Source organism: Neovison vison, chromosome 7 (assembly GCF_020171115.1).
Source record: "Neovison vison isolate M4711 chromosome 7, ASM_NN_V1, whole genome shotgun sequence".
Lineage (NCBI taxonomy): Eukaryota > Metazoa > Chordata > Mammalia > Carnivora > Mustelidae > Neogale > Neogale vison.
This window is the reverse complement of record NC_058097.1, coordinates 45,917,926-46,027,888: the sequence shown is the minus strand read 5'-3', so window position 1 is coordinate 46,027,888 and position 109,963 is coordinate 45,917,926. Positions and strand designations below refer to the sequence as shown.

Below are 109,963 nucleotides of genomic sequence, written 5' to 3'. Positions count from 1 at the left end.
GCCCTTGCAAATACTTTAAAAAATATTTTATTATTGTTTATTAAATTTTTAAAAATTATGTTCTTTTAGCCAGTATACAGTACATCATTAGTTTTTGAGGTAGTGTTCAATGATTCATCAGTTGCGTGTAACGCCCAGTGTTCATCACAACGCGTGCCCTACTTCATGCCCATCCCCTGGTTACCCCAGCCCCCACCCCTCTTGCCAACGCTTTTAACAGTGATGGATATTCTGCAAACTATCATTTTTTTTTAACTTAAAAAAAGTTTTTTAAAAGATTTTATTTATTTGACACAGAGAGTCACAGAGAGAGATGGAACACAAGCAGGGGGAGTGGGAGAGGGAGAAGCAGGCTTCATGCTGAGCAGGGAGCCTGATGAGGGCCTTGATCCCAGGACCCTGGGATCAGGACCTGAGCTGAAGACAGACCCTTAATGACTGAGCCACCCAGGCACCCAACTATCATTTTTTAAAAATTAACTTTTAAGGGTGCCTGAGTGGCTCAGATGGTTGAGTATCTGCTTTCGGCTCAGGTCATTATCCCAGGGTTCTGGGATTGAGCCCTACTTGGGCTCTTGCTTCTTGGGGAGCCTGCTTCCTCCTCTGCCTCTCTCTCTCTCTCTCTTTGTCTCTCATGAATAAATAAATAGAATCATTTAAAAGTTAATTAATTTTTAAAATATCTCTGCCATTTCAGTGAAATAAATCTCTCCATCCCTCCATGAAATCTTCAGTAAAGTGCTATTTTCAGAAATGTTTTGTGTGAATGGATTTCCCTTGAGTATTGTTTTCTGGGGAACCAGAGAACCCGTGTGTGAAATAATACTTCCTGTAGGCAAAGGGAGCCCTAGAACATTATAATCCTTCCACCATTTGTAGACACTTTGCCAGAGAGCAATGTTAATTGGCAGAGGCTCAGGAGAAGTTTCTTAGATCATCAGGGTCAAGGAAGCTAACATCAACGTTAAGAATATCACCCACTGTCCAGATAGGGCTGCTTCTAAATATGACAGAAATAACACATTTCATCATTTGTTTGATTGGGTGTGACATAAGTTTTGATGACTTATACAACTTAGTTTCGGTATTTACCTGTCAATTCCACTGTAATTTAAGTAAGTAGGTTTTATTTTCCCCACATAACACAAAGCCAGAGGTCAGCTGCCCAGCTGCTCACCAGCACTCTCAGGGACCCTGGCTCCCTCCTGCATGTGTTCCCCTCCGTCCCTGGCATCTACTCTCATTGGCATTCTTGGTGCGTCATCCTAGGATGGCCACCACAGCTTCCAGCTTCCCAGCCACGATCAGGGCAGATGCCCATGGGGAAAGCGTGCAATCATTTTATCAGGAAGAACAAACGCTTGCTAAGAAGACTTAAATTTCACTGGCCAGAACGGGTCCCCTGACCCCTGGCATAGAGTTCAACAGGTAAAAGAATTCTTGTTATGCTCTAAAATTGTTGTCACGAAGAGTTCAAGCCTGCGATGGTGTGATGCACTGGAAAGACCACAGTCCTGGAGTCAGGCTGAGTGTGAATTTCGACTCTGCCTTGTGCTAGCTCTGGGACCTTGGGCAAACCACTCCCTTCTGCAAGTTTCAGTTTCCTCCCTGAAAAAAATGAGCATAAGAACATCACCTCTTTCTTAGTACTGGTGTTAAGAACAAGTGAACGACATGACATGTCATCTATACATGTCAGGTGTGCGTTTTTGCTGGGACTGATTCTTTTTCTTTTTAAAGATCTTATTTATTTATCTGAGACAGAGAGAGAGAGAGAGAGAGAACACAAGCAGGGGGAGAGGGGCAAAGGGAGAAGAAGGGTGAGAAGCAGACTCCACACTGAGCAGGGAGCCTGATGCAGGGCTCCATCATAGGGCCCTGGGACCATGCTTAACCAACTGAGCCACCCAGGCACCTCCAAGTTCCAGCTTTTAGGCCCCTTATCCGCTGGAAGGACACTTACTGCCCTACAAGGCTACTCCTCCAGTTTGGGATCCATTGGGGCCTGAAGAAGCAAAGTGACCTGCAGGCCATCATTCAGCACCCCAAAGCTGCCGAGTTCTCACTACTGCCACTGTCAGGGCCTCTCCGTCTGGCAGTCACAGTCACAACTTCACCAGGGCCTGTGCACAGGGGTTGTGAAACTTCCTCTATAGCTAGCTGTGTCCTCACCCACCGGCTCTGACCGCAGACCTTGGAGGAAGTGCCCAGCTGTGCAGGGTCCGCCCCCACGGGGCTGGGGACGGTCTTCTGGAGCTCTCCAGGATCCCCTCCACCATTTCTGCCCTCACCAACTGGGCAGAGCAGGCCACTTGCTGAGGATATTAAAACCCAGTAGAGCAAGGCACTCAAAGACAATCTGTTCTGTTCCTAACACCTCCAACCACGTCACGCCTCTCCGTTACAAGCTCTCCTCAAATGCAGGAGGAGGACATTTCGCAGAAGTTAGCACAGTGTAGAATTCTATACTCTCCTTGCCCAGTTAGTCCACAACCACCAGGGGCCCACCGGTCGGCCAGCTAATCCAGGTTTGTTCCAGGAGAGCTGGGGTGAGGTCTGTGCTGGGGATCAAGCTCTGGGAGTGGAGAGTGGATCCCCTCACTTCTCCCCAAGTTCCAAGATTCCCAAACTGCGGTCTCGGAAATGCCCTCCCCATTCTGTCCCTTTATTTGGATCTCTGCACTCCCTGCTCTGCTCTGGGAATCTGCCTTTGGAGCCAAGTGAGTAGGGAAAAGCTTGCCAGGGTGATGTAACATGGAATCCAGAATCCACGCAGCTAGCTAGGACAGGCCTGTCTTTCTCCCCCAAGAGAAATATGTGTTTGGCACGAGGCCAGCAGGTGGCTCAGTTCCAGACACAGCACATACCAGACTGCTGGATGCAAATGGCTTCCACACCCCCGTCTAGGGTGGTCGCTGATGCTCTCTCCAGACCCCGGGCAGCAGGATGGAAGAAAACAAATGGAGAGCAAGCAATTTTCTTAGGAAACCACGCACCATTCATTACACAGATCATCCCCCTTCTACCTCAATCCTCCCAAGCAGTCACATGACCAAGGTAGTGGCGGTGTGGTGGGGGGTGGTGCAGGGGATGGCACATGTCTCTAATGGGCCATCAGGTGCCCAGATCAAATTCAAAGCGTTCTTCTGCTAAAATAGAACCTGGGGAGGCAGAGTGACTAACAGCCTCCAGCGTCATGCCAGAAGGTTATGTTTTCCGAAGCAAAAAAGCAGATTTTTTCCCCCATCTTCCTTTCTCCTGGAACGCACAACTATAACCACAGTCAGCGTTTTCCCTCCCTATTCAAGTGGGGGAAAAAATTGCCTTCATTGGAAAAAAAAAACAAAGAACAAGAAACCACGAAGCAAGGAACACGCAGTCATCTGCAAAACTGATATGTCCTGAGCTTCTTAGAAGAAAGCCTTCTCCCCACCATCAGCAAATCCCTGCACCAGCTCACTACTCAGGCAGCAGACAAAGGGGCTCCAGGGGGGACCCTGTGGCGGTGTTGAGGTCTGAGGGGGTTCAGGGACGTGATGGGACAGCTCCCGGAGCCGAGGGAGGCTTCCAGGATGCGGGCAGGGCAGGCCACCGAGGAGCCCCAATGAAGGCGAGTGCAGGGCAGTGCCAAGGATGCCACTGCAGGACAGGCTGGACTCCAGGATGGGTTGCAGGGGCCTGGGGTTGGCTGGCCAGCAGGGGAAGCCCAGCCGCACAGGCCGCAGAGCCTGATGGGTTAAGTGTGCAGCCTGGGGAGGTGGCCACCTGCGTTAGAGCCGGCTCTGGGGCTGGCCTGCATCTCCACTCGTCAGATAGTCGTTGTGTGTTACATTCATTACATGCACCTTCATGATGGACTTTGTTCACTATGTGCAGACAGGATATCCAGGTCTGCCTCCACAGGGCAGGGGGCCGCCTGGCTGGGGCGTGCTCTTGTAAGACATCCAGGAAGGCGGCCATAGGTCTTGTCTCCTGCCTTTTTTTTTTTTTTTAAAGATTTTTATTTATTTATTTGACAGACGGAGATCACAAGGAGGCAGAGAGGCAGGCAGAGAGAGAGGAGGAAGCAGGCTCCCTGCTGAGCAGAGAGCCCGATGTGGTGATTGATTCCAGGATCCTGGGATCATGACCTGAGCTGAAGGCAGAGGCTTTAACCCACTGAGCCACCCAGGCACCCCTGTCCCCTGCTTTAATAAAGCCACTTTTTGGGACATGTGGGTGGCTCAGTCGTTGAGTGTCTGTCTTCAGCTCAGGTCATGATCTCGGGGTGCTGGGATGGTGCCCCATGTTGGGCTCTTGCTTCTCCCTTTGCCCCTCACCCCACTCATTCTCGCTCAAATAAATAAATAAATCTTTAAAAAATAAATGAATTAGCCTTGGGATGTCTGGGTGAGTCACTCAGTTAAGTGTCTGCCTTCAGCTCAGGTCATGCTCCAGGGTCCTGGGACCAAGTCCCCTGCTCAACAGGGAGTCTGTTTCTCCCTCCCTTTGTCTGTTCCCCAGCCTCCTGCTCTCTATCTCTCTTTCTCAAATAAATAAATAAAATCTTTCTTAAAAAATCTGAATTAGCGGGGTGCCTGAGTGGCTCAGTGGGTTAAGCCTCTGCCTTCAGCTCAGGTCATGATCCCAGGGTCCCCATCTCCGGCTCTCTGCTCAGCAGGGAGCCTGCTTCCCCCTCTCTCTGCCTGCCTCTCTGCCTACTTGTGATCTCTGTCTGTAAAATAAATACATAAAAATCTTAAAAAAAAAAAATCTAAATTAGCCTTGGTTGAAATGAACAGATACCCTGCACCACATGGGGATTTGATGAGAAGCCTTGAAAGGAAGGTATGTTTGTTGCTGGGGTGCTCAGAAGACATAATTGCTGATGCGCCCTTTCTCGCTGCGTAAGCGAATGTTTATGACCCAGTGTCTGGGGAAGCAGTGGTCGAGGGTCTGTGATGTTATGATTTATAATAAGAGACGACCCACAATCTCACTCCCTCTCACTAACTCAGCAACGAAAAAACAAAGGTCCCTATCAGTGGAGCTCAGGAAGAAAATTAGTTGATTCAATTAATGCATATTCCAGACTTTTTAAAAAGCATCAAGCCATCTTATCCAAAATGTGGCGTGTCCTCTAGTCCCACCTCCAGGAACAAGTGCCTTCATTTTATTGCCGAGCAGAGATATGATATTAGCTGAACTGACTCTTCCATCCATCCAGCTGGTTTTAGGAGCAATTCTACTGGTCAGAATTAGTATGAAAACCGACTGGGACCAGTACTTGCCCCACACATCTGAACACACTCAAGAAAGTTAATGGACACAACGCAGGGAAGGTGGGAGTTATCCTTTACAGCTGAGCACAGTGGGGGCGAGTCACATAGTTAATGGTGGCTGAAAATCATAAACAATGTTATGTATATTTTTATGTTTATGTATTTATTTGTCATCTCTTCACCCAGCCTGGGGCTCTGACTCACAACCCCGAGGTCAAAACTCACATGCCCTTCCCGGTGAACCTGCCAGGTGCCCTACATACGATGTTAATCGTAAAAGTCGAATTTATTTATTATAAAATAAAATAAATAATAACATAAAATAGATAATGACATAAAATAAATAAAAAATGAAAATAAAGCTATAAAATAAAAAATAAAAGATAGTTAAACATTCAAAAATAAAAAATAAAATTTAAAAGTAAAATAATAAAAAACAATAAACCAAAATAATAAAATAAAATAAAATAAAATGGAAAACAAAATCCCCTGAGCTCCGAAGGACAGTGGCCCGCAAATTCGGGATTATGTCCCTAGAGGCCCAGGAGTGGGGCCTCTGGCTGGTTTTGCAGGCTGACCTCTGACCTCCGCCCGCGGCCACAGAGGGCCTGCACCCGCAGAGGGCCCGCGCCACCAGCAGAAGGCGCTCCGACACAGCAGATGCCCACCCGGCCGGCGTCGCGCTGGGAGCGGCTGCCAGGTGAGCCGGCCCCACCCGCCTGCGAAGGCGTCTCCGCGAGGTAACCTGAGCGGCAGCTCCTGGAAATCCTCCGTGGGCAACCAGGCCGCTGAGCAAGGTAAGCAAAGTTCCCGGAACAGGAGGAAACACTGAGGAATGCAAATGAAAGCCTGCATTGTTCTCAGGCAAAACGGAGGGGGATCACCTGTCTCAGGACGCCTGCGGGGCAGCAGGTGACACCCCCTCTATTCCCCAGACCGTCTGCGGAGGAGACTGTCTTCCAGGATCCAGCTCCGAGGAAGGTCACAGGTATTTTCAAGGCCGCCGCAAAACTTGGTGATTTAAAGGCGGCACAAGCAATTAAGTGTTTAAAGAGCAAGCAGGGGAGGGAGTCAGACCTGGGGAGGTAAGGGGAGAGGGGAGAGAGAGAGAGGAAGAGAGCGGAAGCTGGGCGAGCCTCTCTCGTGTGGGCTAGTCCTGGCTGCACCCCGCAGCAGGCAGTCCCCCCTGGAGACTGATCACACAGGGCATGGTTGGGGAAAAGGGATGGGGTTGTGTCCCCCAAATGGTTTTCCCCAGATGTAGATAATCCCATGGAGTCTGGAAGACAGTAGTGAGGTCTGTGCGTCCTGTTAGAATGCCTCAAGGAAGCAAGATAAGACGGATGGCCAGCTGTCACCATGCCCCTCCCCATCCTTCCGGACTCTGCGGCTGGGCTGAGTTCCTGACACGCTGTAGGCAGGTGAAGCATATTTGGCAAATGGTCGTGCTGGGGTGCTGGGTCATTTGCAGCTGGGTTCCTTTCACTTGTCAGTGGCACGAAGAGTGGGGAAACCGGCTGCCAGACCCGAAAGGACAATGCACTTTCCCAGATGCTGACAGGTGGCTAGGAAGTCCTCCTCACCGATACACCACGGAAAACACGCCGTCCCCAGACAGCGGGGCTCTTCTCTTGTGCCTGACCCAGGTTTAGCTTCTGGGGTGTTATTTACCCAAATGTGTATTCACTGAGATCCTGAATGTTTCTTTAAAACATGAGGCTAAGCTACCTCATGTTTTAAAGAACCGTCACATCCTGTTTCACTGTGTGCCAACAAGAATAGGTATTACAGGGGTGCCTGGGTGGCTCAGTGGGTTAAAGCCTCTGCCTTCGGCTCAGGTCATGGACTCAGGGTCTTGGGATCGAGCCCCACATCGGGCTCTCTGCTCGGCAAGCAGCCTGCTTTCCTTCCTTTCTCTCTGCCTGCCTCTCTGCCTACTTGTGATCTCTCTCTGTCGAATAAATAAATAAAATCTTTTTTAAAAAAAAAGAAAAGAAAAGAATAGGTATTACATTTTGTCAAATGCCCCTTGAGCATGTCTGGGGATGGTCACAGGATTCTTTCTCTACTTCTCTGTTAAGATGATAAATTACTGATTTCCTGATCTGGGTCTTCCCTGCACACCCCACTCAGCCAAGATGTATTTTCGTTCCTTTGTTTTAATATGTTGCTGAGTATCCTTCACCTACCAAACCACTCTCTCCTGGAACACAGCCCTGCGGTCGAAATCTTTGATGCTGATCTAATTTTTTCTTTCTTCTAAGTAAACTTGATCTATTGCTCAGATGTCTAAATAGTTGTTTTCCTCTTTAAAAAAAAAAAAGCCAACTGGTAGTTTTTCTAGAAGCTGAGGACTGGTTTTGGTTAATTTTTCTTTTCCTTTTTTTTTTTAAATATTTTATTTACTTAGAGAGGTTGCACAAGAGGGGAGTAGCAGAGAGAGGGAGAAGCAGACTCCCCGCTGAGCAGGGATTCCAGTGCGGGGCTCCATCCCAGCATCCCGAGATCGGGACCTGAACCCAAGGTAGATGCTTAACCACCTGAGCCCCTCAGCTGACTTTCCTAGTTACATCCTGGGCCTTTCCGTTTGAAGGCCCAAATCTCGAATTTCAGGAAATTTTTTAAGATTCTGGCCTTTATTCTCCGTCTCCCTCCCTTGCTTTGGATTTTCTTCTTTAGGTCTTTCTTCCTCTTTCCTCTTTCCTTTCCCTCTCACTTTCTGGGGAGTGGACGGCTACGGTCATTTATATCTGGTTGTTTTTCTTCTTCTTCTTTTCATACTCAATTTCACCTACCATGTGTTCTGTGGGTCTGTTCATTCCTATTACAGTTCAGCTGTCATTTTTAAAATATCTTCTTTTTTTCCCTTTTTTTTTCCCCCAATTTATATCTAAAATATCTTCTTCAACATTTCTAGTCCTCTCCTGACCTCCCTCGGTGCCTCTTGGGGCATCTTCTGAGATTTCCCTGGGTGATATCCTCATCTTCTCGGTGTGATGATGTGATTTTGAATGAGACGTCCGTCTCTGGCTGAGCCCCGTGGGCTTGCATTTCGGGGTTCATGGGGATGCTGGCCGCCTAGTGTCCCTGCAGATGGTGTGCACAGGTATCTTCCTCTGCTGCATTTGTTGTTAAGGAAGGAGTAGGGGGAGAAGATTCAGAAAGGAATCATTGAGGCCTCTCTCTGCACATATTTTGTATTCCTTGAAGACGTGCTCGGGCTTGGCTGGCGTGCATTCATTCACTCACTCATTCGTTCACGGAGCTCTCTTAGCCCACTGGAGACAGAGCTGGTCCCAGGTGCCTGCCCGATCACATCCGCAGGGATGCCCGGCAAGCTCATGAGATACAGGGAGAAGCGGGCAGCAGATGCCATCCTGCTCAGCAGAACAAAACAATTACTCATGTTTCTCATCAAATCAGAGACTCGGGAAGAGGAATATAAACAGTTGGCACACAGAACCCCTCGCTTCGTTCCACTCGTTCCAGGGCTGTTGTCACGCGCCTCTCGGACATGGGTTGGAGCCCGCCCCCGCCAGTGGGTCCTTCTGCAGCCGTCCTCCAGCACGAGGCCCAGAACACCAGAGGTCTCCGGGAAAAGTCCCCTGGATTCGTGAATCAGCTGCGGAAAAAATAAGCTCCTTGGGTTTGTTCTCAAGCACAGTTTCTGAGGCCCAGCAGAGCTGGAAATGGGGGCTGAGTCCTTCTGTGGCCGGTTGTGGGAGAGATGCTGGGCTTACAGGTCTGGCCTCTACCCCTGCGTGTTGGCAGCTGCCTCCCCTTCCCCTAACAGAGATACCCAAAACTGTCTCGGAACACTGAAGTCGTCGTGGGGGAAGGGGTGTATAATCATCTCCTTTTATTCTGTGTTTTGATGCTTTGACATATTGGGGTCTGGCTAACCCTGGAGGGACAGCCCTATTCAGGTCTAGCTGATTCCTAGAAACAGCAAAGTGGCATGTGTCTTTCCTATGCAGATGCCCCCTTCATGTCCCCTCTTCTCTGCCCTAATCACCAGGGGCCAGGGGCCAGACAACCAGGACACCCCCTAATGGCCAAAAGCCCATCCTAAATCTGTACACCCTGCTCCCCCTTTCCTTCCCATAGTAACCCCCAGTCAGGCTCTTGGTCATGCTTTCCCCTCCTTCTGCCTCCTCTCGGACCCTGGTGCCTCGCCTTGGGGTGGCATGCCCCCTCCTCCTGGGATCTAGGAAAGTACCTGGGCTATTTTTACTATGGGCAGTTCTGACAGCAAACCACACCCACAACCAGTTCTCCAACTTTCCAGACACTGAGTGTCCGGTGATTCATGTCCCTTCTGACCCTATGAGTTAAGGCTCGGTCCCACCACACTGCCCGCCCTCTTCAGATGCTGGCTGCAAGTCCGAATTTACCCCCCATACTTCTGACCGAATGGCCATAAACCAGGGGTTCCCACAAGCCCCCTCCTCGGGTTTGACCATGTGCTGGAATGGCCCGCAGGACTCCAGAAAGTGCTTTGTTGATAACCTGATAATTATCAAAGATACCACTCAGGTGTAGCCCCACATAAGAAGAGATGCACTGGGGGCACCTGGGTGGCTCAGTGGGTTAAGCCTCTGCCTTCAGCTCAGGTCATGATCCCAGGGTCCTGGGATCAAGGCCAGCATCTGGCTCTCTGCTCAGCAGGGAACCTGCTTCCCCCTCCCCCTCTGCCTGCCTCTCTGCCTACTTGTGATCTCTCTCTGTGCCAAATAAATAAAAAAAATCTTTTTAAAAAAAAAAGAAAAAAGAAGAGATGCACGGGGCACCTGCTGGCTGGGCCGGTAGAGCATGCAACTCTTGATCTCAAGGGGTGAGTTCAAGCCCCACACTGGGCATAGAGTTACTTAAAAAAATAAATAAAATACAATTCACAGACCTGTACCCCTGGGGCTAATAATACATTATATGTTAATTTTAAAAAGATTTTAAGCAAAAATAAATAAATAAATAAAATGCAATCTCCTAGAAGGACCCACGTGCCCAAACTCAAACACCTGTATAAAAAGAGATGCATAGAGCAAGGTTTGGGGGGAGTGCCCTCTGAGGGCTCATCACCCTCCTGGCACCTTGATGGGTTTGCCAACCCAGAAGCTCACCAAACTCCAACATTCAAGGGTTTTATGAAGGTTTCATCACGTAGGCACAATTGATTAAATCTCTAGCCATCGGTGATGGACTCCACGTCCAGCCCCTCCCCTCCCCGGGGTGCAGGCTCCAATCCTCCATCCACACCTGGGTGTTGGTGGAAGCCAGACCCCCTATTGAAGCCAGGTAGGGGCCACCAGTCAGCTCCCCAGCATGCAAAAGACACCGCTCCAGAGAGCCCAGGCGTGTTGGGAGCTGAGTGCCAGGAGCTGCGCACGAAGACCAAATATTAGAACAAAAGATGCTCCTGTCCCCCCATCACTCAGGAAATCACAACAGTTTTAGAAGCTGAATCAGGAGCCCAGAGAAAGCCCAGTTATAAACTATGTTTTCTTTTCTTTCCTTTTTTTTTTTTTTTTTTAAGATTTTATTTATTTATTTGTGAGAGAGAGAGTGCAACCACAAGCAAAGGGAAAGGCAGGCAGAAGGAAAAGCAAGCTTCCTGCTGAGCAGGGGGCCCAATGTGGGACTCGATCTCAGGACCCTGGGATCATGATCTGAGCTGAAGACAGACGCTTAACTGACTGAGCCACCTAGGGAGGAAGCCCTAAATTATGTTTTCAATGGCAAACAATTGCCCCGATCTGTTGGCCTTACTATCCCTGAAGAATAATAAAAAGTCTATTTATTTTTAGTTTTTTCTAAATCCCAGTTAACATGTTATATTAGTTTCAGGGGTACAAGATAGTGTATTCATACAACACCTGGTTCTCATCACGACAAATGCACGCCTTCATCCCCATCACCTGGTTCCCCCTTCCCCACCACCCCTCTGGTGACCATCAGTTCTCCACAGTTAAGAGTCTGTTTCTGTTTCTCTCTCTTTTTTTCCCTTTGCTTATTTGTTTTATGAGTGAAATCATATGTAAAAACCTCCATTTTATTTGTTTGCTAACTCATTATTATTTTTAAAGATTTTTTTTATTTGATGGAGAGAGAGAGAGAGCTCGTGCATGCCCAAGCAGGGGGAGTGGCCGGCAGAGGGAGAAGCAGACTCCCCGCAGAGCAGAGAGCCTGACCTGGACCTGATCCCAGGACTCTGGGGGATCAGGGATCATGACCTGAGCAGAAGGCCGATGCTTAACCCACTGAGCCATCCAGGTATCCCTATTTATTTGTTTGTTTAAATTTTTTTTTCCTTTTTTTTTAAAGATTGATTTATTGTGGAGAGAGGGGGTGCGTCGGGGAGGGGCAGAGGGAGACCATTTCAGGCAGACTCCCGGTGAGGTCGGAGCCCGCTGTCACCACCCAGACATCATGGCCTGAGCCGAAATCAAGAGTCAGACACTTACCCGACTGAGCTGCCCAGGCGCCCCCAAAATCTCTATTTTAAAACGGGGCAAAACTGCCTCCCGCTGGGTACCATGGTTCTAAACTTCATCTGTTAAATTCATTTATTTGTTTTATGCACAGAATAACTTTGCAAGTAGCAATAACATTGTTCCAAGTTCTAAAATAGGTAATCTCTGTGGTCCTTTTTTTTTTTTTTTAAGTTTTATTTACTTAAGTCCTCTGTACAGCCAACATGGAGCTTGAACTCACAACCCAGGAGATCAAGAGTCTTGTGATGCTCTTCTGACGGAGCCAGCCGGGTGCCCCCAGGCTGGCTTAAATTTGTTAGCTTTTTTTTTTTTTTTTTAAAGTAATCTCTATGCTCCACGTGGGGCTCAAACTCATGACTCAGACCTCCAGCGAGCCGGCCAGAAAGCCCTGTCTGCAATCTTCTTCTTCTTCTTCATTTTTTTTTAAGATTTTATTTATTATTTGACAGACACAGAGAGAGAGATCATAAATAGGCAGAGAGGCAGGCAGAAAGGGAGAGGGAAGCAGGCTCCCTGCTGAGCAGAGAGCCTGATGCGGGGCTCGATCCCAGGACCCTGAGATCAAGACCTGAGCCGAAGGTAGAGGCTTTAACCCACTGAGCCACCCAGGCGCCCCACCTGTCTGCAATCTTCTTGAGAGAATTAAGAACAGATCTCCCCAAAAAGGTGCCCCTTTGGCATGTTTTTCCGAACTGAAGGCAATTGAGACCTTGCAGGCCCAGGAGAAATTTCTGTCCCTCACTTATCTACCTAGAAGACTCTAAACTGGGGGTCTTTTCCAGAATTAGAGCTATTACCCAAAACGGGTTTTATCTGAGGGCCCCATCTGTACGGCAGGGCAGACATCTACTTACCAAACGTGTGTTTCTTCCTGCCTTGCCTCCCTCTGAGGCCCCGGCCCTCAGCCCCGTCCTCAGCTCCACGTGGCACAGAGACCTGCCTCAACTTACCTCTCTGTTTTGGAATCTCATATGGGCAAAAGTCAATTTGATCTTTCCTGCTAATCTGTCTCATGTCGGTTTAATTCTTAGAGCAGCCTTTGAAGGGTAGAGGAGAGTTTCTCCTCCCCAAACTCTATAGGTGAAGATACTTAAAACTGTGTCAGCAAGGTCATAGCCAATGGTTAATTATCACAAGACTTTGTGGAGGTTTTTTTTCCCCCATTTAAAAAAAGCTGAAGTATAGTTTTTATTGTGGCTTTTTTTTTTTTTTTTAAAGAGAGAGGGTGGGAATGGGATTGGGGGTGGGGCAGGGGGGGATAGAGAGAGAATCTCAAGCAGACTCCCTGCTGAGCCCAGAGCCTACCCTAGACTTGATTTCATGACCCTGAACTCACGACCTGAGAGAGTCAGACGCTCAGCTGACATGCCGCCCAGGTGCCCCTAACAGAAGTATAGTTACACAATGTTACTGCAGTTTCAAGTGTACAAGTAAGTGATTCCACAGGCATACACATTACTCTGGGCTCACCCCTAGTGTCACCGCCACTGTCGGTAATTGTCACAAGCTCGTAGAGCAAGCTCCCTTCCCTTTTATAACCTCCTTCACAGCTTTGAATGGACAGACTGTTGCACAACAAACATTTCAACAAACCTCACTATCCATTACTGACAGTCACAGTTTCGAGGTCTGAAGGTGATGAGCCCCAGGACTATTTAAGAAGAAGAAAAAAAACCCACCATGTTATTCAAGCATTGTCTTTATGATGACGAGTTACAGAATAAATATAATTTGGACTCTCATTTTTAGATGTTTGGTATGTCAATGTTTGCTCAGTTTTTTCAGAGCTATTTACTCAAAGGTTAATGACTAACCTAGTTATGAGGCCTCACTTCTGTCAGCCACTAAAGAGGGTCTGAGGGCACCTGGCTGACTCAGAGGAGCATGTGACTCTTGATCTCAGGGTCGTGAGTTTGAACGCCCCATTGGGAGTAGAGATGACATAAAAAAGTAAAATCTGGGGCGCCTGGGTGGCTCAGTGGGTTAAGCCTCTGCCTTCAGCTCAGGTCATGATCTCAGGTTCCTGGGATCAAGCCCCACATCGGGCTCTCTGCTCAGCAGGGAGCCTGCTTCCTTCTCTCTCTCTGCCTGCCTCTCTGCCTACTTGTGATCTCTATCTCTCTCTCTCTCTGTCAAATAAATAAATAAATAATATATATATTTTTTATAAACATTGTTGTTTTTTTTTTTAAAGATTTTATTTATTTATTTGACAGAGAGAGATTACAAGTAGGCAGAGAGGCAGGCAGAGCGAGAGAGAGGAGGAAGCAGGCTCCCTGCAGAGCAGAGAGCCCAATGTGGGACTCGATCCCAGGACCCTGAGATCATGACCTGAGCCGAAGGCAGCGGCTCAACCCACTGAGCCACCCAGGCACCCTAATTAAAAAATCTTAAAAAAAAAAATTGATTGTTTTTCTCAGTAACTACATGTTGAAACCCAGGGCCTCTGGTTTCCATGATAATTTTGATAAAGGATCAGGTTTATCATCCATATTTCTTTTTTTTTTTTTTTAAAGATTTTATTTATTTATTTGTCAGAGACAGAGGGAGAGAGAGCGAGTGAGCACAGGCAGACAGAGAGGCAGGCAGAGGCAGAGGGAGAAGCAGGCTCCCTGCCGAGCAAGGAGCCCGATGTGGGACTCGATCCCAGAACCCTGGGATCATGACCTGAGCCGAAGGCAGCGGCTTAACCCACTGAGCCACTCAGGCGTCCCATCATCCATATTTCTTATTTGCACAGAATTAAATAAGCCCAGAGGGGACAGCCGGAACCGTGCTTCTGATGGAGTCTGTCCTTGCCTGGCATGTCTCCTTCTCATCAAGCTGGGGTAACCAGAATAGGTAACGTCTATTGAGCACTGACTGTGTTAGGAATCGATCCAAACCCTTTCCACGCATTAAATAATTTAATCTGAGGTATGTGTTAGCACAGAAAGCTGAAGTGATCTGCTAGTCATCTGTTGCTCTGCAAGAAAATTCTCAAAATTGGACAAGCTGAAAACAATAATGATTTCTTACTTCCCACGGTTGCCAGGGTTGGCTGGGCTCTCAGCTCTGCAGGGTGCTGACTAGAGGGACTCGTGAAGCTTCGTTCAGTCGGGGGCTAAAATCCAAGATGGTGTCCCTCAGATGCCTGGAGCCTTGGTGGGAATGATGGGACCACCGGGGTCTTCCTCCAGGACACTCATTAGAGTCTAGCGTGGGGCTTCTCATCTGCTGGCTGGCTTCCAACCCAATGAAATCAGAAGCTGCCAAGTCCCGTACTGCCTAGGCTGAGAAGTCACACAGTGCCACTCCCAGCATGTGCTGTTGGCCCAGGCAAGTCACCCGACCACAGGGGAGGTCAACAAACTCCACCTCTCCATGGGACAAGCAACATGATTCCACAGACTGGGGAGGAATTGTCTGCCACTGTCTTTGTAATAAAGCACGTAACGGGCATTTCATCTCTAAATGGTGGAGAGAGGATTGGAAGCTCAGCTGTTTGGACCATGCCCTTGCGCTTAACCCTGATGCTCTTTAGCCTCTCCCTGCACACTTCCAAAGATCTGTGCCAAGGACTGCTCAGAAGCAGACCTACCTCCTCTGAAGTTCCCGGTGAAGTCTTATAGGTTAACATTAATTTTATGTGTCAGCCTGACTGGACCATGGGGCACCCAGATATTTGGTCAAGCATTATTCCAGGCATGTTCCTGGAGGAGGGTGGTCCTGGAGGAGATTAACCTTGGAATCAGCACTCTGAGTTAAGCAGATGGCCCTCCATAGTGTGGGTGGGCCTCCTCTAATCACTTCAAGACCTGAATGGACCAAAAAGTTCTTTCTGCCTGACTGCCTTTGGGCTGGGAAATTCATTTTTGTTTCCTGCCTTTGGCTCTTTCTGGGTCTCAAGCCTGTCATCCTTCAGATGAGAACTACACCACTGGCTCTCCTGGGTCTCTAGTTTGCTGGATGAAAATCTTGGGACTTGACAGCCTCCATAATTTTACATAGAAGTTATATACACATAAATATATGCATAATTTAATATATGTATATAAAAGCACAGATAACTGTGCTTTGTCATCTGTCATCCTATCAGCTATGACCAGTGGGGGAGCAACTCTTCCAGGTGTGGGAGGCCAAACCCCCAAGTGCATTCATCTGCTTCCCATAACACCGGAGCCCAGATCCCCCGGATGCATTCATTGGATTCCCAGAATATTCCAAATGAGCCCTGCCTCCTTGTACACTGTGAGTCTGCAATGCCTCCGTAAAAAGCATTTAATAACTCCAGGAATAGCTCCTTTCTCTTAACCTTCTCACTATGCTCCAGGCATTCCTCCAAATCCTCTGAGAGGCTGAGCTGCTGACTCTGAGTGGGAAGCAGGACCTCAGCCCCATCTGAGCCCACCTCCCTTGGGGAGCCTTGGAGACTGGAGGGATTGGCAGCTCGTTCCTCAAGAACATGTCTGTCAAGGCCTGGGACTTTGTAATTCCTACACCACTCATGTGCTATCTTGTCCCTGTTTCACGGATGCCGGCAGAAGACTTGCACTCCCAAGTCACAAAGGATTTATTCCCAGGGTACAGCAGGCAGGAGACCCCATGCTTGTGCTGGTTTCCCAGGTCCCCCGGGTCCCACCCAGGCAATGCAGAGGGGCACAGGCGGGCTATGCCCATGCAGTTGTGGTATCGAAGCTGAAGAACGCCAGCTTGGGGGTCTGTCTCTGATAGAGCGCGCCTCTCTCTGCTCTTTGTCCCAGAAGGAGACAGCCCCTCACCCACAAAGTCTGCTTGTGGCAAACTCGGCCCCTGAGAAGTGGCCAGATGGGCAGTGGACGGCTGTGTATCCCGGCACTGACAGCCTCTCCCAGCGACACGGCCCTATGTACCTGGCGGGATGACTGGGCCACCTGGTTGGGAATGGATGCAACTCGGTCATTAAGACACTGAGTCAGCATTTCCTGGAGCTGGGGGATCCCTCCAATCATCTCACCCATCGGCCCTGAATGGATATAGCCTTACGGCGTGAATCTATAATCCTAGTCTTCATCCGCTCTGACAAGACTATCTGTCCTTGAATGTGTATGCATCTCCCTCCCTATAGACAGACCCAGACCAGCTCCCTGAGGACCTGTTTTTCAGCTGTATCTCCCTCAGACTCTGCTCGTTCTTAGACCCCACTCCACTCATCCTACTCATTTTATTTTAATTTTTAAAAGATTTTATTTATGTGTTTGAGACAGAGCATGAGCAGGGAGAGGGCAGAGGGAGAGGGAGAAGCCGACTCCCTGCTGAGCAGGGAACCTGATGTGGGACTTGATCCCAGGACCCGTAGATCATGACCTGAGCTGAAGGCAGATGCCTAATGGACTGAGCCAGCGAGGGGCCCCCATTTGACTCATTTCAGAACAAGCAAACACACTCCCACTCCCCAACACACACACACACACACACACACACACTTTAATGTCCTCCTCCCACTCCCAGGAATGCTCGGCTCTAAGACATCCAGGCCCCAAGCAGAGAGGCCTTCTTGGATCGCCTGCCTTGGAGTGCCACCTGGTCACCCCCATCACGTGGACCTCATGGCCTCACCTGCGGGACCTGTAACAGGCACAGGGCTCTCTGTCAATACCGCTGGGTGGGCGTCACCCCAGTCGGCATGCTGACCCCTCTGCCCTGCGGCCAACACAACACTGGCATCTTTCCCCAGGGCCCCTGCCTGCTCTGGCCTCCTCACTTCCCTTCTCATCTCTACGGCAGCCACCTTGCTGGCTTTTCTCCACTGAGCATGGTGGTTTTAAGCAGAGCAATCAAATTATGTCATTTGCAGTTTTAAAAACCTCAAACTGCTTCCTTTTCCACTTTGAACAAAAGCCAGAGTCTCTATCATGTCCTCAAACACCTTCCACCATCCGGCTCCCGCTCACCTCAGTCGCTTCATTTCCTACCTCCCACCGGCCATCTCTGACCCACATCGCATCAGCCTAAAAGCTCTTTGCCATAGGTGACTGTATCCCTTTGATGCAGGGTCCTGAAGCTGATTCCTCCCAGTGCTCAAAATGTCTAGACTCCTCCTCTTCCACTCCCTACGTGGCTGGCTTCTCCTAATTCCTCCATTCTGGCTCCGAAGTCACCAACTCCAAGTGGCCTCTCCCATCAGGTCTCGATCCTTGGGCACGGTCACACCGCCCCTTTCATGTTTGAAGGGATCTGATCCACATCTCTTCCATCTGTCTTGTCTGCCTCTCTCCCTTGATCGTGAGCCCTGGATGGGCCACGTCTGTCTCATCTATGGCCATCTTCCCTGTCCCATGCAGCCAACCAATTCTTGCTGAAGGAAAGAAGAAAAGAACTTTTGTGGTCTTCATCAATGCCTGGGGATAAATGAACTCTCTCATCACAGTTCTCTGAGAGCAAGATCTCAGCATGCAGGAGCCCTCTTGGGACCAGATTCGCCCAGTCCACCTACTCACTTTCCTGAAACATCCCCACCCCAGACTCATGTCTAAGAATATAGCATGAGACCTCAGGTGGGGAGAAAGCCCTGGGCCCGCCCGGTCTCTCACTCTCCAGGCTTATGTTTACTGGGAAACAAGGTATGGTTCTGGAAACCTCCTTAGACCCTTTTGCCAGCCCTGGAACCGATCCTGTTTGCTGGCGTGGTCACAGCCTGACTCCTAGAACACAGGGTCCTAGCACTAAATATTGGGGCACAGCCCCAGTCTGGAGATCATGGACCCTTGGGGTCAAATTCTGGCCTTGCTTCCAGCCGTCTGTTTGGGGACTTACCAGCTGCTACTACTTATCACTATTTCTACCTTTGCCACAAGCCAGGTGTCTTCTCCCCAGGGACAAATCCACCGCAGTCTCCTTACAGAAATACTCCTTCTCCAGCGCAAGGCTCCCTTTTGGCCAGATCCTATTTTGTGCCCAGCTTTGACTCAGGAATCCTTTTACACGGTAAACTGCAGAGCATAAAGTACTTCTGTACGAAGGACAAGATGCAACATCTAAGAACAGAAGATTGCAACAACATCCATGGACCTGGAGGGCATTATGCAAGATGAGGGAAGCCAGAGAAAAAGACAAATACCATGGGATAGCACATGTGGAATCTGAAGAAGCTGACCTCCTAGACCTCAGAGTAGAATGGCAGTTACCAGAGGGGTGGGAAAAGTGGAGAGATGTTGGTCAAAGGGTACAAACTTGCGACTGGTAGATAAATCAGTCTTAGAGATGTAACGCACAGCATTGTGATTACAGTTCACAATGCTGTATTATAAACTTCAGAGTTGCTAAGAGACTAGATCTTAATTATTCTCACTGTAGCAAAATGGTAAGTGTATGTCATGACAGAGATGTTAGCTAATGCTAAGGTGATAATGTTGCAATATATAAATGTAACAAGTGAGGGAACACTGTTGCAATATATAAATGTATCTAATCAGGACACTATTGGTATATATAACTGTATCAAATCAAGGGACACTGTTGCAATATATAAGTGTATCAAATTGGAACACTATTGGGATATATAAATGTATCAAGTCAGGGAACACTGTTGCAATATATAAGTGTATCAGGGGTGCCTGGGTAGCTCAGTCGGTTAAGCACTGGACTCTTGATCTCAGCGCAGGTCTTGATCTCGTGAGTTCAAGCTCATATTGAGCTCCACACTGGGAGTCTGCTTAAAAACAAAAACCAAGGGGCAACTGGGTGGCTCAGTGGGTTGGGCCTCTGCCTTCAGCTCGGGTCATGATCTCAGGGTCCAGGGATCAAGTCCCTCATCAATCCCTCATCGGGGAGCCTGCTTCCCTCTCTCTCTCTGCCTGCCTCTCTGCCTACTTGTGATCTCTCTCTTTGTCAAATAAATAAAAAACAAAAACAAAAACCAATCAATCAAATCAACTGGTGTACAACTTGAACTTACACAATGTTGGGGCGCCTGGCTCATATAGTTAAGCATCTGCCTCTGGCTCAGGTCATGGTCTCCAGGTCCTGTGACTGAGCCCATGCCATGCTCCCTGCTCAGTGGGGAGTCTGCTTCTCCCTCTCCCTCTGTCTCTCCCCCTGCTTGTGCTCTCTGTTTTTGTCTCTCTTTCAAATGAAATTTTTTAAAAAGATAAACTTATACAATGTTATATGTCAGTTATATCTCAATAAAAATAAAAATTTTAAGTCCAATAGTCCCCCACCCATCCCCGTTTTCCAGTTTCTCAATCCCTCTGCCCCTTAACCATTTCATTATCTTCTCCAGAAATTCACGACATCTACAAGAATGTATTTCATGGTTAGCAAGTGACAAGATGCCACTATTTGGAGGCACTGTCCTAAATGTTCTCCTTGCTTTGAGCTTCATAATTAATACAAAACTGTTAGATGGGAAACACATTTGTGGGTTTAAGAAATGCAAAAATGTACACATCAAAAGGTCTTACCCATGCTGTCATACCTAATCACTTGCCAGGCATCCTTCCCTTACAGGCCACCACGTTGACGAGTTTCTTATGCAACCCTCCAGTGTTTATGCAAAACCCTGAAGATAGGAAAATATATTCCCATTTTTAAACCTTTCCTCACACAAATGATGACGTAATCCTGGTCTGTCCTTGCTTATCTTACTAGAAAATAGATTCTGGAGATTTTCCTATGCTCCATCCAGTTAAATAACCATAGTTCAGCTGAGTAGGATCACATGGCTGGCTCAGTTAGTAGAACATGTCTCTTGATCTCAGGGTCATGAGTTCAAACCCCATGCTGGATGTAGAGATTGATTTAAAAAGAATTTTAAATAATAGAAACAAAAGCTCGACTGAGTAAGTTTATTTTTTTTTTTAAGATTTTATATATTTGTTTGACAGAGGGAGAGAGCATGAGCAGGTGGAAACAGCAGAGGGAGAGGAAGAAGCAGGCTCCCCACCAAGCAGGCAGCCCCATGAGGAGCTCTATCCCAGGATCCTGGGGTCAGGGCCCAAGGTGAAGGCAGATGCTTAACTGGCTCACCCAGTTTCCCCAGAAAAGGATAGGTTTTTAAAAGATTTTATATATTTGTTTGACAGAGGGAGAGAGCATGAGCAGGTGGAAACAGCAGAGGGAGAGGAAGAAGCAGGCTCCCCACCAAGCAGGCAGCCCCATGAGGAGTTCTATCCCAGGATCCTGGGGTCAGGGCCCAAGGTGAAGGCAGATGCTTAACTGACTCACCCAGATTCCCCAGAAAAGGATAGGTTTTTAAAGGCAGAAAAAAGTAAATTATTAGAAAAGAATGCATTGTGTTAGGCAATGCATTTGCCTGGCATTCCCCTGAGGGAAACTGAGGAGCTGTCTCAACCACACTGGTGCCTACCAGAGGATTCTAAGTTGACTGATTAGAAGTCATTTTCTAAATTACATTTAGGTTAGGTGTTAAGTCTTGGTTTGCTGATGTGGGGTTTTAATACAAGTGACTCCATCTGGGGCCTGCAGTCCCCAATTTAATACCCTCACACCTTTGCGAATTATTAATTCTCCTCCAGTTACCCATTAGAGTTTTGTGGTTCCCTACTCCAAAGGTGCCCAGTATGCTGACATGTCTGAAAACCCCTGAAGTGTGGAAGAGCATTATGGGGATGTGGGATATGGATACTTTGGGGGCCAGACCCTTATCGAAGGTAGTTTTTTTTTTTTAATTTTATTTATTTATTTTTTAAGATTTTATTTATTTATTTGACAGACAGAGAGAGATCACAAGTAGGCAGAGAGGCAGGCAGAGAGAGAGGGGGAAGCAGGCTCCCTGGCTCAATCCCAGAACCCTGAGATCATGACCTGAGCAGAAGGCAAGGGCTTAACTCACTGAGCCACCCAGGCACCCTCAAAGGCAGTTAAAAAAAAAATTATTTATTTGAGAGACAGAGAGAGAGATCATGAGCAGGGAGAGGGGCCGAGGGAGGAACAGTCTCCCCGCTGAACTGGGAGCCCCAAGCAGCACTCGATCCCAGGACTCTAAGATCATGACCTGAGCTGAAGGCAGACACTTATGTGACTGAGCCCCCCAGGCGCCCCTCAAAGGTAGCTTTTGATGAGTGGATGCCTTAGTCCATTCAGGCCCCTATAACAAAATACCCATGGACTGGATGGCTTATGAACAGCCTAAATTTACTTGTCACACTTTTGGAGGCCAGAAGCCCAGATCAAAGTGCGGGCTGATTCTGCCTTGGCGAGGGCTCGCTTCCTGGCTTAGAGAGGGCTGTCTGTCTCTTCCCTGTGTCCCTGCATGGTGGAAGGGGCAAGGAGGGATCCCTGGGGTCTCCTTTTTAACAAAAAAAATTTTTTTACATTTTATTTATTTGACACAGAGAGAAAGATCACAAGGAGGCAGAGAGGCAGGCAGAGGGAGAGGGGGAAGCAGGCTCCCTGCTGAGCAGAGAGCCCGCTGCGGGGCTGGATCCTAGGACCCTGAGATCATGAACTGAGCTGAAAGCGGAGGCTTAATCCACTAAGCCACCCAGGTGCCCCTGGAGTCTCTTTTATAAGGGCAGCAATCCCATTCACCAGGGTTCCACCCTCACGATCCAAACCTCCCCAAATCATCCTACTGGGGGTTTCATTATTGGCGGGGGGCAGGGGGGAGCACAGACATTCAATCTATAGCAAGAAAAGTCCTGTTTTAGGTAACTCAAACTCTCTGTTTCTACACAATGCTCTGTGTCCTGTTAAGAAATCTCTGTCAAGGGGCACCCGGGTGGCTCAGTGGGTTAAGCCTCTGCCTTCGGCTCAGGTCATGATCTCAGGGTCCTGGGATCGAGCCCCACATCGGGCTCTCTGCTCAGCAGGGAGCCTGCTTCCCTTCCTCTCTCTCTCTGCACCTCTCTGCCTACGTGTGATCTCTGTCTGTCAAATAAATAAATAAAATCTTAAAAAAAAAAAAAGAAATCTCTGTCAATCCCAATATTCCAAAGATGCTTTCCAATGCCTTAATCTTTTCTTCATTCATCTTCATTCATTCATTCATTCATTTATGTAATCTCCACGCCCAGCGGGGCCTCAAACTCACAACCCTGAGATCAAGAGTCATGTGCTACTCTGACTGAGCCAACCGGGTGCCCCCTTAAAATTTACTGTTTTATATTTCACATTTAGCTCAAAGTCATCTGGAAATGTATTTGCAGGTGTGGTAGGAGTGGGGGGTTGTTTGGGGTAAATTCTCTACCCTTCCGAGGGTTTTCTGGATGGCCTAAGAATTAAACTGACACAGGACAGATGCACAGGGGAAAACCAAATTTAATTCTGCACATGCAGGATCCCCATATACATGAGAGGTTCCAAGACAGAGAGGAAGGCTGAGGCAGGTCTCCATGCCACACAGAGCTGAGGATGGGACTGGGGGCCAGGGCCTCAGAAGGGAGCAGGGCACTAAGAACATACATGTGGTAAGTAGATGTCCGCCCTGCCATGCAGTTGGGGCCCTCAGATAAAATCTGTCTTGGGTAATAGCTCTAATTCTGGAAAAGACCCCCAGTTTGGAGTCTTGTAGGTAGTTAAATGAAGGGCAAAAGTTTCTCTGGGGCCTACAGGGTCTCGATTGCCTTCAGCCCCAAACAGTCCATGAGGCAAAGTGGGACTTTTGGGGGAGACCTGGTCTGAACCTGTTCAGGGCAATTAGTTCAGCAAGAGTCAAACAACAAGAACATCCAAACCCCCAAACCTTCCTTTCTCCACTGCAATGCGAGGTATGTTTGTTCCTAAGTCAAGTGAGTTTCTTTTCTTTCCTTTCCTTTCCTTTTTTTTTAAAGATTTTATTTATTCATTTGTCAGAGAAAGAGCACAAGCAGAGGGAGCAGCGGAGGGAGAGGGAGAGGCAGGCTCCCCGCTGAACAGGGAGGCCCGATGAGGGACTCGGGACTTGATCCCAGGACCCAGGGATCGTGATCTGAGTTGAAGGCAGATTCTTCACCACCTGAGCCCCCCAGGCTGCCCAAGCGACTTCATGCGTGTGTATGTTTCGTTCCCCTGTGCCAGTCTCGGTGAGAATGCCACCTTAGCGACCCCCCCTCCCCCCAGCCTCTCTGTCGCTCTGGATTCAGCCGGTCACCATCCTGCCCTTCCCGCCTCCTCTGGGCATGTGCACGGCTCCCTGCACCTCCTCCCTGGGACTCCTTGGGAGACCGCTTCTCCTGGCCCTTCAGGGCTGCGCTCATGCCACCCCCTTCTCTGACCTCTCCGTCTGGAACAGCCCTGCGCAGTTCTCCGCATACTTGAGTCTCTTCGCAGACACCACCTGTGTCTGTCTTTGCGTCTTCGCCGTCTCTCCCTCGACTGTGTGTCCAGAGCCGTGAGGAACCTGTGACTTGTTCCCACGCCCTGAGGCCCTCAGGGCAGTGACTTCTCTAGGAATGAGCGAGAAGGAAAAGGTACCTCTTCCACATCCTGAAGCCTGCATTCCATCTTCACAGTCCCCTAGAGGGCGGCCTACCATGGATGCGCCCCCAGGGCCCGGTCCTGCCCGCCGTCTGGAGTTGTTTTTGTGAGTTTTCCCTGAACTGCGCCTTTTCGCTACAGATTTAGAAAGAGAGACTACATGAGCTGGAAGCCAAGGTTCATTCAGTGCAAGGTGACCTGAGAGGAGTAATTCTTAGTCCCCAAGCTCGGTCCCCCCGAGGGCATGCAGAGGTTAACAGGGCCAGATGGCCATGGCCATCATGGTGGGGGTGACCCCAGCCCCCCAGGCCATAGCCTGGCATGCAGAGCCTTGGGGTCCTACAGCAGGTACGGGCTGCATCTCACGCCTGCAGGTCACCGGCACTGGGATAAATCCGCCCTGGCCTCCCAGCCTTCCAAGTGTGTGTGTTTGATCCCCACTATTTTAATCGGAGAAAGGGAGCTTAGTAAGGAAAAGGCATCTGTATTCATTTATCATCATAAGGCTCCTTGCCTGGCAGATTAAAAATAGCCCGTTAAAATGCATGCATGCGTACTTACACGTTTTTGCCTTGGTAATATATTTACCCCGGCAGAGGATTCAGAAAATACAGAAAAGGGATGGATACTGAAAAATAAGTCTCTTGCCCATGCCCGAGTGCCAGCTGCCCTGTTCTCCTGTCCCTCTGGTCCGACAGGATTTCTGTTGTATCTTTCCAGAACTTTCCACGGTTTATTGCAGACGATATTGGGATGTCTTAGGTATCGTACTGTATGTAATTAGAGTCTACTGCTGTGGAACCGTCCTTCTAAACATTTCATGCGTGTTGAGTCATGTAATCTACACTTAGATATAATAGGAAATAATCGGGTAATAGGTTTAAAATTTAAAATGTATCCATAGACACGGAGAAGTTTCATTTCCACCCCCGTACCCCCATCTGACATTCTGCCTGCCCTTGCAGACCCTTGTGTCTCCTCACAATGTTTAAACAAACACCAGCAAATAGGGGTGCCTGGGTGGGTCCGTGGGTGAAGCGTCTGCCTTGGGCTCAGGTCTGATCCCGGGGTCCTCAGACTGAGCCCCGCATGTCAGGCTCCCTGTTCAGCAGGGAGTCTCCCTCACTCTCCCTCTGCAGCAACCCCTGCTTGTGCTCTCTCTCTGTCAAATACATAAAATCTTAAAAAAAAAAAAAAAAAGCAAATAGACCTATTCTAATTTTAAGTATTCCCACACAAAAGGTTAAATCCTCTTATACCATTCTGCATCTTGCCTTCTTCATTAAGTCCATACTCTGGAAAATTTTCCATTTAGGTAAACAGAGCTCTTCTAATTCCTTTATTATTTATTTATTTTCTTTTAAAGATATGCACAGGGCTGCATTATCAGGAGGCATCCGCGTTTGCTTGTCCGTTCCTCTCTAGCTGGGGACTTGATCTGTTTCCCATCTGATAGGAACATTTAGCAGGGGAGTTTTACAAATCGACTAGATTTCCTTCCTCACCTCCTCCCCACACACAAATGCCACCTACGTCTTCAAAACAGAGGACTCCAGTCTGTTTTACTTAAGGAGGATGAAAGTCACCATCTGTTAATCCAATCTGCATTGTGGAGGAAAAGGAAAATCGTCTCATGAGCATGACATCTCCTTTCAGATCCCACGGAGGGTAATTCCTGAGGGTCTCCTACAGGGCAGCACTGGCATCCAGAGCTTCTCCCCACTGAGGTCCTGCTTTGCAAATGCCATCTTTCTGGGTCTAAGAAGCAGGGGAGGCATTTACGGAAGGGACCCTGAGTAAATCACATGCTGCATGGGAAGGCTAGACAATCAAGCTTGGGAATTTGGTGGGAAGCCAAGAACAGACTAGCAGAGTGTCCCTAAAGTCATGCGAAACCGCAGCCAGCTGCCCCAGGGCCACCACTGTCTCCACTGGACACTACCTCCTCCCCATTCTTGACCAATGGACGAAGACCTTCCCACTTCCCCCTGCACTCTGAATTTCCCCACATCCTACCCTCTTTCCCACCTAATCAGAGTCCCAGGAGGAAGCATTTCATGACCCCTACCTACCTCCCAGGGATAGGAGGAAGGCAGGTCTGGTCCCCTAGGCTTCCTAAAAAGTCAGACACCAGCCCCCACCATAGTACCCAAGGTGGGGAACTACATCCAAAATAGGGTTGGGGCCTAGATACTGGGAAGCCCCCAAAATATCTGGCATCGTCTATAGCGTTTATAGGGGCCGTAGACTCACGCCCGGATACCAGGGACCAGGAAAACCCCTTCACAGCACAGCAGTCTTAGAGGGCCACAGATGTCTAAGAGCTCTGGCAACTGCAACTTCCTACTTATTCGGTGTTTGGGTGTTTGTTTTTTTTAAGCACTAATAGATATTCAGTTTTGCCAAATACTCTTTGCATAGATGGGATCATTGTATGATTTTCTCTTCCTACCTGCTCTGCGAGCATGAAACCTTTCATGAACGGTCTCTGAACATGAGCCATTTCTATATTTAGCCGTTATCTACTGCATTTCGAGAGTAAACTCCACTTGGACACAATATATTATTTTTTAAAATACTGCTGGAATCCATTTGCTGGTTTAGGTTGGCACACTCTGAAAAAAAACGGAGTTCCACTCTGAGCACAAGGCAGTGACGTTTTAAAGATGAGCTTCCTAATCCAAGAGCCTCACTGAGTATCTTGACCGGTGGCCCGTGGGGCTACAGAACTGGATTTAACATTTTATTGATGTTTAATTTAAGCTAAATGCTGATACTTGATTCGGTTAGATAACTCGGAAGTTATGTTTGGACAACTTGGGCATAGGGATTTACTTTTTCAGCTGTTTTATGAATTCTACCTACAGAGGAAGCATTTCCCTTAAAAATTTTAGCATCCGGCTTGAGATATGTTCTAAACGCAAAATAGTGGGGTGCCTGGGTCGCTCAGTCGGTTAAGAGTCTGCCTTCTGCTCAGCCATGATCCCAGGGTCCTCAGATCTGGCTCCCCGCTCAGGGGGAATTTGCTTCTCCTTCTCCCTTTGCTCCTCCCCCTCGCTCATACTCTCTCTCAAGTAAGTAATTTTTTTTAAAGAAATGCAAAATAGCCCCTGAATTTTGAAGGGAGTACAGGCCAGCATGTTTATCATGGCCAATAACTAGGTCTTATTGAGAATTTTTTTTTTATGATTTCATTTTGACAGAGACATTGAGAGAGGGAATCTAACCAGGGGGAGTGGGAGAGGGAGAACAGGCTCCCCGCTGAGCAAGGAGTCCAATGCAGGCTCGACCCCAGGTCCCTGAGATCATGACCTGAACCAAAGGCAGACACTTAACTGAGCCATCCAGGTGCCCCCTTAGGTTCTTTGAAATTGCTAGAACAACTCACACAACTCGGGGGAACACTTAGGTTCAAAGGATATGATAAAGGATATTTACCAGTAGCTAGATGGAAGACATGCATAGGGCCAGGTGTGGGGAAAGGGTGTAGGGCTTCTGTGCCACTCTCTGGACCACTACCCTCCCAGGACGCCCCTAGCTCACCAACCCAGGAGCGCTCTCTGAAGCCAACCAACCCTCTAGGGGCTCCTGCAGGCTTCATTATGTCGACTTGATTGACTGACTCATTGGCCACTGGCTGGTTCCACCTTCAGCCTCTCCTCTCCCCTGGGGTCAGGGGGAGGAGGGGTTCCAGTCCTCCCATCCCATGGTTGGTCCTCTGGGCCACCAGCGCCCGCCCTTGGGTGGCATCCAAAAATCACCTCCTTAACTTAACAAAAGATGCATTTATCATCCTTATCATGGGAAATCCCAAGGGTTTCAGGATCTGTGATCCGGAAACTGTGGATGATGGGAGAAATACGCATTCGGTCATCGGAGGGACTAAATATAGATTTCTTACAAATCACACTGCAATACCCAAACGTTCCTTTTTAAAAAAGGGTGGGGAGAGAGGTTCAGAGAGCTTCCTTTTTTCCATTTTCTTCTGTTCTATTCTGAATGCTCCATTCTGTTCCATTGTCCTCTTCATCTCGCTTTGTGCCAACACCACACTCACTCAAGCATGTGGTTTCATAAGCAAGTCTTTTTTTTTTTTTAAAGTTTATTCAAGTAATTTCTACACCCAACAAGGGGCTCAAACTCATGACCCTGAGATTGAGAGTCGCATACTCTTCTGGCTGAGCCAGCCAGGAGCCTCTGCATTCTTATGGTCACACAACCTTCACCACTCCACATTTCCAGAACTTTTTTTTTTTTAAAGATTTTATTTATTTATTCGACAGAGAGAGATCACAAGTAGGCAGAGAGGCAGGCAGAGAGAGAGGGGGGAGGAAGCAGGCTCCCTGCCAAGCAGAGAGCCCGATATGGGGCTCGATCCCAGGACCCTGGGATCATGACCTGAGCCGAAGGCAGAGGCTTTAACCCACTGAGCCACCCAGGCGCCCCATTTCCAGAACTTTTTAACATCCCAAACTGAAACTCTGTATCCCTTACACACAAACTCCCACTCCTCCCTGCCTCTAGCCACTGGCTGGTAACTACAACTCCACTTTCTGTATCCGTACATTTGACTACTGGAGGGGACTCATACAGGTGGAATCCCTCCGTATTTGTCCTTTTGTGATCTGTGTTGTAGTAGATGTCTAAATTTCTTTCCCTTGAAACACTGAGTTTGGGGGCGCTTGGGTGGCTCCGTCCGTGAAGCGCCCGACTCTTGGTTTCGGCTAAGGTCACTGTCTCAGGGTCCTGGGATGGAGCCCTGAGTCCGGCAGCATGCTGGGTGTGGAGTCTGTTTAGGATTCCCTCTCTCCTCTCCCTCTGCCCTTCTCCACTCTCTCGCTGTTAAAACAACAACTATAAAAAACAAACAAAACAAAGCTTTTGAGTTCTGGAGAAATTTATTATCTAGCAATGTGTGACTAGTACCGAGATGTAGAGAAATTAATGAATCTGAGAGAGACTACAGGAAGCAAACATGGCAGGACTTGGTATCCTGGATGTGGGAGCTGAGACAATCAGTGATACCCTCGAATTCTGGCTTCTGCTCGCTGGCAGTGTGTGCTGCCCTGGGAACGACAAGGTTTGGAGGAAAGGTCATCTGCTCGCTGTAGGTGTTTTGAGTTTGGACTTTGGTGTCATCAAACGGAGGCACAGCGAGCACTCCCATACATACATTTGGAGCGTGGAGGAAAGATCTGGGTTGTGGTCTAATCCTATGAGTCGTGGTCTATTCCTATCCAGTGGTTTCCCCCAATTTCCTTCCTTGTAATAGAAGGTTTATCTAGACATATATCTCCCCAAATGAAGACTAGATTCCCCCCAGTCTCTGTTACAGCTCCGCATGGTCATGCAGCGAAGTTCTGGATGATGGCATGTGTGTAATTTCAGGATTACTCCCTCGAAAAGAAGGAAGCATGCCAACCTCTCCCCTTCCCCTCTTCCTGCTGGGGGCAATGCCAACACAATGGTATGATTCAATCACATGCTGCATCCCAGACAGAAGCCCTTGTTGAAGAGGACAGAGCAACAAGGGGGACAGCTCCTTGAGAGGGTGGAGGTATCCTATCAACTCTGGATTGCTAACTCTTGGACTGCTAGAAGAGAGAAAAATACATCATTATCTTGCCTGGGTCTGCACTGTCTCATATGGCAGCTCTCGGGGAGAGTTTTGAGGGACTCAAAGGAGCATGAGCTTTCAAAGAAGCCAGAGAAGGAGCCCAAAGAAGCAAAAGGAAAACCAGCGAATGAGGTGCTACGAAATCCCGAGAACAGTTTCAGGTTGGAAGGAAATACCAGGAGCTTCAGTTCCCTGAGAGATCAGAAGGTTAAAAACTGGAAAAAAAAAAAATTGTTCAGAGTGGTGGGAAACCGTATTAGTTCGCTAAGGGGGTGCATAAGAAAGGACCGTGGACAGCGTGATACAGAGATTTACAGAATTTATAGAAGTAAGCAGAAATGTACTTTCTCACAGTTGTACAAGTTAGAAACCCCAGATCAACGTGTCGTCTGGGTTGGCTTTTTCCGGAGGTTCCTCTCCTTGGCTTGTAGACCACCATCTTTTGCCTGGTCTTTTCATTGGTCACAGCGTGGCTTTACCTAAGGCCACTGAACTATATACTTAAAGATAGTTTAAAAGGTAAACGTTAGGCATGCCTGGGTGGCTCAGTCATTAAGTGTCTGCCTTCGGCTTAGGTCATGATCCCAGAGTCCTGGGATCGAGCCCCACATCAGGCTCCCTGCTCGGCGGGGAGCCTGCTTCTCCCTCTCCCACTCCCCCTGCTTGTGATTCCTTTCACGGTGTCTCTCTCCATTAAATAACAAATAAAAATCTTTAAATAAATAGTAAACGTTATGCTACATGCACTTTTACCACAATTAAAAAGAACTATCATGGGACGCCTGGGTGGCTCAGTTGGTTAAGCAGCTGCCTTCGGCTCAGGTCATGATCCCAGCGTCCTGGGATCGAGTCCCACTTCGGGCTCCTTGCTTGGCGGGGAGCCTGCTTCTCTCTCTGCCTCTGCCTGCCTCTCTGTCTACTTGTGCTCACTCTCGCTCCTCTCTCTCTCTGACAAATAAATAAATAAAATCTTAAAAAAAAAAAAAAGAACTATCATTTCTTGAAAAGTCAGTGAAAGATTCTTTGAGTGGGGGATACTGACTATCCAAAAAGAGGCAGAATAGCGAGAGCAACAGCAAGGATATAAGAAGGATGTATTTAAAAATCACAAAACTAGGAAGGACTGGGATGGAAATAGAGTCAGCTCTGTGGTTTTAGGAGTCGGAGGGATTCCCAGCCGATGGCTTCTAACATCTCTCAAATAAAGGAGGCAGGTCATAGGCTGAGAATGGGCAGGGGAAGGGCTGGAGGCAGAAAGTGTGTCGGAGATTAAAGAGGATAAAAATAGTGCACTTGTCACCATGGAAATGAGAACGAGTTGACCGGGTGACAGCAGTGGGACTGAGGGCCATGTTGAGAGCTCATGGAGTTCAGCCATCACTTACTCACAGTGGAACAGTTCTGCCCTGTAAGGTGACGTTCTTCAGTGATGCTCAGTTGCCTAGGGACAAACTTGGAGAAACAAAAATCCTGGTGGATGGGCTATTTCTTCTCCAAGACTGGGGCCTTACAAAGGCAGAAGAAAAGGGGTGCTTAGGTGGCTCAGTCAGTTAAGTGTCCAACTCTTGGTTTTAGCTCAGGTCATGATCTCAGGGTGGTGAGATCGAGCCCCACATGGGGCTCTTAACTCAGTAGGGAGTCTGCTGGAGATTCTCTCCCTCTCCCTCTACCCCTCTCCACCCTCTAAAATCAATCAATCAATCAATCAATCTTAAAAAATAAAACGAAGCAAAGACAGAAGGGCAAAGGAATGTTAGATGCCTAATGTGGCAAAAGTATTATTGAAATGATGGGCCCTGGAATCATATCCAGAGGAAAGAGAGGGTTGGCAAGATGCGGGTTCCTATCAAGCTAAGAAAAGATCATGGTGGGCGCTGCTGAGAAAGCAAGGTGGAAGGAGGAGTGCTTGAGGTCCAAGGGGTGTGCAAAACTGAGCAAATGGAGTGGGGAGCACCATCAACACCCTCCCATCACGGGGCAAACAGAAAGACAATGGTATTTTTACAGCTCATTGAGGTAAACAGATAAGCCTGCCACAGACAGAGGCAAGCAGGCACTCTGAAGGCTGAGGAGATCAATGTCCCCCAGCCCACCTGTGACCTGCTCTTGGCATATCAGTCGGGAAGCTCTTTAGAGAATGTCAGGAAACCATGTGGAAAAGGAGTGCAAGTGACCAGGAGGTGACAAAAAGGTGGTATGTCCAGAGAACACGCTAGGGGGTATTTCTTTCTGTCTTTTAAGATTTTATTTATTTTACTTATTGGGAGAGAGAGAGAGAGCACACCAGCAGGGGGGTGGGCAGGAGGAAGGGAAGAGGGAGAGGGAGAAACAGTCCCTGGCTGATCAGGGAGCTCCATGTGGGGCTCCATCCTGGGATCCCAAGATCATGACCAGAGCCAAAGGCAGACGCTTAACCAACTGAGCCACCCAGGTGCCCCAGGGGTGTGTTTGTTTCATTGAAGGCCAAAGAAGAACACTTAAAGTTATTGCTTTGGGGGGTGCCTGGGTGGCTCAGTGGGTTAAAGCCTCTGCCTTCGGCTCGGGTCATAATCCCAGGGTCCTGGGATCGAGCCCCACATCTGGCTCTCTGCTCAGCAGGGAGCCTGCTTCCTCCTCTCTCTGACTGCCTCTCTGCCTACTTGTAATCTCTGTCTGTCAAATAAATAAATAAAATCTTTAAAAAAAAAAAAGTTGTTGGGGCGCCTGGGTGGCTCAGTGGGTTAAGCCGCTGCCTTCGGCTCAGGTCGTGATCTCAGAGTCCTGGGATCGAGTCCCGCATCGGGCTCTCTGCTCAGCAGGGAGCCTGCTTCCCTCTCTCTCTCTCTGCCTGCCTCTCTGCCTACTTGTGATTTCTCTCTGTCAAATAAATAAATAAAATCTTTAAAAAAAAAAAAAAAGTTGTTGCTTTGGGGTGCCTGACTGCCTCAGTGGTAGAATATGTGACTCTCAATCTCAAAGTTATGAGTTCAAACCCCATGTTGGGTGTAGGGGAAAAAAAGGAGGAGGAGGGAAAGAAGAACAGGATGAAGGAGAAGGAGGAGGAGGAGGAGGAGAAGTTGTTGAAGTTGTTGTTGAAGTTGCTTTGATAGGGGAATTTGATTTGCTGATTGTGGAACACTTCTAGAGGACTTAAAGCAAGGGTTTCTGACAACCTGAGGAGGGAGGCACTGGAGCAGGGTGGTGGTGACTGAGAGAGCCACTGTCTAGGAGTCTCCCTCCTAGATGGTGCCCAAGTCATGGGTTTCCATCATCTCAAGAAACCCAACCTCCCTGGGGAAAACTGAGATCTGGACACACAGGATCCTAATTCTTCCCCCACTTCCATGAGGGTCACTACTGGAAATACAGGACACCGGCTGGGTAACCCCAACTGCAGAGGCTATTCCAGGTGCGAGCTCCCTGCTGGATGAAATCAACCCCGCCCTTGGCATCCAGAATGGCGAATCCATTCCTCTCTCTCACAGTAGACAGAGGAACTCAAAGCTGTTTGCTTTCACTAGGGATGGTGTAGATTTAGCCCCAGAGATGCGTCTACATCAAAATTTCTGGAACCTATAAATGGTGTCTTACTTGGGAAAAGGGTCTTTGCTGATGTGATGAACTTAGGGATCTTGCAGAGAATAAAAAGGAAAGGAAAGAAAACCCAGTCATAAAAGTTCTAATATCCTAAAAACGGAGGTGGGGGGTGGGGGGATATTTGAGACAGACTGAAGAGAAGAAAAGCCTCCAGAGTGAGGCCCTGTTGATAATTCAATTTCAGACTTCTGGCCTCCAGGACCACAAGAGAGTAAGTTTCTGCCTCCTGAGTCACCGGATTGTGGTGAGTGTTCCTGTAGCCGCAGGAAACTGCCACAAGTCACACCTTCCCCCGGGGGTCACACTAATTCTCTGACTATTCTTTGAGATAATCGAACTGCATATATGACGCAATGCTGATAAGACCTGTAGAGCAGGAAGGAGCAGACAGGTACAGTGCACGTCTCACTTAACACATACATGCCAGAGTGTGGGAGATAAACACCCTGAAAATCGGGGAGCCTGTCGCCTCAAGGAGGTTCCTGAGATTCAGGCTGTCTGAGGACAGTGGTAACATCCCATTCAGATGAAGCTAACTTCATTACTAACAAAAGATAAAATCTCCACGGGAGGAGGCATTCCTTAGGCTGCTTTGTGCTCACACAGGAGGCACTTGTATATGTTGACGAATGACTGCAAGTTTCAGATTGGACCTGGAGCATGTAGGAAAAGATCCGTGTGATATTGATACAACAGGGCTCCCTAAGACCCTTGTAAATCCTGAGTGGTGGGGGGAGAGGAGAATCCTCTGTGCAATATAAGCCCCTTTCAATCATACCTGAGTTTATGCGAATGAGATGAGTCTAGGTGAGCCCTTAGGTGGCTCAGGATGGGGCTGACTGCCTCCTGAGAAACCAAGCCTGTGATTGGAAGGTTGGAATTTTCAGCCCCACCCCCAGGAACTTGACTGGAACTTGATTGTGGAAAGCCAATGATTTAATCAACCATCCCATGTAAGGGAACTTCCATAAAATTCCTAAACAGCGGGGCTCAGAGACCTTCCAGGTTGGTAAAGGCATCAGGGAGCTGGGAGGTGGTATGTCTATATGGAGGCTCAGCATCTCTCCTCCCATACGTTGACCTACAAGTCTCTTTGGCTGTTCTCTTGAGTTGTATCCTTTGTAATAAATCAGTAATACTAAGTAAAGTGCTTTCTTTCCTTTTTTTTTTTTTTAAGATTTTATTTATTTATTTGACAGAGAGATCACAAGTAGGCAGAGAGAGAGGGGAAGCAGACTCCTTGCTGAGCAGAGAGCTCTATATGGGGCTTGATCCAAGGACCCTGGGATCATGACCTGAGCCGAAGGCAGAGGCTTAACCCACTGAGCCACCCAGGTGCCCCTGTAAAGTGCTTTCTTGACCAGTGCTGAGCCCCCTACGTAGTAGGTTTCCTAGGGAGACCAGCCAAATACCTGGTCACCTGAGAATTATGTTGGGCTCTCTCCATCATGAATTGAGCAATGACTTTTTCCTTCCTGGAGTAATTAAATCTGGGATGTTATTTGCTTTCTTGGCCTTACTCACTCCTGCCAACAGCAGCATCTGTGCACCCACTGAATGGCCCTATTCACCGTCACGTTGACCCACACAATATTGCTTCTGATCAAGGAACCCCATTTATTAGGAAGTCGGTGGGCAGCCCATGTACCCCATCACCCCAAAGTGAGCTTCACAAAACAGAGGTACAGCCTGTTTGGGAAAGCATCACAGTGCCAGATGGGAGACAATGTCCTTGGTGTGTGTGTGGGGGCCCTACAGGATGGACAAACACTTGGAACCAGGGGCACATGCATGGTGCCAAATTATATCATCCAGGAGCCCTAAGATATCACTTCTCAAGATCACACCCGGTGACTCATTCTTTAAATGTTTGTTTCCTCTTCCTGCCACCCTGAACTCTGCTGTTTTGGGGTTTTCGTGCCTAAAGGAAAACACTTCCCCCAGAAAGCACAACGTAGTAAAATTGTGGGACTGGAGGCCGCCCCTGGACTATTTGCGGTATCTGAGGAGTGCGGCTATGAGGTCAGGCAAAGAGGTAACTGACTGGGGCAGGAAGGAGGGAGAGACGCCTCTGCACCGGGGGCCAAGGAGGTGTGTGAGTGGAACCTGGAGGTGTGTGAGTGGCAGCTCGCACCGGGTCCTGACTCCTCAGGCAGGGCCGGATGCCTGGGGCACGGAGACCCCTTCCCCTATGCAGAGCACAGAATGACAAGGAGGGTCTGTGCCTATCCCCTTTGCGGGGGCACAGACGTGGGCAGGCACGCTCCTTATCCCTCACCCCCGCCCCATACCACCGCGCTCACAGCTTCCTGGCGTCCCCCCCCCCCGCTCCTCCCACCTCCGCAGGGCACGCAGTCTGCCAGACAGGCTCCCGGACCCGGTCCGACCACCCCACCCCGCCGCGACTCGCGCGGCTGCTTCCCTAGCTTAGTTGCCCTTCTGGAAGGCACCCAGCGGCAGCAGCGCCCCGTTAGCCCGGCGTGGTGGAGCCGCCGCAGCCGCCACCAGGCCCCGCCCAGAGGCAGCCGCGAGCGAGGCAGCGCCAGGGACGACTGCAGAGCGCGGTGAGTGAGCAGGGCCAGCGGGGAGGGACCCAGGCGTCCCGGTCCCCGCCCCTACCCCGGGCAGGCATCCCGACCTTCAGCTTCAGCTTGCTTCCCGATTCCGTCACTCCGTTTCAGGACCCCAGAGCCGGCCTAAAAAAGGACCCCACGGCCCCTCCCTGTTCTGGGCCTCTGGCAGACCGGCGCCTCGGGCCCCTCCCTTTTTGCCAAAACCCGGAATCTGACGCCCCCTGCCCCCCAGCCCTGTCCTCCAGGAGCTCCCGGGCCCCTCCCTCAATCCGGGCGCCAGGAATGCAGGCCAAAAATATCCCTGGGTTCCAGACCTGGGAGGCTCGGCTTGCAACCACAACGGAGCGGATGAAGACCCAGGAGTCGGAGCTTCCATTGCTTTTTGCTCCAAGAATCTGGGCCCCCAGCATAGGCGTCCTTTGGAACCTTGGAGGCCGTGGGTCCCACTCGCACCGCCCTAGATACAGGCGTTTTGCTATCGGCAGCCTTTCCCCTGCCCCCATCGACTGTGACATCTGGGACCCAGGAGTCCCGCCCACCAATCCCTAACACCGCGAGCCCCAGTATAAATGAGGATTTGGGGACCCAGGAGTCGGGGACCTCAGCCCAAAAGCCCCTCAAACCCTAGGGATCGGCAGCCTCAACTATTTCGCCTTTCAGAGACCCAGGAGACAGAGACCGTATCCCACAGATCCCATTAAACGGAGAGGCCTGGTCTCCCAGCCCGCGCTACCCAGATGTCCAAGATTCCATCCGTCCTGGAAGAGCGGGGCTGGAGCAGACGGGGATGGGAGGGGGCCGGAAGAGAGAGGGAGAGTGGAGTGAGGTGAGACTGGGGTGGGGACCTGGGCTGGGGGCTCCGTCCTAAACAGAAGCTAAACAGGCGGGTTGCCATGGCAAAGGCCTTCCCCCGCCGCGCCTGGAGACCGAGCTAAGACCGAGTCTGGGAGGGCAGCCCCCAGGAGCCCCCACACCGCCAGCTGTTGTGTCTTCCTGTTTTGTCACCACGGCAACAGTGACCTCAGCCCTCCACCCCCACCACTGGCTTGGCGGGGGAGTCTCGGTCCATTTTACGCGGGGAGGGGCGTGGTCTTTTCTTGGCCCCGCCTCTGGGGGTGGGGCTGGGATATCCCTCCCGGTTCCGGGAGTCCCTTTCTGAGCCCGAAACCCGCGCTCCCGCCGGGTTCCCGGCCCCACCCCCGGCCCCGCCCCCGGCCCAGCCCGCCAACCCCACCCAGTAAGCAAACCCTTACAGTCTGCAGCTGCTGCCGCTGCCTGAGAGGTGAGGCTGCGGGGACCCCCCGGCGTGGAAGCTGCGGTCAGGATTCCTGGGTGCTCAGGGAGGAGGGGGCTGGCGACCCGAGTGTCTGAGTCTCTAGGAAGACTGGGGCATGGATCAGGACTCGGGTTCTAGAGACGACAGGGCTTGAGACCTGTACTCATACAGGTCATCCATCGGAAAGAGGAGGGGAATGGGAGGCCCTGACTCCTGCGTCTGAGGAAGGAGCAACTGGGGGCCTGGACTCCAGAGTCTGAGGGAGGAGGGGCTGGGGCCTGATTCCTGAGTCTGAGGGAGTAGGGTCTGGGAGCCTGGACTCCTAGGTCTGAGGGAGGAGGGGCTGGGGGCCTGACTCCGGGGTCTGATGGAGGAGGGACCTGGGTGTCTGGACTCCTGGGTCTGATGGAGGAGGGACGTGGGTGTCTGGACTCCTGGGTCTGAGAGGGATGGGGACCCCTATGTGCCCTGGCTGAAGGGGGTTGATATCTAGTACAAGAAGGTCTTCAGGAGGGGAGGAGCTTGGAGTTGGAAGTTTGGGTTTGGGAAAAAGAATGGCCTTCCACGCTCCTCACCCCTCCATTGTGGGGCCAGAATTCGAACTTTGGGCCCCAAACGCCAAAAAGGGAGGACTGGGAAGCTGGTGTCCTAAGCCAGAGAGAAGCCAAGGCTGAGGCCAGCGTCCTTGGGTTGCTGAGAGTGGAGCAGGCTAGGGTTTAGGGATGCGATTCTCAGTTTGAGCGACGGGGTGTGGTGTTTGGCATGGAGGTGGCGAGAGGGGATGGGCGTGGCCAGGGGAGTCCTGAAGCAGCCCGGAGAAGCCAAAGGGGTGTTTCCTCTCTCTCCGGCTGTCTCTGGCGGTGCATTCCTGAGTTCTGACCTCAGGCGGCGGCCGCCGGGCGGAAGGCGACGGACCCCTCCCCTCCGCGCGGTCCCTGCGCTACCCACCTTCTTCCTTGGGGCACTTCTGGAGTTGTGGCTCGCGCTCTTCCTCCTTGCCTACTTGGGACCCGGCAGTACCCGCTTTCTAGAACGCCAGAGTGTAGGCCGGTCCTGACTTCCTCCTAACGGGTTTTCGAAGGGCGTGTCGGGGGAGCACGAGGCTGTGGAGCCCCGGGTAGCACCTCCCAGGTGGCCTGGGAGGCCCAGCCCCTACCCATAGACCTGACTTCCGAGGGGTGGTGGGAGGTGTGGCTACCAATCTCTGGCCTGGATTCCGACACCGCAGTTCCGCCTTCGAGGGGCTGGCGGGGCGGGGGCGGGGGGGGGGTCAGCTAGGCAAAGCCCAGGGGTCCGGCTTCCCAGCCAGTGGTCTCTCACAGACCCTCCTGGGTCCAGGCTCCCAGCCCCTGCTCTGGGGACCCAGAACTCACATTTTGAAGAACACAGAAATTCAGGCTTCGGGCCTCCTGTCCTAGGTGGACCTTCCTCTCCCAAGATCCACGAGCCGGGCGGGCCCTCCCGGAGGCCGGCGGGGGGGCGGAGGTCCCAGCACCGCCCCGCCTCCCTTCGCCCGGGTCCCCACCACATTCCTGATGGCTGGGCTGACTTGAAGCCCTTATAAGGCCCGGAGACGCTGCGCGGGGCCTGGCCGTCCGCCCCCGCAGCCACCGCCCAGGGCCCTCCCGCCCGTCCGCCCCGCGGCCTTCCCCAGCTGCGGCAGGCTTAAGATCACTCACGCCCCCGCCCGCCCGCGGTCGTGCACTTTCTCTGGCTTCCCTCCACTCCCGCCCCCGCAGTTTGGGGATTGGGCTGGGGTTCCCTGGGGTCACCTCCGGGACCTCTCTCGGCTCGAGGCCAGATCCCCGCCCGGGCTGGGAGGGCGCCCGGCCGGCAGAGCCTGGCTGCGCGTTCGGGTCGAGACCCAGCGGCGGGCGGGCGAACGGGTGGCCTGGGTCCCGGCGGGGCGGAGCCGGAGAGAGCTGGGTGCTGACACTCTCTCTCCTCCCTCCTGTGTTCTGACCAGTCTTTTCCAGGTGTCGGACTTAATCCACCTCCAGAGCCGGATCTTTAGCCCTCGGGGTTCTTGGCAGAGACTGCAGGTGAGTGAGTCTGGACTCCCCATCGGAGGGGAGAAGGGCTGGGGGCCTGCACTCCTGGGTCTGAGAGAGGAGGGAGCTTCCCACCTAGACTCTGTGTTGGAGGGAGGAGCATCTGGGGCCTGGACTCTGAGATTCCGAGAGAAGGACCTTGGAGCTGGGTTTCCTTGGAAAGAGATCCAGACACTTGTTTACCTGGGAAAACAGTGTGTCCAGGAAATGGGCTTCCAGGTCTTGGGACCTCTTGCAGGGACAGCTGGGCAAGCTAGAACCTGTTCTACTGTCCTATAGGCCCTCCTGTGCCTGCCCATGGAAGGAGGAAGTTTTATTTCCCTGAAACTGAGAGAAGCCTTCTGAGCTTTTTAGGGGTGGAGGGCAACAGGGCAGATGTCAGAGGCCTGAGGGAGGATTTGGATACCCGGTCCCCAAGACACTGGGCCCTCTCTCCCTGAGGGTCTCTAGGACAAGGAGATAGAAGTTGTAGGTTCTGGAGGGACAGAAAAAAGAAGCTGATTTTCTAGACTACAGGTGTCTGGTGAACTCAAGGTCCAGGGCCCAGAGTCCTGAGGTCTGAAGCTCTGTGACCAGACGTGAGAGGCCTGGAGATTTCAGTGGAAGAGGCTGGGGCACTGGACAGTTGGAGAATCTGGAGTGCTTGAGTTTCTTGGAAGTTAGGGAACTTGGAGATTGGACTCCATGTGGGGGAGGGGCATAGGTAGAAGGAAGCTCAGTGTCCTTGGGGGTAGTGCTCCAGCCCTGTATCCCAGGTGAGACTGCAATGGAAGTCACGGACCCTTGATCTCTCTGGTAGAGGGTGGACTTGAGAGGGCATGTTCCCAAGAGCTTAGCCCCAGTTCCAGAGACAGGCTGGGAGTTCAGGAGCTCTGATCACATGTGGGTCCCTGAGAAGTTTCCCACGTGGAGGTTGGACTCTTGGATGTCTGGAGGCTGGAAATGCCTGTTGGGTGAAGGAAGGCAGGTGCTCACAGGAGCAGGGATGCCGAACCCTGGATACTCAGAGGGAGGAGGTAGAGTGCTCAAAGCAGGGCCTCTTGTTCTGCTGCATGGTTGGAGATGTTTTAGAACAGAGTCCTGAGTGGCTGGGTGGCTGATCCCTGGGGGACTGATGGCAGCTCTGAGTGTCGGGGTGGGGGGCGGTGGAGATAGATGGTTTTACAATGGTTGGGTTGCAGAGAGAGGAGAGGCAGCCTAGACTCCTGGGTTCTGACAGGGGAGGTGGAAGGTGGGGAATCCAAGTCCAGAGTGGGGAGGGCTCTGGGACCTGGGTGACCAGCTGATCCACACAGGCTCGCAACTGTCCCACTTTGAAAAGCCTGCACCCTGGGTGCCCCCCAGCTAGCCACCAGGTTACTTTGCCCCTGGGGGGAGGAAAGGCCGAGGGCCTGGATTCCCACATTTGGAACCTTCTTAGGACACTAAGAAGACCCAGCCATGCCGGTGACGGTGACCCGCACGACCATCACAACCACCACGTCGTCTTCCTCAGGCCTGGGCTCCCCAACCATCGTGGGGTCCCCTCGGGCACTGACCCAGCCCCTGGGCCTCCTCCGCCTGCTGCAGCTGCTGTCCACCTGTGTGGCCTTCTCCCTGGTGGCCAGCGTGGGTGCCTGGACAGGGGCCATGGGTAACTGGTCCATGTTCACTTGGTGCTTCTGCTTCTCTGTGACCCTCATCATCCTCATAGTCGAGTTATGCGGGCTCCAGGCCCGCTTCCCCCTGTCCTGGAGAAACTTCCCCATCACCTACGCCTGTTACGCCGCCCTCTTCTGCCTATCAGCCTCCATCATCTACCCCACCACCTATGTCCAGTTCCTGTCCCACGGCCGCTCCCGGGACCACGCCATCGCTGCCACCACCTTCTCCTGCATCGCTTGCGTGGCTTACGCCACTGAAGTGGCCTGGACCCGGGCCCGCCCCGGGGAGATCACCGGCTACATGGCCACTGTGCCAGGCCTGCTCAAGGTGCTGGAGACCTTTGTGGCCTGCGTCATCTTCGCCTTCATCGGCGGCCCCTCCCTGTACCAGGACAAGCCAGCCCTGGAGTGGTGTGTGGCCGTGTACTCCATCTGCTTCATCCTGGCGGCCGTCGCCATCCTGCTGAACCTGGGTGACTGCACCAACATTCTGCCCATCTCCTTTCCCAGTTTCCTGTCAGGATTGGCGCTGCTTTCTGTCCTTCTGTATGCCACAGCTATCGTGCTCTGGCCACTCTACCAGTTCAGCGAGAGGCACGGAGGCCACTCCCGCCGCTATTCGGACGTGGGCTGCAGCAACCGGCACGCCTACTATGTGTGCAACTGGGACCGCCGACTGGCCGTGGCCATCCTCACGGCCATCAACCTGCTGGCTTACCTGGCTGACCTGGTGTATTCGGCCCGCCTGGTGTTCGTCAGGGTCTGAGGCTCTGACCATGACCGGCGCTCTCAAGTCCCTCTTGTGGGCCGAGGTTTCTTTTCCCAAGTCCTCCTTTCCTCTTCCTGGCTGCCTCTCTCCTGCCTCTCCTGTTTCCTTCCCATCCATCCTGCTCTTCTCTGTTCCTTTAGCTTCCTGCCTCTCTCTCCTGTTGCTCTCGCCTTTCCTTCCTGTTTTGTTGGGTTGCCCACATCCTGTTTTGCTTGTTTGCCTCTTTCTGTTTTTACCTCTTCTTTCCTCCCTGTTCTGTCCCAGGCGCCTCTTTCCCAGTTTCTTTCTTCCAATTTCCTTGGGAGCTCTGAGACTTCTCTCTTCTCTGCCTCAACCCCACTGCCCCCCACTTCCGAAGGTGCTGAGCTCCATGTCCCACTCCCCTCTCCTGCAGCTGTTCCCTCCATGGGCCTCCAAAGGGGCCTCATTGCCAAAGCATGCCTACCCACCCTGGCTGTGCCTTAGTTGGTGTGTATGTGTGTGTTTGTTGGGTGGGGGGGCAGCTAGAGAATGCGGCTCCCTTTCTCCCAGTGGAGGGGGTGCGGACAGCGCATGTCCCCTTTCATCTCTGGAGGCCAATGATCTCCAGTGGGTATGAGGCTTCAAGCACAGGCCCTGGGTCTGTAGGCCTTGCCTGGCCCCCAGCCTCCCCTGAGATTGGCTCCAGAACTTTGGCCAGGCTTATTAACATCCCACTGCCTGGAGGCCATCTTACAGGAAGTAAAGGGTGGAAGCCTCCCATCCCAACTGCTCTCTGGGTTATCGAAAAAGTGGTGGCCAGCAAAGAACCATATGGTCTTAAGGACGACTGTCTAAGTGTTAGTGGGGGGTGGGTAGGGATATGGCCCTCCCATCTCAGTATTAAAAACAGCATATACTGCCTTTGCTGGGAGAAGAGGTTGGCCACCTGCCCGCCTTAAAGGCAGGCAGTGTGAACCTGGGTTGGTTGGTTGGTTGGTTTTCCTTTTCTGGTCACAAGGGCAAAACGTCCTGGGTGGCCCTCTTCTAAAAGGGAAGTTTCTTTTCAATGTGTTTTTCTTGGGGGTGGGTGGGATGGGTAGGTGGGGGGTGCCATTGCCATAGAGGAATTGCTTGCTCAAGTGTGGTGCACGCGTGCACACACGCGCGGACACACACACACACACACGTGTGTTTCTGCATGCTAGTTGCTTCCTGTAGCTGCTTCCTGCTTCTCTGGGACTCACATGCGCAATGTCATATATATAAATGTATAAATATATATTTTTTATTTTTTTTTAATTCCCTGGAGCTTCTGGTTCCCATCAGTCCCTGCTGTGAACTACGGAGGGAAGACTTGTCCATTCCCTCACCCCACATCTGTGTTTTTTTTTTGTTGTTTTTTTGTTTTTTTACATCAATATAAGGATAAAAGAAAAACTGTGCTTGCTTTATTGCTGGGGAGGGCTCCAGGAGAGAGGGCAAGGTCCATATTCTTGGGTGGGAGAGGGAGTCTTGGACCAGGCCAAGACAACTTTGGCCTTTGGATCTCCCAAAGCCAGGAGAACTAGTTAGGATTGAAATGAATGAGATTGGGCCCTCCTTGGAATCCCATGAGCAACTCTAGAAACAGTGTTCCCATCTGAGTGCAACACTTTTTCCCCCAAAAATCAACTCCTCAGGTTCCACATCTCAGTAACAGGCTCCCCAGCCTGCGAACCCAGGCTCTGGTTCTTCCCATCCACTCTATCTGTTGCTCACCAGACACTGTCTAGCCTTCCTCAACTGTCCCCTCTGCCAGCTCCTGACCCAGCTCGGGTATCATTTTGTCTTGAGCTAGTACCCCAGGCTCCTCCTTGACTAGCCCACCTCCTGCCCACTCTGGCCCAGGGGGATGCTTCTAACCTCTGACACTGCCCTCCCCTGCTCCAATCCTGTTTGTGCCTACAGGTGATACCAGAGCTCCTCTGGACCTTGAGGATCTGGCCCTGCCTGCATTCCCACCAGCTCCATCTTACCCTCAGTTCTAAGCTCCCTGACACAACCGGTCCACAGAAGACCTCGATAAAGAGCAAACGAATTACTCTTACAGTGAGTCTCTGTCCTACAGAAGGCCCTGTTGCCTGAGGAGGATCACAAATACATAAACATAAATCCGCACAAATCCCAGGATCAAGCAACCCATCTGCAATTACACCCGCAAAAGCAGTTGGCAAGCGCTATGTCCAGGGAGGGTCCCCCGAAGAGAAGGAAGGGCTACCGGGAATAGACGCACTCCTTTTCGAGGAGAGGCGTTCTTTTGAGCTCTTCAGCGTCCACCCCGGAATTCTGACCCACACCAAAGCCTGCCTCCTGCAAGGGCGCCTAGCCCCGCCTCCCCACCCCATGCTTGAACCCCTTTTGGAAGGGACCAGAGAGAACAGCTCTAGGACCCGGGGGTGATGTGTTGGTGATGGGGGAAAAGCAGCCAAGCGGGCAAGGTGGGATCCTCAGGTCCGTTTCCACGACCGTCCCCTCCCCATCCTTGCCCTTGGGAAGGCCGGGCGCCTGGAGGTGGGTGGCAGGCAACAGCACCCCACTTCCGAGGGGCTTGGAGAAGAACCTGATTCCCTCACCTCCCCTTCGGCTTCGGGAAGCCGGCCCGGGACCTCCAGAATTCCCAGAGAAGGTGCGGCGAGGCGGGTCCTCAGGCTCCGCGGCGGCGCCCCGCCCCCCTCGCGGTGCTCGCCGGGAGAGGAAGTTCCCGGCCGCGTCGCCACAACAGGTAGTCGGCAGGCTCAGACTCCAAGTCCCAGGATGCACCGCACTCCGCGGCCCGGGGCGGGCCGTGGTTGCCCTTGGCAACAGAGCCGGGCCCCGGCGCCCGGAACCCGTAGCTTTCGCGCGTCGGGGGAGGGCCGGGCGGAGCGGGGCAGGGGCGCGGGCGGAGCGACGGAGCCGGCACGGGAGCCCCACTGGGCAGACGTGCGTAGGGCCGGAGTGCACAGGGTTTTCCAGGGTCAGGGGGGCCCGGGGAGGGCCGGGGAGACCCCCAGGCACGGGGAGAGGTTCCTAGCCAGAGAGGGTGAGAGAGGGATCAAGATGGGAGCTGAAGAGCTCGGACCTTCGGAGACCCCCGGCTACGGAGGGAGCGGCTGGCAGAGCCAGGGAGTGGGTCAGAGAGAGCGACGAGCACAGGGAAGTTCGCGGACACAGCCGGGGAGAAGGAGGGCGGAGGGGTGGGGGGACACAGAGACTGGCTCTCAGAGAGGAAGACGCAGAGGGAGGGGACACGGATGCCCACAGTCACAGCCCGGCGGAAAGCGGCCGAGAGAGAGCCCAGAGACAGACAAAGAGAGGCCGAAGAGATGTATGAGACCTCCGCCGCCGAGAGGCCGAGGGACACTGATTCCCAGTGAGACAGACGCCACAGAAAAAGCGACGTCAAGACCCCAGAGGGTCACAGGATGGCCACGGGCATAGATGGAGACACAGAGCAAAACAAAACAAAACAGAGAAATAGAGGCAAGGGACAGAGACATGGGACAGGGAGCCAGGAGCCCTGGACAGGGACAGAGACACGCGACAGGGTGCCTGGAACACAGGGACACAGGACAGGGAGCCAGCAACACTGGACAGGGACAGAGACACGGCACAGGGAGGCGGGAATACACAGGACAGAGAGCTGGGAACACTGCGCAGGGACAGAGACACGAGACAGGGAGGTGGGGACACTGGGACGGGGACACAGGACAGGGAGCCGGCAACACCGGACAGGGACAGAGACTGAGAGCGAGGGACAACCCCAGAGGGAGACACGGACATACAAATTTCACCCACGCCCAGAGAGAAATCAAGACTTGAAGAGCAGCAGAGACAGCAGGTCTCCGCGTCCACCACTGGGTTCCCAGCACTGAATACAAAGTTTGTGTAATGAAGCAGAGTGACACCGTCAGAAACCCAGGGATCCGAGTGCAGTCTCAGCGGGCTCACGGGACCCACCGAGGTCCCAAGTGGGGAGGACGCCCGGCCGGGTAGACAGATGGAGGTGGAGGCAGGGCACTGCTCAGAGGATGCCCCCTCCCTCCAGCCAGCCCCCAGAGTGGGTGTGCGCACGTGTGTGTCGGGGGCAGGGCGTTTGTCCCGAGTCTCAGGGAGGGGGGGACGCCTTTAAGCTGAAACCCCGCCCCTCGGTCGTCATGGCAACGCCTCCCCCCAGCCGGGGCTCCCACATTTCAGCAGGTGCCTGAGCCGGAGCTCCCGCCGCCGCCGCCGCCCTTGCCTCCGGCTCCTTGGCGCCCCTGCCCTCGGCTCTCCGCCCTGCCCGCCCGCTCCCCCTGGCGGAGCCGGCGCGCCCCGGGGTGCCGCTCCCTGCCCTGCGCTCCGCGCCTGGAGGTGCCTCGCCCCTCTCCTTTCCTCCTCGCAATCTCCCCGTGGCTCAGTGCTCTCCCGACTCTCCGGCTCCTCGCCTTTCCACCTGTTTCCCCAGAAAGGCAGGATCCTGGTCCCTGCTACGTTCCTGGGGCCATGGCAGGCCTGGGCCCCGGCGGAGGCGATTCAGAGGGGGGACCCCGGCCCCTGTTTTGCAGAAAGGGGGCTCTGAGGCAGAAGGTGGTCCACGAAGTCAAGAGCCACAAGTTCACCGCCCGCTTCTTCAAGCAGCCAACCTTCTGCAGCCACTGCACCGACTTCATCTGGTGAGGGAAGGGGCTGGGGGCTTGAGGGAAGATGGAAGGAGGGATGGAGACTCATGTCACCCCAGGCCCCTGAGGGATGGAGAAGGAAAGGGCTGCTGGTCCTAGCTTCTGGTCCTAGGATAGGAAGGGGCTGGGGACTGGACCCCTGAGTCTGAGAGAGGAGGGCCTGGGGTCCTGGACTCCTGGGTCTGAAGGAGGAGGGGGCTGGGGACCTGGACTCCAGGGTCTGAGGGAGGAGGAGGCTGGGGGCCTGGACTCCTGGGACTGAGAGAAGAAAGGCTGAGGGCCAGAATTTCTGGGCTCTAGAACAAGAGGCAGCTGGGGTCCTGCTCGTGGAGGGAGGAAGGCGCAGTAAAGCTGGCAGAGGTGGGAGGCCCCCTACCCTTTTCTGCACTGACCTCGGATCCTTGATCTTGCAGGGGGATTGGAAAACAGGGCCTGCAATGTCAAGGTAAGACCTGGGGACCTGGACTCCTGGGACCCTCAGGAGGGTGGAGGCTGGGGCCCCACAGCCCAGGAGGCTTGACACACGTGTTCTTTGGTCCCCAGAGAGGCGCGGGGGAGCCCGGGGCGGGGGGTGTGGCAGAGACATAGCCTGCTGTGGGGAGGGAGCTTTGATGGTGGGGCCACCGCGGAGGTGGTGCTGGGGGCCCCTCCCTCGGCCGGCTCCAGGTGGGGACAGATATTTGGAGAATCTGTTGCCATGGCAACAGGGAGATTTGGAAAAGGGGAGCTGAAGGGGGGGCTGGAGATGCGGAGTCAGAGCCCCCCCCCAAAGCTATTGTCGCCATGACAACACCAACAGTCCTAGGCAGGGGCAGGCCGGGTGGGGTCACCAATGGGCGGGTGGGGGCCGGGCGGGGCTGACAGTTATGCGGGGCGGGAGAGGGGGGCGAGTCCTGAAGCACCAGCTGCTACTGCTGAGAACAGAGTGAGTCAGGGAGGGGGAGGCCTCCCGCGGCCCCCAGACTCACTTCTGCCCAAGTCGCTGCTCTCTCTGTGCTGTCAGAGGACATTGCTGTTTGCTCTCCACAGCCTGCCTCTTTCCTTGCTTTCTTGCCTCACCTCAGTGGGCTCATCTGTCAATAGGATCCTGTTTTCTCTCTGTGTCCCTGGGTCTCGGTCTTTCTCAGTCTGTCTCTGTGTCTCCCTCTGGCTATGTGTAGGCACTGGGGTCTCTCTGCTCTGTGATGCTCTAGGTCTCTGTTTCTGTCTTTGGGTTCAACCCCTGAATTTCTATCTCCTGGTTTCCCTCCCCCACTCCATGTTGGGGTCTCTCCTTTGATTTTCTATTAAACTCTCTGGACTTTGGGGTCCCCCTCTCTGTGGTTTTCCTTCTGTTGGAGTCTCTCTCTTTCTGATTTTCTGTCCATTGGACTCTCTCTCTCTGGCTCTGTGTCTCTATGATTCTCACCTTCAGTCTGCAGCTTTGTGGTTCATCGACGATGCCACGAATTTGTGACCTTCGAGTGTCCAGGCGCTGGGAAGGGCCCCCAGACGGATGTGAGTGCCCGGACACCTGATTCTTCCTCCTTGGGCCGCGCCCCCGCCCTCACCCCCTCGGCGTCCGTCCCAATTTCTACTGCTATTTTTAAGGCTGGGAGGGGAGGGGGGCTGGAGAGATAGGGGGAGCTAGTCTGGCCCAGATTCCCTGCCCTTGGCCTGGAAAGGGGAAATGAGAGGGGGCTGAGACAGGCTGGGGACATAGGTGGGGGACAGAGAAGAGGCAGCGGGAAGGGGACTGAAGATGAGCATTGGAGGGGGTGGGCTGTCATTCAGGGGTCAAGAGATTAAAAAAACAGAGAGTGGAGGGACAGAGAGAGAGACGACCATTGATGCAGGCACGGAGGTAAGACAGAGAATCTCAGAAACGCAGAAAAAGAGACCCATAGAGAGTGAGACAGAGAAAGAGGAATGGAACAGAGACAGCAACCCAGGAGGGAGGAAACGGGGAGCCACAGGGACTGAGAGAGACAGACAGAGACAAGAAACTCAGAGAAGCAGAGCTGCAGACACCCAGAGAGACCGGCTAAAGTAGAAGATGACAGATACCGAGAATGGTTTCTGAGATGCCAAGAGGGAGGCCCAGGGAGACCCTGCAGTGCACACACACACACAAAACCCCCAGGAGCACACACAGGTGCACATACAGATTCCCTCATGTGCACACACAGATCCACACCACCTCTGTCTCTCTCTCCTTCTGCTTCCCATCCGGGGGATGTCAGGTGGGCTTCCAAGAACAGTGGATGCTGTGGCCCATTCCCGATCCCTCCTTCACTTTCTGTCTGGTCTTCGGGCTCTTCTCTCTGAGCCTCCATTTCCCCTCTGTCCAGTATGGCAGCCGCCAGCCACACCCAGCTAGCTGGAGGCGCCCTTGGGAGGGGCTACCAGGACTGAGCAAGGGAAATCTAAATTCCATTTAATTTGAACTGATGGAAATTTAAATAGCCACATGTGGTTAGTGGCTATGGGCTGGGACAGCAAAATCCCCCACCTACCCCGGCTTGTTTTGATAGTCCAACGAAGCCAGGAGGCTTGAGGGCCTAGCCCAGGGTTTGACATAGGGTTCGAGCCCTCTTTATGATTAGCAGATGAAGAAAGGGACAGAATGAGAAGCTGAGACAGAGAGAGAGAAAAAGGGACAGAGAGCTCTCCAGAAGTCCATGGAACATTTTGCCAGTTGGTTAGGTGACGAAAGTTGAAGTTTATGTAGAGGATGTGATGTCATAGCACATACATTGTGCACCACTGTCTACTAGCCGCCATATATGTCACTGATTGGCCGCCTCACCTGCCTGCCTGCACCCCCCACGTGACTTCTGAATTGTCCAGGGCTCACTGCACACACTCAGCAGGTGTCTTTCAGGCGGTCCAAGAATGAGTCCGCACAAAGCAGGAGGTGAGGTGTTGTTCCTGTCCCCATCTGAGCCGAAGCCCTGGGCTTGACTCCCAGATCCCCCACATAGAGATTCTCTGTCCTTCCAAAAGTTGCTTAACTTCTCTGTACCTCTTGTTCTCATCTGCACAATGGGGATGATGACCATGGTTTTGAGGACTAAATGAGTCAAATGCTTGGGATGATACCTGGGTTCATATGGGATATTATCCTTGTACAACTGTTGCTGTCACTGATGAAGAAACAGAGGAAGGATGTCTTCCTCTACTTCACTCTTTTATTATTTTCCTTCTTAATGCTTTGGATCTTGTTGGCTGTCACATGGATCAAGGGCTAAAGAAATGGGAAGGGCTTGGCGAGCATGATTTCCATTCGGCCCCTTTCAGGAAGGCCTCGTGGCCCCATTTTACAGGAAGGAAGGCTGAGACTCTGCAAGGGGGTGGTGTCCAGGGGCGGGGCACAGAGCTGGGGAGGGGGAAGAGTCCAGTGGGGACGCAGGTCTGTGTACTTAGAGCTGCAGCTCTGTCTCCTTTTTGGTTGTGATTTCTTGGGAATGAGAACAGCTTACCTCCGTGGAGCGGTGGAGCTTGCGAGTCCGGCTTCCTGCTGAGACCTGACATAGTAGAGCGCTTAGAGCAGCAGGCACCCTCTGAGTTAGGGTCAGCGGAAGATCTTTAGAGGCCCTGAGCATTGAAAGAGATCATCACACCCTACCCTCCCAAGTGTCACTCAAAATAGGATCCCCGCTAAACTGCAAAAATAAATAAAAGCCCAAGAATATCCTGAATTTTCACCCTAGCTCACGATGCATGCCTAGGAAAAGGCAGATACCAAACTACTGAACACTCAGACATTGCCAGGGGTGGGGAAGGAATGCTTTGTCGGTGCCCTAAATTCATGCTTAATTGAACTCCGGACATTGGGCACTGCTTCAAGATACGGACTGTTGATTTCCACTGGGCAGAAAAGGACTCTGAGGCTCTAATCTGGGCACTATCTTGCCCCAAATCACACAGCTGGTAAATGGCCCAGCTCTTATTTAAACCCAGGGCTCTGTGGACATGGCAATGAAATCATCGTTAGTAACCACAGCAGCCCAAACGGCAGTACCGAGCACTTTGAGTATGCCAGGCCCTGCTATGCACTTTACACTCAACTTAACCAACCTTCCTTCCTTCCTTCCTTTCTAAATAATCTCTGCACCCAATATGGGACTTGAACTCACACCCTCAAGATCAAGAGTCGCATGCTGCATCGACTGAGCCAGCCCGGCGCCCCTACACTTGGTCTTTCATTAACTGAGAGGTCATATTGTCCATCTCACAAGGGGCTCAGAGAAGGCAGATCAACAGTGGGCAGACCTTGACAGAGGCTGACAGTGAGCCATGTGGAGTTCATCGTGGCCCACACATCCTTGGAGAGCATGTTTGGGGAGGTGGGGTGAGCGCAGGGACTGTGGAACGTTAGGAGCCCCACCTCCTTCAGGCTCTGCCTACATGCCACCTTGTCAGTGAAGCCTCCCTCATCAGTCTCTGCAAATTTCAGTCCCCGGCCCTGGCAGTCCCCTTTCCTGCTTCATTTTCCTCCGCAGCACCTGCTACCATCCATCACTGTTTTACTTATTCAGCGTTTATTTTCTGTCTCCCCAACTAGAAAGTAAACTCCATGGGGGCAGGAGTTTTTCATTGTTTGTCCAGAGCTGGTCCTAGCACCAAGAACAGTGCCCGGCACACAACAGGCACTCCATAAATGCAGTAGAGTGAATGAAGACTGGGAGCGCAAGGCAGAGGAGGCAGAGTTCAAAGGGCTTCTCTCCCAGGGTCTAGGGCACCCCACTTCCCAGCCCCTTCTAGGGTACCCCTGCTCCTGGCCCCATCTGATGTCTCCTCTCTGCCCCCAGGACCCCCGAAACAAGCACAAGTTCCGTCTGCACAGCTATAGCAGCCCCACCTTCTGCGACCACTGCGGCTCCCTTCTCTACGGGCTGGTGCACCAGGGCATGAAATGCTCCTGTGAGTCTATGCTTGGGGCTCCTGCCAGAACCTGGCGCTCCGGGGCCCCTTTCAGAGCGCAGTGTCTGGGTTTCTCCGGATAGGGCTGGAGGATAGAGTCTGGAGTTGCGTGGCGGCCGGACGCGCTACCTCCGGTTCTGTCCCCGCAGGCTGCGAGATGAACGTGCACCGGCGCTGTGTGCGCAGCGTGCCCTCTCTGTGCGGGGTGGACCACACGGAGCGCCGTGGGCGGCTGCAGCTAGAGATCCGAGCACCAACGGCAGATGAGATCCACGTCACAGGTGAAGCCGGGCTCCAGGGTCTGGTCCCACCCTTCTGCCCCAGGAGGAAGGGCCCAAGGCTTTCAACTGCGTGGTGGTGGTGGTGGGGGGCGCCCAACCCTCCAGGAAGGGCCACGCCCCCTGCGGGTCACGCCCACACTCCTGACCCCACCTGCAAAGGCTGAGCACCGCCCGGCCTCTCCAGTCCCTTCCAAATGCTTTTTCCAAGTTGACTCTTGAAACTTTCAGCGCCTTTTTGTTTGTTTGTTTAAGATTTTATCTATTAGGGCGCCTGGGTGGCTCTGTCAGTTGGGCGTCTGCCTTCCGCTCAGGTCATGATCTCAGGGTCCTGGGATGGAGGCCTACATCCAGCTCTCTGCTCTGCGGGGAGTCTGCTTCTCCCTCTCCTTCTCTCTCAAACAAATAAATAAAATATTTTAAAAAATTATTTATTTGAGAGAGAATGAGAAAGAGAGCACACAAGCAGGGAGAAGGACACAGAGAGAGAGAAGCAGACTCCCTGCTAAGCAGGGAGCCCGATGTGGGGGCTTGAACTCCAGGCATGACCTGAAGGCAGATGGCCAACCGACAGAGCCACCCAGGCACCCCCTTTCAGCGCCTCTTAATGGCCACTCTAAATCAAGGTCCTTGAGAGGGAGGGAGGAGAGAGAACCTGATTCGGAGGGAGGTTTGGGATTACTATTGGTGATATGCCCAGGACAGGGTCCTCATTCCTGGACCTCAGGGAGGAGTGGGTTCTGAGTCTGATTTCTGGGTCCCTGGCTGGGGAGAGGGCTTTAGGCCCTGTGTTCTGGATACTGGAGAGGTAAGGCCAAAGTCACCTGGGTCGTGAGAAAGGCAGAGAGCTTGGATTTTTGATTGCCAATTGGGGAGACTTCGGGGCCTCTTCCCGGATCTGTAACCCTGTCTACCCTCCTTCACTTCTCCTCTCAGTTGGCGAGGCCCGTAACCTCATCCCAATGGATCCCAATGGTCTGTCGGATCCCTATGTGAAGCTGAAGCTTATCCCAGACCCTCGGAACTTGACAAAACAGAAGACCCGGACGGTGAAAGCCACACTAAACCCTGTGTGGAACGAGACCTTTGTGTTGTGAGCCTCGGGTGCAAGGGATGCTGTTATGGCTGGTAGAGAAGGATCTGAGGATCTTGGTGGCCCACAAGACCCCAGAGAGCAGACGGTGGGAGGTGTTAGGATAGAGGGAACCCGAGAAAAGTGGTGGGAGAGGAATGGAGTGACTGACAGAGAGGGATGGAGTTACAGAAGCCAAGAGAGAGAGAGATCTGTGCATTTAATATCCATCAAAGCCCACAACTTTAGAGTGAGACAGATATGGAGGGTTCCGAAGAAGAGACACAAACCCAGAGAGACACACAGACAGAATGCAGGGGGGTGGGGTGTAAGCAGAGGGGTGGTGGGTGGGTGGAAGGAAGAGAAAGAGAAGCCAATTAACAGAAAGACAGAAGGACAGGGACCCAGAGGAAGGAGCGGCCACAGAGACTCAGGAGAGAGATCTGGAGAGAAAGGACAGGACGCAGGGATGGGAAGGAGCCAAGAATGTGGGAGGAAGGGAGAGAGACTGAGTGCTGTCTAGATGTACTCAGGGTCCCGCTATTGGGGAAGACCCCCTTTGGGAGGGTCCAAGATGACAGGACAGTTTAGGGAGCAGGAGTAGACCCCAGCTCACCCCAGAAGGACTTGCATCCTCCTCCAGGACCAAGGATAGGGAAGCCAGGGAGCAGGGAGCTGGACCTCACTCCGTCCCACCCTTCCTGCAGCAACCTGAAGCCAGGGGATGTGGAGCGCCGGCTCAGCGTGGAGGTGTGGGACTGGGACCGGACTTCCCGCAACGACTTCATGGGTGCCATGTCCTTCGGGGTCTCGGAGCTGCTCAAAGCCCCGGTGGACGGCTGGTGAGGGCGGGGCAGGGTCACAGCTGTGCCTCGGCCTCTGCATATAGGTCTCTGTGTGATCTCTCTCCTCCCGACAGCTGCCTCCTTCCTCCCTGCCCTTCTCTCTCCCTCCTCCCCTGTCCTCCCCCCCCCCCCCAAACCCCGTCCTCTCCCCACATCCAATCTCTCTCTCCTTAGCTCACTCTTTCTCTCTCCATCTCTGTGTCTTTCTTTCTGTGTCTCTTTTTCCCCCTCGGGCGCATGCCCCCCAACCCTCAACCCCACCCCCACCCCACCCCACCTCTGGTCTGTGTGTCAGGTACAAGTTACTGAACCAGGAGGAGGGCGAATATTACAATGTGCCGGTGGCCGACGCTGACAACTGCAGCCTCCTCCAGAAGTTTGAGGTACTCAGGCCCCACTTCCCCCAGGGGGATCCAGCCCCGCACACACAGTTCAGAGCGGCTGGGTGCCCAGGGGTCCTGGGACTACAATTCCCAGAAGGCCCTGGGGATCCTTCTCCTGCTTTTCTAGGGGACTCTTGCCCCAGGGTATGATGGGAATTAGAGTTCCTATCCATTCCCATGGCTTGGGGATTTGGAGTCCCCACTCTCTGTTTTAGGGCAACCTCCTACCTCTCTGGGGCCTCTGACTCTGGCTTTCTTCTCCCCCAGGCCTGTAACTACCCCCTGGAACTGTATGAGGTGAGTAGAGCTCAGGCCTGGAATGGAGACAGTTTCATTCCTGTGGTCTGCTTGTTTCTTCCCACATCTCCCTCCCCTGGTATCTGGCTAGGCACAGACTTGGCGGCTGGTGTCGGGCTTGCTGAGTTAAACTAGCACACCAAAGGGGAACCTGACCCTTAAGCAAGTCCCACAGTGACAGGTACTTAAATTCCAGGATGATGTAATGTATCAGAGGTGCCCCAGGCCATGGAGAAGCCTAGAGGAGGCACCAAGCCAGCCTGGGGTATGGGGATGATCAGGGAGGGACTTCCCTGAGGAGGCTACACCTGACCGATCCTTGAGTTTTTCTGTTTATCACTGCGGCCTTCTCTCTTCCATTTTCTCACTCACTCACACCTATTTCCCGAGGTGTTGCAGAAGCTAAAACCTGTTCTGGGGGTAGAATCAGTCCATTCCCTGGGGAGCATCAACTTCAAAGTAGGAGAAAGTTACATAGAGAGACATCCACCAGGAAGAAATGGGTTTGATAATGGAGGTAGTAGCCTCAGGCCCTGGGGAGTCCTGGAAGCACAGCCTAAGAGAGCCAGAGACAGCTTCCTAGGGGAGGTGGTGAATCCAGCAGGAAGTGTAGGATTTTCCAGGCACAGGAGGGGGAGACTAGATTTCCAGGCTGAAGGATGGAAAACCTTCCAGGCAGAGGAAAGAGCAGGCACAAAGGCCCTGTGGTAGAAGCAGGCTGGGAGTAGTACAGCAAGGAGGACAGTGGGGCTGAAGAGGGACAGGGTGTGGAAAAGTAGGAAATTAAATCAGAGAGGGAAGGGGAGTGACTTGTCATTCGCTGGAAGGATTGTAGCTTTTAAACTAGATGAGATGGGGTGGGAGGGTGGGAGCATCAAAGGTGCCCGGAGGTGGTTTCCATTTGAACAGGACAAGGCTCTGTGTGGAGAATAGAAATAGAGGTGGAAGGGGAAGCAGGGAGGAGGCTCTGTGGAGACTCAGGTGGGAAGAGCTGGAAGCAGTGGTGGAAAAGGTGTTTGGACTCTGGGTGTGCTCTCAAGGTTGCACAATAGGAAATGCACGCGGGCATCCTGGAAGCCTTTCATCCATTCAGCGCCCTCTGCACTGGGCAATGCTGAAGACACAAGAAGGAGGGAGACAGTCTCTGGCTTTCATGGATTTTGAATTCTGGCTCTGCTTTTTTTTAATCTATGTGATGTTGGGCAAGTTATTTGATATCTCTGTGCCAGTTTCCTCTTCTCAAAGTGGGGGTGGGGTAGGGGCACCTGGTGGGCTCTGTCAGTGGAGTGTGAGACTCTTGATCTTGAGATTGTGAGTTTGAGCCCCACAATAGGTTTAGAGAGTACTTAAAAAATAAAAAATAAAATGGGGGGTGCTAACAGCTTATCTAATGGCATATAGTAATCTGTCTAAGTGTTATTTTAATGATCAGCCCTCCAGGCTGTGGAAAATCGGTGCAAGGTCTTATGCCAAGAGGTGGGGGGTGGGGCAGAGACAACTTTCTTTTTCTGTCTCTCCCCATCCCTTCCATTCTTGGATGCTGTGTCTCTCAGGGGCATCTCCTTTTCCTCCATCTGGAATCTGACTACCTCCGGATCTCTCCCCTTTCTCACAGCGCGTGCGGATGGGTCCCTCTTCCTCTCCCATCCCTTCCCCATCCCCCAGTCCCACCGACTCCAAGCGCTGTTTCTTTGGGACGAGCCCGGGACGTCTCCACATATCCGACTTCAGCTTCCTCATGGTTCTAGGAAAAGGCAGTTTTGGGAAGGTTGGATTCCTGGGGTTCTGGGGGGAAAGGGGAGGATGTCTGGGGGGACATCAGATTCCTGGTCTTTGGGGAGGGACACTAGGCAACTGAGTCGCCAAAGAGGGCTTGATGGGACCCCTGAGTGTCCCTGAGAGGTCGGGCATAAAGACTGGGATGCTTTCAGGAGGGAGTGCTCAGCAAAACCAGGGTACCCTGTCCCCTGAGAGAGAGAGAGAGGAAGGACCGGGGATTCCCTTTCTCTGTGTCCCTGAAGGGGAGGGGCAGGAATCTGCATCTCTGGGTTCCTTCCCAAGATGGCCTGGGCCTTTTGGACCTCTGTCTCTAGGTGATGCTGGCTGAGCGTAGGGGCTCTGATGAGCTCTATGCCATCAAGATCCTGAAGAAAGACGTAATTGTCCAGGACGACGACGTGGACTGCACCCTTGTGGAGAAGCGAGTGCTGGCCCTGGGGGGCCGAGGCCCGGGGGGGCGTCCCCACTTTCTCACCCAGCTGCACTCCACCTTCCAGACCCCGGTAAGAAAGGAGGGGTGCAGAGGCTGGCTCGGGTCAGACTTCCGCTCCCAGATTCTGAGACTACTGCGAAGCCAAGAACCTTCCGCATTCTGACTGGGCGTGGCCAGAGGGCTGCGGGCCTGGTGGGCGTGGCCTGTAGGGGGTGGGGGTCTTGGGTGGGTGTGGTCTGAGCCGAGGAGTTTGGAGTAGAGGGAGTGCCGGAGGAGATTCCGAGCGGCTGCCAGCAGCTGGCTGCACAGAACGAGGTCGTCCCTCTCGGATTCTGAGGGAAGGTCTCGTCAGACACGGGGCGCGCCCTCCAGTTCGTGGGGTGTGGCAGGGAGTGAGAACCACCCGAGTTGGAGAGGGCGTGACTCCTTAAGAAAGCTCTGGATAGACGTAGCCAGCTTCTTGGATTTCGAGAAACGTTATCCTGCGTTGCAAGCGGGGCCTGAAAAACCGTCCTTAACAGACAGCCGGGGTCACGTTTGCACGAGGAGGTGCGCGGAGAGGCGGCGGCGCCCCTGGGATTTCCGGGGAATGGCAGGCCTTGGTCTCCATTCTCAGAGGGCGGGGCCAGTTCAGAGTGGCAGGTGGAGATTCTGGGGGGCAGGCTTGAGACCTCGGACCGCCCAGCCTCTCTGGGTTTCTGATACAAGTTTGTCTGGAGTGGGCGGGAATGGACATGTCCTACCCTCTGCTCCGCCTGTCCCCTCCTCTGAGCCACACCCCTGCCCCACACCTGCCCCAGGATCGCCTGTATTTCGTGATGGAGTATGTCACCGGGGGCGACTTGATGTACCACATTCAGCAGCTGGGCAAGTTTAAGGAGCCCCATGCCGCGTGAGTCTTGGCCAAGAGACGAGGAGGGGTGGGGGGAAGAGGGCCCCAGCCTTTGACCTCTGGCTCCCTGGCCCCTTCTCCAGGTTCTACGCAGCGGAAATCGCCATCGGCCTCTTCTTCCTTCACAATCAGGGCATCATCTACCGGTGAGCGGTCTGGCCTTTCACTGGAGGCCAGCAGGTCTCTAAGAGGGTAAGGGATCCAACGGGCGGCTCCAGGGGCACCTGGCTGCCCAGTGGGTAGAGAGAGCGACGGGTGATCTCGCGGTCGGTCGTGAGTTCAAGTCCCGCCTTGGGCGAAGAGCTTACTTTAAAAGAAAACACACAAACGCTTACCCCCCCCCCCAGCTGCTGCGACTCCACCCTTCCCTCAACTCCTCTCTGTCCTGCCTTCCACCCCCAGGGACCTGAAACTAGACAACGTCATGCTGGATGCCGAAGGACACATCAAAATCACTGACTTCGGCATGTGTAAGGAGAACGTCTTCCCGGGGACCACGACCCGCACCTTCTGCGGGACCCCAGACTACATAGCCCCTGAGGTAACCTCCCTCTGCTGCTCTTGCTGCCCTCCAAGTTTGCCAGCTGGGGGTGGCTGGTTGTTTAACACTCAGAATGTGGGGGTCCTGACCCTGGGGTCTTTACCTGAGTCTTGGGGAGGTCTAGCAGCAGGCAACGCAGAGGGGCCTGTGTGCCCCGCATTCCCAGTGGGTAGAGCTGGGTCTCTGAGCTGGCAATGTGGGCAGCCAGGCAGGTGAGTGTGCTAACACTTGGCTCCTAAGAATTCTCAGAGAGCAGGACTATTCTAGACTATTCTAGAGGGTGGAGACAACTTCCAGTGTACTCTGAAGGGGGGGCATCCCCCCAGAGTCCTGACTGTCCTCTGAATATTTCACATTGGGGGAGTATACTCTGACTTTGTTTAAGGGACTGAAGCTAGTGCTCTGACCATGTATAAGGAGACAAAGGGTCCTGACTTTTCTCAGTTGAGGGAGGAAGTTGTGTTGGTGGTGCCATTCTTAATCTCTTAGGGTGATTCAGCGCTAATGCCCAGGTAATCAGTGTTGATGGTTTCAGAACCTGTGGAGATTTTGAAAAACACACACATAGGGGCACCTGGGTGGCTCAGTGGGTTAAAGCCTCTGCCTTCGGCTCAGGTCATGATCCCGGTGTCCTGGGATCGAGCCCCGCATCGGGCTCTCTGCTCTGTGGGGAGCCTGCTTCCTCCTCTCTCTCTGCCTGCCTCTCTGCCTGCTTGTGATCTCTGTCTGTCAAATAAATAAAATCTTTAAAAAAAAAACACACACACACATATTTCTGACTGACCTATTGAGGCTGGAAGTCTTAGGGCTAGGAACAGCCTCCTAGATGAATTGTAAGTGCATCAGATTTAAAACTCTCTGGTATCTGAAATTTAGCCCTCATTTACCCTCTCCTTAAGGAGAAGGTCTGGTTACCTAAATATTCTAGCTGGTTGGAACTTTTGACTTGGTCCTTAGATGGTCTTTATTTTGGGGACCAAAGGAATGTTCTACGTACATAAATTTTGTATCTGAATTTTGCAAAAAGATGGAGCTCTGGCCTAAGTGTTCTGAGTGGGAAGAGTTCGTGTTGAAAACGCTTAACGTGGGTAGGGTTCCCAGGGGGTGAGGCCAGAAGGGGTCTTAGGCCAGGATTCCTTGACTCCCACCCTTCCTCGCCAGATCATTGCCTACCAGCCCTATGGGAAGTCTGTGGATTGGTGGTCCTTTGGGGTTCTGCTGTATGAGATGCTGGCAGGACAGGTAAGCGAAGCCAGGGGGAGGCTGGCTTGGCCAAAGGCAGCACCACGTGGGATGTCACAGGGCCTTTATCTCAAAGGAGCAGGTTAGGAAGGGATGTCTGTGGACTGAGGAGGGGTGCTACACAGGGGGAATGTCCTGCCTGGATAGTGCTGTCCTTGGTTCTGAAGCATTATTTTCTCACAGACCAGAGGTTCTTAAAACTGTCTTGGCGCCAAGGACCCCTTCTCAGAACAAAGTGTTTAAATACATGAATTAAATTAATAGGATTACAAGGGAAACAAATCGCACTGAAATGGCTATAAAACAAAAATTTTAATTTAACAATTCAGCCAGCTAGATAAATTTAATTTAAAAGTATATAGTTAAGTAAATATTAAGCACTGGGATGTGGACACGTATATGATTTCCTGTTAATGAACTAAATAGTATTATCTCACAGTGACGGGAAATAACCATGAAGGTCTACCAGTAATCTTGAAGCTAAGATGACTAACATTTTGAGAAATCTGCAAATCTAATGTGCTAAGAAAATATCTGTGATTTCTGTTGGTGATGAAGTCACAAGTACTGCCACTGTGGTTTTTGCCTACATTTATACAGGAATGCTAAATTTCAGTTAGAGATTTTTAAAAAATAAGGATGTACTTTTTTCCCTGTTCAAGCTCATGGACCCCCTCCCTGTCTGTATAAACAGACTTCCTAGACCCCACATGAAGAATCCTTGCCTTGGGAGGCGCCTGGGTGGCTCATTTGGTTAAGCATCTGACTCTTGATTTCAGCTCAGATCATGATCTCAGGGTCCTGAGATCAAGTCCTGTGTTGGGCTCCATGCTGGGCATGGGTTTCTCTCTCTATCTCTCTCTCCCTGCTCCTTACTCCTCCCCTCCCCTGCTCCTGCAGGCTCTTAAAAACAAAAAAAGAAAGAAAAAGAAGGAAAGAAAGAAAGAAAAGAATCCTTCCCTTGGTTTTGCTTTTCCTAATCCCAGAAGACTGGAAGCAACTCATTCAAAAAAAAAGAGAATGCTTTTACAGCTTTTTTACCTGCATTTTTTGTCTCTCTTCTATTTAAGTGACATATTGTCTAATTAATGCCCTGCTGATTTGCATAGCAGAGAAAGAACAGGAGGAGGTGCAGAGAGCTGGTACATCTGAGATAGGAAAGCAGAGAGTCTGAGACAAAAGAGAGAAATCTTTGGTCGCTTGGTCCAGTTTTTCCCTAGGATGTTGGAGGGGGGTGTTCATGTTCATGCTAGGTGATGAGGGTATGGAAGTTGGGGGGGACCAGTTTGTCAAGTCTCTGACTCTATGCCTCTATTTTCTCAGCCCCCTTTTGATGGGGAGGATGAGGAAGAGCTGTTTCAGGCCATCATGGAACAAACTGTCACTTACCCCAAGTCACTTTCCCGAGAAGCCGTGGCGATCTGCAAGGGGGTGAGAGCCCCCTGACCCCCAGAGTCTCCAGACAACCCCTGTGCCCCACCACCACCATCCTGGGCTTCCCATACAGTGGCTCTGTGCTCATTAGAAAAAGGCTTCCACCCCTGAAGTTACTGCCCTTCCATCTGCTGGAAAAGTTTGTATCATACAGAGATGTCGTTAGAACACTGATGGACTGCCCTGCTGTCACCTCCAGTCCAAGGATGGCCTCTAGCCTCCTCCCTTCTGCAGCACCCACTCCCCAGCTCACTGTGGGCAGTGCTGGAAGGCCAGGGCCTTCTTCTCCAGAACCGGGTGGGTCAGGTGAACCCAACTCTTGCCACTTCTCTTCCTGTGGGATCTTGGGCCAGCCACCCAAACTCTGGGAGTCTGACTCCTCTCCTGGGGTTATGGAGTTAGTGCAGGAGAAAGAGCCTAGCCTGTGGCAGCTTTTCAACAAGTATTAGCACCCTTCTGCTTCCGGCTCCTGTCTCCATTCTCTCTGACTGTCACTCTCTGGCTTCTGTCTCCTACCTCTGGCTCCATCTACATTTGATGGGGCTTTCTGTGTCTCCACCTTTTCTCTGTGTCCCTGGGGATCTCCATCAACCTCTCGCATCTTTGTGCCCCTCTCTCTGGGTGTCTGTTTCCCTCTTGCCCCCAACTCCTATACACACATGCTCTGAATTTCTGTCTTCTTTCTGGAACTCTCCTCCTCTCTTTCTGAGTCTCCGCCTTCATATTGTGTCTTTTCCCCTCTCTCTGGGGGTTTGTCTGCTGAATCTCCATCCTCTCTTTCTGCGTCTTATCTCCCACCTTCTCTGGCTCTCTGCCGGTCCCCTGGGTCTTTATCTCCCTCTCTTGGGCTCTCTATTCCCCCTTTACTCTGGGTCTCCAACCGCTCTCTCTCTCCCTCTCCCTCCCTTCATCTCTTCCTTTTCCTCTCCTTCTCTCTTTCTCTCCAACTTCTCTTTCTGGGATTCTTTGCTGTGCCCTTCCTCTTTCTGGGTTTCTTGCCCCTCGTACCTTGATGCCATGATTTTCCTCTTTCTCTGTCTGTCCCCGGGTCTCTGGGTTTGGAGTTCATCCATCTCGTTCTCATTTATTCTCCCCAATTCCTCTTTCCCCCCACCTCCCCCACTCTGTTCCCCCTTGCTCTCCTCTCTCTGGGTCTCTATGCTGTGTCTCTGTTCTTCTGTTTTTGTCTTTCTCTCTTGCTCGTTCTCTGTGCCTCCCTGTCTGGGACTCTGTCTGTCTGTCTGTCTCTGTGTTTCCCACAGTTCCTAACTAAGCACCCAGCGAAACGCCTGGGCTCAGGGCCCGACGGGGAGCCCGCCATCCGTGCCCATGGTTTTTTCCGCTGGATGGACTGGGAGCGCCTGGAACGGCTGGAGATCGCTCCTCCCTTCAGACCCCGTCCGGTCAGCCACCTTGCGGGAATATTCTTCGTCCTTCGGGTTGGAGGGGGGGGTGGGGTGGTACCCAAGAGCTCCAGTTCCTATATGTGGAGGTGGGGTGGGGGTCCCTCTGTGGAGACGCCCTCACGGGACATGCAGAGGTAGTGAAGGATGTGCAGAGGTTCCAAGCGAGGCAGGAGATGGACGGAGGGGACCCGGAGGGACACCCAAGGAGCAGAGAGAATTTCATCTTTCCCTCCCTGTGCTCCCCCCAGTGTGGACGCAGCGGCGAGAACTTCGACAAATTCTTCACACGGGCGGCGCCCGCACTGACCCCGCCGGACCGCCTAGTTTTGGCCAGCATCGACCAGGCCGACTTCCAAGGCTTCACCTACGTGAACCCGGATTTTGTGCACCCCGACGCCCGCAGCCCCGTCAGCCCACCGCCTGTGCCAGTCATGTAATCTCTCCTGCCGCCACTAGGTGTCCCCACCGCTCCCTCCCCAGGCCGGCCTTAGCCCCCTGTTCACCCCCTTCCCACTCTAGATCTGCTCCCCAGCATTCTCGCCTCTGCCCTGCAGGGGCCAGGCGCCCCTCCCCAGCGCTCCTGGCATTCTAACCTACGTACAGCCTCTAGAGCCGCACCGTGGTCTAGATTCTGCTGTGCTGAGCCCTGGATTCTCCCGCACTTCAGTGTTCGGGACTCTGTTCCACCAGGTTCCAGAATGGCCACCATTCTCCCAGTTCCACGGGGTTCTAGACTCCATTTCGGTAGAATCTGTGCCTCTCGTTTTTCTTTTTCTTTCCTCTTCTTTTCCTTCTTCCTTTCTTTTTCTTTCTTATTTATTTATTTATTTATTTTCCTTTCTGGGAAATAGTCTCAAGGGGTGGGCTGTTCCAGACTTGGCTTCCAGAATAACTCCCCACCTCCGAACTCCCTCAGCTCATTCTGGAGTAAGTGGGAGGCTGTGCCCCCATATTCCAGTACTCCTCTTCTACACTCTAGGGATTCCTGGGATGTGTTAAGGATTCTTACCCCAGCTGTTCTCAATCAGCTTTTGTTCTAGACGCCCCCACCCTAAACCCATCACTGCTCGCCTGCCAGGTGCATGGCTCCAGTCCTGCTCGGAACCCCTCCTCCCTCCTGCTCTCCCCCCGCCCCACCCCGTGCCTGCCACTCTCTGGGACTCTCTCCTCCTCCCCGCGCCCACTCTTCTCTTTGGCTTTCCCACCCGGCCACAGCTGCCGGAGAATAAATTTGGGTTGCTGATGCTGAAGTGTTTGGATGTTTTCTTCTAAGCTCGCAGAATGAAGGGGGTGTGGAGGTGGGCCGGTGACTGTACACGGAAACACACACACAGAGGCTGGGGGGCGGGGCGGCGAGAGCGAGGGAAAGCACAGAGACCCAGAAAGTGGGGAGAAGGTAGCCACAGCGCCAGAGAGAAAGAGCAGAGCCCGGGCGTGGGGGGAGGCGTGAGTGCCGCCGCGAGGACCCAAGTGGGCACGTGCACAAGGAGGTAGAGATGGACACACAGAACACGGGGAGTGTCAGGGAGAGACCCCCGGCCCAGAGACACAGGCATGCACCTACTCACCCAGAGCCATACACAAACTCCCAGACCCACACTGAGACCCAGCGACTGGGGCGGGGTGGGCGCAGTCCTGAGAGGGGAGATGAAAGTCTGGCCTCCTATTGAGAGACCTGGAGACTCCACGACAGAGAAACCAGACAAGCAGAGCCCGCGAACTTAAGAGTCAGCCAGCGAGCCAGAAGACGGACCTCTTTGCCCTGACCCAGTTGCGGGGGTGGGGGTGGGGGGTGTGCGCGCAAAGAACAGTCCCAACAGACTACAGTTCCCAGCAGACACCGCAGCGGACCCTTCCCCCCACAAGTGCGGCCCCTCACCGCTAGGGCTGATGGAAAATGTAGTCCCGGACCCGGGCAGGCCAGTTGAATGGTGTGTCTGTGTCTGTGTGTTTGGAGGGGACTGAGCCCCAAAGCTTCGCAGGCTCCCTCGGGGAGCCCGGGCATCTCTTCGTCTCTGCAGGCTCTTGGGTTTCCGGGACTCAGCCCAGCTGGATGCTGGGGCTCCCCTTGGATCCCTCAGCACCGTAGCAGTAACCCCCGTGCTCTGCCCGCCGCCCCCAGCCCCCGCTCCGACCCTCGGCGGGCGGCCTGCCCCTTTAAGAGTGGCCCCGCTGACATCACGGCGGGGGGGGGGGGCTGGCCCGGCTCCCGGCTCCGCGGCGGCTGCAGGACCCGGCTCCGCTCTGCGCCCGCCTGCTGCTCTGGGGACCCCGGCCCGGGACGCCCCCTCCCGCCTCCTCCAGCCGCCCAGACCCCAGGCTCCGCCCCAGGCCTGGCCAGAGCCCCAGTCCTTATCAGGGGAGCCCCAGGATTGCCCCTGCTCTCTCTCCTTCTCAGGGTCTCTCTCTCCCTCTGTCTCTCTGTCTGTCTCTTTCCCTAGCTCAAGGTGTCTGGGTCTCAGCATCTCTCAGCCCAGGGCCTGTGAGCGTCTCCCTGTCTCTCTGTCTCTCTCTGACCTGTTCACTTCCAGAGCCCCAGAAGCTCTGAGCCCGAGGACAGCGGGGTCTTAGACCTGATCTCTGCCTCTCCTTCTCTCTCTCTGTCTCTTTCAGGCCCCCTCTGTGTTTCCCCCAGTCGCCAGACCTGCGAGTCTCAGCATTCCTCAGCCTCGAGGTCTCGGTGGGAGTCTAGATCCTCGGTTCTGTCTGTCTGCCTCTCAGGGTGCCCCTGCCCCTCTCGGGCTCTCTGCCTCTGTTTCTATTCTCCTTCCCTCCCTGCCTCCCCCATTCTCAAGGCCCATCTCCCTCCCTTCTTGCAGCCTCCCCCTCCCTCCCCGCCCCTCCCCTCCTCCTCAGTAGCCAATGAGCGGCCGCGGGTCCCAGCTCTCGGCGCCGTCCGCGGAGTGAGGCCGCGGGCGCGGGGGGTGGGGGGTGGGAGGCCGGGAGGGGGCCGGGACGCCGGGCTCCGGGGCGGGGGCGGGGGGCGCGGGCATCGGCGACCCCGGTGGCGGCGGCGGCGGCCGGGGCAAGCCGCGGGGCCGGTCATGCGGCTGCGGGGCCCGCGGCCCGGAGCGTGCGCCCAGCCCTGAGCGAGGTGAGCGCGAGGGGAGGGTCCTGGAAGGAGTGGGGGCTCCTCTTGAGGTGGCTGGGAGCTGAGGGCTGGGGCTAAAAGGGGTCTGAGTGGCCCCGGGGTGTGGGATTCTGGCGGTCAGGGCGCCCGAGTTCGGGAGGCATTGGGGGGGTGAGGGGACATTGGGCCTAGGGAATCCGGGAGGACGGGGTCCTAGAGTCCTGGAGTGGGGCTCCAAGACTCTTCATGTCCGAGTCTTAGGGACCGTGGGCCTTGAGGAGGGTGCCGGCCAGGTCCTTGAGGGAGGCGGTCCTGGAGGAAGTGGGGAGGGCCCGGGCCCGGAGAGCAGGACATGTCTGAGAAGGGGTCCCCAGAAACGGGGAATACGTTCCTGAAGAGATTGGAGGGAGACGGAGTTTGGACTTGGGGCTTGGAGAATGGGACTCTTGGGATCGGAATCTCTGAATCCAGGAGAGGTTGCATTAGATAAAGAAGGGTAAGAAGGTGGCTCCAGGCCTGGGGGAGGGTCCCAAAGGAGGAAGGGCCGGAGGAGAATGAGGCGATCTGGGCGGGCCATTTGGAGTGAGACGGAATCCGAGCGAAGAAGGAGGGGGTTTCAAAGGGGAAGTAGAAAGGTGTCAAGGGGCAAGGTCCCAGCTGGGAGTCCAAGGAGCCCGGGGTGGGGGGGGCGGGTACGGGGGTGGGGGGAGCTGAGGTCAGCTACTTGGGACCAGGCAATCGGGGTGACTGGGTTTTCGATGCTTGTTTCCGAGCTGAGCGGGCTGGAACAGGAGGCAGCTGGCGGTCAAGCCTTGGGACGGGGGATGGGAGGAAAAGCTGGTCAGAGCTCGGCCAGACTCGGATCCCTGACTCCTCCAGGAGGCTGGGGGGTGGGGCCTGGTGGGATGGGGGCTCTGGATGCGGAGGTGTGGGGGAGGGGCGGGGGTGATGAAAGTTGTATGACGCCAAGATCCTTGCTGGCATGGGGCAGAGTTTCAAGGCTCTGAGAATTCCCATTAGCCAGGTGTCAAGTCTTGGCTGCATTGTTGGGGAGTGTTTTGGGGTCTTAACCTTCATAGTTAGAAAAGATGATGGGGATCACTGGTATTCAGGGATGGTCTTTGGCTGAGATAGGATGAGACAGAATGGGGATGCCAAGTTGAGTCCCGCAAATTGGAATTGTGCAGTTTGGGGAAAAGTTGGGGGTGGGGGGTCAGGGTGGTAGATAAGAGATTAGGAGCTCCCGGGTTAGGATCTCTAGATATTTGACTGGAATTCGCAAGGCCACAGCTATGAACTGGGGATCTCTTGTTTTGAGGGCCTGGTGTTAGAGGGGTCAGAGTTCCAGGCTGGATGTTGAAAAGAGTTTTGTCATTGGGAGTCCTAGCATGTAAGTTGGAGTCCAAAATCTCTGATAGGGAATTTGGGGATCTTGTGACGGCCAAGGGGGATGAGGAGGGTGAGGATCCTGGGCTTCCTGATTTGGGATTTTAGGGTCCAGAGCCCTGATCCCTAATTTCAAGGATGGCCTAGGGTACTCTGGTTAGAGTGCTGAGTTGGAGGGGAAGGGGATCCCAGATCATGGTTTTGACTTTCTGGAATCTCTAGCCAAAATTCAGGCTCCAGGTCTCAGGGTCCCAGTGTCCTGGGATCCAGGACAGTCCCAGCATCCTAATTTCAGGGCCCTACCTGGATCTGGGATGGGGGGAATTCAGGTTCTGAAACCTGAGATCTGAGTCATGAGCCACGATCCCAGACTGAGGTACCAAATTAAGGTCAAGGCACAGGATCAAAGTTAGAAGGTCATGGGTCACTGTCCTGGTGTTAGACTTAACTATTAAAGGTCAAGATGAGAGTCCAAGGGTTTACACCTAGGTTTAGACCTGTGCTCAGGTCTTGGTTAGTAGGTCCTTGGTTAGTAGGACCCTTAGTGTTCTGGTTAGTAACCTACTTGGGGGATTTCTGGTAGTTATTTAACAGAGTCCAAAAGAAAGGGGCCAGGATGCCAGGAGGCAGCATTGGGGAAATCTGCGTGGTTCCAGTATTGAAATGCTTGATCGGTGTAATAGTTTTTGAGCCCAGGCTCAAGGTTAAGGATTCTGGGGAGGTCTTGTGTCTAGGGTAAAGGTCTCTGGTCAGGGCGCAAGGTGAGGGTTGGAGGGCCTACTTCTGACATTGAGAATATGGAAACTGAGTTCCTATTCATAGTTATGAAGTTTGGGACCCAGGTCCAGCACATGGTTGGAGCTAAGGTTCAGTCTGCGGGTCTGGGCTACAGGTTAGGATTGGAAGGCTGATCCTGGGGTCGGGGATCCGGTGTGGTGTCTCTCATCAGGACCGAGAGCCAGAACACAAGTGTCAGGTTTGGGAAGACCAGTTCTGGGGTTGAAGGTCAACAGTTGATGTCACTGGTTCAAATCCAGAAATACGGTCATGGGTTAGGGCACGGAGGTCAGATTTGAGAAGTTTTAGTTTACAAAATGGTGTCTCTGGCTTGTGGTCGGTGTCCCAGGTGGCTGCATGGAGTTGGGGACTCTAGTTAGTCCCAGCAGGGCTCTCCAAGGCCACAGCTTCTTCTCGTGTCTCAGGCCCCGCAGGGCGCCCCCCGCCGCTGAGGATGAGTCACTGCAGCAGCCGCGCCCTGACCCTGCTGAGCAGCGTGTTTGGTGCGTGTGGCCTGCTGCTCGTGGGCATCGCGGTCAGCACTGATTACTGGCTGTACATGGAGGAGGGAACGGTGCTGCCGCAGAACCAGACCACGGAGGTCAAGATGGCGCTGCATGCCGGCCTCTGGCGAGTCTGCTTCTTCGCAGGTACAGACCCTACCTGTCCTCCATTCAACTGTCCTTGCCTTGCCTGGGACCCGAGGGTCCTTATCCACACTTCCATCCCTCGGGTCTAGATATCCAGAAACTGACCCTGTTTCCTCTCCTGGGGAGGCAAATTTCTACCCGGAGACCCGATTTCTAGCCCTTTATTTCCTGGATCTAAGAGCCCCCATGCCAAGCCCCAAAACCCTGGAGAGTCCCCACTTAAAAGCAAGAGTCTAGCATCAGAGCTTGTCCCCTGCAAAGTTCCAGTGTTGAATGGGCAGAATAAAGAATTCATGCCCTCCAGCGACCACAGAGACCCTCCTCCTTGGAACCCCCCTCCTGCCAATCCTCTTTAGGGATTCAGAAGTTCTGGCCCACAGCCCCTCCTCATTGGGACCCGGAGTTCCAGCCCTGTCCTCAATCCATGGGTCTCCAGAAAAGCTCAGAAAAGGAGCTCCCAGACCTGTGACCCGCCCCGCCTTCCCCCCCAAGAATAGTATAGACAATAATCCCTGGATCAAGCCTCATATACCAGGGGTCTCCCCACGGTGCCACCTGCCCCTCATCCAGCTTTGCTTTCGATTCTTACCCCCAGGCCGGGAGAAGGGTCGCTGTGTGGCCTCGGAGTATTTCCTTGAACCGGAGATCAACTTGGTGACGGAAAACACGGAGAATATTCTGAGTGAGGGGAAGCAGGGGGCCTCGACAAAAGGGGTAGTCCTGGGAGAAAGGGCAGCACCAGGAAAGGGTTGGGGTGGCGGGGAGGAAGTGCAGTGGTTGGATGAGGAGGAGGAGCCAGGTTGAAGGAGTGGGGCCTGGGCAGTGGGTGGAGTCCACAGGAAGGGGGGGGTGTCAATTTAAAGGGTGTGGCCTGGGTGAAAGGGTCAGCAATGAAGTATCCGGAAGGGGAGGAACCACATTAAGGGGTGGGGCCATGCAAGAGGCGTGGCCAGGGGAATGGGGAGGTGTCACCCCCGAGTCCCCCCTCACCCCTTGTCTCTCCCTTTACCCTTCCTTCAGAGACGGTGCGCACGGCCACCCCATTCCCCATGGTCAGTCTCTTCCTAGTGTTCACGGCCTTCGTCATCAGTAACATCGGCCACATCCGCCCGCAGAGGACCATTCTGGCCTTCGTTTCTGGCATCTTCTTCATCTTATCCGGTGAGCTCAAGGAAAGGACTTAGGGCCTGGGGACTGTTTTCGGTTCTGGGAACCTGTGGTCCCTCCTCCACTAAGAAAACCACTTCTTTGCTGTGTGACCCTGGAGGGTTTGCCCAACCTCTCTGAGCCCCACTTGTCTTCTCTGTGAAATGGAGATAGCAGTACCCGTCTCACAGCTTGCTGGGGGGACCCCATTCTAACTAATATTTATTAGGTGCTTATTAGGCTCCGTTCTGATACCACAGACCTGTGAGGCGAATTCTCTTATAGTCCCATTGTGCGGATGTACAAACAGATGGTGGCTCAGGGCCGCGCGACCACGGAGACACAGAGCTGGGCTCACACACTTGCCGTTCACCCCTCCTGGTATTTTAGCATAACATACATCAAAGCTCTTTATTTTCTGTGCGACATTTTATTTGAAAAATTTTCAAACAGAAAAGTGGAAAGCATTTTGGAGTGGGCTCCCATGAGCCCACCACTCAGAGTCAACCGTTACCCTGTGACTAGACTGGCTGTGTCCTGTGTCTGTCCATCTGTCCGTCTTCCAGCCCACCTTATTATTACCTCTTTATGCGGTTCAGTGTGAGTTGTGTCCATATGCTTCATCCTGAATATGTCACCTTGCGTGTCATTAGGTACTTTTCAGTCTTTGTCTTTTCTTTTATCTTTTGAGAGACGAGGCTCTTGTGCCTGAGCTATCTCACACCCTTCCCGTAACATCTCTGCTGCCGAGTTATTATTAGAACTCACTTGATAAAACGGGGGCACTGAGGCCCACAGTTGTGCAGGGAGTTGCCCAAGACACCAGCCTGAGCTGGAGGGGCGGGGGGGAGTGGATGGGGGGAACTGAGTATCCTGAGCTCCCGAGCAGAGTTCTTTCTCAGGCGTCACCCACCTCCAGTGTCAGCACTATCTGGTCCAATTCGGTCCCTCTCGGCTCAGGTCAGGCCAGGTCAGCCCAGGCCTAACACATTTAGCTCATCCATCCGGTCCATTCTGACTCCGTTCAAATTAATTCAACATCATTTCATCAACTCCGGTCACGTCCTTTTCATCCAGTTGATATTTTATGAACAAACCCCGCTTCCAGCTGGCTTCCATACTGTCCCTTGGGGCCTACACCCAGGTCCCTCTCTAGAATTGGCAAAGGGTTGAACGTCCCTGCTCCTCAGCCAGCTAAACCTCCCCTGTGCCTCCAGCCTACCCTGACGAGACCTTTTCCAGAGAAACGAGGGTGCAACCTCCCAGTAAACTTGAATCATGGCGTGTGGAGCTAAAATAAGACACGTACGATATCACCATCCCAGAGCGTCGAGCAGAAAAGTCTCATCATTTTTCATACCAAAAAATAGTGGCCTAGAGAGAGAGAAAGTGGGACAAGGGTAGGAAGCAGGGAGACTCTAATTCAATCCACCCAAAACACTAGACGGAAGATCCCATTGTTTGCTGTTCACAGAAGGGGCAGCATAGCTTCGTGGAGGAGGGGCGGTTGGCCCAGAGGGTGTTTGCGTCCCAAAACCCAAACTCACGCTCCCTCCCGCGATCCTCCAGGCTCTGATGTCCCAGGGCCACGCTGAGGATCAGTGGTGCTGTCAGGACTGGATGTCAGGCTTCTGATGTAACAGTAGAGAAATTTAGGGGGATTGAACCCTACTTCTGGAAGCCCTTCCTCGAGTTCATGTCATAGACTATGGCCTGTGCGTCCCACTTCAAGGAGTCTGTCACGTGCTTTCATGGTTCCGAGGTGTAGTGACTGATGGTTCATGCTACTGGAACCTAGAAAGACCTGGGTGCGAATTCTTCCCCTTAACTGCATGGGCTCTCCATGGTCCCAAAACCCTATTTTTCTAAGGCCGGATTGTTTCCATTCAGCCTAGAATGTAGGTGATTCTTGCCTACTGTGCAGTCCTGAGACAGAGGTGGGGTGAGAAAGGAGAGGGAGTGGAAGTTGAATTACAGAGAAAGGAGAGGGGAAAGGAGCCTTTGTTGATGGAGTTGTCTAGAGGACAAACCCTGGTCTAGGGCTGGCAAACCTGTGTAGGGCCGAAGAGTAAGTGCTTCAGGCTTTGTGAACTGTAGGATTATAACTCGAAAGGAAGCAGAGGTGCAGCGATGGGTATGGCTGTGTCCCAGTGACCCTGGAGTTTGAATTCCATGTAATTTTCATAACCATGAAATATTCTTTTTTTTTTTAATTCATTTATTTGACAGAGAGAGATTACAAGTAGGCTGAGAGGCAGGTAGAGAGAGAAAGGCAGAAGCAGGCTCCCCACTGAGCAGAGAGCCCGATGCGGGGCTCGATCCCAGGACCCTGGGATCATGACCTGAGCCGAAGGCAGAGGCTTTAACCCACTGAGCCACCCAGGTGCCCCTGAAATGTTCTTCTTCCTTTGTTCCGTCCTCCACCCCCAACTCTCTGCACCTTTTACAAATGTAAAAACCATGCTTAGTTCGAAAACCGTGCAAAAACACGTGCCGGGATATGTGGTCGTTTGCTAACCCCTGGTCTCCTCACAGATGTGAAGGGCTGACCCCGTGCTCAGTAAAAACGTACATTTGTTCATTCATAGTTGTAGTGACAGCAGCAACCAAAATAATACACACTTGGTTGAGTGCCATGGTTGGGGGAAGCTCTAAGTGCTTTACGTGAGGTCTTTGTCTTTATTTCATAAGGCAGATGTCGTTGTCATTCTCCAGGTGAGGAAGCAGAAGCACCCAGAGGTTAAGTTGCTCCACGGTGGAAGCAGGATTCCCACCCAGGCCTTCCCTGTGGCACTATGCTGCCCCACCACAATTAAACGTCATCAAAATATGGGGGGCCTGGTTGGCTTAATCAGTAGAGCAAGCTACTCTTGATCTCAGGATCATGAGTTTGACCCTGACAGTGTAGAGATTGCTTAAAAAATAGGATAGTAAATAAGAAATAAAAAATTTTTAAAAATCATAAGAATTGGGGGGCACCTGGATGGCTCAGTCTTTTGAGCATCCAACTCTTGATCTCAGCTCAGGTCTTGATCTCCTGTCATGAGTTCCAGCCCTGCATTGGGCTCCATGCTGGGTCTGGGGCCTACTTTTAAAAAAATCATAAAAAGGAAGGGAATTTATTTATATTTCCAGGATTTTATTTATTTGGGAGAGAGAGAGAGAGAGAGAGAGAGTGAGAGCATGAGAGGGAGAAGGGTCAGAGGGAGAAGGAGACTTCCTGCTGAGCCGGGAGCCTCATGTGGGAACTCGATCCTGGGACTCCAGGATCATGACCTGAGCTGAAGGCAGTCCCTTAACCAACTGAGCCCCCAGGCACCCAAAAAATGAAGGAGATTTAAATCGAAAGGGAAGGATGACAGTAACTGCATCTTAGATCTGGGAGCAGAATAATCTAGTCTAATCAGTTCACGTTCCCAAGACTTGGAGAGAGAGACAGGAGTTGCCTAAGGGCTGGTAAATGGTGGCATTGGCATTCAGTTCTGAAGAAAGGGGTGGGAGGGTTGGGGCAGAGGAGGAACAGGGTCTCACCTGGGATTTAAGCATCTTCAGGGATGGACAAGCAGGAAAGAGATGGGAAATGGGCAAATCAAGGAGGAAGCTTAATGCAGTGGTCTGGGTATGAGTAGCTGGGGCTGGGGCTGGAAAGATAAAAGCAAGTGGATGGCTTTGACAGAGAAGGATATTGACAGAAGAATCAATGGAACCAGATGACTGGCTGGATATGGTTGGCAAGAGAAGCAGGGAGGAGGCTGGAATGACATTGACTCTCTTTATCCAGGTCAGAAGAAGCAGGTTTCCCATGCAAATCCTGTCCTAACCTCTGCCCCCTCAACACGTCCTTTGCATGTGCACTTTCATTTGCTCCTCAAGCATTTACACAGACATCCTACATTGTGTGGCCCTGCACTGAGCACTGACTATGTGGCTGAATCCTAGGTGAATGCTCAATCCAGTCAATGACAGAACAGCCCCAGCCACCTGTCCATCAAAACTACACACCTGCTTCAATCCCACTGCACGTGTGCAAACTCTCCATGCTAGCTTACAAGGTTTTCTAGGATTTAGTTAATGCTCAGATCTCTGACCTCATTTCCTAACCCACTAACACTCTCTCCATTGCTTACAACCTCAGCCACACTGGCCTCCTTCTATTCCTTGAAAACGCTCATCTCAGCCCCACATGAGGACTTTACACTCATTAGCCCTCCATGCCTGGAAGTCTCTTCCTCCTGATACTCAAAGGGCTCAAACTTTCTCTCTTCAGGGTTTCTTTCTGTGACCACAGTATGTAATACTGCCTTGTCCATGTTATACCATCAGTTTGCACGCTTTGTATTTGATTCATAGTTATTGTCATGTTACACGTTTTCTGTCTACTGCTAGAATGTAAACTCTGACAAATATGGAACTTTACAAGCATGCTCTCATTTGTGTCTGCAAAGCCTAGATGAATTGGTGGTACAAAGTACACATTGAAGTATTTGTATAAGAGAGTAGTGATAAGGACAACTTAGGGCATTCTGGGAAAGGGGAGGATGCATTCACTTGGCACAGTCGGGTGGTGGAGAGGGGGGAATGACTTAGGAGGGCTTCCAAGAGGAGGTGACGTCTGAGTAGATGAAGCTGAAAGGGTGAGGGAGAATTTTTCAAGTGAGGAAAGAATAGTGCCTTTTATGGAGGTGGAAGTTCCAGCATCTGTTAATGCCTCAGAAAGTATGGAACACAGGTAGACGCATGTGCAGCTCTCCATGGTGCTGAAATCCTAATGTTCTAAGGCTGCGCTGTTTCTATTCAGCCTGGAATGTAGGTGATTCTTGCCTACTGCGCAATTCTGAAACAGAGGTGGGGTGATGGGGAAGAGGGAGTAGGAGTTGGATTACAGAGAAAGGAAGGGAGAAAGGAAGGAGAAAAAGAGGAAAAGAGAAAAAGGGGGAAAAAAGATTATTTTTGGAGAACCAGAGCTACTATAAAATGTCCAAGAAATAGAAAGAATGGCAAGAATAACTTACCTTTTGTGATTGTTTTCATGTGATTTTCAATTACTAAAAATAAAAGCAAAAGCAACAAAGAACAGCAAACGTTCTTTCTCTTTGGAGATATTTGTTTCCTTATCAACTCTTGTCCCTGATTCGCCTGGCAGAGACTGTTACTTAGAACTACAATGTGAAATATGGAGTTTAAGGTGTGTGTTTGGGTAGTTAGCAGGAATCAGATCAAAGAGTCTAGAATGTTAGGCGGAAGGATGAAAAACCTCCTCTGGTCAGTAAGGAGCCAAGGAAGAATTTTTTTTTTCTTTTTTAAGATTTTATTTACTTATTTGACAGAGAGAGCAAGAAAGCATAAGCAGGGGCAGTGGGAGAAGAAGAGGGAGAAGCAGTCTTCCCACTGAGCAGGGAGCCTGAAGTGGGGCTGGATTCCAGGATCCTGGGATCATAACCTAAGCCAAAGCCAGACGCTTAACTGACTGAGTCTGCCCGGCTCCCCCCGCCACCCTGCCCCAAGGAAGAATTTTTATAAGAGAAGGATTGGGTTTGTTTGGGTTTTAGAAAGAACCAGGATCTAAAGCAGGGGGACAAGGATTTAGGGTTAATGGTAAAAGCATATAAGGTAAGTTTTAACTGGTTGAGAAAACTTGTGGTTGCAAGAAGAGTGTTGATTTATGAGATGGAGGAAGTAAAATGGACTTGACATGATGACTGAACATCTTTGCTGGATGAGAGAGAGAGTAAAATCAGGATGACTCCCCTGCATTGGACTAGGGTACCTGAGTGAGTGTGGGCTGTGGGATTCCTTTGCTATCTCTTTTCTATAAACCTGCTCATCTTTCTAGACCTATCTCAGATGCTTTTCCATCACATAATACTTTGTGGACCCTCTCTTCTTGAATATCAAAATCATGGAATACTAGAAACTGAAAGGGCTATGGAAGTTCAGAGCAAGGAAAGGTTAATTCTTAGAGAAAATGAAGGAATGGTGGGATTTAGCATGGGTTCAAAAAGGGGAAGCAATTAACGATCTTTTCTAGAAGCCCCAGTTGCTTGGCAGGTACACTTATCCATTCAACTGGTGTTTAGTACGTGTTGGATCTTGTGCTAGATGGTGGGGGTGCAGGAGGAAATAATAGGCTAGTTCCAAGTATTCTGGTGGAGAGAGTGATGGGGGGCATTATTTTATCTCAATCGCTCCAGTGTTTTAATGAAAACTTTGAAATTGATAGAATAGTGCAATGAGCACTAGTCTACCTTCCTCCACCTAAATCCTGCATTTTGCTGATGTTTTTGCCATATTCTCCCTCCTTTTCTCTCTCTCTTTTTAAAAAATTCATTTATTTATTTATTTGACAGAGAGCAAAAGTAGGCAGAGAGAGAGGAGGAAGCAGGCTCCCCATTGAGCTGAGTGCCCGATGTGGGGCTTGATCCCAGGACCCTGAAATTGTGACCTGAGCCAAAGGCAGTTGCTTTAACCCATGGAGCCACCCAGGCACACCTCCCTCCTTCTCTCTTTCTCTTTCTCTCCACACGTACTTTTTTGGGTCTTTACTATTTCACAATAAGTCACAGGCATCATGACTGTTAATTTATAAACACTGTAGTATGCATCTCCGAAGAGGAAGGACATTCTTCTCCTACAATGCCATTATCATACCAAGAAATTTTGCCATAGTTCCATAGTATAATTTATCCCATTTTCAGACTGTCCCATTGTTTAAAGAATGCCTTTTATAGCTCCCCCCTCACCACCACCACTGAGATTCAGTCTTGGTTCACACACGGCATTTAGTTCACGTCTCCTTTACTCTAGACTAGTTCCCCCACTATTTTCTTTTTTACAACACTGACTTCTAAAATGAATTGCATTACAAAAATATAGAAGGAATAGTATAAATAAATGAAATCCCATGTATCCTTCCCTCAGTTTCAGTAGTTATCAACATATGGCGAATCTTTTTTTAGTCATACTGCCGTATCTCCCTTCTGTACTTCAGTACATTATTTTAAGGCAGACTCAACCATTAAATCATTTTATGCACAAATATTCCAGTATATCCCTGAGAAATAAGTACTTTGTTATTTAACATAGCCATCATGCCCAAACAATTAAGAGCAGCTACTTAATATCATTTAATACCTAGTCAATGCTCAACTTCCCCCCCTTGTCTCATAAATAAATGCTTTTTTACAATTAGTTTGTTGCAAATCAGGTTTCAAATTCCATTTGTGCATTTAGCTGATAGATCTCGGAAGCCTCTTTTAATCTATAATAGTCTCTCCCCTATTGGTTCCTTGCCATTTATTTGTTGAAGAAATCTGGTCGTTTGTCTTGTAGAATGCCCACACCCCTGAGTTTTCTCACTGTATTCTCTCTCTCTCCTGTTGTGGTGCAAGGTACTCAATCAACCTTCTGTTTCCTGTTGTGGTGCAAGGTACTCAATCAACCTTCTGTTTTCTTATAAAACTGCTGTTGATCCAATCCAGATTTGTGGGGTTTTGTTTCTATTTTGGGGTGCTTTTTTGGAGGCCAAAAATACTTCATAGATAGGGGGTGCTGTTTTCATCCTACTGCACTGCATGCAGACACATAAGAATGCCCGGTTGGCTCTTCCTGAGATGTTAAGGATGATCACTGTTTCAGGTGTTACCAGCTTGGCCCCCGTCACTGTCCTTTTGAAGACTGGAGGCCAGGGCCTCATGTAGAATGCCCCACATCCTAGGTTGGTTTGACTGTTTTCCCAAGGCATCATTTGATTTGCTCCTGTTTCCTTGTGTTTTCTAACCTGGAAGTTCTGTCTAGGCTAGAGGCTTTATTAGATTTGGGTTAGACAGGTTTGGCAAGCAAACAGAGGCAGAGCTGGTGCCTGCTCCTTATATCCCAGCCCTTCGGGTGACAAAGACTGTCAGGTAGAAACTTGATCACGTCGGAACCCTTAATAAAAGTGGTGACCATCGGGGCTGTTCATTGATAAGGCACATTTTCCTCTTTCCAGTTAATATGTGGTTTGCCAGGTAATGCTTTGGTACCTTGGGAAGGTAAAACCCTCCCCCATTCTACTGAAATTTGGGGGAAAGATTTTAAACCTATAGAAAAGTTGCAAAAATAAAACAGTGAACTCTCATATACCCTTCATCTGGACCAAATTTTAATATTTTGCCACATTTGCTTTCTCTCTCTATATATATGTGTCTGTAAGTGTATATATCATATCTGAGATATTTACAGACATAAATTTATGAACCACTGGAACATAAGTTGCAAACACCTCACTCCTAAATACTTCAGCAAGTATCTCCTAAAAACAAGTGTACTCCCTCTTCTCACCACGGTGTAATAATCAAATTCAGGAAGTTTGACATTTGTCCAATCTTACAGCTAAAGCACAGTCCATACTCAGATTTCACCAATTGTCCCAGTGTTGTCTCTTAGAGTCATTTCCCCCCATTCAGTATCCGATCTAGGATCATGCTTTGTATGTCTTTGTCCTGTCTCTTTTGTGGCCTTTTATCTTTTATGGAGCGCCTGCACCTTTTTAAAAAAGAAATATCTTTGATGTCGGCTTTTTTTTTGAAGAGAGCAGCCAGTCGTCTAGTAGAATGCCCGTGGTTTTCTTAGGAATGGATTCGGGTTACACATTTTCAGCAGGAATCCTACGTAAATGGAGTCACGGCAGGCTCGCGTCAGGAGTGAGCAGTATCTGTCTGCCCCGCTTTTGGTGGCGTTAGTTCTAGTCGCTTGCCTGAGATGGGATGTTAGGTTCCTTTATGATAAAGGGAGTCTAAAAGAAAATCTCTTTATAATTAATAGATATTCCAGGGGAAGGTTCTGTCGGGCATACAGACAGATATAACATGATTTAATGCCATTGACGATGTTGGCTGTGATCCCAAGATTACTTGTAGGGTTGCGTAATGGTGTTTTGTAAATCTGCTGTTCCATCTACATGTATACCACCAAAAAGAAGAATTTTCTCTTTTGTTTTATTATTTATTTTTTATTTTTTATTTTTTTAAGATTTTATTTTATTTATTTGAGAGAGAGAGACAGTGAGAGAGAGCATGAGCGAGGAGAAGGTCAGAGGGAGAAGCAGACTCCCCATGGAGCTGGGAGCCTGATGTGGGACTCGATCCCGGGACTCCAGGATCACGCCCTGAGCCAGAGGCAGTCGTTTAACCAACTGCGCCACCCAGGCGTCCCTTGTTTTATTATTTATTTTTTAAAAGGATGTCAGTATGGGTTCACAGTTTTTAAAAATTCAGCACGTTCTATGCCGTTTCTTTTCTTTTTTTAAGATTTTATTAATTAATTTGCCAGAGAGAGAGAGAGTGCACATGAGCGGGGGAGCACCAGGCAGAGGGAGAAGAAGGCTGCCTGCTGAGCAGAGAGCCCAATGTGGGGCTTGACCCCAGGACCCTGGGCTCGTGACCTGAGCCAGAGGCAGCCACTTAGCCTACTGAGCCACTACTGATTTGTTTTAGAGACAGTGTGGTGCATACGTGAGCATCCACACTGAGTGGGATGGGCAGAGGAAGAGGGAGAAAAGCAGACTCCCCGCCGAGCATGGGGCCCATTCCCGGGGCTTAATTCCACAATCCTGGGATCATGACCTGAGCCAAAATTGAGTCATGCAGGTATCCCAGCACGGGCCTTACTTCCATTATTCCTTTTGTTCTTCCACTTGTCCCTAGTTGGATCAGGGATCCCCTTTCAAACTAGTCCCTGCATCCTCTCCTGACATGTCCCTCTCATTTTTTGAGTTTTTCCTTCCTTTGTGGCCCAAGTATAATTTTACTGCCTCTCCCCAGGCTTCAAATGAGTGATTTCTTCTGGAAGCCCTTGCTTCTTATTTAGTGGGGAATGCTGTTAGAGACCAAAAGCCGGGCGCTAAGTATGCTCATTGCTACTGACACCCGGGGTTTTCTTCATCTTGCGCCATTCTGATCTGTGTCTTCCCTTTTTTAGCACCAGAATCCAGCTCCCTAAATATCAGTATATTTACAAATGTGCTCAGCCCTACAACTGCTTAAGGGCTGCTGCCTCTAAGCTGCTCTCCCAGAAAGAAGTAAGGTTCAAGGTTTCTTTGTGGATCTTTTGTCTTTAGAGTGAAATGTAATCAAAGTACTGTATCCAAGAGTTACTAGAATACTTTTACCCCTTCCTGGGGTGGTATCATCATTTGATAGAAAATTAGCTGTTTATTTTTGTTTGTATCCAACTTTAGGCTTTCTGTCCCCATCCTTGTTGATCTTAGCTTCCAAATGTATAAATGATGAGCATTCTTCCAAGGGTCCAAATCATGCAAAAATGTGTACTCAGAAGAGCACCGCTCCCTTCCTAGGAGTGTCCCTCCCTCCCTTCCCTTCCATCTCCTGTAGGTGACCAGCCTCATTCGTTTGCTTTCCTTACTGTGTCTCTTTCTGCAAAAATAAGGAGATGCCCATTTGTATTTTATTTTACTTACTTATTTGTTTAAGAGCTAGCATCCTGTATACTCTTTTGAGGGTTACTTTTTCTTTTAAACTGAGTGACAGAGTCTGGGACTATCATTGAGCTCCACTCCAGTTCCCAGGAACCTTGCTCATTCTCATTTCACAGTGACACGGTCCTCTGCTCCGTGATGTTTCCCAGTCTGTCCCACTAATCCTCTGTGTAAGTTCTTGTAGGTCATTCCAAGGGTTTTGTAGTTCCGGGTAATGACATGGATTAGCATGCATCTGTGTCCTTTTGCGTGGATGGACAGAGAACTCCAGGGTCATACTATAGGTTAGATGGCGGAGTCGAAGGGCCGACCCCTGCACAGTTTTGACAGGCATGGCCTGCCCTCTCACTGGGGCTGGGCCATTTAGCATTTCCACCAGCAACACATAACAGCTCGTTTCCTCATTGCCCCGGCCTCATCAAAAGAATATGCTGTGAAACTTTTTTTTTTTTTTTAAGATTTTACTTATTTATTTGTCAGAGAGAGGGAGAGCGAGTACAAGCAGGAGGAGCGGCAGGCAGAGAGGGAGAAGCAGGCTCCCTCCCAGGACCCTGAGATCATGACCTGAGCCGAAGGCAGGAAGACAGACGCCTAATGACTGAGCCCCCCAGAAGCCCCCAGTAACATTTTATTTACACACCCTGACATGAGGAATCCATATACTTTGCAAACCGAGATACTACAATAGTCAAAACATGAAGTTCACAGAATTCGGTGGTTGTGGTATATTTGCCAGGTTGTGGGACCACCCCCGGGGCCTGACTTCACAACATTTTCATCACCCCAGCAAGAAACCTCATACCCTTTAGCAACAGCTAGTGGGAATCTCCCCTCCACCCCGCTCCTTGGCAACCACTATTCCACTTTCTCTCTCTATGGATTCGCCTATTTTCGACATGGCATATAAATGGAATCATACGCTATGTATCTGCCTTCTTTCTTTGAGCTTATTTTCTGAGTTCATCCATGTGGCAGTATAAATCAGTATTGCATTCCTTTTTTTGGCTGAATAATATTCCTTTATACGGCTATCCCACATTTTGTTTATCCATTTAGTTGATAGACACTTGGGTTGTTTCCACTTTTCGGCTATTATGAAGAATGCTGCTACAAACATTCATGCAAAGTTTTTGTGTGAACATATGTTTCCTATTCTCTCGGGTGGAGATACCTAGCAGGGGAATCGCTGGGTCATGTGGTAATTCTATCTTTAACACTTGGAGGAACTGCCAAATGAAACTCATATACTTTTTACATGCCACAAAATACCACTCTTCTTTTGATTTTTTTCCGACAGTTTAATCACAGAAAAGCCATTCTTAGCTCGCAGGCCATACAAAGGCGGTGGCCTGGATGGAGCCCATGGGCGGTCGTTGGCCGACCCCTGTTGCAGGCAGTGGAAGGAATACAGATTGCGAGGGGCACACAAGTGTTTATTTGTGGATTCTGGGGGACGATGCCAATGGGGATGACTTGGATTGATTTAGGGTAGGACACTTGATCACCTCCTTAAGCCACACTTGGTATGGCTGTTGCTTAAAAGAGGTTCAGCTTGAAGAAGTGGTAGTTGCCTCTTAACAATTTATCAATGCAGACATCTCCTCTGCACCTTCTCCGTGTGCCTCTGTTCCCTCAGCTGTCAGTGTTGATAAAAATGATACCCACTGGAGGGGCGGCTGGGAGGTTTGAAGAAGCTGATACATACACAGCACTGAGAACAGTGCCTGGTATTGGGCAAGACCTATAAGAGCAGTTGCTATTGTTTTATTAATATTATTACTGAGGTTGTGGCTGTTATCCACAGTTTCAACTTGGGCCTCATCCTTGTCCCCCTGGCATGTCACAATTAGTCTCTCTCTTCATTCTCTTCCCAGAACCAACCATCTTGCAAGGGTTCTTCTAACACTCTGAACTGAACCTGCCCTTCCTCTGCTCCTGACCTTCCATGGCTCCCTAGTGCCCTTGGCATTTGAGGCCCATTATGGCCATGTCTCTGTCCCTTTCTCTGGCCTCATATTTTGTGGCTGGGGCCGGTGTTTTGGCTATATGGATGGATCAGTTTGGTGCTCCTTCTCCAACCCTTTGGCCATGCTGTTCCCTCTGGCTAGAGGGGTATAACTGTGTACTCTTCTCCCCAGGCCTCATCCTTTAGGACTTGGACAAAGGCCCTTCTTCCAGGAAGCTTTCCTTGACTTCCCCTGCACCACCCCCACCATCCCTGCCCATCCCCTAGGTGGGTTGGTGTCTCTCCTGGACCCACAGGACTCTGTGCTGCTACTTCCCTGACTGCGCATATCACCATTTATGTGACTACCCACCAGTGTCCCTAGTTGCCTTCCCCAATTGCCTGTGAACTCCTGGACTGTAGATTAGGGGAGGGGGGAAGAGAAAGTTCATTGTCTCCAGAATCCCTGCAGCCGGCCAAGGCCCAGCACACAAAAAGGTTTCAAAAAATGGATTTAGTTCAGGACTGAGCAGGGAGGAAAGGGGAGGGGATGGAGGTGAGATGGGGGAGGGGCTGGGGCTGGAGAGAGGGACCCTCTGCTAAGATACCAAGGGCACCCTCTGCTCCCCAGGCCTCTCCTTGGTGGTGGGCTTGGTTCTCTACATTTCCAGCATCAACGACGAGGTCATGAACAGGCCCAGCAGCTCTGAGCAGTATTTCCACTATCGCTATGGGTGGTCTTTTGCCTTCGCCGCTTCCTCCTTCCTCCTCAAAGAGGTGATGTCTGTGGGGCCCAACCGGAATGGAGACGGGTCTGGAGGAGGGAGGCTCATTCCTGGGGGCATAGATGATGGATTTAAAAGGGAGGTGGTGACTGAGGACCTAACCCCTGGTCCTGGAGGAGGGTCTGGCAGCTCCCAACTTCTGGGGTCCTGGTGTGGGGGAGGGGCTGGGGCCTGGACTCACTCCTGGGTCTGAGGGAGGAGGGACTGAGGGTCTGGACTCTTGGTCTGAGGAAGGAGGGGGCTGGGGGTTTGGAATCCAGGGAATGAGGGAGGAGGGGGTTGGGAGTCTGGACTCCTGTGTCTGAGAGAGGAGGGCCTGGGGAGTGGGTCTGGAGTCTTGGGGTCCTTGGGAGCTCGGGGCCAGCCTCTGGGACCCTGACCCCGCATTGCCACAGGGGGCCGGCGTGATGTCCGTGTACTTGTTCACCAAGCGCTACGCGGAGGAGGAGATGTACCGCCCGCACCCGGCCTTCTACCGCCCGCGCCTCAGCGACTGCTCCGACTACTCGGGCCAGTTTCTGCAGCCCGAGGCGTGGCGCCGCGGCCGCAGCCCCTCCGACATCTCCAGCGACGTCTCCATCCAGATGACGCAGAACTACCCTCCGGCCATCAAGTACCCGGACCACCTGCACATCTCCACCTCGCCCTGCTGAGGCCCGCCCCTCCGCTCTCCCTTCTTTTTCCCCTCCTCCTCCTCCTCCCCCCTTGGGGGTCTCTAGGCCCCAGGGCTCCGCTCTCTCCCTCGGAACTTCACGACCCCGCCCCCCCCATGCTGCGCACGCTTTAGCCCCGCCCTCTTCTCGGTGGCCCCGCGCCTCCATGCTGGTCCCTATACTTTCCAAGGGCTCCTTCCCTCTTCGGGGTCTCTCGACCTCCTCGGTCCCAGCCACTCGCAGACGGCCCCCAGTTTCTCCCTGGTCCCGCCCCCTCCCTCTGGCCTTCACCTCCCCACCAGTTCCCAGCGGCGGGTTTCCCTGCCCCGCGCACTGCACGCTGGGGGCCAACGGTGCAGGCGCCCACCCACCCTGAGCCCCGCCGCAGGGGCGCTGGGCTGGAGAGTAGGTTGGGCAGCCGCCTGGAATGCCAACTAGCCTCTTCTCGCCTCGGCCCCGACTTCTCTATTTCCCCGCCCAATCTCATCTCCGGATCTTCTGGGCCCTCGGGTGCAGCGGGCAGTCTTCTTGCTGCGCCCGCAGCTGAGGGTTGGGTGGGAGGCTGGAGGCCGGGGTGTGCTCAACCCGGTGTCCCCCCTCCCCAACTCAGTTCTCTACTCCCCTGGGAGGTCCCATTCTTCCTCACCGGCTGGGCTCTTCTCGGCCCCCTGAAGGTCACCTGCCTTTCAGGGGGCGCCGTCGGAAGGATCTCCTTGCTTTCTCAGCTGCCCTTGGCTTCTTTTTCTTTCTCTTCTTCTTCGAGCTCGTTCTCCCCTCCTCCTTCCTTCCGCTCACCCAAAGCCCCTAGGTGCATCTAGACCCGCACGCCACACAACAGGGCTGGAGACTCTAGGGTGGAGGGAATTCCTCCGTGCCATTTCCACACCTGTGCCGGCCTCTTCCCCCTCGAGGCCCCGTCGGGGGAGGGAGAGGCAGTAGCGGGGGTCGAAACCCCCCAAACCTCGAAGTCTTCCATTTTCTGGCACTCCCCCTCATTGAAGTCCCCCTTCCCATCTTAGACCCCCAACTCTGGCCTCTTTCAAGGGTCCGTCCGCCCCCTTGGACAGATTTGGGGGGAAGGTCACCAGAAACTCGCCCTTCCCCCCATTGGGGGGCGGGGGCGAGGTAGCACAGTGTTGTACACGGAACCAGAAAGGCCCGGGGGGGGGGGGGAGGGGGGCAGGGGAGGGACGGGGGCTTTTAGTTTGCATCTGAGGGGGGAGGGGGGAGGGGGGACCGCAGCAGTTAACCTGTCTTTACGCAGCGATTTTTAACGAGGCTGGGGGGAGGGGGGCTTCGGGGTGGGGAAGGGGTGGGGTGGGGGGGCCTGGCTCTGTTATTTGCCGTGTATCATATGTAAATACCGACAGAAACTTCAATAAACTTTATTTCAAACACGTCTCCGCCTGCCGAGGGGGAGGGGATCGGATACAGGGTCTGGGTCCTGGTCTCTGCCCCCAGGGTGGGGGCCTCTGAGTTCCGCAGAACAAGGTTAGGTTGGCCTTTGTTAAGTTGCTTAATCATCCTCATTATTAACAGCAGCACTTTATAATTCGCTCCGTGTAAAGCGTGTAGGACAGCAAACAACACCCATCAGGATCAATAAAAATTAACTCTTGGTGTCCCCATGACCACTTAGAGTACTGTAACTCTCGCTGGCCTGCCTTCTACATTTATTGCTTCATCGGGTTTTCTCCCCAAGCCCACGTGTTGAATTTCTTGAAGTCATTTTGCAGATAGGGCCCTGGAGGGGAGATGACCCCACTCGGGGTCGCGTAGCTTCAAAGTGGCAGAGGTAGACCTGAAAGCAGGTTCATCTGGTGCTCAAGCCTCAGCTTCCCTGCGCTCCCACGGTAAGCAGCGGGCTCTCCCAATGCTCTGTTGGGAAACCATGGCTGCATTTGTTGCGCCCCTACTGTGGGATGCACGCGTTCCTCCCCAACGTGATCTCACAAGACGTTGCCCACAGGCCCTGTCTGAGGCTTCGGAGCGGGCCCTGAGATCTGTGATCTCACCTACTCCATGGAGGGGCTGAAAACAGCCTGGATGTTTACCAAGCTTCTCCTTGAAGTGTATTGGAAAGGAAACAGCGCTAACCCTTCGGCTCTTTGCCTTGTTGGGACTTAGGCTCTTGGGGGCGAACAGGACAGCTCCCACAATCAAGACCACGCTGGTTGGATTCTCCCAAACCTCTTGGAACTAGGCATTGCAAACAGCCCCATTTTGTAGAGGAAGAAACCAGCACACCGGAGATAAGATCACCCAGCTGGTAAGATGCCAGGGAGAAATTTCTCCCAGGCCTATCTGATCCCAGAACGGCCTCTCTCAAGCCACTCTATTTCACTACCATGACTTCGATGCAAATTCATCCTGTGACCTTGAGAAGTCTTTTAATCTCTGGGGCTTCAGTTTCTTTTTCTGTAAAAAGGAGGGGGGATGGGCAGAAGGACTCCAAATCCCTCTGGAACAGGGAGAGTGGTGGGGGCAGGTTAGCAGGGAAGAAGACGATTCAGCAGGATCAGATTCCCTGAGGGAAATATTCTGAGTCATTTCCAATGGTTTCAGGAATTTCTGGAGGTCATGTTTGAGATCTGGGTTGGCAAAGAGGTTTCAGCTCCTTTGTCAAGAGGAATCAATTCCTACTGGCTGCCTGGAACATGGTGTGAAGATGGATTTTTAATATCTGTCTGCTCAGTGGGAAGGGATGTCCCACTAATCTTGCTTGGGTTGATTGGTGCTGTCTGCCATCCCTGTCGATTGGTGCTGTCTGTCTTGACTGCAGAAAGGACAGTTTTGGAGCAAGTGCTGGATGTTTGCTGGATATTTGCTCATTTTGTCCAAAACTTAACAAACCTAATGTCCTAAAGTTTAAGTTCTTTTTTAAAAAAAGAACTAACCAAGATTTTTGGTTTTGTTTGGTTTGGTTGTTTTGTTTTTTACATTTTTGAAAATGGAATGGGATCTTAAAGATTAAAGATTTCTTTATCTTTATTTATTTGTAAATTAATTTATTTGAGAGAGAGACAGAGAATGAGAAGGAACAAGTGAGGGGAGGAGCAGAGGGACAAGCAGACTCCCTGCTGAGCAGAGCTGGATGAGGGGCTCAATCCTAGGACCCTGGGATCATGACCTGAGCTGAAGGCAGAGGCTTAACCCACTGAACCACCCAGGAGCCCCCTGGGTTTAAACCCACATACAACTGAATACATAGTGCATACAGGTAGTTTTGACATGGCGTTTATCGTTGTGTACACAGAGTTCTGCCCCTCCCAGTTTCACAGGGCCATGTATTACGAAGAGTACTCAGTATCAGTTATATAATGCTACCTTATTGTTTTTCAAGGACACTTAATAACGACAGTTTGCATAAATTAATTGCATAATTTATTGACTGCTTTCTATGTGCCAGCCACTTTGTATCCAATAGCCCAGGGAAACTGGTGCTTTTCTTTTCATCCCATTTTTATAAAATGAGATCCTGGAGATGCAGAGAGGTAAAGTAAACTTTTCCTGGTCTCACAGCTTATAGGCGGTCAAGTTAAGATTTGAAACGTGGGGGTTTCCTGAACTGATCACACTTAACCACTGAGCTGTATACTCTGAGTATGTTGAGCCACAATGTTCCATCTGTTTACCTATCATAGTTTTATTTGTTTTAAGAAGGCTCCAGCTTGGGGCACCTGGTGGCTCAGTGGATTAAGCCTCTACCTTTGGCTCAGGTCATGTTCCCAGGATCCTGGAATGGAGCCCCCCCACCCCCATAGGGCTCTGCTCAGCAGGGAGCCTGCTCCCCCCTTCCCCCGCCTGCCTCTCTGCCTACTTGTGATCTCTGTCTGTCAAATAAATAAATAAAATCTTTAAAAAAGAAAAAAAAAAAAAAAACGGCAGCTTCAGCCTGAACTCCAAGCCGAATCTACTGACAGAACCAGCCAGATGCCCCAACTATCACATTCTTTTTTTTTTTTTTTAAAGATTTTTTATTTATTTATTTGAGAGAGAGAGACAGTGAGAGAGAGCATGAGCGAGGAGAAGGTCAGAGAGCGAAGCAGACTCCCCATGGAGCTGGGAGCCTGATGTGGGACTCGATCCCGGGACTCCAGGATCATGCCCTGAGCCGAAGGCAGTCGTCCAACCAACTGCGCCACCCAGGCGTCCCCCAACTATCACATTCTTACACCACATTACCCCACTCAGTTAATTTACAGAATAATACCACACATGTTAGTAGTTCTCAAAGTGTGGCACAGGGACCCTGGGGCCTCCCTGAGACCTGATGAAGGGGTCCATGAGGTCAAAACCATTTTTACAAGAATACTGAGATATGGTCTGCCATTGTCACTTTCAGTCTCTCATGCGTGTATAGGGCCCAGGGTCTTTTTGTATCTATACAATGGGTGCTATCAGAATAAATTGAATGCAGAAGGAGATATGAGAACCCCACTTTCTTCTGGTAGACCAAACACTGTATAGATTCTCAAAAATATAAGCCAACACCACTGTATTTTTGTGTGCACTTGGGAAAATACAATTATTTTTCACTAAAATGAGTTGTCTAGGTAAACATTCAATGATTTTATTATTTTACTGAAATTAATACAGGTTGTTAAGTCTCCCCCGTTTGAATTTTGAGTATGTTATGTGTCCACAGACATAACACGCAGAAACCAACGTTTTTGGAGGTCCCTTGGCATTTTTAAAAAAGATTTTATTTATTTATTTGACAGGCAGAGATCACAAGTAGGCAGAGAGGCAGACAGAGAGAGGGAGAAGCAGGCTCCCCACTGAGCAGAAAGCTGGATGAGGTGCTCAATCCAAGGACCCTGGGATCATGACCTGAGCTGAAGGCAGAGGCTTCAACCCACTGAGCCACCCTGGCGCCCCTCCCTTGGCATTTTTAAGCCCATAGAGGGGTTCTGAGAGTAAACACATTAAACATCTCTGCTGTTTTTCAAATGTAGAGATTCTCCCCATTTTTTTTAACAGCTGTGTGTGTCCCTTGAATGGAGGTCAACTTATTTTAGCAATAACTCATTTTTAAAATTTAGTTTTATTTTATTTATTTATTTCAAAGAGAGAGAAGAGAGAAAGCACGAGAGGGGAAAGATCAGAAGGAGAAGCAGGCTCCCTGCTGAGCAGGGAGCTGGATGCTGGACTCGATCCCAGGACTCCAGGGTCATGAACTGAGCCAAAGGCAGTCACTTAACCAACTGAGCCATCCAGGCACCCCCTAAACTCATTTTTATTATACTTTTAATGTTTAGTCATGAATTTCAAATTTAAGCAGCAGAGGACCAAAAGAAAAAAGTGCCTTTCATCTTCTCACTGATCCCAACCCCCCCACCCCTGGGGGGTGGGCAGCTTTAGGTGTATCACAGTTGGGGGGTGCTGTTGGCCTCTGGTGGGTAGCAGCCAGGGAATGGTACCTACGGGATGCTCTCTGATGCCACCACAAAGAATGATCTGGTCCGATATGTGACTAGTGCTCAGGATGAGGAAACCTGCGTTAGACAATAACTTTGCATTCATGTATTCTCCCTTGCTTTTTAAAAAAATTTTTATTTTTACTGACACAAATGAGATTTTGTTCAATCTGTCAATAGACAGTGAATCTTAACTTGCAGGAGATTAGGGGTCCCTTCAAGAACCGGATGAAAGCTATGAGTCTCCAGAGAAGAGTACCTACATTCACAAAATTTCAGAGGCAATGTTCGGCTTCACAGACACCCCAAAATCCTGCCAGAATTCCTTGGATGTGTGACTTTGAGTCATCATCCCAGGACATCCCATTTGGAGCGAGATCACTGCCCCCCTCCCCATCCCCTTTACAGACAAGAGCACAAAGTGCCCAGAGCACAGGGATTTGGTTCTGGGGTCCCTTGGGGAGGCAAGGAAAAGCAAGGATTAGAACTCAGGCCACCTGATTCCTCAGCACTGGAATATTTCCACTTCACCCTGAATGAGGACATTTTAGAAACGCTGATCTTCTCTTCCTGGTACAGCGGGAAAACACGCCACCACCACTCTGTTCCTCTTGAGAAAACACAAAGGCCCCAGCTGTTGTTGACAAGATACACTCAAACACCTGGGAGAACGCATACTCAGGATATGAGGCGGGAGAGGGGTTGGACAGGGATGGGAGGTTGTAATTGGCTGCCAGAGGACCCTAGAATATGTATCCCCTTGTTCTCCGAGTCTTTCACTCCTTCCTGCATCCGTCTGTCCCTCCGTCCGTGCAGCACCTGCAGTACCAAAACCAGGCTCTGGAGGAGAGTGAGGGGCACCAGCCCCTACTCTGCTGGGGGGACAGACTAACATGCCGGTCACAATGCCAGGTGGTCACCCTCCTCTAATGGAGGCACGACAGGGCATGGGGGAAGTGCAGCTATTTCCTCTGATGCAGCCTTGGGAGGTCAGGGAACGCTTCCCAGAGGAGGAAGCATTTCAGTTGAGTCTTCATGTGGGAGACAGAAGAAGATTCCAAGAGATGGAAGAGATAGAAAGGGGTTCCAGGTGAGGGAGCCACACTCAGGAACTTCAGAAGTGTGAAGGAGCTGAGCAGAGTGGGGGAAACCACTCCAGGCTCCAGGAGGCAGCTGTGGAGATGGCATAAGACAAGACTGGCGCTTCTGGCAAAGGACACAGGTGAAGAGCTTGTATTTTCTCCTGAGGACAATAGGGAGCCATAGGAGAATTTTGAGCAGAAGAGGGAAAGGGTCCACTCTGAGTGTTAGGGAGTCTTTAGGGGCCAAAGGAGAATCGGGCTGAAGGGAGACTGGTGGCATCCACTGGCTGGTGGGACAGTCCAGACAAGAGCAGGACAGAGAGAAGGGGATGGATATGGAAGGGATCCTGGAGAGAGAGGAGTCTGCACACGGGGACTGACTGACTGGTTGTGGGAGTGAGAGGGAGGCATGGAGAGCGGACATGGATGCACCCTTGGCTGATCAGCCTCTGTGTGACCTTCACGGTGCGATGTCATTTCCAGAGTCTATCAGTTACTGGCCGTTGTAACAAATGCCCACAGACGCCGTGGCCTAAAGCAGCACGTGTTTATTAATCTCACACTTTCGGTGGCTCAGGATGCCAGCACAGTGCACGGGGTTTCTGCTCGTGGTTTCCCAAGGCTTCAGTCCAGAAGCCCGCTGGCGGCATTCTCATCGGGAAGTTCCATTAGGGAGAGGTCCTCTCACGCTCCCTTGGATAGAGATAGAGATCATTTCCCTGGGATGACAGACGCTGTTCCTGTGTTCTTGCTGGCAGATCCGGCAGATGCCATCCTCAGGTGTGTAGCATGTGGCCTTCTGTAAGGGCAGGGCAGGAGAATCTTGCTCTGAGTCTCTGCCACTTCTCGACCCTTTTCAAGGAGATCGCCTGATTAGGTTAGGCCCACCCCGGATACCCTCCCTTTGGGTTAACTACGAGTCAGGAGTCAGGTGATTAGGGACTTTAATTACATGTGCATCCCCTCACCTTGCCCTATAATGTAATCTACTCCTGGCAATGATGCCTCACTCTATTCACAAACTTGCCCATACTCAAGGGGAGGCAATTTTTTTATTTTTTAAAGATTTTATTTATTTATTTATTTATTTATTTATTTGGCAGAGAGAGAGAGAGAGACAGCGAGAGAGAGAACACAAGCAGGGGGAGTGGGAGAGGGAGAAGCAGGCTTCCCGCTGAGCAGGGAGCCTGATGCGGGGCTCAATCCTGGGACCCTGAGATCATGATCTGAGCTGAAGGCAGAGGCTTAACAACTGAGCCACCCAGGCACCCCAAGGGGAGGCAATTCTAACGGGTGTGTATGCCTGGGGGCAGGGAGAATGTTGGGGGTTATTTTAGAGTTCTGCCGACCACAGGGGAAGTTAAGGGTAGAGGACCTTTGGAGCCTAGGGGCTTAGCAGGCTTCTCTCTGATTTTACAGTCTCTAGATCTCTAGGTCCAGCCCATGGGAGACCCTGGGTAATGTGACATGAATTCATCAGCAAGTATAGGAATGAGATCTGAACGGGGCCATGGCCTGTACCTTCTGTGCCACTCCTTCTGAAGAGCCTTTCCATGAACTGAATTGTTGATCAGTGGGTCCAACGTATCTATCCTACAACACCAGAGATGCTATCTCATTTCCCAAAACGTTAAACAGGATCCAGAAATGCCACTCCTAAGTATATGCCCAAGAGATGCAAAAACATGCGACCTGGGCACCCAGCTGGCTCAGTTTCGGGGAGCATGTGACTCTTGTTCTCAGGGTTGCAAGTTTGAACCCCACATTGGGTATTAAGATTTCTTTTAAAAAATAAAATCTTTGGTGGCACTGGGTGGCTCATTTGCTTAAGTGTCTGTCTTTGGCTCAGGTCATGATCTCAGGGTCCTGGGATCGAGCCCCACATTGGACTCCTTGTTCAGCGGAGGGAATCTGCTTTTCCCTCTCCCTCTGTCCCCCACTTCCCCATGCTCTCTCTCTCAAATAAATAAATAAAATCTTTAATTTTTATTTTTTAATTTTTATTTATTTATTTTACAGAGATCACAAGTAGGCAGAGAGGCAGGCAGAGAGAGAGAGAGAGAGAGGAAACAGGCTCCCAGCTGAGCAGAGAGCCTGATGCGGGGCTCAATCCCAGGACTCTGGGATCATGACCTGAGCCGAAGGTAGAGGCTGAGGCGCCCCAATAAATAAAATCTTTTTAAAAAAATAATTTTTATTTTATTTATTGGGGCGCCTGGGTGGCTCAGTGGGTTAAGCCTCTGCTTTTGGCTCAGGTCATGATCTCAGGGTCCTGGGATGGAGCCCAAGGTGGGGTTCTCTGCTTGGTGGGGAGCCTGATCCTCCCCCATTTGCCTCTCTGCCTACTTGTGATCTCTCTCTCTGTGTCAAATAAATAAATAAAGTCTTAAAAAAAAAGAAACCAGATATATGCCCTCTGAAACAAGGAATCACAATGTAAAGTCTGTCACTTATTGCCACAAATCTAACCAATAGAAAAACTAAAAATATGTGTATGGGCAGGAAGGGAGGGGAAAAATGAGTGAAATCCTTATCTCTATCAGAGAAAAAGTATCCATGATGTATAAGGCTGATACATCCAGGAGAGAATTATTATTTAAGGATGGTAAGGTAAGTCAGAGAAGAAACAGCTAAAAACTTTAAGAGGCTTTTCCAAAAAGGAACAGGATTTGAGGTGGGACAGATTGACTTCTTTTTATAATAACCCCTTGCTCCTGGCATCTGGCGCAGAACGCCCCCCTTGACCGAGAATTACCCCACGAGTATCACTAGTTCCGAGGCTTGGAAACCCTGGCTTGTTTTATTTGTTTCATAATAAAGTTTCTGGGTTTTTTTGCTTATTATTAGCCGAGAAAACAGCACAGACTCTGGGATCTGAAACCTCTGTTCTGATTGTAGCTACTTTCCACCTTGGTGATGTGCTTACCTCTCTTGGTCTCAGTCTTTGAAACGGGGGCCAATGACAGAAGCCAGGAGACCGAGTCAATGGCTGCAAATGACTTTGAGTCTGTAATATCAGCAGCTCAGTTTATGTCCGTGGCCGAGCCTGTTCGCAGCTGCGTCCCTCTCCCTGGCAAAAGAGCAGAGGCAGAACAAATAGTTCTCAAATGAATGAATTCCAGGCCCCTTCCCTTGAGGCTGGTGTTTTTTTTTGCTTCCAAACAAGGGGTGTCAGAATGCTTCTCTAAACTCCTCTCCCCCGTGGGCCATGGTGAGAATTAAGTAACTGACCTCTAGAAACTCCAGTGGATATGAGAGATGCTGGGTACAGGGTAGGGCTCCTCCAGGGGAAGGGGACTGGATGTGTGAGAAATATAGGTTTTCTCTGTCTCTGCCAGTCTCCAAAAGGGAGGCGAGGGACCCAAAGTGGCATGTTAAATGGCTCTGAGGTTCCCCTCTGGCTGTCCACCCCTGTCAAGCCCCACAAAGAGGCTGCTTCATCTCCAAGTCTGCCTTTTATTCCCTGAGTGATTTGGGCAGCTCGCCATATATCTCCAAGCCTCAGTTTGCTCATCTGTAATATGGGACTCTCAGTGCCCCATTGCAAGGATTCTGTAAGAATTCCACAAGACACCGAAGCATGCAAACTCCCCAGCCCAAGAGTATGGTCACACCTAGCTTTTGGGTTTGGATAGCATTTGCAGGAGGACACTGTCTTTGAAATAATTGTCTGTCTAGAGCAGTGTGCAAAGACCTTTTCTATCCCCGTTCTCCATTTGTTCCTGTTATCACTGAGTCTAGAAAGGAGGAAATGTTTTGCCCAAGGTCACCCACTGGCTACAGGCATCTCTGAGACTTGAATCCAAGACTGAACTTTCTGACTCTCATCTCAGATTTTCTGCTTCGAGTTTTCCCACCCCATTGCCCACTGGCTAGTTCTGGAACTCCAACAATCATTATTCTTCAAACTTGTAGAGCTGTCCCGTCCAGCCCCAAGCAGATTTCTTTAAGACTGATTCCCACTCCAGTTTCGCACCTCCTGTTTGCCCCCTCACTCTCGTTCCTGTCTTGGGAGATGCTCACTCCTGGAGCAAGGGGCGGGTGGGGGGGGGAATGAAATGTCAGTGGAACTAAGGGCTTGCTACCCTCCTAACTTGAATACAAGAGAATTTCGTTCTCAGGGGCTCTTTGCCCTTGGCAGTTGTGGGGGGTGGGAAGGCCCCGGGAGGTGGAGCTGTCCCTTGGATTTGGGGAAAGGGGACAGCTCCTGGGGTCCTTTTGGAAAGGCCCTCCCCTCATTTCCGGCGCTGCTGCCAGCCTTGGCTGGGCGCCTGGATCCTGTTGCTATGACGACAGGAAGAGGCGGTGGCGGCGGCAGGCGATGCTGTGGAGAGATGGAGGCTAGTGGGGGTGGGGTGGTGGCTTTGAAATGGGGATGGGGGTAGGGATCAGGGGCGAGGGAGGTGGTAGGGGAGGGGGCGCGGGTGTCCTGGATCTCTGACCTCCTTCATCCATCGGAGCCTGGCCCCTCTCCTGTTTTCCTCCAGCTTCCTTCTGATGCCTCCTCAGTGTCTCTCTGTGTCTCGTTCCCGGGGTCTCTCCCAGTCAGGCGCTCTCCACCTCTCTGTGGGTCTCTCTCTTTCCTTCCGCACCTGCCTTTCCGTGTTCAGCCACCCTCTGCCACTCAGAGCCTTCTCCCCTAAATCTCTCTTATTATTTACTCTCTTGTCTGTTCTCTCTCTCTCTGTCTCTCTCCATTTTTTCTCTCTCTAAAGCATCCTTCTCTCTATTAAGACCTTGCACCCACCCCCCATTTCTCTCTCCCTTTCTCCCTTTCTCTCTCCCCCCACCCTCAGTCTCTGTCTGTCTCTCCCCATCTGTCTCTCCTCCCCCTCTCTGGATGACTCTGTCCCTGTCTCTTCTTTCCTTCTGTTATCCCATTCTGACCCCCCCATCCTCTCCCTTACCCCATCCCCCATCTGTCCCCCAGTCTCTTGGTTTCTCTCTTTGTGTCTCTGTCTCTGTCCCCTTCTCTCTCTGGATATTTCTCTCTGTGTGTGTCTCTCTCCAACTTCCTTCTGCTACCAGCCGCTGCCTCCCCCAAATTTCTCCCTCCCCCATTTCTGTTTCACAGTCTCTGGGTTTCTCTCTTTCCGCTTCTCCTTGTCTCTCTCTGTCTCTCTCCCTCCCTCTCTGGGTCTCTCTCTCTCCTTTTCCTCAGCTTCCTTCTGCCACCCAGACCCTGCCCCCCAATCCTTTCCCTCCCCCCACCTCCTCTCTGTGGCTCCCCCATCCTCAGCGGCTCCCCTCCCCCCTCCCTCCTCCCTCCCTCTCTCGTCCTCCAGCTCCGCACTTTACCCAGCGACACGAGAACCAAATTGTCTCCTCACCTTTTTTTTTTTTCATCCCGACCCCCACTCCCTTGGGGCCCGAGCTCAGAGCTGCCCCTCAGCATCCCCTCCCACCTCAACACCCTCAATCCCCATACGCCTCCTCATCTCCACCCCCCCAACCAGGTCGGACGCCTGGGTCCCTCGCTGCTGGGGGAGGGGGAGCAGTGAGAAGTGGGAGCCACAAGGGTTTTTCTGGGGGGGTGCAGACAGGGGGGCTCATCGTCCCCTCCCCAGTGCATCGGAGAGTTGACCTATCGTTAACAGAGGTGAGACAGATCTTTTTATTAATCGGAGGTGGGCGGGTGTAGAAGGAAGGCTCTGTGACCCCCCCTAATTCTGGAGGAAAGAGTCAGCCCCTTCAGAGGGAGAAGGGCTGGCGACCCCTCTCATATCCGGAAGCTTTAGAATTGGGGGTCCCCTGCTCCCTCCTCTTTTGCTGCCGCTGACAGATGGACTAAAGGAAGAGTCCCTAAAACCAAACAGATTGCCCCTCAAATCGACAAAATGAAAAGATCTTCAAATCTTTTTTTGATGGAGAATTTCCCTCACTCACCCCATTTCCATCCCCTGCTTATCTTGGATTGTGGGGGGTCCAGCAGGGGGAGGGGTACACCTCGGGGTCATGGGCTCACCCCGGGGTGGAAGCAGAGATTTACTAGGACAGTGGAGGCGTTGGTGCTGGTGGCGAGGGGTACGGATGGGGGAGAAGAAACCAGGAGCCGAGGAGAGGAAACTCCGCGTTTGAAAGAGGAAGGGGCCAGAACCGAGGATGGGGGCTGGGGGATGCCAGTGTCCAGTGGGCTGATGAATGGGCACGGGTAGGGGCTGCGTGTAGGCAGGCTAGTGGAGGTGGGGGAGGGAACACATGTGTGGGGCACTAGGCCCAGTTGCCATGGAGATACCCCCCATAGACAACCTTTCTCAGCAACCCCTCCTAGGAGCAGACCCAGGCTGGGGCAGCTGATTGGGGTGGAAAAGGCCAAGGTCACCCTGGTACTAGGACCCGGGGCGGTTGGGGGGGTGGGGGGGTCCTTCTGTTGTCTTCCATGCTCTGAACTGTAACATGGGATTTGGGGAAGAAGTCTAGGAAACAGTGAGTGGTGGAAGCAGGTAAGGGTCGTGTGCCCGGAAGGAGGGCTGGGGTAGAGAAGGCAGGGCTGGGGGTGTGGTGGTGGGCATGCTGTGGAAGAGGGAAATGAGCAGACACAGGGGTTACTGAATGGGAAAGAGAGTTTGTAGTCTCCCGGATGAAATTTTTCTGAGGGGCACTGTCTATGGGGGGCTCCATTTACATTTGGAAGAAAGTAGGTGCTTCAGCACAGGAGAAAGAGTAAGGGGAGTTGTGGGGGGGTTCCCAAGAAGAGAAGGTGGTGGGGCTCCTGAAGGGAATTTTCCTGAGTACAGGAGATGTTGGTGGAGGAAGGGGATTCTTGGTGGTGTAAGAGAAGTCAGGTTAGGGAGAAGGGGGGAGGTTCTCGTAAGTTAAAGAGAGTGGGAGCTCCAAGTGAGTCGGGGAGATCTAGACTTGGGGGTTCATCAGTGTGATGAAGATAACAGGGAACCAGAGCTCCATTTAGGGGATTTGGAGGCAATGGGAGATGGTGGAAGGGCAGAGGAATGGGGTGGGGGGGATGCTGGGCAGAGTGGGGGACTTTCCCTGGATAGCAGTGGGAGTCTGGGTCAAACATCAGGAGATTTCTGAATGGAGAGGAACTGGGGGTCTGGGGGAAGGGATTCTTGTGAGTAGCTTCTCCGTGGAGCTCATGGAGGAAATTTTTCTTAATGGAGGAGGAGAGAGTGATGGCTATGTTGAGTTTGCCTAAGTTGTAGAGACAGTGGGGGCCAGATTCGGAAGACTTCTTGAAGCAAAGCAGAGGGTGGGGTATTTTGCTTGAGTCCAAGACATAGTAGGGGATTGGGGCTGGTCCAAGGGAGACAGTGGGGACTGTGGAGTGAGTTTGAGGGGGCTGGAGACATCCTTCTAAACCAGAGGGTTCCATGTGCTGGTGGCCCATTAGAATCCCCCAGGGAAATTTTTAAAACCTAGATGCTCAGGGACCACACCCCAGACCAATGAAATTGGAATTGCCCAGGTAGGGCTCGGGTATCCAGATCTCTAAGGTCCTTCGGTGATTTCCAGCTGTGTTAGAGGTTGAGAACCCTGGTCCAGAGACATAGGGGTCTGAGTGGGGACGGGAGGGGGCCGGAGTGGGAGTGGGAGTGGTGGTGACCACGTGGTTCTTCTTAGTTGTGCAAACAGCGAGGATCCGTTGGGAAGATTTTTATTAGCTGAGGAGAGAGATTGAGAGATTTATGTTTCTTGAGGAGAGGACACAGTAGGTGAGGAGGTGAAACTTGCAGGGGACGAGGGGAGCAGGCAGAACCCTGAGAGATAAGAATGGTGATGGGGCTCTTGTAGGTTCCTTGGGAGGAGGAAGCCTGGGGGCCAGAGTAGGGGGGGTGGCCTTCCCGGTGGGTAAGACGTGAGGACCAGGGGGAGGAGCAGGAAGGCGCAGGAGGGCGCAGGAGGGGGGTCCGGAGCGTCAGGCTCGGTGGCCGGCGGTTTCCCACCGACTCCCAGTGGGGTTTGGTGGGAAGCCTGCCCTGGGCCGAGGGAGACTTTCCAGAGAAAGGGAGGCAGGGAGACCCCGAGTGGAAGGAGTTTCTTCAAGCCGGGAGATAGTGGGGGTCCGCTGTGGGGTCTGGGCAGCGGTGGGGGAGGTGCGCTCCCTTTCGACTAACCCTGTGTCCGCTCCTGCCCCCACCAGCCGGCGCCCATGGCCGCCCTCTGACCCCCTCCCGGGCCGCGCCTCCTCCTCGCCGCCCCCGCGCAGCCCGGCCAGCCCCGGGCCCCCACTTCTGCCTGCGCTGTGACCCCCCCCAGCCGCCGGCACGGCCCCGCCCCCGCTGCCCCGGTGGTGGCCCACGGCCCCCCGGCTCCCCGTGGTCAAACTGGAGTCGCTGAAGCGCTGGAACGAAGAGAGGGGCCTCTGGTGCGAGAAGGGGGTGCAGGTGCTGCTGACCACGGTGGGCGCCTTCGCAGCCTTCGGCCTCATGACCATCGCCATCAGCACCGACTACTGGCTGTACACGCGCGCCTTCATCTGTAATACGACCAACCTCACGGCCAGCGACGACGCGCCGCCCCACCGCGGGGGCAGTGGCTCCTCGGAGAAGAAGGACCCCGGCGGCCTCACCCACTCGGGGCTCTGGAGGATCTGCTGCCTGGAAGGTAGGGTGCGGGGGGCCCTGGCCTCGCGCCCCACCTCCCCTCCAGACTCCGCGGGCCCGGGACCTCCCCCTCCGCTGGCTGCTTCTGTCCCCTTTCGTGGGGTCCGGCCCCACCTCTTGCACCCCCCCACCCGGTCCTGCACACCGTCCCCTCCCCTCGGGCCCTAGTGGCCTGCCTGCCGCCAGCCCCATCCCTCCCTTTGCCTCCTCCCTCCACACTGCCCTCTGCATTCCATCTTCCTTCCCTCCCCTTCCCTTCTCTCCCGGGGACCCTCCTTTCCTCTGCTGGGCAGGCTGGCCTCCTCCGGCCCCCCTCTCAGCTGCTCTCCAGAGACACCCTACCCCGGTCACCTCCACTCCCCTGCCCCTGCTTCCTCCTCCTGGGCTGTTTCTCCCGAAGACGTCATGGGTCATGGTCGAGCCCTCTCTGGTCAGAGCTCTTTACCCTCTCCTCCCTTCCCTCCTGTAGACTCCAGTCACGTTGGCCCTCTCCATTAGGATTTCTTCCAGCCTCCCGACCTGGCCCTAGGCCTCCTCTGCCTCATCTTCACTCCACTCATGCCTCTTCCACCTCTTCCTCCTCCTTGAACACCTCACTCGGGAACCCTAAGACCACCGCCTCTCCCAGTCTCCATCTCTGCTCTGTCCTTGGGTGCTGCTCTCCCTCTTGTAGCCCTTCTCCATGCTGGGGGGCCTCTACCTCAACCTCTGCTCACCTACTCACTGCTGTCCTCTCCCAGCCCCCTGCCCCAGCCCCTCCTCCCTCCCACTCAGTGGTGTCTGCACAGCTCTGGGCCCGGGGGGGCTGGAGGCAGGACATCTGGGTCCCAGGCCCACCATGCGTCTGTCTCCTGTGTGATCACTATCTGTTCACCTCCCTGAGCCTCATGGCTCTTATGCACAACTCCACAGTCCCAGACCTCTCCTCCAGCATCAAAAAGACCAAGGTCCCTCCACTTCTTCATCCTTCTCTGTTCCCATCCTTTCCTCCTCTCTTTTGCTGAGCACTCGCGGTGAGTGAGGAGTGCAGTTGTCTCCTTTAATCCTGTGAGGCAGGATCCTGTCGGGGATGAGGAAACCAAGGCTCAGAGAGGTTAAGCCACTTGCCCAAGGTCACCCAGCTGTGACTGGGGCAGAGCCAAGAGAACCCAGGTCTCAAGGATGGGATGTGCTGATATGCTTTGTCTGGTGTGCCAAGTGTTTAAAACTGAAACCAAATCCGAATCAGTTGCCAACATTTAAAAATAGGGAGACTTCACATTGAAAATCTGATTTCCAGCTTCTTTTGAACTAGTGGAAGATCTGACAGCGCAGGGCCTCATTCTGCAGTGGCCACGACTGGCCGGTCCAAGCAGCCGCTGCCCCTGCAGATCAGGCATGCGGTGTGCACGTCCCCACAGTCGCCTCAGCTCCCTGTCCCCTCACATCTGTCCACTGTCTTATTATTGTACTTCCTTCCTCCTGTGGGCGTTCGAGTCCGGTCCATTCACTGGTCGGGCCAATCGCCAGGCACCAGCCATGGGTGGGGGCTTGTGTCCTGAAACCCCTAGGACAGTGGACAGCATATAATAAGAATGCCATCCATCCATCCGTCTGTCCATCCATCCATCTGTCCATCCATCCATAGGACTGATATTTATTGAGTTTACACTATATGCCAGACACTGTTCTTGATTGCGGGGTGAATGGCAGGAAAAAACAAAAGATCCCAGCTTTATATGTCTTCTATTCACGAGGGAGAGACAAATGATAAGAAAGATAAGTAAACAAAACCTTTAGGGTGTTAGCTGGCACTAAGTGCTAAGGAGGACAGGGGACAGGATGGAAAGTGTCAGGACATACATGTGACATTACAGGTGAGGAGATGAAGATGGGTTTCACCCATCAGGTGACCTCGGAGTGGAGGCCTAAAGGAAGGGGACATGGAGCCATGTGGCTCTCCGGAGGGAAGGCAGCCACGGTGGAGGCCCTGAGCTGGGAGCCTGGGTGTCTGGCCCCTGGTAACATGAGCAAGAGGGTGTGGTGGGAGATGCAATCCAAGAGAGAACAGGCCCCCATTTCACATGTTCTAGGTGCTGGGATGTGACTTGGCTTTCCCGTCCAGCATTCCTGACGTACCTAGCAGACAGGAGGGCTCTGGACGCCCTGGGCGGAGATTGAGGGGTCAGGCAAGAGGGAGGACAGGCGGACGCTTGTCTGGGGTATGGGTGAGTGGAGTTGGAGGAGAGATTTGGATTCAGAGTGTGTCCCAAAGCTAGAGTGGCCATGGAGGTTGCAGCACTGTGGCAGGGTAGCTGTGGGAGGCGAGAGAGAGAAAGAGATCGGGGGTCTCCGAGGCAGCATCTCTCAAACACAGCACTCCGGACACTTTGGCTGTGGGAACCATCCTGCACACTGTAGGGTCTCGGCAGCATCCTGGCCTCCGCCTTTTCTTCTCTGTGCCAAGAGCAGTCCCCAAGTCATGACAACCAAAGTTGTCCACTTTCTCTGTCCAGGAATAAATTCATCCCTGGTTGGGAGTCACTGCTCCCAAGGCTGTGGCCTGAGCGCCCGACAATGGCCGGGGAGGGGGTGGGAGGTGGGTGCAGGGAGGCCTCTGGGGGACGGTTCAGAGGGTATTTCATTTTATGTATTTTATTTTCTCTGGTCTAACTTATTGTGGGAACAGCTAGCAGGAGTTCGATTTTGGATGTGTTGCATTTAGGATGCTTTTTAGGTGTATCACCTAAGACAGGGGTGGGCATAGCTGAGGGCTGCACGGTCGGTGTTTTAGGTTCTGTGGACCTGTGCCTGTCACAGCCACTCCTGAAAACATCTAAAGAGGACACGTGAGTGAATGAGTGTGGCCGTGTTCCAGTTAAACTCATGTGTGGACACCGACCTCTGGATTTTGTATCTTTCTCACGTGCCACGAAACACTCTCCTTTGATATTTTTTTTTCCATTCACTTAGGAAATGTAAAACCCATTCTTTGCCAGATTTGGCAGGCTGGGTTTGGCCCACGGGTTGTGGATTGCTGACCCCTGATCTAGGCTGTGAGTGATATGCTGTACGAGGCCAGAGTTCAGGGGACAGTCTGGGCTGGCGATATAAATTGGGGGGGGTCATTGCATATGGATGGATGAGGTCACCTAGATAATGCGAAGAGAGAAATATACCAAACAATTAGTTGAAGGGCTGCAGCCTGAGCTAGTCCACTATTAAAAGAGAGATAAGAGAAGCCAGCAAAAGGAGCTCAGAAAGCAAAAGCCATGGAGATTTAGGGAAAATGAGGTAAGTGGGTGTCCCAGAAGCCAAAGGAGATGTGGTAAGGAGGGTGTAAATGAAGGCCAGCTCCATTATTACTGTAATCATCAGGTATTTGCCACACAGCGCTCACAGTAGCCCCATCATCCCCACCTTCTAGAAATGCAGGTGAAGGCTCAGAGAAAGTGCAATGACTTTCCCAACGTAACACGACTCAGGCAGTCGAGTCTGGATTTGAATCCAGGTCTGTTTTCCTTCCTAGGAGAACAAAGCAAGGCATCCACCAGCCTCCAGCCCACGAGGGACCCGGGAATGTAGAAACCGAGCCCCCTGGACCACTGCCTCCTGAAGGCACTCGATCCCCGGGGATTTTCGGGTTCCGTCCCCATGTCCCTGTGAGTCTCCCGGACAGATGCAGTAGGTAGAGTGACTGAGACACAGATGTTGGGACAAGACTGGGATTGGGTTTACTTGCTGCCTGCTGAGCACAGCAGGGTGACCTCGGGCTCCACACTGAACCTCTCTGTGCCTCATTTCCATCCTCCAAGGATTGGGGTTTGCAACACCCCTTAACTCCCAGGGGTTATGGAGGGGTTCAATGAGCTGTAATTGTAAGGTATTTAAAAGGCTAGCAGGCACAGAGTAAGGGTTAGATTGTGTCATTGATATTTTGTTGTTGTTGTTGTTCTAATTATTCAGAATTCAGGTGACTATCCTGAGTCCCCCCTCCCTTGGTAGCCCAGAAATCTCGGCCTTTTACCCAGCACTGCCCATAACACAAGCTGCATATATGATTTAAAATTTTCCAGTAGCTACACTCAAACAAGGAAAAAGGAGAAGGTTCAATGAATATAATTTAATAAATAGAATTTATACACTATAATAAATCAATATAAAGGCTAATATCTTTCATTTAACCAAGCATAGCCAAAATATTATCATTTTAATATTTAGTCCATGTAAAAAATTATTGATGGAATATTATGCATTTATTTCACACTAAGTCTGAAATTCGGTACGTATTTTCTGCTCACACCTCATCTCAATTGCCACGTTTCAAGTGCCCAGGAGCCACCTGGGGCTGGTAACATGGGTGTGGGTGTAGCTCCCTCCTCAGGGATCAAGACCCAGACCCACAGCTCCAGTCCTTCAAGTGGGGTATCTCAAGCCCCCGTGCCCAGCACTTTCCACATCTTATTATCTCCCCAGTCCTCCCAACTGTGCCGGGGGAAGTGGTGTGAGGAGGAAGCTGATGGCCAGCAAGGGAAGTGAGTCAGCCACAAGGTCACCAAACATGTGAGGGGCAGAGCAGGCTGGAGTCCACTTCTCCATGCACCCTCACTGCAGCACAGCCCCCTCTTCACTCCCACCTACCCAGGTCTGTGCTAGGCAGGCTGAAGGGAGACCCAGGGGCACATTACTGCCATCCCTGGACAGAAAAAGCTCCTGGCTCAGCCTAGTCAGGTCAGATAATACACAGAAGCATGTTACCCAGCCGCCTGTATTCTGCACTTGACCCTGTGTTCCACTGAACCCTTAGCAAAGCCTCTGAGGTCATGGCATTGTCCTCATTTCCCAAATGAGGAAGCTGAGTCTCAGGGGCATTCAAGTCCCCAAAGCCACACAGCTGGGAAGCAGCTGTCCTGGCATGTGATTTCAGGGATTGCGCTCCACTGTCTTAAATATGCTCACCTCTGAAGCCCAGGTACAGTTAATCTCCTTCCCCTCAATTTACCATCTACACAGAACTGAGCAGTCTCCCACTCTATGCTCAGTTCTCACCTGTAAAGCAGGGACATCATTATTATCCAGTATCCCTAGGGTTTGTCATAATTCCCAAGTGCATTACTACCTGTCGAATGCTCTAGGTGCCTGGCGTGTGCTTAGCCCCTTAGTAGGTACTGGTTATCATTACTGCTGTCATCACTGATCTGTTGAGAGGGTCTGTGTGCCCTGTGCTTTACATGCTCAACCTCATTTAATTATGATGAATGTTTTGAGAGGTGTGCTGTGATCCCACTCAAGAAAGGGGAGAACTTGAACCCCCAGTCTTACTGACCACACCATAATGAATGTGCTGATGGATGAGAGTTTGCACTTGAGGTGTATAATCAATCAATCATTCATTTTTTTTAATTGTGGTAAAATATAACAAACCATAACATTAAATTTATCATCGTAACTTTTAAAGGGTACACTTGCAATCCTGTGCACCTGTTCTCCAGAACTCTTCTCATTCTGCAAAATGAAACTGTCCCCATTCAACAAAAACTCCCCATGCCCCCTTCCACCATCCCCTGACACCCACCGCTCTACCTTCTGTCTCCATTAATTTGACTCCTCTAGATACCCCCTAGAAATGGAATCATACAATATTGGTATTTTTGTGACTGGCCTCCTTTCCTCAGCAGGGTGTCTTCAAAGTTCATCTGTTTCATCACATCGTTAGAATTCCCTTACTTTTGGAGGCTGAATAATACTCCGTTGAATGTATCGACCACATTCTGTTTCTCTGCTCATTTGCCAATGGAAAATAGGGTTGTTTCTGGCTGTTGTGAATAGTGCTGTTCCTGAAAATGAGGGTACACGTGTTTCTCAGAGGCCCTGCTTTGAATCCTCTTGAGTATATATCCAGAAGTGGAATTGTGAGGTCATATAGTAGCACTTTTAAATATCAAAATCTTTAAATTAATTTTTTAAATGGTAGCAGCTGGTACCATTTTCCATTCCCACTCACAGTGCACAAAGGTTCCAATTTCTCCACATCCCCATCCATGTTTATTATTTTCTGCTTTGCTTTTTTAAATAGTAGCTATCCTAGTGGGTATGAGGCAGTATCTCATGGTGGTTTTGATTTGCATTTCCCTAATTAGTGATGTTGAGCATCTTTTCGTGTCCTTGGCCCATTCAATCATACTTTCATAAAAATATTTATTAAGCACTTACTAAGTGCTAGATGTTGTTCTAGATGCTTGGAAGATAGTAGTGAATGGCCCATAACTTTATATGCCAGTAGGGCAAACTGCTGTGTGCTTTAATTCTGCTTCCACCACCCATCAGCTGGGAATTGATTAATCCTTTCTGTGGCTCTGCTTCCTCATCTGGACAATGGGTAGATGGACTGATATCAACTGAACACTTAATTATGTTCTACAAAGTGCTCAATCTCTATCTGGCTTCAATCCTCACAACAATTCCATGATGTAGGTCCTATTGTCCGCTTTTGTAGGTGAAAGGACTGAAGCAAATTGGCCTAAGTAACACCAACAAGGTCACAGAATCAGGACATGATGGAGTTGGGTTTCATTATCAAGCAGTGTGAGTCCAATTCCCAACATTTGGCCACTGTGCAACACCAATAACATTATCTATTTCATGGGACTCATGGGAGCTCTGGATGAATTAATCCACCTAGGAAGCACTTAGCAAATGTTACCTATTAGTGGAATTACTCACTGCCTTATACTCCTTCTCAACCCTTTCCTTTATCCCCATCACTTTCCCCGTCATCTTCTGCTTACAATCTCCCCTTCTGCTCTCCCTATATTCATAATTTCATTCATTCATTCAACACCCATTTCTTGAGGTCTCCCTCCTTTGTGCCAGGCAATGCTAGGGACACACAGAGGAATCAGACTCCATGCCTGTCGGCCTGCAGAAACCCCCAGCTTACTGAGGAAAAGAAGCTCATAAAGCAACCCTAGACACTCCCAAAAAGGAGGGGGGAGTAGGGTACCTCACGGAGCTGTTCTGCACTGGAGGGGGATGCTGACCCATCTTCGGTGGGAGGCGTGTGTGTACACGCGCGTGCGCACACAAGGGAAGGCTTCCTCAAGCAGGTACCCTGTGAGCTGCCCCCTTGCAGCCTAAGTTTTTCACCAGTGAAGAATGTGAACGGAATCCACAGCATGGGCAAAGGCCTGCAGGTTGGAAGGAGCCTGGAGAATCGAGGAGTCTAAATGTATTTATATTTATATTTATTTACGTATCAATCTCCAGTTATGTGATAGAGATAGAATAGGAACTTTCCCCAAAGGTGAGAAGATGGGTCCCCAAAGGGTGTGAGGATGAGGATTCTGGGATGGAAGAAGGGGGTGAGACCGCATGACGTCTAGAGGCAAACCTCCTCACATGCCTCTACTTGCTCCAGCCACTCCATCTTCCAGAGGATTCCAGGTAAGAGACTGGGAATCCCTCTCCCTAGAGACAGAACTGAAGAGACTACAACTCCCATGGTCCACTGGGGCTGCGCTCTCACAATTGGACTCGACTTCATAGGGCCTCATGGGAAATGTAGTCCTCGCCTTCTGCGCGCTCCTTCGTTTTCCCACGCATTTTCAGACCTGTAGACAAGTTCAGAGTCGCAGAGCGCCTTGACATTGCTGAGACCGGCGCCTTCTTTCTCATAGCGGGGGAAAACAGAAGGCCAGAGAGGTTGAGTGTCCTAGCCCGGGTTACAGGACAAAAAGGTCTTTGTGGCCTTTTAGTGAGTGTTGCATGGTTTTTGCTTTCTTTTTTTTTTCCTTACTTTTCTTCCTTCCTTCCTTCCTTCCTTCCTCTCTCTCTCTCTCTCTTTTTTCTTTTCTTTTCTTTTTTTAACTGCTGGGAAAACCGAGGCCAGAGAAGTTTAGTTTGTCCCAGATGCTGAAAGGCTCGGGCGCCAGGATTTCCTGTCTCCCAATAGGCCCAGAGAGAGGAGGGGTTTGGGGAAGGAAGGGGTCTTCTCTCGCCGGGGGTTCTTCCCACTCTTAAGTGTCCTCCGCCACCATCACCCCCATCCCCCTCCAGGGTTGAAAAGAGGCGTCTGCGTGAAGATCAACCATTTCCCGGAGGACACGGACTACGATCATGACAGCGCGGAGTATCTGCTCCGTACGTGGGGGTCTGAGTCAGAGTGGGTGGGTGGGGCTGCTGGGGCGGGGGCGGAACGCGGCGGGAGGGGCGGGGGAGCGCACTTAGATCGACAGGCAGGGAAGAACTTGCCGGCCAGTCCAGAGCCGGAGGCTGAGATCCTCTGGACCCCAATTGGTTCAGTGATCCCTCTCCCGCCCCCTCCTCTCACCTTGGGGCGGGCTGAGGGGGGGATCCCAGGAGGTGACTGGCCGTCTTACCGCCCAAGCTCGCGTAGACATTGCTCCGTGACTGGTTGTCGGTTTCTGGGCTGGGATTGGCCGTTGCGCCCTGGCTCTGAGGCAACCTGCAGCGCGGACTGGCCACTCTCGAAAGCTGGCCGGGGAAGCCGGTGGTGCGATTGGTAGCTACTCCGAGAACGCGGCAAATCCTGAATTATGATTGGCTGCGGCCTCAGCGGAGCTCAGAAATCGCAAAATCCGTTTGCTAGGGTCTGGAGGGTGGGTGGAAAGGACTGCAGAGAGAAAGACAAGACAGACAGACGGACACATACACAAGCGAAGCCCGGAGGAATAGATGGATCCGGGCAGAAGGATAGGGGGTGGGGCTCAGAGGGAGGAAGGGCGTGGAACCCAGAGAGATGAAGCCCCGCAGAAAGGGGGTGGGCAAGATATTAAGAGATTTGATAAATCCAGAGAAAGGAAAGAAATACGTAGAGGAGAAGGTGAAAGATAAAAAGAGGGAAGGTCCACAGAGAAGGTCAGAGGAAAACAGAGAGGGAGAGTGATTTGGGGAAATAAAAAGGGGGAAAAAATGTGCCAGGAGAGAGAATACTAGGCCGAGAGAGAAAGAAAAGCAGGAAGAAAAAGGCGGGAGAGGAGATTGGACCGAGAAACAGAAAAATTTTAAAGAGGAGAGAGAATGAAAAAAAAAAAAAAAATCAATGGCCAGAACACAGGCAGAGAGCGAGAATTGGAGGATTCTAGCGAGAGGCTGGGAGACAGGAGGCGCAGCGCTCGAGGGGGGCCCAGAAGGCCTGGCCCCCATCCTCTCTCCCCTCCTCTCCTCTCCCTCGCAGGGGTCGTGCGGGCCTCCAGCATCTTCCCCATCCTCAGTGCCATCCTGCTGCTGCTCGGGGGCGTGTGCGTGGCGGCCTCCCGGGTCTATAAATCCAAGAGGAACATCATTCTGGGCGCAGGGATCCTGTTCGTGGCAGCAGGTGAGAGGCAGAGGGAGGGGGCGGCCACCTGCGCGGGCGCACGTGTGTGTGTATGTGTGTGCGCGCGTGTCAGCGCGATTGTAAAGCCACCCTGCCCCAGGCGCCTGCTGGGGCCTGGAGCCTTCCTAGGCTCTTCCTGAGCTCCATCGCCACCCGCTGGGCAAGGTAGGTGTCGCCTTTGTGCCGTCTTTGCGGGGAACAAGCCAGCACTGACAGGTGTCTAGCGCGTAATCGGGGATGCAGGGAGCTCAGGTTCCGAGGCCCGCGGTCCAGCAGACGGAAGGGGCGGGTCTTAGGAGAAGGGTGGGGCCTTGAGACAACTGGGGCCTTGAGGATCGAGGGGCGGGGCTGGCATCCCGAGGACTGAGCGCGAGAGGGAGAAAGGGAATTGGCAGCAGATGGAGGGGAGGAACCTGTTTTAGGGGGCGGGGCCTCGTGAACCCCGGTTGATCCAAGAAGAGCTTGCCCTCGCACGCTATCTAGACCAACTTCGAGTGAGGTTTCCCCACACTTCCCTCCCCCCGCACCCCTGGCTTCCCTTCTTTTCTACGAGAAATGAGTAGTGCTGGGAAATGCTAGGGGACAGAATCCAGAGAAGGGGGAGGATTTAGCATTAAGAGAAGGGGTGCTTTGGGGATGGATCAAGATCTGCTTTTGGGCCAGAGGACTCAAAGGCGGGGTACGGGCGGAGAAGCTTTGTCTGGACCCGCAGGGGGCGGGGTTTGATAAGTTGGAGGCGGGGCTTAGGGTAGCAAGGGGGGCCCGATTCAGTAAGGGCGAATTTTAGACCAGCAGGGGGAGGGCCTAGACTAGATAACCAGTCTGGATTGATACCATGAAAGTAAGAGTTTAGATCAGCACGGGACTGAGCCTAGAGAATCAGAGCGGAATTACCACATTAACAGTTTAAACGAGTTTAGGGCTCGGGAGAAAACCTAGGTTTATAACATGAAAGATTGAGTTAGACTATTAAGGGTAGGGCCTGGAAAGCCAGGCGGGGATTTATCATGGGCAGGGTTTAGATAAGACCAAACCGAGCCTGGACCCGCTGGGGCCAGGTTTCGACCAGACTAGAGGAGATGGAGCCTGGGCTAGCTGGGACTGGGGGCTTTGACCCTCTAAGGCTGGGGTCTAGATCAACTGGGAAGGAGTTTAAACCGACCGTGACAAGGTCTGGGCCAGCCAGGGCCTGGACCAGCTGGGGCATGGTCCCCAGCTAGCCAAGGAGGAGTTAGAACACCTGGGACCGCGCAGAGATCATTTGGGGGCGGGGCTTACGCCCTTCGGAAGTGGAGATTAGACCAGCGTGGGCTGGGGCCTGGGCCAGCTCGTCAGGAATTAGAGCACCTGAGACGGGACAGGGCTCCTTTGGGGCAGGAACTAGACCACCGGTGGGTGGAGCTTAGACCACCGCGGGGCTGGTTGTGGGTCAGCTCGGGAGGAGTTAGAGACCTGGGACGGGACTATGCGGACGGTCGGGGCTGGGCCGCGGGGCGGGGTGGGGGCGGGGCGGGGCCAAGGTGGCCTCCAGGCTCCCGTCTGACCGTCCCCCGCCCAGGCCTGAGCAACATCATCGGCGTGATCGTGTACATCTCGGCCAACGCGGGCGAGCCGGGCCCGAAGCGGGACGAGGAGAAGAAGAACCACTACTCGTACGGCTGGTCCTTCTACTTCGGCGGGCTGTCGTTCATCCTGGCCGAGGTGATCGGCGTGCTGGCCGTCAACATCTACATCGAGCGCAGCCGCGAGGCGCACTGCCAGTCTCGCTCGGACCTGCTCAAGGCCGGCGGGGGCGCGGGCGGCAGTGGCGGGAGCGGCCCCTCGGCCATCCTCCGTCTGCCCAGTTACCGCTTCCGCTACCGCCGCCGCTCCCGCTCTAGCTCCCGCTCCAGCGAGCCGTCGCCGTCGCGGGACGCGTCTCCCGGCGGCGCCGGGGGCCCGGGCTTCGCCTCCACGGACATCTCCATGTACACGCTCAGCCGCGACCCGTCCAAGGGCAGCGTGGCCGCGGGGCTGGCGGGGGCCGGCGTCGGCGGCGGCGGTGGCGGTGGCGGAGGCGGCGGTGGTGGTGGTGGTGGCGGTGGCGGCGGCGGCGGCGGCGGCGGCGGCGGGGCGTACGGCGGTGCGGGCGCGGGCGGCGGCGGGGCGGGCGCCGAGCGGGACCGCGGGGGCGCGCCCGGCTTCCTCACGCTGCACAACGCCTTCCCCAAGGAGGCGGGCGGCGGCGTCACGGTCACGGTCACCGGGCCGCCCGCCGCGCCCGCCCCGCCCGCGCCCGCGCCCTCCGCGCCCGCCCCCGGGACCCTGGCCAAGGAGGCCGCCGCCTCCAACACCAACACGCTCAACAGGAAAACCACGCCGGTGTAGGGGCGCGCGCCGGGGGGCGCCGAGGGGGCGTGTCCGGGGCGCGTGCGCGGGCGCGCGTGCAACGAGGCTGCCGTGGGGGCGGGGGCGGGGGCGCCCCTCCCTCCCCGCGAGCGCGCTGGAGACTGCTTGGCCTTCCCCCGCGCCCCGCGCTCCGATCGGGGACCCCCACCGGGTGGAGGCCGTTGGGAGGGGGCGTCGTGTTTTATTTTTGGGGGGGACGGAGGGGTGGGGGGAGGGCCGTGGAGTTTTTTTGCAGTTTTGAGATGTTTTCTTTTTACTGTTTTGCTGTGTGCATGTGGGGGCGGGGCGGGGGGGAGGGAGGGACTCCCAGCCCAGCCCAACTCCTGGAGAGGGGCGCATAACACACGAATATATAGTTATACCTACAAACTATATATATGCCCTATGTGAAGAGGCAGAAAGGTAAAGAGAAGGCTTGCAGAAAGGCAAGGTAACAAGGAATGGACGTGCTCATTCGTTCACTTTTTCATTCATTATTCCACAAGGGTTTATTGAGTGCCTCTTATGCACCAGGAAGGTCCTGGG

General features: G+C 52.2%; 4 protein-coding genes and 1 long non-coding RNA gene across 6 annotated transcripts; 4 read left to right on the top strand and 1 right to left on the bottom strand.

Annotated features, from left to right (window-relative positions):
- The first annotated feature begins 37,134 nt into the window (after positions 1-37,134).
- On the top strand, positions 37,135-41,715 carry MYADM (myeloid associated differentiation marker). Its single transcript, XM_044256652.1, has 3 exons — positions 37,135-37,178; positions 39,139-39,214; positions 40,644-41,715. Exon 3 carries the CDS (start codon positions 40,664-40,666, stop codon positions 41,630-41,632), a length of 969 nt encoding a protein of 322 aa, XP_044112587.1. The 5' UTR covers positions 37,135-37,178; positions 39,139-39,214; positions 40,644-40,663; the 3' UTR covers positions 41,633-41,715.
- Positions 41,716-45,926: 4,211 nt separating this feature from the next.
- PRKCG (protein kinase C gamma) lies at positions 45,927-63,032 on the top strand. Its single transcript, XM_044256651.1, has 18 exons — positions 45,927-46,269; positions 46,689-46,720; positions 47,690-47,772; positions 51,069-51,180; positions 51,330-51,461; positions 52,395-52,551; positions 53,238-53,372; positions 53,671-53,758; positions 54,026-54,055; positions 55,671-55,823; positions 56,149-56,337; positions 57,068-57,159; positions 57,243-57,305; positions 57,562-57,700; positions 58,862-58,942; positions 60,266-60,373; positions 61,639-61,779; positions 62,031-63,032. The coding sequence occupies exons 1-18, from the start codon at positions 46,100-46,102 to the stop codon at positions 62,217-62,219; spliced, it is 2,094 nt and encodes a 697-aa protein (XP_044112586.1). The 5' UTR covers positions 45,927-46,099; the 3' UTR covers positions 62,220-63,032.
- Positions 63,033-64,867: 1,835 nt separating this feature from the next.
- CACNG7 (calcium voltage-gated channel auxiliary subunit gamma 7) lies at positions 64,868-83,822 on the top strand. The gene is made up of 6 exons (XM_044260486.1): positions 64,868-64,876; positions 67,441-67,665; positions 68,261-68,347; positions 68,686-68,826; positions 81,862-82,007; positions 82,411-83,822. Exons 2-6 carry the CDS (start codon positions 67,470-67,472, stop codon positions 82,666-82,668), a joined length of 828 nt encoding a protein of 275 aa, XP_044116421.1. The 5' UTR covers positions 64,868-64,876; positions 67,441-67,469; the 3' UTR covers positions 82,669-83,822.
- A 5,878-nt stretch (positions 83,823-89,700) lies between these two features.
- On the bottom strand, positions 89,701-93,990 carry LOC122913845. Of its 2 annotated transcripts, none has more exons than XR_006385749.1 (3): positions 93,613-93,990; positions 92,097-92,240; positions 89,701-90,022 (listed from the first exon to the last, which is right to left on the bottom strand). It is a non-coding gene; the product is annotated as an uncharacterized LOC122913845 (long non-coding RNA). The 2 variants fall into 2 exon arrangements; XR_006385750.1 differs by having other exon boundaries at positions 89,701-89,969.
- Positions 93,991-97,434: 3,444 nt separating this feature from the next.
- On the top strand, positions 97,435-109,417 carry CACNG8 (calcium voltage-gated channel auxiliary subunit gamma 8). Its single transcript, XM_044256650.1, has 4 exons — positions 97,435-97,735; positions 105,769-105,852; positions 106,910-107,050; positions 108,609-109,417. Exons 1-4 carry the CDS (start codon positions 97,558-97,560, stop codon positions 109,415-109,417), a joined length of 1,212 nt encoding a protein of 403 aa, XP_044112585.1. The 5' UTR covers positions 97,435-97,557.
- The last annotated feature ends 546 nt before the right edge of the window (positions 109,418-109,963 follow it).

What these genes read in the sequence shown, in the direction of transcription:
- MYADM (XM_044256652.1), top strand. Translation starts at nt 40,664, where the DNA reads ATGCCGGTGACGGTGACCCGCACGACCATCACAACCACCACGTCGTCT.
- PRKCG (XM_044256651.1), top strand. Translation starts at nt 46,100, where the DNA reads ATGGCAGGCCTGGGCCCCGGCGGAGGCGATTCAGAGGGGGGACCCCGG. An exon ending in GGAAGGGCCCCCAGACGGAT is followed by an intron (nt 47,773 to 51,068) that starts GTGAGTGCCCGG and finishes CTCTGCCCCCAG; the next exon opens with GACCCCCGAAACAAGCACAA. An exon ending in AAAGCCCCGGTGGACGGCTG is followed by an intron (nt 53,373 to 53,670) that starts GTGAGGGCGGGG and finishes TCTGTGTGTCAG; the next exon opens with GTACAAGTTACTGAACCAGG.
- CACNG7 (XM_044260486.1), top strand. Translation starts at nt 67,470, where the DNA reads ATGAGTCACTGCAGCAGCCGCGCCCTGACCCTGCTGAGCAGCGTGTTT. An exon ending in CATCTTCTTCATCTTATCCG is followed by an intron (nt 68,827 to 81,861) that starts GTGAGCTCAAGG and finishes TCTGCTCCCCAG; the next exon opens with GCCTCTCCTTGGTGGTGGGC. An exon ending in CCTCCTTCCTCCTCAAAGAG is followed by an intron (nt 82,008 to 82,410) that starts GTGATGTCTGTG and finishes GCATTGCCACAG; the next exon opens with GGGGCCGGCGTGATGTCCGT.
- CACNG8 (XM_044256650.1), top strand. Translation starts at nt 97,558, where the DNA reads ATGACCATCGCCATCAGCACCGACTACTGGCTGTACACGCGCGCCTTC. An exon ending in GAGGATCTGCTGCCTGGAAG is followed by an intron (nt 97,736 to 105,768) that starts GTAGGGTGCGGG and finishes ATCCCCCTCCAG; the next exon opens with GGTTGAAAAGAGGCGTCTGC. An exon ending in CAGCGCGGAGTATCTGCTCC is followed by an intron (nt 105,853 to 106,909) that starts GTACGTGGGGGT and finishes TCTCCCTCGCAG; the next exon opens with GGGTCGTGCGGGCCTCCAGC.